The sequence below is a fragment of the Molossus molossus genome, unplaced genomic scaffold (assembly GCF_014108415.1).
Source record: "Molossus molossus isolate mMolMol1 unplaced genomic scaffold, mMolMol1.p scaffold_m16_p_16, whole genome shotgun sequence".
NCBI lineage: Eukaryota > Metazoa > Chordata > Mammalia > Chiroptera > Molossidae > Molossus > Molossus molossus.
This window is the reverse complement of record NW_023425351.1, coordinates 65,483,397-65,627,575: the sequence shown is the minus strand read 5'-3', so window position 1 is coordinate 65,627,575 and position 144,179 is coordinate 65,483,397.

The following is a 144,179-nucleotide window of genomic DNA, read 5'->3' as shown; positions in this document are numbered from 1 at the left end:
GCAATCCAATCATGTATTTCCCTGCCTTGCTTTCCCCACCTCACGTCATCTCCTTCCGTTTCCCGTGAAGATGCATGACCCCGGTAAGCACTGTTCTGGGGGATGTGGGATTTTGCAACGTTACTTCATAAAGTCCACGGCGGTACATCTGTTTTGCTCGAGAGTACGTAGCGCGTGTCACATGGCAGATGCTCAGTGCCGATGCAACGGACCAATGAGCCAGGAGGGGCGCGGCAATGAGGAAGAGCTCTGGGAGGAAATAAGATTTTGACCTGCTGCACGAAACTTGCTTATTTATTGTAGGACTTCTCAGGGCGCACAGTGCATTGGAGTAAACGGTCCATCTTCAGGAGGAGGCAGGGTTGGTATGCAGCATTTGACAAAATTATTTGACCTTGGACCCCTTTTCTTCCCGGGAATACCTCATAGGATGAGACCCCCCACCCCAGGCCCATGTTATCCCTGGAGCAGCGCTCAGAGAGGGTCTTCGTCTGTAAGCTGGCTGGAGTTGGCCCTGGCCCTGTAGCGGGCTGGCTGCATTTCTGGTCATTTCTGTCTGAGAAGAGCTTCTGTGCTGGCAGGGACAGCCCACTGCTCATTTGTTCTTGGATTTCCCAGTCTGTACAAGGGAACCATCTTCCCGGCCGGTCTCAAATTTTGGAGGGAAAAACAAACGCAAATGAGACCGAGCAGTAGACACAGCTATTTGAGAACAGGACCTGTGGCTCATCCGCTGTGTCCCCAGCACCTGGTTCATGATCTGTCACGTGATAGATGCAACACGCTTCTGCCGAGTGAGTGAATCAGTTCACAGCACAGTCCAGGGTGGGCGGGCGGGCCTGCAGGGAGTTGGAACTGCAGAGCGGAAAACCAGCTAGAGGTGACCTGGTAACGTCCTTCCGTGGGGCAGCCGGTGTTGACTCAGGTCGACATGAGCAACAGTCCCATTGCAGGCTGTGAGCCTGTGTTGTTCAGGAGAATAGCGAGTCTCTAGTAAAAAGTCTTAAGGGGTGTGGCAGAGGCTTACCGGGGTGTCAACTTAATCGGTTCTTCCCTGCTAACAGAACCCGGTGTCTCTCGGGAGAAGAAGAGATAGAATCTACCGTCAACATGGCCTCATTGTCCTTGCCAGGGACTGGCTTAGGCATGGACCAGTGCCACGTGTCTGGCCCACAAGACAGAAGGGGAAATCTGTCTGGATGGCTGAGAAAGCATTTGTTCTTTTTTAAAATCCTCACCTGAGGATACTTTTCCATTTATCTTCAGATAGAGTGGGAGGGAGGGAAGGAGAGAGAGAGAGAGAGAGAGAGAGAGAGAGAGAGAGAAACATCAAAGTGTGTGTGAGAGAGAAACATCGATGTGAGAGAGACACATCGACTGGTTGTCCTCTGCACGACCCCAACCAGGGCCGGGGACCGAACCGCAGCCCAGGTAGGTGCCCTTGACCGGAACTGAACCCGTAACTCTCTGGTCTGCAAGCTGACACGCTAACTGCTGAGCCAAAGCAGCCACGGTGGGTTTTTTTTTTTTTTTCCCTCACCCGAGGATATTTTTCCATTTTTTGTTCAGGTAGAGTGGGAGGGAGAGAGGGGAACAGAGAGAGAGAGAGAAACATCGATGTGAAGGGACACATCGAGTGGCTGCCACCCGCACAACCGACCAGGGCCGGGGACAAACTGCAACCGAGGTACGTGCCCTCAGCGGGAACTGAACCCGGGTCTCTCAGGACCGCAGGCCGACGCTCTAACCGCTGAGCCAAACCGGCCAGGGCAGGTTTTTTAAAATCTTAAAAAGAGACATCAGAGAGGGAACGGTTTCCAGTCTGTACATTTCCCTTTGCGGACATGGCTGTGGCCACCACCGTGCCATCGCTAAGCAGAGGTATCGCTGACAGGGAGGGAAGAGGGCACTATGGAAAGTGCTGGTTCCCTGAAGGGTCCATTTAAGTTCTGAGTTAAGCAGTCCTGGGGTTTCTGTACCCAAAGGCTTCTTCTTTTGTAAGATAATGAGTGTCTTTATCATGCCGGCCAGTGAGGCGCACTGGCTAGTCCCTGCAGCCGGAAGCTTCTGCACACTACAGAATGACGTGAAGGTGAGCTACACGCGGAATCTCTCTTCCCAAAGAGCCCACAGCCTGCTTGCAGAGGCAGCCAGGAAATGACACCGTCACGGTGTGATGCGCGCCTTGATGGAGGGACCAGCCAGGTGCTTCTTGATGGCACCGGGGAGGGAGCGTGGTCTGCAGGGGAGGCTTGGGGAGGCTCCCGAGAGGGGTGGCTCCGGGCGGAGTTTGGAATCAGAGGTGCCTGCAGTCCAAGTGGAGGAAAGGTGCGTTCAAAGGCAGGGAGGGCCGAGAGCGCTTTGTTTGATTGCGGTTTGTTTGGTTTGGCAGGACTGGGTTGTAAAGGGGGCAGTTGGGATGGTGAGAACGACGCAGGAGGAAGTAGCCAGATCCTGAAGGACCTTGTGAAGGACGCATGAAGAGCAGAGGCATGAGCACAGGAGGGCTTGGGAGCAGGGACCCGGGCTCGCAGGCGCCCGTGCCGTGCTCGGTGTTTATGGAACACCCGCTGTGTGCCAGGCCCCGAGCTGGGCGCTGGCGCTGCCGACTTGCGTCCTGGACTCTACGTTCCCGAGGCTCTAACGCATCGTGGTCACTCCTGACTGTCCAGGGGCTTGACTGGAGCTTGGCACCCGGAGACACGCGTGTTTGTTGACCTAACGAACAAAGAAAACAGCATCCTTACCTGCAGGACGTTACTGACGGGCGTGTGTGTGTGTGTGTGTGTGTGTGTGTGTAATTTAACAAAAAACACGGCGTGGATTGTGAAATACAATCTCGATGAGTATAATTACATGAACATATCTGAGTGCTCTGGAGCAAATTCTAGGGGGACCCGGTAGAGCCCAGACGGCCACCCCGAGAAAGGGGCCAGTAAGCATTCTTGGGCTTTGACCTCCGGGCCTCAGTTTCCTTATGTGTAAGCTGAGGATAACTTGTATTCCTAACAGCTGTGGAGAGGTCAGAGGTAAAGTATTTGAAGTGTGTAGCACACAGTACACTCAGTCTGTTTTAGCACAGGTCAGTGAAGTCCTCAGGAAGTCATGTATCTGGGCAACACTGAATCTTGGATTCTCTTGCATATCCGGTTGTCCAGTCTCAAAGCTAAGTCGTGGCTTTTGGGTGACACAGTTTGCTCCTTGCACCTCATTTCCCGACAATGCTGGAAAAGTAAGGTATTATTAACTTTCATAATGGGGAAAAAAAACACCACCTTTGTGAATTTGATTGATATTAAAATCATTCCCTCCTTCGCCCCTGGCGAAAAATGAGCCAGCAACGAAATGTTTGTGGTGCACAGAGAAGAAGTGGGTTAATGGATTACAAGAGGACGTGGGAGGGAGGGGCCGGTGGCCTCTGCTGTGTCTCTTCCCGTCCCAGTGAGCGAGTGGTTCCGCAGGCTCCCCGGGCCACACTGGGGGCTGCAAGTGCGGGGCTCGGATCGCAGCCCTCTCGGGAAATCGTGTCTTCTAGACTCAGCCCCAGGTTTTCCAGTGTCCCGATCCCAGGGCACAGCGACCTCAAGCGGAGGGAGGCCCGGTTAACAGGGGTGCGCCTGGGTGGGGGCAGTCAGAAGACCCTGAAGACGGGCAGCCGATGGCGTCGAAAGGCCGAGACAGCAGACGGGGTTCATGCCATGTGGCACCGTGCTGGATGCTTCACACCACGTCCTCTGTCCTCCGCATCTCCACCCTCGACACAGGCACGGCCCGGGCACAGATGAGAGAGGCCCAGGAGGGTAACCAGGTTATTCGAGGTGATGCGTCTAGAAAGTGACAAGGCCGGGATTTTCACTCGCGCCCCTCCCCCTCCCTTTTTCCGCCCTGGAAATCCGAGTGAGGAGAACCGTGGGCATTTTCTTCACAGTGGGATGAGCGAACCTGGCTAGACTGGCGTCACGGTGTTTCTGTGAACTCACGAGACGGCCCACACCACGTGGGCGGGTGGCATCGCCTGTGCTCATAGTGCGGCCTGCTCTGCACCCAGCACCCTGCACGGCTCCCCCCGCAGGAGGCTGTCAATCAGATGAGTTGACTCAGGAAGGAATGACCTTAGATTTTGATTTCAAGGGGCCACTTATTCCAAAAGAAGTGATCCAGAGGGAGGCCTGTAGAGAGACACAGAGGGACGGGGACCTTCAAGGGCACCTGTGGCCAACATTATGCGCTGCATGGATCTTCCCAGGGCTCACCCCGGGCCTTCGTTTCTCCGAGGACACAGGACGGGACGGGACAGATGCTCCAGACATCGGAGGCTAGTGACTATGCAGATCTTTCAGAAACGATTTGTGCTATAATAAGCTTCTCCGATTATTCGATCGGTTGATTTGTTAGTGAAGGGACTGAGTGCAGAGGGCAGGGTGGATGAAGAGGGCGTCTCCCGGGGCTGAACAGGGGGGCACTGCCAGGCCGTATGCTTGTCTGACCCGCGGGGCGGTGAGTGGCAGCCAGGGTGCGGGCTCACTGAGGTCTCTCATTGGGTCTCCGTGGCCCAAGGACTCCAGAATCGGAAACTGTGAGCAATGGAAAGGTCCATACCATCCAAACAATTCCTCTCATTGCTCATCCAACTGCCTGACCATCAATAAAAGGAAGGCCATAGGAGCTGCCAAGGGCCCTTTCTACCAATCTGAACGTCTTCATTGTTGCTATTAGTAACAGCAGCTGTCATGTACTGAGGACCTACCACGTGAGGACAATAATAGCATCCATCGCACTGAGTTATTGGAAATTGAAAGCATGTAAATTGTTCAGTACAGTCAGATCTGTTATGATGCAACCTATGTGCTCCTGAAAGTCACTGTGCTATGCAAAACCACACATTAAACACCACAGGGCTTCGGGGAAGAAACGGGGGCAGGAGAAGAACATGCAAAAACTTCAGCAGTGATATCTACCTATCTATCTATCTATCTACCTATCTATCTATCTATCATCTATCTATCTATCTATCTATCTATCTACCTACCTACCTATCTATCTATCTGGACCTAATGAAATGATAGCACCGTTTTGCACATTAAATGGTTAAGAACTGCATAAATACTACAATACATAAGGCACTTTATCTTAAGAGAGACCTTGCTTGTGTAAGTGGGTGTCGGAAGCACTGTAGTTATGAGTGTTGTGCAGAGCGAGAGGAGGGTTACTGGGACGGTGGAAAGTGGTTGCACCAGACGTGCTGGGGTGTGGCTCACACACCCCTCCTTTCCCACCGAGGCAGCCGGTAGATGTTTGCAGTGTTTTGTGTGCTTTCGAGTACGCTTTTGGGTTAGCTGGGCGCACCTAGTGTTTCTCGTAGATGGCATCTCCCATAAGCAAACACAGAATTCGTGTTATGCTCAAATTATTCCCTAATATATCAGTGGTGCTGGAACAAATTCCTGTTTTCAAAATAATCATTGAAGCAGAACTGGCTGTACAGGATCCAGGAAAAGGCACAAGAGATGATGGTTGTAATTGCCACGTGCAGTCGCTTTCATCCATGCATTAAACCCAGTAAAGTATAAATAATCCCATTTTACCGACGAGTAAAACTGAGACCCATAGAGGTTAAATAATTTGCTCAAGGGCACAGAGCTAAGAAGGCAGAGCTGTCTCCACCTCGGTGAGTCTCACCCTGGGGCAAGTCTCCTCCTACACCCAATGTGGGATGGTATGTTAGCAGCAGCGCAAACCACGAGATGAGTGCATGCCTACACCACGGTCTTTGCCAGCTCCAGGTATCATTGCACAGAATGAAAATTCACATGACTTTTATTCTTTTATATTTTTAAAATATGTTATATTCATTTTTTAGAGTGGAAGGGAGAGAGAGAGAGAAACACTGACGTGAGAGAGAAACATCAATCAACTACCTCCTGCATGCCCCCTACTGGGGTCTTCAGCCCGGGCATGTGCCTTGACCAGGAAGAGAGCCAAGACTTCTCAGTCCCTGGGACAATGCTCAATCCACTGAGTCACACCGACCAGGCAAAATCCACATGACTTTAATTAATTAATTTTTAAATTATTTTTTAAATAAAAAACAAATCATTTGAGGATATTTTTCTGTTTATCTTCAGATAGAGCAGGAGGGAGAGAGAGGGAGAGAAAGGGAGAGAGAGACATCGACATGAGAGGGACACATTGACTGGTTGCCTCTCGCATGACCCTGACCAGGGCTGGGGATGAACCACAACTGAGATATATGCCCTTGACCAGAATCGAATCCGTGAATCATTGGTCCGCAGGCTGACGCTCTACCGCTGAGCCAAACTGGCCAGGGCTCACATGACTTTTAAAGACCAGACACATTTCTGAGACATTTCCAAGCTGTGCTGCTACCACGGGAATACATTTACTCTCCTACCTCGCTTTCAGAGAGAACGAGGTAGAAAATGTAGAACGACGCTGTCATGTCCACGCTACCTGCTGATGTGGAGAAATATGCCCGTATTTAGGTGCTCCCCGGAATGTCCACCAAGGTGTCCTTAACTGAGCTTTTTCCTCTCCAGGCTGAATGCGGCAATAAACAGCTTACACTTTGACAATGTCCCCATATGTCTGGAATCCAGACTGAGCACACTCCCCTAGACATGCCTCCGCAGACCAAGACACAGGGGATCCTGCTGGGATCTCGGCCGGAGCTGGGATTAACTTTTACAGCGCAGGCCTCACTTCGCTGGCTTATATTGATCTTGGGACAAACTTAATTCCCAGACCATTTGCATAAATATTCTTGACTCGTGGTCTCTCTTCCCCATTCTAAGGTCAAGCGTAGGACTTATATTTATACCCATTAAAAATATTTTCCCGCTGGTCTCAGCCCAACAAAGTCTGTTGTCTACCAACTTTTTATTGTGAAAGAACTCCAACTTATTGAAAAGTAGACAGACTAACAATGAACCAGCATGAACCCATCACTACTTGTAACTCATGGGCACCCTGTTTTGTGACGACTGCCTGTTTATCTTCCCTCTCCCACTGTTTTTAAGCAAATCTTAGACATTGTTACCAGTTCACCTGCATTTCAGTATGTATCTCTAAAAGGTAAAGGCTCCTATAAAAAACAAGCTTCCAAGATTATTATCATGCCAAAATAAGTGATCAGTATTTCCTTAAGATCATTAAGTCTAATGTTCAAATCATCCCAATTGCTTTTATGCAATTTAGGATTCAATATGTATCTTTTTATTTATTTTTATCCTCACCCGAGGACATTTTTTGATATTTTGTTCAGATAGAGTGGGAGGGAGGGAGGGAGGGAGGGAGAGAGGGAGAGAGAGAGAGAGAGAGAGAGAGAGAGAGAGAGAGAGAGAGGGAGAGAGAGAGAGAAACATCGATGGGAAAGGAGCACATCAAGTGGTTGCCTCCCTCACGACCCAACCGGGCAGGGGACAAACTGCAACCGAGGTACGTGCCCTTTAGCGGGAACCGAACCCAGGACTCTCCAGACCGCAGGCCAACTCTCTAACCGCTGAACCAAACTGGCCAGGGCCATATGTATCTATCTTTAAAGTCTCTTTTAATCTATAGGTTTCCTCTTCATCTCTTCTTTGTGTGTGTGTGTGTGTGTGTGTGTGTGTGTGTGTGTCTTGAATTGTTATTGAAGAAACCAGGTTGCTTGCTTGTTGAGTTTCTTAAACTGTGAGTTTCTAATTGCATCCCAGTGGTGTCATTCAACATGTTACGCCATCTCCTGTTTTTCCTATACATTGGAAGTAGGATGATCAGACTTGGTTTTGATGGTTTTACATATATATTTTTTATTTCAAATGGACAGGTCAGTGGCTTGCGATATATCTGCAATGTGGTGCGGTCATCACTGTACACTTCTAGAACTTGCTCATCATCCCAGATAGATGGTGCAAATCACTGACTCACGGGCCAGTTGAGCAGTGCGGCTGGAATGTGGTTACCCTGCTCTGTATTTTAGAAAAAAAATTTAAAATAGTTACTAAAACTTCAACGTCAGAAAAAATATCTGAATTTTTCAAGTTCTTTTGAAAAAAACAAACCGGAACGTTTAGCTAAGGAGGGTGCCTCTTTTCCTTGAGCAGCCACTGCTCCTGCAGGTAAGGTGTGTTTGGAGTCCCGTTACCCTCAGACTTAGCAGCACTAAGCAACCCTTTCCCGAGGCTCCCGGATTCACGGTCAGGAATTGGAATAAGACACACAGGGGATGCTTTGTGTAGCCCACGCTGAGTGGGTCTGAGGTGGGAAGACCTTCTGGTGGGAACTCCAGCAGCTGGGGGCTGGACGGGTTGTGGCTCAGGGTCTCCTTCGATGTGGCTTCTTGACTCATGTGCTTGGCTCTTGGGCTGGGATGACTTAAAGGTGGAGTCAGCTGGGAAACCGTTGACCCCGCCCCCCCAGGCCGTCTCTCCACGGGCATGACTTCCAGTCGGTGGCATGACAGCTGGGTTCTGAGAGGGAGGGGTCTGGGCGGGAAACTCCCCCCACGGCCTACTCGCTGAAGTCATGCAGCCTGACTTCTGTTACATGGGTGGAAGGAGTCAAAGAATTTGCAGCCTGTTGGTTTCCCCGAAACCCCCAAGTGTGTGTGCTGTTTTCCTTTAACCTGATCCTCAGATGAAGATGCTTGAGTTCAATTCTTTAGTTAATTGCACACTGTTGTTCTATAGCATCGGCCCCTGCACAGCCCTTCTCAGTTACGTTGGCATCTCCTTACCCGTTTACTTCCCTTTCCTTTGCCCATCCTCCTCTCCCCACAGGAGACATCCTGATGTATTTGACATTTATCTTTCTGTCTGTGGGTGTTCCGGTATGATCTACGGGGCTTTGTATGTGCAGTTTAATTTACATAAACAGTGTTATTTCAGAAATCTCATTCTGTGTCCTGCTTTTTGGACTCAGCCTGGGGTTTTTAAGATCCATCATGTTGCTGTTGTGAGTGTGTGTGTGGTAGCTGTTAACTGCTGCTGGTACTTGGTCCTCTAGGGTGAAGGTCCACTGCATGGTCCTTGTCCCTGCTCCAGTGATGACCACACAGATGCTTCCCTTCTCTACCTGCTGTGATAATCAGGGCAGCCATGCTCCTTCCCCGTGGACCCGTGGGAGGAATTCTTTGGGGAAACACATCCGGCAGTGGGAGGGCTGAGTCACTTGGTTGCACATGTATCTGATTTTTCTCTCAGAACAGCTGCAGCATTTCACACCCACCAGTGGGGTGTGGACGTTTCAAAATCCTTAGTCCCACCAACTCTCGGTGTTTCCCAGCTTTATTGACATCTCGTTTTATTTTAACTTTTTTCTGATTACTAATGAGTTTGAACACCTCTTCCTGGGCCTTGTGACCTTTTGCACATCTTCTTGAGTAAGGAGATTTTCTTTAAAAAAAATTTTTTTTTTTCTTTATTGATTTGAGAGAGAGAGGAAGGGAGAGGGAGAGAGAGAGAAACATCGATTGGCTGCTTCTTGCATGCCACTCACTGGGGATTTGGCCCACAACCTGGGCATGTGATCTGACTGGGAATCGAACCGGTGACCTCTTGGTGCATGGGTCGATGTTCAACCACTGAACCACACCGGCTGGGCGAGGTAACTTTCATGCTCACCGCCCATCTTCCTATAGTGGTTCCTGTCCTTTCTTGGTCCGTGGCAGGGACATGTCTCCACCCAGCCACTTCACACACTGATGTTACCTGTTGTGCCCTGGTTCAGGTGAGTGTGTCCCCTAGTAGAGTAGTTCTGTGGGAAGGCAGCACAAGTTGCAGCCTGGACCACCTAGCTGAGACTTGGAGGATGGGGCAAATGTTCCAGAAAAGGCATGTTAGTTTCCTGTGGTGGCGTAAGGCAACAGAAATGTATCCTTTCAACGTTCTGGTGGCCAGAAGCTGGAAGTGAGTTGCACTGAGCTGAAATCAAGGTGTCCTCAGAGCTGTGCTCCTGTCGGATGCTCTGGGCACGGACACGCCTTACCTCTCCCAGCTTCTGGTGGCTGCCTGAATTTAAAACGCTTTGGCTTGTGGCCACATCACTTCGATCTGCCTCTGTGGTCACCTGGCCTCGTCTGTTCTCTGTGTGTCTGTTCTCCCTCTGCCTCTCTTATAAGGGCATGTGTGATGGAATTCAGGGCCCACACGGATAACCCAGGGTCAGCTCTTCATCTTTAGATCCTTAACTAAGTCATGTTTGCAAAAGCAATAATCTACAAGGTAACACACATGGCTTCCAGGGATCAGGGGCCGTTAGCTGTCTTTGGGGTCCCTTCTGCCCAGGAGGCTGTGCTCAATTCAACCAGGAAAACAAGTAAGAATAGCAGAGAGACAGTGCAGTCAAGTAACAGAGGCATAAGGAACGTGACATAATTGGGGAGGGGGCACTGCAAGGAGTTTGGGACGGCTGGTGCCTAGGGCCGAGCAGGGAAGGAGAGGGAGAAGCTGGGTGCACGGAGGGATGAGGGTTTGGGGGGGGGTCTCACAAATTACCTAAGCAGGTAGAAATAGAAGAGTGGGTTCTTATGAAGGGTAGCTAAAGTGGATGTAGGGAAGGTTTTCATTTTTTGGAGGCTTTTATATTTCCTGTATCATTAGAAAAATGTACACCCCCAGATATGCATCCTCTCAAATGGTGCTGTGAGGGCCAAAGCTCTCGTGCTTCCGTGAGACAAATTCAAGAACCTGCAGGGACACGGTGAGCGCGTCTGATGGGCTGCTGGTGTCCATCTGTGAGGCTTGTGGCTGAGCAGACTTCACTTTTTAAAGATTGACCTCTTGGGACTTTTCTGAGTTTTTAAAAAATATTTAGCATTGGTCAAATGACTTCTTTTTTTGAGCATCTATTACATGCCAGGCACTGTCCCAGGGGATAGAGACGTTAGGAGTGAATGAGACAAAGTCCCAGTGTTTATGGGTCATGGCAGGGATGGTCAGTATTATAGAGGAAATGAAGCTGTGTGACGAGATCAGTGTAGGGGAGGGGAATGGAATTGTTATTTGTATAGGGTGGTCTGGAAGGAGCAGAGTGTAGTGGTCAAGTAACCTTGACCACCCAGCCATGTGACCTTGGGCAACTTACTTAACCAACTTCCTCCCTCTGCAAAATAGAGTGTGGTGGGTATAAAACATGGCTGCCGGCTCTTTGAGAAATGTCTGTCCCCTTCCTTTGAATTTGGGGAAATTCAATTGACTTGGGTGAGTGGGGTTTGAATGAATTGGGTTTGACTCTTTTGAGCAACATAGTACAATGGAAGTGACAGTACTTGGAAGGGGGGGGTCATAAAGACCATGCAGCCCCTGCCTCCTGTGCTCTGAGGCCCACGACCATGGGCACCCTATATTGGCGAGGCCTCTGGTCAACAGCTTTCAAGTCATCCCAGCCCAGGAGCCAGACATGTGAGTGAATAATCTGCAGAAGATTCTAGCCCCCAGCTCCTGGAGTTGCTCCAGCCATTGAGTCTTCCCGACAGGCCCCAGGCATCATGGAGCAGAGACGAGCCATCCCACACTGCCCTGTGTGTCCCGACAGATTCTGTTTGCATAATAAAATAGTTGTCACCCTGGCTGGTTTGGCTTCGTGATTAGAGTGTTGGCCCAGGACAGGGGTTTGATTCCTGGTCAAGGGCACGTGTCTGAGTTGCAGGTTTGATCCCTGGCTCCGGTTGGGGTTGTATGGGAGGCAACCAATCAATGTGTCTCTCTCACATAGATGTTTCTCTCTTTCTTTCTCTCTCCCCCCCCCCCTCCCTTCCACTCTATCTAAAAATCAATAGAAAAATACCCTTGGGTGAAAACTAACAACAACAACAACAACAAATATAAAAAATAGTTGTCCAGACATTTGGGGTTGTTTGTTACACAGTAACAAAGCTGTTGAACGGTTTAAATTAGTTAATGGATTTAAATTTAAATGAAGCTTTTGCATTTAGTGATTCCAGCCTTTGTCCAGTTTAAAAGTGGAGACTGCTGACGAAATGTTTCTTTACAAATAATCATTTGATAAGATTGCCAGAATTTTAATCTCAATATTTTTCTGTCCTACGTATGTGCTCTATTAAAAACAACCGGACCCCTGCATTTCCCCTTTGGAATATGCCAGATAATTGGTGTTATGCCCACCTCAGTGTGGGGCACTTTCAACGTGGCCTCTTTGGTCTTTGTCGCTGTTGGTGGCCCAGTGTTGACTAGCCAGGGAAGTGTCTCATTAATATAGACCCCCAGATAATTAAATAGTCAGCATGGATCAATCGATAGATCATTTCTAGCCCTCAGAAATTAACCTTTCTTCTCTACAACTATTGTCTTTGGAAAATAAAATGAAAAGCAATTGGTTTGTCCTTGACACCCACCCTCAACCACCTTCTACAAATCTTTAGAGAAAAATTCTCAAAAGAATCGCGCAGACTTGCGGTCGCCATCTCCTCCCTTCCCACACCCTCAGCTTACTCCAAGCAGGCTTCGGTTTACACCACTCCAGGAAAGCCAGCTTTTGTGGAGATCACCAGTGGCCTCCATGATGCTAAATCCAGTCGTCATTCAGCAGCCTCAGCCTCCAGTGGTCTCACCTGGCCATCTGCGCATCACCGGACATCGTGGATCATCCTCTCCTGGGAATCGTTTCTCCACTTGGCGGCCGGAAGCTCCCTCTCCTTTGGTCCCCCACTTCCCCGCCTTCTCTCCTTCTTGCTTGGTAGGCTCTGCGGGCCCCCTAAATCTATACAATGTTGGAGGGCCCTGGCCGAACTCCATGCTTGTCTTGGTGTTTCCCCCTGTTTCCAAGCAGTTGTAATTTTTAAAGGTTGTCTGTATGCTAATGACTCTCAAATAGTTATCACAACCCTGGATCTTGCACCTGGACTTCAGATTCTTATATCGAGGTACCTGCTTCACAAGCATCTTGAATGGATCATGATCACCGCTGAACTGCTGGTCTCTCCCAAGACTGCTCTCAGTAAATGACTATCCCCTCCTTGCAAGTGATTCGCCTGGAAATATAGAATCATCCCTGACTTCTCTCCTCTCTACATCAGTTCTGTTAACAAACTCTGGTGGGTTTACCTTCAGAATACATGAAGAGCCCTGGCTAGCGTGGATCAGCGGTTAGAGCGTCCGCCCGTGGACCAGAAAGTCCCAGGTTCGGTTCCCACTAAGGGCATGTACCTCGGTTGCAGTTTGTCCCCAGCCCCGGCTGGGGTCACGTGGGTGGCAACCAGTCGATGTGTCTCTCTCACATCGATGTTTCTCTCTCTTCCCCCCGCTCTATCTGAAAATAAATGCTAAAGTGTCCTCGGGTGAGGATTAAAAAACAACAACATGAAGAATCTGACCATGTCTCCCCACCCCCATTGTCACCTCTCTGCCCTCATCGATGGCAGCGACCTCCTAACTCTTCCCTCTGCTTCTATCCGTGTCCCTCTGTGAGCCATTCTCGGAGTGACATTTTAAAGTATGTGGGAGATGACTGCACTCCTCAGCTCAGACTCCTCCAGTGGCTCCTCATCTCACTCGAAGCAAAATTCAAAGTTCTTATCGTGGTTCGTAAGATTGACGTTTGCCAGGTAAACCGACTCCCAGCTGTACCTCTGCCCTCATCACTCGTGGTCCTTCCCTGCACCCACTCTGCTCCAGAACGTGGTCCCCCTGCTGTCCCGCAGGCCCTGGCATCGGCTGCGCCCTCTTCTCGGAGTGCTCCCCCTTGGCTCTGTGTGGGTGGCTTATCTCTCACTCACTCAGTCTGGGTTCAAATGTCACTGTCAGGGAGGCCTCCAATGAACACCCACCGAAAACAATTTCCTCTGTCTCTGCAATGGTCTGTCTCCTTCTCCTACTGCATGCATGAATGTATACACGTGTGTATGCATGTATGCATATATGTATGTATGCACGCATGCATGTATGTGTGTATGCATGCACGTATATATTTATGGCAAAATTAAAAGAAAGATACAGAGATTTCCCATCCATACACAGCCTCCCTCATTATCCACATCCCCTACCTGAGTGTACATATGTCACAACTGATGAACTACACTGATACATCATTATCACCTAGAGTCTATAGTTTTTATTAGGCTCAGACTTAGTGTTGTTCATTCTGTGACTTTGGACAAATGTATAATGACATGTATCCACCATTATAGTCTCACAAGGAGTAATTTCACTGCCCTAAAAATCCTTTGCACTCCATCTACTCACCCCTCCCCCAGCCCCTACCACTCATCTTGTCAGTATGTCCATAGTCTGTCCCTTTTAAAACATGTGTAGTTGAAATCATACAACATGTAGCCTTTTCAGGCTGACTCCTTTCACTTAGTAATACGCATTTATGTTTCCTCCATGTCATTCTATGGCTTTATTTTTTAAATAGAGGTTAACACAGCCTGATACAAGTATTTGTTGCCTATCTCCAGCCACTATATTCTAAACCCCCTGAGGCAGGGATTGCTTGGTTTTTGAACAGTGCATCCTCTGCACTAGAACAATGACTAGAATCTAGCAGGCTTGCAAAAGAAATCTGCTGACTGGGTAAATAAGTCGAGCCACGAGAGAATCCCCCTTTGCAGTAGCGCAGCCTTGCAGTGTTCTTTCAGACACTGGGGCTGAACGAGACCCGTAAGCTGCAGAGTTTTGCAAATTCCAGTAGTTATCGCTGCTGCCTATTGGGAATCGCCCATGTTGCTATGTCAAAGGATTTGAAAGCAAACTGGGAGGTCACCTAGGGTAACTCTCTTTGATGACCCCATAGATCCATATTCCCATTCCCTTAGAAATTTCAAAAAAAAGATTTCAGTCCCAACATCACTTATTTGTCTTTCGTCAAGAGAAGAGATTCACAGGTGCTTGGAGCATGGCATGGAAGCACGTTTGCTCTTCGAGGTCTTCCGCTCCCCGCTTGTTCCCTGGAGTCTCTGAATGTGAGACATGCCATCATTTCCCATCAAAGATGCATGAGCATGTCAGGCTCTGCAGAAAGAGAGAAGTGGAGCCAAATCCCATGTCTCCCTCTCAGTAGCTCTGTGACTCTGCCCAGGAGCCTTTCTTTCAATTCCTTGTGCTAAAATCGGGCTACCTTGCTTCCCCATGGGCTTTGTATAAGCATTACATAAAATAATGCCTATAAAGCACTGGACACAGTCCCTGATGATTTTAAAATTATTATTATAAAAAAAAAAGAATAAAATTATTATTATGACCATATGTCAATCACCTACTGGGTGATAAGCCCATGCTAGGTGCTTCATGTGCATTGTTGTAATTAACTTCATGCCAACTTTACTAGGTAAGAGTGATGGTATTTATTTTATAATGAAAATGCTAAAAACCAGAGAGATCAAGTAACTTGTCTCTGGTCCACAGTAAACCTTAGTGGCAGAGCTAAGTGTGCACCTGGATCCATCTGGTCCTGATGCCCATGCTCTCCTACCCCTGGTCCTCAGTCTCTATAGATTCTCGGCTCCAAATATTGCTGAGCCTTTCTTCCCGAGTTAGCTTCTGATCTTTTCCTAAACAAACTCTCTACTCCAGCCAAGTTGATGTTTTAATGTTTGAGGAGCACACTTTGTATGTTTCTCCAACATCTCTCAGTTCATTTGTTCATTCATTCAACCAATGATGTTAAAAATATTTTTTATGAGAGTGGATTTGAGCCAAACTGACAATATGTGCCTGGGACAAGATCTGAAATGCTTCTTCAACCAATGACTCTGAGCACTGTGTCTGAGGCTGGGCTCCAAGGATGAAAAGATCAGGACTTTGCTCATGGAGAAGTTATAGAACAGTAACGAGTTATATAAAAGGACGTTAACATGGACGTTTTGGCTGAGATCCTAAGGCAACAGATTATCACACACCAAAATGTGGATTGAGATGGACCACCCAGAAAGATTTGTGAGAAGTAGGTGGTCAAGAGCCAGTCGGCTACCTTTTAAGCCAGGCTATGGAAGTGTTGGGGGGAGAGATGAATTGGTGGGAAGGGGACTTCTTGGCAAAGGAAGTGTGTGTGCTGGGCTCTATGACACTCCGCAGGGGCCAGAGTGGGGTGCTTGTCCTGCACCTTTAGTACATGGAGAGGAGCTTCAGTAGGACCGCTCAGAGCACAGAATGTATCTCTGGAAGTTGCAAGTTGCTGTGGACCCAAGTGTGTCTCCCTTCTGGGACCTCAGAGAGGTGAGAGATGGGCTGTCCAGCTGTCTTTCCTTTGGATCATCCTGTACTGGGATCAGCTGTGCTGGGCAGCCTGTGTTCTCGGAGGTTGTCAGGGATAAGTGCATGACTCTTTCCATGGACAAGACAGGGATACACAGGCAAGAGAGCTGGTGTGGCTCTGTAACTGACGGTCGCACAGGGCAGCCTAGAGCTGGATTCAGACCTTGGCTGGAGCTCTGGCCACATTCCCAGGAGATATGGAAGGAGAAAACCATTAGTTGGGACTGAAGCTTGCATCTCCCGCATCAGGGCAGCTGTCATCAGAGATCCCCACCAATTGGAGAGGGATCTCCAGAGTTTTCACCAAAGCATCCCTTAAGAAAACTAGTCAGTTTTAAATACCTCTGATGCTCAGAAAATATAAAGCCAGCTCACGGCAATCCCTAACCAATCAAGAGCAACATGACTATCTTTTTCCTAGCTACCATTTATTAATAAGCTACTATGTGCCAAGCATCTATGGGGCCTGCAGGGTCTCTCCAGAAGCCCCAGCCATCTGTTTCTCTGACGAGCACGTACCCGGAGAACACGGCCATGGTACCGCACACGTACACAGCCATTTCTCAAAAGCACACAGTGGGAAACTTCTGTCCACATGAAAACCTGTGCTCAGATGTTCATCGCAGCTTTATCCATGATTGCCCAAACCGGAAGCAACCAAGACGCCCTTCAGTAGGTGGATGGATAAATAAGCTGACATAGCCAGACAGTGGAATATGATTCAGTGCTGAGACAGATATGCACTGTCAGGCCATGAAAAGCCGCGGAGGAACCGTAAATGCACATTGCTAAGTGAAAGAAGCCAATCTGAAGAGGCTGCAGACTGCATGATTCCAACCGTATAACATTCTTGAAAAAGCAAACGATGGAGACAGTAAAAGCATTAGTAGCTGCAGGGTTGGGGGAGGGAGGGATGAATAAACAGAGCACAGGGGATTTTTAGGGCAGTCAAACCACTCTGTGATACAGCGCGGTGGACACATGTCATTACACATTTGTCCAAACAATGCGTAATGTTTGGAGTGGTCATCGTGTGTCAGTGTAACACGTGCATGGCTCTGTTTTTCGACTGTAACACGGGTACGGCTCTGGTGGCGGCTCTGCATGTGTGGGGGCAGAGGCTACGTGAAAACCTCCGCATCTCCCCCCAAATCTGCTGTGGACCCTTAAACTCCAGCAAAAAGATCAAATCCATAGAAATAAAGAAAGAGAAAATGACGTGGTCGCCGCGATGACAAGAACACAAATCCCTTTACGCTCTGCAGGATGAACGTTTTTCTAGCAGTGTGAGCCCCCTGGCAGTCTGGGAAGAGTGGAACGAGGAGGACGGGGCTCAACGGGGTTTTCATACCCGGAAAGCTGGCGGCACAGAGTGGGGGGCGGGGAGCTCCCGCCCCGCTGCCTGTCCCCAGGTGTCTCTGAGGGGCTCTAATGTGGCGGTAATTACCGAGACTGCCGGGTGACCTGCCGGGTGACCTGACGGGGCCCTGTCGATGAGTCATCTGCTCACCTCGTTTTGCTCAGGCGGGAAGCGTCATGAGCCACAGCTGTGGGCTGGACAGTACTTCTTCACTCCACACCCTTGCTCAGAGCTTCTTTCCAGTTAAAGCCCTCCTCCCCTTCTTGATTTGTCACCACACCTGTCCTGTCCTGGGTCCCACGCAGGGGCCTGTGCACACTGCAGCCCACCTGCCTGACCGGTCCCCCAGCTCTGCCCTGGACCTGGAGAGTTCGGCATCCCCTTGGAGCCCGGAGGTTCCTCCTACCTTTTCCAACTGAGGCGACCAGCCCGGACGTGGCTGGTTGTCAGGGCAGAGCCAGGAGAGAATAAGGTGTCTGGGAACCATGTGTCCTCTCCCACACGGGGGTGTCAGCTCCTGGGGACAGGAAACACATGGATTTCACTTTCCAGGACCCTCTTTAGAACCCAAGCGGGAGGCCTGTCAGACTTACAGGTACTTAAAGATTAAAAAGCTGCAGAACAGCCCTGGCCCATGTAGCTCCGTGGGTAGAGTGTCGGCCCATGCACCGAAGGCTCGTGGGTTTGATGCCCGGCCAAGAGCATGTATCTGGGTTGCAGGTTTGATCCCTGGACCTCATCAGGGCATGTGTGGGAGGCAACCAATCAATGTATCTCTCTCACATCAATCTCTCTCTCTCCCTCTCCCTCCCTTTCATTCTCTCTAAACATCAATGGAAAAAATATCCTAGGGTGAGGATTAACCAAAAAAAAAAAGAAGTCACAGAACAAGGTTGCTATGGTAGCTTGTCCTTTACTTGAGTAAGGCTCTTTCTACCCCTTCCTTTCCCCTCCATTCTCTATATGGGGGTGTCTGAACCTCAGCGGTATTGGCATTTGGGCAGATTAATCTTTGCTGTGGGGCTGCTCCCGCACAGTAGGATGTGTAGGAGAATCGGCTGCTTGTAGCACCCAACACTCCAAGTTCTAACAGTTGGAGCTGTCTCCAAACTTGGCCAAGTGACCCCTGGGGAGCAGATCACCCTGAACTCCAGCTGCGCACCTGCTATGCGCATTCTGTCCCTTAGACCCACATGGGGTCCCTACTCTGTGCTGAACAGTGTTCTCGGGGCTGGCAAAGCACCGGTCTCCCTCCCAGATCACCTCGCCCCACACACTTCCTTTCTCCCCTGTAACAAGAAACCATGGCTTCGGAGAGGGCTGCTTACGGGAAACCATAAAGTCATTCCACCCTCTCGCACCTTGGCTGTGGCGATAACACAATCAGTTTGCAGAGGCAGGGTGTTGGAACTTCAAAGCTGAGCCAGAGGGAGTGGAGGGACAGGAGCTGGGGAGCAGAGTCTTATCTGTGGCTTACATGTTCTCTCCCTTATCACTGCAGAAGGAGGGGATCCTAGGGGAGAGAAAGTGGGAATCAAAAGACCAGGTTGCTTTCTGTTCCCCACCTATCTTTAGGCTGAAACAAGGAAGGGCTGAAGGAAGGAACTCCACATAGAAAGGATGCAGATGGGGGAGTGAAATTTTGGGGGGTGGGTGAGTGTGGAGGGGACAGCCTTTTCTGACCCCACACTCATCCATGGTGACCTGGATTGGACAGCAGGGTTCTGGAACCAGAGAACCTGAGAGTTAGGGGGTCTTGACATTAGCTTCATGATCGTCTCCCCTGGGAACCTTCACTGCGTAGATGTGGAACGAGGTGCTGCTGCTCTGAGGACCTCTGTCATAGCTGTGTCCTGTTTGCTCAGTGGTTAGAGCGGACCAAAGAGTCGAGGATTCGGTTCTAGTCAAGGGCATGTACCTCGGGTGTGGTTCGATCCCCAGCCCGGGTGGGGGTCGTGTGGGAGGCAATCAATCGATGTGTCTCTCTCACATCAATGTTTCTCTCTCTCTCTTTCTCTCCCTCCTTCCCACTCTATCTGAAAATCAAGGAAAAGTATTCTCAGGTGAGGATAAATAAATGCGAGAACCTCTGCCGTAGATCAGGACAGTCTGGGCACAGACAGAGCAGCTGGAAAGGAGAAGTGAGACTCTTCACAGGACACATTTGCTGGAGTTGAGAGCAAATCACTCGTAGGAATAGGACTTAAAGATGAAAATGTTCATTGCAAACCCTCTATGTCATTCACAATAAAGATGCACCTGACATCAATACTGACTCGTTCCATCCTCCCTACAGTTCTATCAGATAGGTACTGCCGAGGTGCCCACTCCACAGGCGAGGGAACTGAGGTACAGAGAGGTTTAGTGACTGGCAGGTCACAGAGCAGATGAGGAGACCTGGGACCTGAACCCAGATTTTCCTGTTCTAACATTCGTGCTTTTAAACACTATGCTACCTACCACTTGACTAAGGGAACTTGGGAAGCTAACTGGTTAGTAAAATCATGGCATTGGGCATGACCCGAAGGAGACGCAGATTTGAGAGAAAAACAATGGGTTCAGCCTCGAAGATGGTAAGTCTGCCATATGCGGGGCACCGGGGACTTTTGCCTTGAGGTTGGCTAGCTGAAGTCATGCACCTGGCGCTGTGGACAAGGACCCGTGTGCAGTGACAAGGCAAGGCATGGAAGGACTCGGGGGACACCAACAGTTAAAGGCAGATGGAAGAAGAACCAGGAAAAGAGAATGAAAAAAAAAATCCATCAGCAGAGAGTGGTGCTCTGGAAGCGATGGAGAAGTGAGTCAGAAAGGAGACAAGGTTACCAGGGACAAAAGCTATAAAGGCTTCTGCTCAGATAAGAAATGAAGAGAGGTATTGTTCTTCAATGGGTTCATGGGTTGTAATTAATTTCTCCAGCCCGATGGGGAACTTCTTGAGGTCAAGAGCTACACCCAACACTTTGTTGTATTCTTCTCTGGGTGTCCGCGGTCTCTAGTGCGGGGCTAGGCATGCAGAAGGCATTGACCGAATGCCCGTGGGTTGATGGTTGCTCAGGTGTTTATCCTTATTCAGACAATGACATTATTTATAACTTGTCTGCACCTCGTGAGGAGGAAATACGATGTTCTGAGCCTCACACAACGTGGGGTAGCCCGTAACCTCTGGACTTGGCATTGCTGACGCCAGTGATGGGCAGGTGCCCTTAGCGGGAACCAAACCCGGGTCTCTCAGGATCGCAGGCCGACGCTCTAACCGCTGAGCCAAACCGGCCAGGGCCCATCCTTCCGTTTTAAAAACAGCGGCAGTAAAAGTAACCCAGGCTCACGCATCGGAGTGTTGGGAAAAGGAGATGCAGTGGAGGAGCCGGGACGAAGTGAAAGGGAGCTGTCTTCTCCTCCCTTCTCTCTCTTCCCATCTTCCACCGGAGGGAGCATCTCTGTTTCCGTGGAAACATGCCTTTACCGAACGCGATGTCTCGTGGAGGGGTTTTCAGATGGCAAAGCCATCAGGGAGGATCTTTTGGGCCATCGGGCCCTTCAAATCACACTCGGGGACTTTTTCTGCTTGTAGCAACGGCCCTGTGTAAGTGTCCGCCGAGCATCGTGAACACTTAATGCCGTTAGAGTCGGGGACACCCTCCCACAGACATCGCCCGAGTTGGTCTGACAACAGCCCGGTGAGGACAGGGTACTGTCCTCTGTCCCCACCCTAGAGAAGGGACACTGAGGCTCGGAGACACCAGCTGGTCTACGTTCATTCTCTCACAGGCCATCAAGCTCGGGCAGTGCCCCGGGCACCAGGGCAGCTGGTAATCGCCACCACGCTCCCTCCGTGAGACAGGCCAGGTCGCCGCGCAGCCTCACGGAGCTTACGTTCTGGTCTGGGGAACAGACAGCAAACGAGAGGCGGCAGCTCAGCAGGCCGTGGCTGGAAGGAAAGTGAATGGCGGGGGTTGGGGGCGCGGACTCTTTTGGAAAGGATGAGGGGGGGAGGCTGGAAGAGGAGACAAAGGTGGAATTAGAAGGAAGAGAAATTTTTTGCCTTTTCATTACACCCCCAGGCAGGGGCTCTTGTAGGGACCGTCTTCCCCCACATCTCTCCTGTCTTGTCCTCAGAACGTCTCGTAGAAACTGGTAGTGGCCAGAGCGTCTCTCTCAGACCTCGGAACAGGACACCCGGGACCTGAGCAATGACAGCGCGGAGAGGGACTGCCAGCCCGGCCCCGCCCTGGCCGTGAGTCGCAGCTGTTCAGGAAAATAACAACACGGGCGCTCGCAGGCGCAGGAGCCGGGGGTTTTATGGGCGCAGCCATCAAAAGCAAACACAGCAGTGTGTCTGGGCGACCTCTCCAGGAAGCCATCCACTGGGACGGGGCCGGCTTCGGGGAAACCGCGCGTCTCCGCGGGCTGGGAGGGCGTCGTGTGGCAGAAGGACGAGCCATGGGGCGGGGGGGAGCAAGGCAGGTGTCAGCTGGGTACTGAGAACCACGGGCTAACTTCTCATCCGGCCACAGATGGGATCAGGTGGCCTGGGGTGGGAGAGAGAGCCGGCTATCACAGAAGTGTGTCAGGAGGGGCTCAAGGATCCCCTTCGCCTGTCCAATGAGGAGTTGCTGAGAGATTCCTTCATTTACTTAGTATTTATGAAGCATGTTCTATGTGCTAGGCACACGAATGCAGGGGTGAAAAAGACATACAAGATCCTTGCTTTCCTGAAGTTTCCATGCTAGTGGTGGACAGTCAGTCAAGAAAGAAATGAACTGCCCGACCAGTGTGGCTCAGTGGATTGAGCATCGTCCCACGGACTGAAAAGTCCTGGTTCGATTCCCACTCAGGGCACATGCTGGGGTGGCAGGCTCGATCCCCAGTAGGGGGTGTGCAGGAGGCAGCTGATTGGTGTTTCTGTCTCTCCCTTCCTCTCGCTCTAAAAAATCAATAAAAACATATTTAAAAAAAGAAGGAAGTGAACAAATTGTTAGAAAGACAGTTGTAGCTGGGGATGGCTGTGAGTAGCACAATCACAAAAGGGGATGTCCAAGAACAACCGAGTGTTTGCATATGCATGTGTACGCTTGTGTGTGCGTGTGTGTGCGTGTGTGTGCTTAGTGGATTGCACCGTAGATTGTGTGGTTGGAGGTGTCTCTGAGGAGATCACCTTAAGGGAGTTCTGAGTGAGCGGGAGGCCCAGCAAAGGCAAGGCCCCGACTGCTGAGCGCAGGGATGCAGAGTGGCCATGTGGTTGGAGCAGCGAACAGAGCGATGGAGCAGGAGGAGATGAAGGCAGGCAGGGCCAGATCGCGGAGGACATTGTAGACCACGGCAAGGCAGCTGGGTATTTTATAAAAAGGACAGGGGACACGGGATGCGGCAGGTGCATGCTTCTTTGGGTGAGAGGTTGGACCAGCTGGAGCTCCTGAGCTGAGACCCAATGGACTAAGTGAGCTCTAAGATTCTGTTCATGGTGAAGAGTTCAGGGACTGACCGAGGTACCTTAAGGTATAGGACATATGAGCATGTCATGGCGCATAGGAATTTTGCTAACACATTATCTACAAACCAGTTCATTCGTGTCGATGGGTTCTAGATGAGTTCAGTTTAATTCAACAACTGAGTTGTCTTCCACGTGACGGGCACTGAGCAGGCACAGAGGGTAAAACAGTGTCCGGCCATAGCAGGTGTTGCACTAACTATCTGTGAATAAGCAAATGGACGAACTGTCAGCTGTTCTCCTGGGCACTGGCGAAACAGACAGGGAAGATGGCTCTGCTTTTCCTCTCCCAGCGCAGGGCGGCCGTGGGGTTGTTTGCAAACTGCAGTGAGAAACATGAAGAGATGGAACGTGCAAGGAAGAGGGCTTTCGGTTTGAGCAGCAGGGCGCCACGGCATGTTCAGGGGAAGGCGAGACGCGGAGATAGCGCCGGGACCATTTGGAGAGTCGACTCGCTTCCAGCCTGCTGGGTTCCGGCGCCTCCCATTTCATCGGGATGACAGAGAAAATCCCGGATGGTCAGGAGCGGCGAGGACTCGGAGACTCCTCGAGACGATCAGGCGACTTGGAACCAGAGCCTCCTGGTTTCCTGCTCCGGTAGGAAACCAGGGTTCGCCAAGGAGCGCGCTGCCCAGAGCCTCCCAGCTCCGGCCTTGGCAGCCGGCCACGGGCCCGCTCTGTGTGCTGCCTCCCGGGCCGACCGCTCAGATGCCGCAACCAGGTCAGCCCCACCGTTTGCCCCACCTTGTTCTTATCATCAGGAGTGGATTTCTGGAATTGCCCCTAGTCTAGGAAACACTGTTAAAGAATCGAAGCTAAACAATTAACCCCTTCCAGGGCCAAGGAGATGCTGGTGACAGGGTTAGTTTTGGTGTCTGGAAGTACGTTCTTAAACAAGAGTCCAGAGCTTCAGAGAGGTTCAGAGACATGGCCAAACACACACAGCTTAGTAAGTGACATGATTCGATCCCAGGTCTGTTCCCAAACCCAGGCTTTTCTCATCGCATCTCATCGGGGTCTGACAAGCCCAGCTCTTTCCTCATAAGTCTGCGCAGGGCACAGCCCCGCGGATCATCTGGGGACCTTCAAGTGCCTGGGGCTGGCGCAAAGCCATTCTTGAGTGCTTATGCCCAAGTAGAAGGCCTGTGTTTTGCTCCCAGGAAATTCACATTTGACTGTTTTGGGCATGCAGCCTGGGTCGGAGATGGCTGTGAGCTCCCAGTTAAGGACAGGAGGCATGCTGGTCCCTCAGCAGCCACCAGGCCCAGGGTGAGAGCCGGAGGCGGACTGGAAGCTTGGACGTGTCCCAGGGATGAAACCAGACCAGGATCCCAGGTCAATAGTGGCCGAGTGGGCGGAACCCAGGAATAGGAGGCTTCACAGGATGGACGGTGACGAGGGAGAGGAGCTGAAAAACCCAGTGGGCATGGGGTTGAGGGAATGGGGACCCCAGGAGAACGCCAGCTTCCTGGCGAAGGAGGTGGAATGGGGGGGGCCTGAGAAGCGCCCCCGTCAGTGGAAGGTTTCAAATGGATGCTGCGTTTCTGTCCTAGAGAGAGAGACCGAGCTGTGACCTAGGTGACACTGATGGTGACAACCATGACCACAGTGATGATCGTGAACTGTCCGACACTCTCTGGCGTTCAGTCCCAAAGGACCTCACCTGGATCATCTCCCAGAACGGGTAGAACAGCGGTGCCATAAGAGATGTTCAAGGTGTAATCCCCAGAACCTGGGACCTTACTGGGAAAAGCGGTCTTTGCAGATATAATTAAGGTGAGGATCTCGAGAGGAGATCATCCTGGATTACCACCTGGGTCCTAAAGCCGAAGACAAATGTGCGTATAGGAGACAGGCAGACGTGGAGCAGAGAGGAAGCTGAGAGGCCACGTGGAGAGGAGGGAGGGCGGGTTCGCGAGACGCAGCCACGGGGCAGGAGCTCCTACAGCCACCGAGGCTGGGGAGCAGGAAGGGTTTTCTGCCGTCACTCTGGGAGGAGCACAGCCCTGCCCAGACCTGCAGTTCAGACTTCTGGTCTCCAGATTGTGAGGGGGGTTCTGTTGCTCTGTGCCACTGGGCTGGTGGTGCTGGGTTGTGGCGGCCCTAGGAACGGAATTCACCCCTCCGTTAATCTTCACCACTCTGAGGCTGCTCAGCGGGGCCGAGTTCCGTGATGAGCACCTTTAGAAGCTACCCCACTGGAGACCCACAGGAACCCTTGGATGGCACCATCCACGCTCCCGTTTTGCAGATGAGCAAATTGAGGCCCAGAGAGCGGCTGGGCAACTTGACTAAGGGGTTAGAACCTAAGTTTGCCCTCCAGGGCCTGGGTTCTCACAGCCTGATGCTGACTCCCACATGCGCTGTGGGGAGCAGCACAGCTGTTGTGTTTGGGGTTTAACAAGGTCAGATATTAGCTCCCCTGCATTTAGCCACCACCATCAAACTCTAGGGGTTGAGGGCCGAGCCGACTTGTAAGATCCAACCCTTAGGTTCTCAGCAAAATTTTTATCTTTAAAGCCTTAAACCTCCCGTTTAATGGATGAACTGTGTGTGTGTGTGTGTGTGTGTTGGTTTTCTCTTTCCCTCTCTCAATTTTTAACTTGTCCTGCAGGAGGTTGGCTGAGCTGAATTGCCTAACATGGTTTGGCAGCCCCTCCCAGACCAGTGTCTCTGCGTTTGGGGAGGAGAGTTTCTCCCTGCCAGGCTCACAGGGAAATGGAAATGATTGTTCCTGGCAGTGAACCAAAGCAGCAACAGCAAGGGGCTGGGGAGCAGCAAAGAAGAAAGAAGTTCAGAGAGGAGCTGGACGTCCTCCGCTGGCTGGGAGCTGCACGTGTTCAGCGGGAGAGAGTGCGCATCTTGTGTGCAGCAGGCGCGTCCCTGTCCCTGCTGGACAGACCTGGCAGCCCAGGAGCTCCGCAGAGGCCGCAGGGGGCTGCGGGGCTGCCGAAAACAGGCCAGGCCGGCGGAGGGAGGCTGGAACGCACTTTGTATCTGACACCGAGATACTTCCTCGAACTTCCGCTCAGATGGGAGGGGGGGGGGGGGACGAGGGGATGGGGCTTGGCAGAGAGCAAGGACTGTGGGGGAACAAAGAGGGTACTGACGGGGAGCGCCTGGCCCACAGCAAGTAGCTCAGGCTCTGGTTGGGGTAAAATAGAAGCACTTTAAGAAGGTGGGGAGGTGGGGACTTTTGGTCCCAACTAAGTGGCTCCCGAGGCCAGTCCTCTTTGGGGGGGGGGGGTTCTGGGGGCAGGACGGAGGGAGGGGGACACAGCGAAGGAGGAGGGGCTAACAGTGATCCAGTACTTACCATGGCCAGGCGCTGCACTGCCCAGTCCTGGAGCCAAACTCACTCCAGGCCTGAGAGGTGGGTGTCACCATCCACCGTGGCCACTGCCAGCCCTGCGGCTCCAGAGGGTTCATGACTCGTCCTGGATCACACAGCCAAGTGGCAGAGGGGACTAATTCTGGAGGCCTGATCCAACAGGGAACACTGGTGTACACACCGCAGGGAGCTCCGAGCCCCTCACCTCCCGTCCCTGCTCACCCCACCTGCTCCTCCTGGAGGAGCATCACTTTCACCTGGAGGCATTTCATCACCAGGTGGGTTCAGCTGAGCTCTCCTGCGCATATGGCCCTTACCACGTTTCCTGATCATCCAGCCCCTCTGTCCTCTGCCTCCGCAGAGCAGAGCAGGGCGGGTATTTCTGCACCTCTGGTACCTGCATCAGTAGTACTCCCTGAAACGGGCTAAGTCCCTGAGCACATACCGTGTGCTAAGCAATTTGAGTGCAGCATCTCATTTCTTTTTTTTAAATTAGGAATTCAGATTTTTAAAAAATATTTTTTTTTATTGATTTTAGAGAGAGCATCGATGAGAGAGAACATTGATTGGCGGCCTCCTGCCTGCCCCCACTGGGGATTTGGCCCACAACCTGGGCATGTGTCCTGACTGGGAATCAAACCGGTGACCTCCTGGTGCCTGGGTCGATGCTCAACCACGGAGCCACACCGACTGGGCAGCATTTCGTTTCCTTAGGGGCAGTGCCCACATAATTTCTTTTGCTTTCTCCCGAAGTACATTCATTAGAACATGCCACCATCTTGGCTCTTTTGGGTCTATTTCCCAGGTACGTGCTGTGTCTTTCAATACGTGGTTTTAATTTTTTTTTTAATGGAAGTTTTTATCAGTGAGAATTTTTATCACTGATCATTTGCTATCCCAAAGATTTTTTTTTTTTTAACAGCCTTATGGGCAGTAAAATTGATATCCCAAAGAGTCGCACACATGTTACACGTAGAGTTTGGAGAGTGGGGACAGAGGCAGGTACCTGCTGAACCATCACCACGATCAGTTTACTGATCACACACTCCACGAGGTCGATGTCACGCTTGTCACGGTGATGCGCATGGGCCCGGCAAGCACGGGAGGTCATGGGTTGCTCACATGAGTCCATAAGAAATTCCGGATTGGAATGTGGAGAGGGGTATGGACGCTGCAGGTGCCCACGCTGGTGCCCAGCCCCTCCACGGCAGCCAGTGGCTCACAGCTGCCCCTTCTCCAGACAGCTGGCCTCTGCGCAATGGTGGGGACACGGCTAGTCCCCTGCTGCAGCCACGTCCTGGCTCCTCTTTCCCTGTCTCTGCCTGCGCGCCCATCCCTTTCCCCGGGGCCCCTTCCCCCAGGGCGCTCGCTACGCCCTGTCGCAGGCTCTGCTCCGAGGGAACCTGGCCCGAGACCCGGGTTCCCTACTGCAGGCAGTTATCCAGAGGCTCTGTGCTCAACGCAGCTTTCAAGTCACCCCGGGGCCCCACATCCTGCCAGCGACTGGGAGAGAAAGAGAGGAGGGTGGGACGGAGGGTGTGTGAGTCAGGCCTGGATGGTGCCCACGGCTTCTCCCCACGTCTTGTGGCCGGGACGCCATGTCCACCCCTACTTGCAAGGGGAGCGGCAGCGCCATCCGGCTGTGGGCCGGGAGGAGAGGAACGTGGCCCGTGGCCCACCGAGCCGTGCTCTGCAGTGACGCCTCATTTTCAAGGCGAGAAAACGGAACTTGAGAGGTTTTGGTAACTCACCCAAGGTCACAAAGTCAGGAGTGAAAACACAGTCTGCTGCCGGAAGCTGGGCCCTTGGCCACATGCCACCATCACCGCGTGGGGACAAAGTGCCCGGAATGTTGTCAGTGACTGAAGATGCCGAGGGTCCTGTTTGGGGCGGGTCCCTCGTCCCCAGACATCCACTCTGGTTTGGCGAAGACATCCTCGTATGAACGATAGAAACGGTCACACAGCGCCGTTCCTCTGCTTCTCTCCAGGGACCGCTGGAGCAGAAGGTTCCCAGATTTCAAAGATGAAGGCACAGGACACCCATGAAGATGGAATGGGAGCAAAGGGGCGAAATAAACAGAGCTGCTCACGGCACCCTGTCCTGCCTCTCCGAGGCTTGGAATCCCTCCTGGGACGTCCCCGCCGCTCAAACTTCTGGCCACGTTCGCGCATCTCCCGGTGGCTCCATCTGGTGCAGCTCCCTTCTGAGCGAGAAGCAGAAGGGTTTCCGGAACGCAGCTCTGTCCCTCGGTGGCTGTGTGCCTTGGAACAAGGAGCTCAGGAAAGGTGCTGTCCTCGTCTTTAATCTTTCAAGTGGGGAGTGCGATACCCCCCTCGGAGGGTTTGTGGTGAGGACGAAACAGATGAGTGTTTATTTCACGAGACACAGTGCCTGCATATGAGGCTTGTACAGCTGGCCCTCTATACCTGTAGGGTTTTCATCTGCAGACTCGACTGAACATGAATAGAAAACTCTGTTGGACCCGGCTGGGAATCCACGGATGCCGAGGGCTGACTGTACGCCTTGTTCTGCACCACTTTGTTCGGGCAACTTGAGCCTCCATGCATTTTGGTATCCACGGGGCTCCTGGAACAAATCTTCTGCAGATGCGAGAGGCCAATGGTACACATTTGCCATTATTATCTTAATGCCTGATAAGACCCCTGCCAGCCCAGGGCTTACCGAGGCAGGACTCTCTCCAGGACTCACAGCCTCACTCCTTCCGGGGCTCAGGCTCGCTGCACACCCTCAGGGGAGCCTTCCCCGACCCCCAGCCGGGCCTGGCTCCTCTAATGCTCTTTGGCTGGGATTAGAGCGAGGTGAACGAGGGACTCCCTTTGGGTGCAGAGTATAAGGCGGTGACCCCCAAGCCCCTCAGTAATCAAGATGAACAATATTCTAATGTACTACTTTAAAATATCAAAATTAATGCAAAAAACGTCCCCCGGTGAGGAAAATAGCAAGTGTTAAAGACGGGCTGTGCTGGGCCACGCTGGTGCCCGGGCCACCGGGAGCTGTGTGCGCTGGACCCCACTGCGGCAGACTCCCCGCGAATCCCGGCGCCCCTCTCTTGCCCGTCTCGCTTCCATTGGTGGGCATTGCCACGTCTGCCCATTTCTCGTGACCAAGTGGCAATCTTCAAAGATTTTTCAATTAACTTACGATGAAATAAAATGATCCTAAATCCTGTTTTGGAATAAATCCAGTACTTAAACATAATATAATGTGAATTCAATACGCCTACTTTAAAATGTTCAATATATATATATGTATATTTTTAACTATTTTAATGTTCTGGGGGGAAATGAACTCTTAAAATATGCACAGACATGCCTACGGGGCGCACACTCTGCTTTTGCCTTAGGCTCCAACAGGACTGGACAGGACACCAGTCCCTGCTTCAATCTTCGATGTTTCCTTCAGCAAGGATGTTTCTGCATTGATTTTGATTTTAGAAATATTGCCTTCAAGTCTCTCTTTTTGGGGGCATCTCCTTACATTTTGCATCCTGGGCAATGCCTCAGGTACCTCGCCCTCACCCTGCCCCCGTTCTGCGCGATGCCAACCGCAGCCCCAGTGAAACGAGCATGACCGTGCTGGTCCCGCGACTGCATCCAGGGCCTGCCCTGCTCTCTGCCGCGGCCCCGGGGCTCTGCCCACTCTGCCAGCCCCTCAGGTATGCAAAACCGTTGCTGAACAAATGAACGAAGAGATTTCTAAAAGGGGCTGCTCTGCATCGGGTCTGTGGTTTCAGCTCATTTCTTCACATTGCTTAATCAGCACTGACTGAGCACCTCCAGTGGCTGCGGGCTTGCGGTGCAGCTGCAGAGATGGTAAGACAGGATTTCCACTCTCCGTGAGCGTGGCTGGGCTGGGACTGACCTACAGGCAGTTTGCTTCCATAGCAGGGGAGCTGAGGGTCAGAGGTCGCAGTGGGGAGCTGTGAGAGCACAGAAAAGGGGTACAAGCTCCCCTGGGAGGTTCAGGGAAAGTCTGGCTTAGAGACGATGTTGGAGCCAAGTTATGGAGGAGTAGGGGGGTAGGCAGGGGGACAAGCAGGGACACAGAGCTCTGGACAGAGAGCACAGCATGTGCAAAGGCCCAGGGGCAGGAAGGAGCATGCTATAAATGTGTGGGAACTCCTAGCAGTGTGGAACTCTTGGAGCACAGAACAAAGACTAGAGCGCAGCTACATCAGCCCTGTAGAAATGGGCTGGACAGATGTCCACAATCCACAATGCCAGCATCTTCAGCGGGACTCTGGGATCGGTGACCTGTGTACCTCCTTCCCAAGGTCACGAACCAGGATCGCACAGGTTGTGCTGGGGAATGCATGCCCAGCTGTTTTCTGAAGTGGTTCGCTCTGGGAGTGGCAGAGAGTCCTTAGTTAGACAGGAGAGGAGCTGAAACTCAGTAGAAGCCTAGTTCTAGTGCTAAATTCAGACGCACCCCCCCAACCCAAAACTCAACTGCAGCCGATTCAGCATGTGTCCCCTCATCTCTTTGATATGCATCCAAAGTTGTCACCTGCCACTAGGCTGTCCCTCACACCAAGCAAGGGCTCCACAGCGTGGAGTTGTCTCGTAAAGCAATCTCGGCCGGGCCCTAACACCAGACAGACCTTGTCACGGCCCCAGGCACCGTGTGTGTCTGCTACAACCCTCTGGTCCAAAGTCACAGTTGAAGCAGTGGACACCACCCTTTTGCCAAACAATTGTCAGTCCCCGGCCACGGGCTTGGAGAGCTTATCACAAGGGCTTCCTGTCATAACTTTGCACAAGGTGTGGGCTTCCCTTTCAGGAGACTTTGGAGTTGTGAGCGAGTCCCGAACCCTGCCCTGCGGCCCATTTCATCCTGAGACGAGTGTCGTTGCTCACAAGATGAAAAGTGCCCCGCCCTGGCTGTCAAGGTTGACGCCAGTAGCTCCTAGAGACCGTCTCCAAAAGACATTTGTGGTAGCACTTGACCTCAAGAGAAATCTGGGCCATTTGGTGGCATTTACGACACTTTTATCTGCATCCGTTGAGCAAAGCTCCCCGGAGCAGCAGGGCCCCACAATAGTCTGGTTTCAGGGGTCAGAGCTGGACAGAACCGTCCCCAGGACATCCTGCCAGGGAGCCACGGGCCATATCTGCAAGGCTCAGAGGCATCAAGTTGGCCCACGGTTCCTCAGCCTCAGTTTCCTCCTGAGGAAAAGGGGCATCGTCTTGCCTGTCCCTCAGGATCAGCAATGATAAGTGCGCGCAGAGTCCGACATGTAATAGATGCACATGGTTCTCGGTGTTCCTGTCTCAGATTCTCTGCTCAAAACTGGAAAAAGAGTCTGGCTGGTGTGGCTCGGTGGTTGAGCGTCGACCCAGGCACCAAGAGGTCGCTGGTTCCATTCCTGGTCAGGGCACATGCCCAGGTTGTAGGCCTGGTCCTTAGAAGGGGGCATGCAGGAGGTGGCCAATCGATGTTCTTTCTCATTGATGTTTCTATCTCTCCCTCTCACTTCCTCTCTCTTTAAAATCAATAAAAAGGAAAAAAAGAAAAAGAAAAACTGGAAGAAGTAGAGCTACCACAGAGGAAGTTAGTAAGAGGAGCTCAGGTTCCGACGGCAAATGTCAGGCTCCGAAGTTGGGTCTTGCTCACGACACGTTCGTTCTTTCTGAAGCAGATCTCATGTCTAGACGTGTAACTTCTTGCACGTGTCCCATGCCATGGGTCAAATACGCACTTATGTTGTCTTCTGGGACCTTGGGAAACAAGGGCAGGTGCATTCAGTCTCAGTTTGGCTTCTGACTTGGAACCGTTGCAGCCTGGCCCGAGACCACCGGTGAAGCTGGCGTCTGCCCGCCAGAGCTCCAGCTGCGCATGATTGGTCTTCTGACCTGCCTCTTGGTGGTGACAGTGTGGTGGTTCTACACCCAGTTCTGATGGTCTGCGTGATGTCAGGCACATCCCCTCACGTCCCCAGTCCCCACTTCTGTGACCTGAGGAGCTTGCATGGAATATGCTGTGTCTCTTTCTGCTTCTGTTGATTCCCTGCTCCTGTTTGTCCACCCTGCCTCAGCCAGCCTCTGCTCTCCCATTAAAGCTGAGCTACGTCTCCGGTCTGCGCGAATACGGATCACCCCAACTTCTCCTCACCCCAACCTGTTCACCCAAGTGCTTCTTTGCTTCCTTCGAGATGGTGACATGTCAGAGTTACGCCGTTGTTGTTGACAGGCAGATTTGGCTCGACTCTTGGCTTTGCCTCTTACAACTGGTGTGACATTGGAATAATGCATTTATGTCGCCTTTCCGGACCTCAGTTTCTTCATCTGTAAAGTGGGAAAACAGCCACAGACAAAAACAAAAAACAAATGAGCTTGGCCAGGTCCCACTAACACTTTGCCGACGGGGACTGAAATTCACATTTCCTATCACTTTTACAAGGCATATGAATTATGCCAACCGCCGAGAAACATTCTGAGCTCGTGGGCTGTCTCGAAGCAGATGGCAGGCCAGATCTGGCCCGTGAACCACAGATCGCTGACCCTGTTCTAGTCTTTTCTCCCATCCCGGGCTCTGTCCTGGAGCTGGACAGACCAAGGCCACCCTTTCAAAACCCTTGTCTTCAGAGCTTCTCAAGTGGTGACCCAGGGCACCGCCTTGGGAGTTCGACCGGCTCAGTCCCATTTTGGTTCTGTCACCGACCAGGTGAGTGAGCTCGAAGTTACCTCACCTCTCTGGGCTTGGTTCCTCTCCCTTAACTACAAATAGTAGGAGTGGCCTCCGCCTCCCGGATTGCAGGGAAGGGGACAGAGACAGCCCTCGTCAAAGGGAGCGGTGTCCGAGGATGTGTGGCTCTCTTCCACCCACCCCAGAAGCGGACCTGGGGTGACAAGGACATCCAGGGCACGGGTCCTCCACACCCAGCACCTTGCTTGTGGCTAGAGCCATGGAAAGGACTTACAGTATAGACTACGCAAACAGACAATTCCGCGTAAACGGCTGCGTTCCCGAGTGAAGGCAGGAGCCGAGAGCCTTCCCAAGTCCCTCTGTGTGTAGAATGAGCGCATCTTTCAAACCGCCTGAAGACCCGAGAGGAGCAGCTGCCGGGGGCTGCGGGGGGCTGCGGGGGGCTGCGGGGGCTGACCCGGGCGGGAGCCAGGGTGGGGCTGTTTGCTCAGGGCTGTGGGCTCAGGATGTGTGCTGGGAGGTGTGTTTGTATGTCGGTGGGTGTGTGGACAGATGAAGGGCGGCTCTGCTGTAACAGGAGGCATGTTAGCTTCTATGACTTCAGACACCGACCTTCAGGGCTGGAAGGGTCTTGGAGACGGTCTGGCCTGGGCCTGGGCCTTGTCGTCTCTTTGGGCAGGTGGCTAAGTGGAGGACGGGTCCCAAGCCCATCAGTTGCTTGGTCTCCTGACTCCTCCCCCTAACTCCCTCGCACCCAAGGCCGACCGGGTCCCCGGATCCAGCAGTGGAGCTCCCCCGGGCTCCCCCAGGGCTCCCCCGGGCTCGCTGGCCCTGCCGGTCCTGGGTTGGCAGAGGAAGGCAGGGTGAGGGCTGGCAACGCAGAAGTGCTGTTTATGGCCAAGAACTAGGCCCGGTGCCAGGCGCCGTTTTCAGTAAGGGTTACCTGAACTTGAACCTATATTTTGTTTATGTTTCATTGAAAGCAAATACAAAACCCGCCATTTAAAATGTCTGTCTTCCATTAAAATCTTTCCATGTCCATGAATAAAACCCCCAATTTTTAAATTGCAGAAGCTGGAGGCGTGGTTTCCGGGGACGCGCTGCCGTGTTCCAAGGTGCCCTGGACGTGTTGAAGGGACGAGTTGGTTTATGAACATCTTGGGGGAGTTTCAGAAGCTAGAAAGGACCTCTGTCCAGAAGCAGGTCTGTATGTCAAGAGAGGCCTGCAGGCTTTTGAGCTGGGGCTTCGGGGCACAGTTCTGTGGGGTCCGAATCTGAGGCAGGACGCTTCCCGATGTCCTGGCCCCTCCGTGCCCGCACCTGGGAGGCAGCACGTAACGACATTGCTCAGCCGTCAGTGTCCCTGCCTGGTGTGGTCCTGAGTCAGTGCACAGCGTGGGAGCCTCGTCTCGGAGACGAGGTGGTGCCACAGGACGTGCCTGGCAGAGGGTGGTTTGTGTTTCCGTCCAGGACTGTGGCTCCTGGGCTCACCCGGAGACAGCCAAGGCCAAGGGGTTTGATGCTGCTCCGAGAACGCATCATTAAAAAAAACACTTTCGATAGATGATCGATGCATAGTCATGGCTGCAAAATGAAAACACACGTACAGAGAGCAAACAGAAGAGAAAAACCTTCCAAGACAATTCAAAGACGGCCACGTGTACGTTTTTTGAACGTGTTCTTCCAGACTTTCCCCAGTATGGGGGGTGATGTATTTTTAAAATGAAATTGAGATCATGCTGTAAAGCCCTGTGAAACGTAGCAAGTGGGATGGCCTTCCTTAACTCGAGTGTTTCATTTTCCAGCAAAACAGGAGGGATGATATCCGAAGGACTGTTACACGTGCTCAGAACCCACCACTGTGCTACGGAGGTCAAGGAACAAGGTCAAGAAACATAGAGACGTAACGGACAGTCCTGGCTGAGCCCAGCCTTGGAATCATTCCAGCCCAGGAGCCAGCCACGCGAATGTAAATCTCCAGGACTCCAGCCCCCAGCCATTTGAGTCACCCTTAGCTATGGGAATGGTCCCAAATAAGACCCCATGCAGGTGGAGCAAAGACAAGACCCCTCCCTGTGCCCTGCCAGACCCCTGAGCTCCAGCAGCGGGGGACATTAGGACATGGGCGGAGCTCATTTTGCAGCAGTGACTGCCGCTGAGAGTGCTCCAGAGAAGCCCACTCGTGCCGGGGTCCCCGCTCCCCACAGCTCCAGGAACTTGCTGCCCCGCCTGTTTCCTCTTTCCTGACTCCTCTTGCTCGCTCCTTCCACCCAGCTTTCTCCCGTGGACAAAGCCCTTCTCTTTGTCCACCGTTCGGGTGAGCTGCTGACCTTTCCCTCGCTTGTTCTCTATCCACCCCGTTGGTCGTGAAAACTGTAAGTGTTTGTCTGAGCTGATGACTTCCGCTGGGGATCTCCCATGCTTCCTCAGCCCCCACCTTGACCGGGGCCCCTCTGGCTCCCGCGGTTGGACCTCTGTCCTCAAGCTCATCGCCAGAATCCACTCCAAGGCCGCTTCCTTCCGCTGACCCTTCGCAGTTCACTGACGTCCTCCCTTCCCTGGGCTTCCAGGTTCCCTCTGCCTGTGCTGTTTCTCCTCCCTACTGCGCCACCTCCCTTCCGCTCCCAGTCTGCCCTTGACCCTGGATGGTGTCCTTGTCCCGTCGTTGTGGGACCATCTTCAAATCCACACCTCCACAAGGAATTTCCTCTTGCGCTCTGCATTCAAAATGCAACCTGCTCCCAGGACAGATCCTCGTCTGGACGCCACACACTTCTCTTTCCTGACCTTTGGGTTCTCGTCAGGGCCGCGCTGGGCTTCGGTCAGACCTTGACTTCTTTTTTTTTTTTCTTTTTTATATTCTTTTTTTTTTTAATCCTCACCCGAGGATATTTTTCCATTTTTTGTACAGATAGAGTGCGGGGCAGAGAGAGGAAGGGAGAGAGAGAGAGAAACATCGACGTGAAAGGGACACGTCGAGTGGCTGCCACCCGCACGACCAACCAGGGCCGGGGACAAACTGCAACCGAGGTACGCGCCCTTAGCGGGAACCGAACCCGGGTCTCTCCGGACCGCAGGCCGACGCTCTAACCCCTGAGCCAAACCGGCCAGGGCCAGACCTTGACTTCTGGAGTCAAACAGGTCTGGGCTCACATCGCTACTCGGCCACTGAATGTGTCACTGAGCCGGTGACTCACTTCTCCAAGCCTCAGCCTTTCGTCCGTCAAATGGACATAACGATGTCCCTACTTCATAAAAATGTGAGGATGCAGCCGTTGTTCAAAACGTAAATATCTAGAACAGTAATTTACAAATAATGTTACCTTTCCTGGCTATGCTTGTTTTAGAACCTGCGGGACATCCTGGGCATTTGTCATTCAAGGCAAGGACTGCTCACTCCAGCAGGCGTTCCCCTTCGTCTTGTCTCTGTGCGGTGCGTGTTTTGAGAAGACGGGTTCTCTCCATGTCCTGAGAGTTTTCCCGGCCTCTCGAGGTAGCAGGTGCCGTGTCACCCTTCACTCTGTCGCATCACCTGGTCCAATACGTCACCAAGTTCTGCTGACTGCAGCCCTGGGTTTCTCAGATGCAAAGCCCCTTCTTCTGCACGGTCACTCTCATAATTTACCTGAGTTCGGTCTTCGGGCTCATTCCCAACTTTTTAGTCCAAAGTCCACATGGCCAGGTCCCTCCAACCACAGAGCTGAATGGGCCAGCTCCTTGCTGGATTCACCTCTGTGGCTGTCCTCAGCTTCTGACGTCCAGTCCAGCTCCTTCCTTCCCTGCCCCTCTCGTCTCTCCCTGTCCCCACGCCAGCCGCATCCCCCGGGAGCGTCAGGCCCGGCCAAGTGCGTGCCCTTGTTCCTTCTGCCTCCGTATTTGCCCTGCCTTGTTGGCCTGGACACCTGCTATTCATCAGCATGTTTGAGCCCTGAAGGAAGCTTCCCTGTTCCTCTGTGCCCCTCACCCAGCCTTTGTACTTCTTTCCCGGGACCTCAGCCCTCGGCACCTGCTGCTTTCCTGACCACGGGGTTGGATGTGAAGCAGGGTGTTCGCTCCCCGTGAACTCCTTATAAAAACTGCCTCTCCAGTGCTTGGTGCACGGAGTTGCTGGGTAAGTATTTGCTGAATAAAACTGGACTGTGAGGTGGTGTGGTGTTTCGAAGAACGCGAAGGGTGCAGTGGAAGAACACCTGAATTTAGGTCACTCAGTTCCTCCAGGGTTTTACCCGCATCGCTTTGGGCAAATGCCATCCCTGAGCCTTGTGGGTTCTCCTTGTTTTAACAGACTTACTGAGATGCTCCAATGTGATAATGGCAAGAAAAGTGCTTGGGAAAATAAAAATCAAACACCATGCAGGTGTCCCTCATATGGTTGTGATTAAAAAACTAAGTAGCCAGTGAGTGTCCCTCTGGTCTTTCGTGATGCCCGGGGTCTGTACGTGGGGTCTCGGTGCGGGGTGGGAAGTCCCAGGCCTCATGCCAGGAGCTGGACGCCTGCAGGAAAACTGCTCCCAGGTGCCTCTGGGTCAGGTGAGGACATTTCTGGCCACTCCCACCTCTCCATGTTTGTTGTGAGGCCCGGATGAGATCATGCGTGTTAGACATCCGCTGGGGTGAACTGTCTGGAAGAGGAGCTGGGGTGCCACAAATGCCCCGAGTTTCTTCGGGGGGCCTGGCACCTTCCTGGGAGGCCCACGTTCTTGGCCCCTGGCTGAGATTTCCTGTCTGAGTCCTGCTTCGAGTCGCATTTGATGGAGGCCATGTCTTCTTGCTGCAAATAAAGCTGCAGGCCAGCTCCTGCCGTTGGTTCCACCCCAGGGCTGGCGTGGTTCGTTACGAGCCTTATCGCCCTGGGAAGCTTGCTGATGAATAAACATTGAGGCCGAATCCAGGAGTGGAGAACCCTGCCTGCCTGCTCACTGTCGCTCTCAGGGGTTCTCCCTCAGGGACGCCTTCCCTGCCCTCCCAGACAGGGCGAGTTCCCTGCCACCCGTGACCTTACGCCCTGGCTCACTCGCCTGGTAATTTCGTCACAGTCACGGTGCTATCAGTGTTTGTGTTTGTTATCATCTCCCTCCGGGATCGTACCTGGCTCACTGCTGCTGTTTCCCTTCTGCCTCGCACAGTGCCCGGCACACAGCTGATGTTCATAAATATTTGTTAAGCAAAGAAGTGAAAGAATGTTCTGAACCTACGCAGGCCCCTCTACCTGCTTTGCACATTCTTACTTTGGTACCTTTGTTCCTGCCGTCTGTCCAGCCAGGAATGCACCCTTCACCCTTCACCCCCCCACACCCCCGCCCCCCGTGAATGAGCTAATACATGCACAGCGGTTAGCAAGCAGCAAGCACGGTAAGAACACTCAGCAGGGTCAGCAGCGCTGCTCGCGTCCTGGCTGCGGAGACTGACCCACACCTCCTGCACCACCCGGCCCACCGGACCGCCCTCAGGGCTCGCATCCTCTCACGGTCCCTGTCTGCTTGGCATGGGGTCTATGGAGCCGTGTGCGGGGGCTTTTCATGGCCCTTTGCCAGTGGTGGTTCAGAGTAGAGAAGAAACCGGCCCCTTTGTGCCTGGTCTGTGCTTGCCTTGTGGGTGGGTGGGTGGGTGGGTGGGGAGGTGGGTGGGTGGGGAGGTGCGGAGGTTAAATGACAAGCAAGACAACGCCAGAGCCCTTGTGTCTGAGGTCTTGCCGTCTGACTGTGCAAGAAGCTTGGCACTGTGGTGAGTTCCCACGTCAGCCCCCAAGCTGGACAGACGTGGCTTGAACTTTGAACCTTGGCACTGCCGCTCATCATCGATCCTTGGGACCTTAGGGACTTACCTGGCCTATCTAAGCCTCAACGTCCATGTACATGAAAATGGGAGAAAGTAGCCCAATGCGCCTGGGTGGGTGTGCATGGAGCCCCCTGGGGGACAGGAGGCAACGATGCGGATAGAGGCGGAGGGACGGTTTCCCCAGTGATCTCCCAGCTCACTCCTGTCTCTGTCACTCGGGTGCTCTTCCCTGATGGCCCGTGCGCACCGGCGAGTGTGGCGGGGAGACATCCCTGCGCAGGGCTCCGCTGAGGCGAATGTGTTGGCAGCGACCTCGGATCCAGGTGTCCCGTGGAACAGCCGAATGGCTTCTGGGCTTTGGGGATCCTCCCTGGGGTAATCTGGGCCTCCGTCACTGGAGTCTCGGGAGCTGTCCCCTGCTGCTCAGAACTGAAGCTGAAGTCTACGCCACTGTGTCCCCAGCATGGAGACGGAAGGTGCGTTTCTGGCATTTGATGAGTAGAATCACTGCTTTGGAAAGGCTGGGACCAGGCACCGAAGGAGCCCAGAGAAGAGAACCCCGCCGTGATGAAATATTCATCGGACAGTCACGCCGTTAGTGTCAGAAAGTGACAGTGACGCCACATAGAATAAGACCGATGCAGAGGCTCCAGGAGGTACCGGGGGGACCTCGCTTCCCTCGTGCCCTGGTCCCCATCCCTTTCATCCGCTGCATATATTTGTTTCTGAGCTAAAATAGTCTTGCTGTCTGAAGCAACTTTTCCAAAGGCTAACTCCTGACGTTTCAAATGACATCCAAATGACAGCTGCCTACTCGTGGGGTTCCAGTGAGCTGAGTTCACAGGATGGAGGCACTGGATGGGGTGTCCTGTGAGCAGGGGGCCTGGGCTGGACCAGGTCACACACAGTGTGGCCCCCATTCTGCTACTGACCCCTGTGCTGACCTCCCCCTTGCTGAGGTCTCTGAGGGTCTCCCCATGGCGTGGAATCCTCTGCCTTCTCCCTAGTTCTGAGCTTTGGACTCGGTGTCGCACGAGTTTGGAAATTCTCTCTTCTTCAGTTTCTGGGAGAACTTCTACCGCGTTTTCCCCCTCGCTCTCTGCATAGAACATACACCGATGGGAACTATCCCTGCCCAGGTCGGACTCTGCTCTCCATGTGGACCCAGAGCGCGGGGGGCTTCTGCTGTCAGGCCTGAGGCTTCTGGGTGGTTTCCACGGTTGGCTTGGTGACCTCGCGGACACCCTCTGATCAGGGCTGGCCCACCTTGTACGCAGCACTTGCATTGTTAGGTAATAAATGAGCCTCTGAGCCTAATGCGGCTCTCTCCGTTGGCGTGAGCTCCTGCACACGATAAAAAAGTGTCTCTGCAGCTCACCTCCTTCAAGCCGGGAAGTGGGCATGGCCGATCAAATGAGTTCTTTGTGCGGAGAGGCTGATGACAAGTGGGCTCAGGCAGGACGGAGCTGAAAGGGGACAGTGATGAGGAAGTAGGGCACCCCCGTCTCCGGGCACTCTTACTCAAAGGCTCAGGCAGAGTCGGAGGGACTTTCCCACTTACCCTGAATGGGGTGTGGTCACGACCGAGGAGCCGGGTGCTGGCTTTCCTGCGCGCTGACTACACCGCCTGGTGACCGGTGACACTCAAAGGCAGAGGGATTTGCGTTAAACGCTTCTATTCTGGGGGCATTGCTTTGGGCCCTAGGAGGCTTTGGTTCATTTTCCCCACTGATATCCACAAACAGACACGTTGGACTTCTCACCCATCAGAAGCTTGTCCGGCTCCAGCTACGGCGGTTCCTGACTCTGTCAGTCTGATGCCCAGTCACACACAAGGAGGTAACTGGCTGCAGAATCCCTGAAGGACCTGCCAAGCCCGTTGCACTACTTCCTCCGCCACACCGTCCCTCAGAGGAGAGCTCTCCGCTCGAGGTAGCGAGGCACTTGTCATTTTCTCAGGGGCTCTGCGAGGCAGCCAGTCCCATCTCCAAATGACCCATGACATCAGAGCTTTCTAATTGTTACCGAACAAGGAAGGATTGGCTACGTCTCACAGCCTATGCATAGGGAGAAACGAGCTAAAGAGGTGTAGAGATGGATGGTTGTGGTCACACTAACCTAGGAAATGTGAGAGCCCACCGCATGTAAAGTTTATATTCTTTGTTATTTTTTTTAAAATCCTCACCCAAAGATATTTTTTCATGCATTTTCAGACAGAGTGGGGGGGGGGGGAGAAACATTGATGTGAGACAGACACATCGACTCCCACACCACCCGACCAGGCTCAGGACCGAACCATGACCAAAAAGCTTTTATTCTTTACAAATCCTTTCCCTCATGTATAATCTCTTTATGCCTTCATTTGTGTTCCTCAGAGTCTACCATTTTCAACTTCCTTCACTGCTCAGTGTAGAAGGAAACCTCACCATTTCCATGCATCGGTAGGAGTATGTTACCCTAGCATTACCCTATCTTCGTCAAAGATGTTGGAACAGGGCTACCTGCTGAGATAGCCCATTGAAACGATAATAATAATAATCAGAGCCACCATCTGCAGTGTTGGAAGCACGTTCTCTCTCTACACATGAACTTGAATGAAATCTCATAATGACTCTACTAGACAGAAATTATTATTTATGTATTCAAAGTTATGTGACTAGTGATGGCAAAACTGGGATTTGAACCCTAGCGACAGATACCCCACCTCGCCTTTTGCTAGGGTGGATTGTGGTACTTACTAAGACCCTTCTCACGTTCAGCTACCCACTCAGCGCTTCTGCTACTGGTTTTTTGTTTTTTTTGTACCACATAGTATACATTGTCAAGCGCACAGTGTAAAATGTTTCCAAATTAGACTCCTTCCCTGTTCTCTCCCTGACAGGCTGGTGTCAACAACACTCCCTAGTTCCAGGAATAGCTCTTGGAAAGTTCTCGCAGCAATCGCAAAAAAACCCTCTCCCTCCCTCCTCCACTGGCTGGTTTCCAACCGTAGGGTATGGGCTTGGGAGTCTCAACAGTGTGAACCTGGGCTGAGACACAGTTCCGAGTCACGAAGGAAGGCCACGCTTTGGGAGCCGGACCAGAAAGGAGCAAAGCCACGCTGTGTGTCCCGGATTGGCCTCCTCTGCAGAGGGTGCAGGGACTTCCACATCTTCCCCCCAAACCTCAGACACACGGCGTGTGCAAAAGTCAGAAGCATTGTTCAGATCAGAAGCAGAAGTCTGTGTGTAGGTGCTGCAGATAGAAAGTTCTCTGAGCTTTGAAGTCAGGCAGACACCATCGCATCTCCAAGCCGTGCTCTTGTTAACGGTGTTAGCACAGGGCAGCTGTGAGCCCTCTGGGGGCCTGTTTTCTCACCTGCCAAACAGGACGCTGAGCTTTCTTACAGGCTCATTTAGAGGTTGTGTCCGATGTCATCTACTCAGACACAGCTGAGACCCTGGTGCCCCTCCCTCTGATGATCTTCACGTCTCTGTTCTTTCTACTCTCAGATCAGTTGGCTTTCTCTGCTGTTTGGACACTTGTTCCTACGGAACCGGTTCATGCGGATTAGGGTGAGAGTCACGTACTTCTAGGCGTTCCTTATGTGCCCAGAATTGCAGTAATTTCTGGGAAGGGGTGGCGAGTGACTACGAAGTTGGAGACCATGTCCATCTGGCACACACAGAGTGCATTCTCTGATCTAGGCACACCTCAGGGAAACAGAAAAATGTTTAGAAAAAATCTTGGCAGGAAGTGACTGTTGTGAAAATGATGCGAATTGTGTAAATAAGCGATAGCTGTGCTTCCCCCACTTGGAGCGCCGCCTGCCCCCCGTGACGGGGAATCGGGTCTCGTTGAACATGTGTGTGGTTCGACTCATCATGCACGTCGACTCTTGTGCGTACCTTGCTGGGTAGACCTGTGCTGTCCAACAGAAATACCATGAGGGCCACATAGGTACTTCCAGATTTTCTCGTAGCCTTGTAAGAAAAAAAGTAAAAAGGCCCTAGCCAGTGTGGCTCAGTTGGTTGGAGCATTGTCCTGTACAATGAAAGGTTGAGGGTTCGATTCCTGGTCAGGGCACATGTCCAGGTTGTGAGTTTAATCTCCAGTCAGGGAGTATGCGGGAAGCAATGGACCAATGTCTCACTCCCCCATCGATGTTTCTCTCTCTTTTTCTCCATCTCCCCCTCCCCAAATCAACAAAAGCATGTCCTCGAGTGAGGATTTAAGCAAAAAGGTAAAAAGAAAAAGATGAGATTAACTTGAATAATATATTTTAACTCAGTATCTTAAAAATATTATCAGTTCCACTGGTCACCAATGCAAAAGTGATTAGTGAGATATTTCACATACTTTTCCTCACCCTGTCTGCAAACTATGGTATGTGTTTTATAGCACACCCCAGATTCAACGAGTCCCGTTTCAACTGGTCGTAACGGCATGTGGCACGAGCCTCCCTGGTCCAACAGTGGAGAGCCGGATGGTGAGTTTCTTGAGAGGAGGGATCTGTCTTTCCCTTCTTCTTCGTGTCTGCCCTCTGCTCATCTTCGTGCCCAGGACATGCTTTATGCCTGCTTGTATTCAGCACTCTTGTCACTTGGACTTGAGTTCCATTTTCATACTTGTGCACAAGCCAGCTTACCTCTGTCTGCTTTCCTTGCCACTGCGAACTGAGTGACACTCTCTTCATTTCTTGAAGGTACCCCGATGCCCACTCTTCTTGCCCTGAATCGCCAGTTCACACCTTTGTATTGCTGGAACCAGTAAGAAACGTGTTCCCGAGGCACCAAGTAATCATTCAGCTTGACGCAGGTGTGGCTTCAGGGTGTCCTGGCAGACTGCCTTTGGTCCTGGACACCCCGCTTAATGAGCAGATTCTGCTGAGGGGTTGGAACCAGCTCAAGGAGAGGGTAGGGAAGGCCAAAGCGTTGCAGGAGTTGGATTTACCTAAGGAGTTTGGGAAAGATGGGCCTGGTGAGTCTAGAGAGGAGGCTGAGCCAGGTGAGGAGTCCAGCCTGCCGCAGACACATGGACAGAAATGCTGAGGAGGACAGGGACCAGCGAGTCTCATTAGCCAAGAAGCAGTCTTTGGCCTCACCGTTGGGATCATGAAGGAGCCAAAGTTCAGCTCTCCTGTGGCTGAGGTGAAAGAGGGCTGTGGTATCCAGCACACCTCTGTCCAAAATCTACTTCGTCCAAGTTCAAACTCTGTAGCCTTGAGTAATTTACGTTAGTGGTTCTTCCCGGCCTTGATTTTCCCATCTTTAAAATGGGAAGAAAGTTTCAACCTTAAAGGCTATCTTGAGCATGATATGATATAGCCTATCGATAGTCCCTAGATCTGTACTTGATCTAGATTAAAGATGGGGAAATGATGTTTTCTTTCAGCTCCTTAGAGTCCCGTGGGGTGGGGTGTGGGGGCCATGTGATGGTCCGCAACAGTCAGAGACACTGACGCTGACAGAACCCAACCCTCCAGTCTGGCAGCTTATGGGAATTGTAGGGAAGAGGTTTCTGAACGTCCTCGATTATCTCAGGAAATAGCTAAAGCATTTCCAAAGTTAGGACGTATCTCCTTGTTAACTGCTCTAAGAACAGGTGAGGGAAGAACCTAGGGGTTCAGAAGCAGGAGAAATCGCCCTGGCCAGTTTGGCTCAGCGGTTAGAGCGTCGGCCTGCGGTCCGGAGAGACCTGGGTTCGGTTCCCGCTAAGGGCACGTACTTCGGTTGCAGTTTGTCCCCGGCCTTGGTTGGTCGTGCGGGTGGCAGCCACTCGATGTGTCCCTTCACGTCGATGTTTCTCACTCTCTCTCCCTCCCATTCTATCTGTACAAAAAATGGAAAAATATCCTCAGGTGAGGATAAAAAAAAAAAAAGAAGCAGGAGAAATCGATTCTGGCTGGGAAGCCACAGGGGCGAGGGAAGGAAATTTACCTTGTTTGGTGTACACTCCACTCCAGGCACTTTCTCGTGTGCTAGCTGTTTACTTCTGTGTGGTAGCTAAGGTCGATCCCTCCTGCCTGTGCTTTCGAATAGATGAGAACAGATTCAGAGAGGATATACAACCTGGCCAAAGTCGCACAGTCCAAATACGGCATTCAGGATCCAAATGCATCTGACTCTGATGTCCAAGCTCCAGTACACCGTGACGTCTACTTCTATTGGGGTTAACAAACATCGATCAAGAGTCTGCTGTGCACGAGAGGCCAACCAGGAAACGAGAGGCGTTTGATCCATTTTAGGAAGGGAATCTTTCTTTGTTTCCGACTCCCTCTCCCCAACTCTTTGGCTGGTTTTGTAATTCTCATGAAATCAGACTGTCTGGTTTTAGTGCTTCCCAAATGTCTGGGGAGAATATTACTAATGGCATGAGGTTATGAGAAAGTTATTCTCTTTTTTAATTCTCTTTCTATCCTTCTGGGGAGATTCTCAGCTTGGTGTTACTCCTTCAGACCTTTCCAAGATTTGCTCCAATCTTTGTCAAGGGAGGGAGAAGGGAAAGCCAGGAACAGAGCTTTGGGAGAGCAACATCTACCTGGAATTTAATAATCTTGTTCTATTTATATAGCATTTTCTATTCAGGATAACGAATACCGGTTTTCCATTTATGGTAATGGGATGGCATGGTAAAGACACAATTTCCCCTGTGCAGTAAATTAAGAGAAAAGTGACTCAATTAAATATATTAAGTCCGATAGTATGTGAAGTACACAGATTTGATACAATTGTGAAGTTGTTCTAGAAATGTCTGAAGTTAGGGAAGCACCTGCCCGGGTTCCTATTGCCCTTTATGGCAGATCTCAGAGTGTGAGTGAGAAGTTCTTGTTTGCCTATGAACATCGCACGTGGTGCAACATGAGAACTATGGAGTAAGATGACTTGGAGACTTGGGTAATAACTTCTGCCCTATCACGGCAGTGCACCCTTGGGGAGGCCACTTCTCAGAGCTGAGGTTTCTGCTGAATTACGTTAATCTCTGGTGCCTTTCATAGTTCCAACTTTTCTTTAGGGACATCTCCTTCCCTTTGGCCTTCGATTTCAAGAATTCTGATGGAGGGCTTTATGCTCTGGGTTAGGGGTAGGGGCAGGGAAAAGGTTATCACTCATTTAGTCTCATCACTTGCTTTGCTCCTGAGTGACTGGCTCATTGGTCCCGCAGAACAGGTTAAGGGGACGGTTCTTTTGAACCAATATGTCACTGATTCCTTCAGTGGATGGTATGGGACTTAACCCCTCAGATGTCAACTTTGCTCAGGGTGGCATGACACACAATGTCTGGTTTCAGGGTCCCGATGCCCACAGCCTTGTTAGTGGCTTCCAGAGTACAAGAGCAATGTTGACCCCATTGGTTCTGCAAATGGACATTTCACTGTGAATATCATTTAGGCAGATTCTAACCCTTTTCAGTATTTCAGCAAGACTAGTTAGAAATTTTAATTATGTCTTCTAGTCTGGGACCAGCAGTTGCAATGCTACCTTATGTTACCACAGCCTTCCAGGGCTGGGCTGGTAAGTGCTTGTTCTAAAGGCTGAGATGGTGAGTGTTCCAGGCTTTGCCGACCCTGTGTTCTCCGTCACCCTGCTCAGCTCGGATGGGAGCAGCCGTGAGCCGTATGTAAACACGAGTGTGGCAATGTTCCGATAAGATTTGATGAAAACAGGCAATGGACCGGGCCGGGCCCACGGGCCAGAGTTTGCCCGTCTCTGCTCTAGAATGTACTTACTTATTGATTCTAACTTTTACTTGTTGATTTTAGAGAGAGATAGAAAAGAGGAGAGAGAGAGAGAGAGACATTGATTTGCTGTTCCACTTATTTATGCATTCACTGGTTGATTCTTGTGTGTACTCTGACTAGGGATCAAACCCACAACCCTGATGTATCAGGGCAACTCTCTCACTAACAGAGCCAGGGCTACACATTTTCCTCTATGACACATACACACACACACACACGCGTGCGCGCGCGCGCACACACACACACACACAATCCCTCACACCATCAGTGACTTTGTTTAGGAAGCAAGATAGCCTAGTGGTTAAGGAGGGCTTAACTAGGACAGGACCTTTCCTTCTTTGTACTCCTCCCAACGTTCTGTGAATCATGAAATGGGTAAAAAAAAACCCATGCGTTGCTGTTAGGACTCCTATAAGAATTAAATGAGATACAAATGTAACATGCCTGGCATGAGGTCAGTACTCAGTAATATTGTATTCCCAGCTCCAATCTCCCCGGTCCAACCTGCCACACCTGAATGACAATCAGTCCTTCCCTCGCTGGATTCTCCAGGTCCTTGCAGACACCTCCCTCCACCCCGACACGAGTGTGGTCTGTACAGACGCGATTTCTTCAGGTGCCCTTTGTGGTTGTTTTTGGCTTTCTGGCCCGTTGGGCTCCTCTGAGTCTTGGGTATGGAAAAAAAGCGAGCAGCCTCTTCCAGGAATTCAATGGAAAAGAATTTCTAGGCAGACTGCCTAAAAGCTACACTGTGTTCTTAGAAAGCAGCTGTCGTATCTGCCGAGAGCTGACTGTGTGAGGCATGTCAGGGCTGTCCCTGCGGACGGATACTGAGCCTGAGGGCTTGAACGCCTGTGAATGGCACCGCCACCTCCATGTCCACGGTCAAAGGCCCGCACCAGCACCAAACGATCCTGGAAGGATGGTGTGTGCGCCAGGGATTTGACAACTTCCCCGAGAGAGCTTCGCTTGTTCCTTACAGACGGGCCCTGTCAGCTCTCCCAATCGAAGAAGCGAACAGTGGAGAGGGACAGGAGAAGACAGACTCTAGTGGGTGACTTGGGCTTCCTGCCTCGGCTCTGTCTCAAACAGACCTGGGGTTAGCCAAGCTGAGCTCCAGTCCCTCCAACCTCTGTTGGTACCTGACCTCCAGCAAGCTTGCTACCTCGGAGCCGCTGAAAATTCGAGCTGACACTGCCTTTGAAAATGCTGTAGTCTAACTGCTTGGTTTCCCACCATGGGAAGCTGAGGCCCAGGGAGGGCATGACACTTGCCTGAACCCACAGGGCTTTAATGCTAAAGTCAGGTCCCCTACATTTTCAAGTTCGGGGCCATAGTCACAGTGAGATATTTTAATTTTTGTTTGACAGTTTTCTAAAGATTTAAGTACTGAATAACCTAGAAAGAACACTCTTCTTCTCTTACTTTATAACCTGAGTTATCAGCCAGTCCCTATATTTGTCCATATATATATACACACACACACACACTCCCCCCAAAAGTATACATAGTGTCTGTATATTCTATTACATTTTGCAAATGAAATGTATTTTAATAAACACTGGCTTTATACTTACTCAAATTTGTGTACACATTCTTTGGGACACCCTATATATACACATATACACATATAGTTTATTATTTACCCATTTCACAAATGTTGGGTGTCTTCTATGTTTCCTTTAAAATTTATTTATTTTATTTTTCAATTACAGTTGACATTCAACATTATATTAGTTTCAGGTATACAGCATAGTGGTTAGACATTTATATAACTTACGAAGTGATCACCCGAAAAGCTTAGTACCCACTCGGTGTCTCCTATCTTTCAAGTGCTGTGATTAGGGTCCCTGCAGTGTGCATGTGTGTGCATGTGCGTGTGTGTTGGGAGGGTGCAATAGCAAGCAAGTCAGTGTTGGCCCTCAGGGGTGTAGAGTGTCATGGCTTCCGTGGGTCAGGAGCTGGGACAGGGCCCAGCTGGACAGGTCTCACTGTGGTCCTCCCACTGGACTGTAGTCAGATCTTGGCTGGCGCGCTCTCCTGTAGGCTTAGCTGTGGCTAAGTTCATCCCAGCTATTGGCCAGCGGCCTTCGCGTCTCTCCAGAAGAGTGACCTCACGGCATGGCTGCCTGCTGTCCCTAGCGTGAGCGACTCATGAACCCAAAGCAGAAGCTGCAATGCTTTTAGGGACCTCACCTGGGGAGAACCACACCGTCACTTCTGCCATGTGTCACCGCACCTGCCAGCAGTCAGTGTGAGAACTGGCCGCACAAGGCCGTGGATGCCCGCAGATGAGGCCCACGGGGCCACGTTGTGGATCGGCTTCCACGTAATCCAAGGGGAAAACATGGGTAATTATCCTTTTGGGTGATAAAAACCATGAAAGAAGAAAATGCAGAGCTTCGAGGAGCAAAAGGTAAGTAGAAATAGCCTTCCCTGGGGTTGGAGGAGGGTGGCAACAGTGTTTCTGTTGAAGACTTTTGGGGAAAAAAATGGCATTTAAGCTGAGGCTTGAAGTTGAGCAAGAATTGGACGAGCTGGCGAGTGAAGATGCAGGAAGAGTGTTTCAGGAAGAGGGAAATGCATTCTTTAGGTTGCAGCTTGAATGACATTTCCTCCAAAACTCCAGTCCCGGGAGACGGAACCCAGAAAGGAGTCCGCGCTTGGATACGTCGGGGAACTGCGGCCTGCCTCGGTTCTCATGGTAGATTTACAGTTCTCACTGACACAGTTAGGGCTTGAGAACGTTCGCACTGAACACACGTCTTAACAGTTTAACCCTAGCCCTAGCCGGACGAGGGAAAACGGAGTGTTCTGTGGAGCACACTTTGGGAAATGTATCAGACATCCGGTCGGTTGCTCTCCGTTGCCCCATAGCCTGCTCCGTGAATTCCAGGGCAACGGCAGGAAACAAACTTGTCTTTTTTTTTTTTTAAACTACAGAGTAGGGAGAACATTCATTCATTTATTCACTGTAATTGTGAACACTTTTTTGACGGCAAGAGATGAAATCTGATTCAGATAGGCTGAAGTCAAAAATGGGAAATTATTAGCCCACAGAACGAGAGGATCAAAGGGAGATGTTCAGGTTCAGCTGGAGCGAGGTGTTCACACCAGATCATCAGGAACTGTGCAGACTGTTCTCCCGGCCGAGGTCTCCCCAGGGGATGGCTAAGAAGTCCATCCCCAACTTCAATTTAACATGCACCAGCTTAGTGACCATGGGCGAGAACGATGGCTGACTGTCCCAGCAAAAGGCTAATGAAGAATACTGATTGGCCTGGAGTAAGTCATGGTCTCACACTGGCCACATCTGGGGCAGGTGCCACCTTTGGAACCACGAGGTTGGGGGTAGACCTACCCAATACCACATGGATTTGGACAGAGGCATGCAGGGGTGATTCATCAAGTGGCAGAGAGAAAGGACCCAGGTGAATACATTATAAAAGGTGTACCTTCTCACTCGCACATACTGACTGATCACTTCAGCGTCAGTTTCTTGGCTACCCAGAGACAAGGCAGAGACAAATGTGAAAACCTTCCTTCAAAGCCTGGTCCCGAACTGATAGCTTTATGTCTACGCTCAGTCTTCCAGTTCAGAAATCTCATCCCACGCCTCAGAGAAGCTGCAAATGACCACCTGGCTTCTATGTGAACAAAATGACAAGGGTCTTTCATGCAGGTAGCAAGGGTCTCCTATAATTACAAGGAGATGTCCTGACAAAGGCTGTGCCAAGGGTGGACATGAGGTAATCCTCTCATCCTAGACGAGCGGATCTCAGCCCTCTCTAGGCATCAGAGTCCTCTGGGGCCATTAAAACAATACAAATGCCTGGGTTCTACCATCATAGATTTTTAATGGGCTTGGGGTGGGGTCACTGGGTTCGGGTCTTTTATTTAACAGTCTCTCAGGCTATTGCGATGTGTAGTCCAGATGGAGACCACTACTCTAAGGACCATCAGCTGACGGGGCAGAAACCGTGTTTTGATGCCTCAGCACCGAGCACAATGCCTGGCATATCGTTAGGGCCCAAGAATTACTTATTTGAATGATAAATGCGAGACGTATGCAAGCAAGAATCAGTGACAAACCTTGGTTTTCCCCTCCCCTCCTGCGCCCTGTGCATCCTGAAAGCAAGGGGCAGACTTTCTTTGCAGGAAATGAGTCTCCAAGGCGCAGGGTAGGGACCTGGTGTATTCTCACAGCGCTGTGGTGAGGAAGGTTTCCCTTTTCCCCACCGAACTCACAGGGTACTCAGCCACGGAGCACGCGGACCATCGGCCTCAGGCCTCAGGGAGGGTGAGGGCAAGATTGGTGGAGGCTCTGACGCAATTCTAAGGAAGCTGACTGAAAGAGATTAGGGCGGCCGTTTGGAAACATAAAAGGTTAATGCAGGGTAGATGCTGCAGAGCTGAGTTTGATTTCTGGGACAGCTGACCAGTGCTAAGTTCATATTCCCTCCAATTCCGAAGTCTTCACTTTATTGATGTTGCCCCAGGCTCCTGTTAGCTGCCCTCCCCAGCCCGGCTCTTTCTCAGGAGCACCCAGTGAGACAGAGGTTATTCCAGTTCTTTCTATAGTGACAGAGGCCGCTGTCAACAGTCCTGGATTCATAAACTGGTAGGTTGAGAATTCATTTTTCGTTGCATAGAGAATTCCGGAGAGGGTGGCTGAGGGTCCCAGGCTTAAAAGCCACAGCAAAAGGTGCTGGTCCCCAAACTGGGCAGAGGGATGCCTCTGTTAGCTCTCTTCTGCTGTACCACTGAGGTGCTTGGGGACTACCTGTGCCCCCTTCCAAAAGCACTGGTCCTCATGGGCTCTGGAGCCAGGCTGCCTGGTTTGTGCCCCAGCTCCATTTCTAGCTAGATGACCTTTCGTGGTTCACTTTACCACTCCGAGCCTCAGTTTTCTCTTCTATGAAATGGGAACAAAATGACATCTACCTTACAAGATTTGCCGTGAAGATTAAATAGATGTTGCGACACACATCCATGCACAGACACACCCATGAATGAGTATTCTATTCTAAGACATCTGTGAATGACTTAGAATAGTGCTGAGAACATTGTAGGTGTCCAGGTCATCTTAGCTATGTCCTTGTTGTTGGTTCTTCCACATGCCCACCCACCACGCACGCTCACATGTCCTCGACGGAGCTGAGTTTTGATTTCCTCTCTATGCCTTGTCCTGGAAGAATCCCCTTGGCTAACTCAGTATGCATCTGCCGCCCTTGGCTACACGGCCACGGAGTCCTTGTGAATGGGGCCCCTGGAGCCGTGTGCTGTACACTGATGTGACCATTGGTGGCAGCTCTGCTCTGCCTCACTCTTTATAAGTTGATGTCTCGTTGTCTTCCCCAGGGAAATCTTTCTTAGATCTGATGACTCGATTGGAACTTGACCGCATCTTGCCATGGTCCCAAGGGTTGTGGTCTCCAACCAGGCACTTCCTCCTGCTACGGCATGACCTCCCTCCTGTGTCCACTTCCCGTCACTCCCACGCCTTCCCAGGGCTTTAAGGGATTGAGTGCCTGCTTGGTGTCACACCATTAGTTCCCTGAGGGCAGGGGTCATGCCTGTCTTTTCAGAGTTACATCTGCCATACTAAGCTCAGTGCCTGGCATATGAAAGCTCTAAATTCATATTTAGTAACCTTTTGATAGGGACTGTGCTCAATCCTGACCATGCGTTAGGTACTGATAACATAGTCAGAAGGAGGAAAGAACAAGGAAAATAGTTACAACGAGGGAAGTTCAAAGTCATACGTAATTATGTTACTAGAAGTTGTGCGATCTTCAAATTGGGTCACATGCATCCCTTCTGAGGTAGGGATCGGCAGAAGTAGTGATGACTCTGACAACTCGCTCGTCCTCACCCGAGGGCCCTCAGTATCCAAAGGTTTAGTAATGCAAATAGGTCCACGGCTCCACCAAGCCTGAGGGTTTGCCTCTGTGATGCAGACTCATGGGGTCTCATGTCATTTAGTGACCCCTGGTTCTTCTGCAGCTTCCATCTAAACGCCAAGACTCTTCACGGAGTCTGAAGATGCCTTCCTTGCAGCGTTAGGGAAGATGAAGTTCTGTGTTTAAGAAACATAACAGAATGCCTGACACCTAAAAAAGACCAATAAATCCTCCACTTTTCCACACTGAGGAATATGTCTCCCACTAAGCATCATACTTCCATGACTTATTTATTTGCATCTGGGCTGTTTGATCCAAGTTCCACCACAATCTGTGTAAGCTTAGGCAAGTTATTTGATTTTTCTGTGCCACAATTTCCATATCTTTGAAATAGGGGCAATAATGACAGTTCCTTTGAGGGTTGCAGTGAGGATTTGATGAGATAACACACGTGCCTGACATAGAATAAGCACTTTATAAGTGTTATTAATATTATTATCATATTATTCATTAGGTACTAAGTATAGAGCATTGACTGTTTCAGAGTATAATATGAGCTAAAACAATGGATTTGAGAAGAGAAGTAAATGAACATATTAGAATGAGAATTGGCACTTTTTGAGCACCTCCAGCATGCTCAAATTCTTGGAGTGAAGGTTAGCAGAATTCTACCTTTGGATAATTTTACAGACATTAAGAATGGGGAAAAATGAAGTTAACTTATGTTGGATAGGGCAAGATTGGTGAAGGCATATATATTAGTGAGTTGAACCTGGATCGTAAGGTTAGGGTTAATGACAGGAAAGGATCAGAACCATGGAGAGCTCCAAGGAGGGGTGAGGGGCATGTAAGCCGATACAGAAAAAAGTCAGTTTCTGGTGGGAACTGGAGGCATAGTCCCATCCTTCCCTTCAGCACTGGCTTCTATGCTTTGAGTGAAATTCCCCAAAAGAAACAATCTTTAAAGTCTGCTTTTCATTTGATCTGGAGATGCTGTAGAATCTTGCCCATCCACGGCACAGAATCTATTATTAACATTTCTCAAGAGAAACATTCCTGTAGAGGCATATTCAAGGAAAATTTCTGTCTCTCTTTGTCTCATTGATGATGGAAAGTGTGGACTCTGTGTTCTCTGTTAATTTCGGGCCCCTAGAGAGCTCAGCCCACAAATCTCAGCTTAACTTCGGCAAAGAGGTAGGACTTTATGACTATTGTTTGCATTCTCTTTCCCTCCCAAATCCATTGATTCTTCACTTCCTAGCATTCCTTACTACACCAATGTACATTTCTCTCAGTCCTGGTTTCAAAATGTATAGTTAACAACTTTATTCTGTGTATTTCCTATTAGCATTCTCAAATCTTTCATGGACGAAGTTGGGCTCTAAGAAAATAAATAAATGGGCAAAAACATGTTCTTCCTACAAGAGGAACCAGTGGGAAGAAGTAGTGAGGCGAAGGGCCCAGGGAGAGAACAGATGGGTACACAGCAGAGCCGCCACCCCATCATGTGAGGCAGAATTGTCTGAGATTACCCATTGCAATTCCCCACATTTCTTGATCCTCATCTATGACTGCAAGGTCTTCATTTGCATAGCCTGCACCTGTGATTTTTTTTTTTTTACCAGATTTGGCCATTAGTTTGATTGTTCAGCTTAGACCTTTGGATTCTGCTTTTGTCTCTCCGTTGACTCCCTGTTACTGACCCAGCTCCAGCCCATCTTCACGGTCTGTGCTAAGCACATGTCCATACTTCCACCTTGATCTGAGTCCCATAATTGGCTCCTGTGTGGTCTCACCCGCTCTGAACCCCATCCACACCTGCGAATACTTGCAGTCCAAGACTCCAAGGCTGGGTTTCATTCCTGGCCATATCACTCCTGGCTACGTGTTCAAATCCAGCCCTCCATGGCAACCTGACACTTGCTTTATTTATTTATTTATTTATTTATTTTCTTTTCCAGTTTCTTTTTTTAAATTTATTTTATTTATTAATTTTTTAAATCAATTAATTTATTTTTGTTACAGAGGTTTCTCCTTTCCCCCCCACTGATTCCCCCTCCCCATCTCTCCCTGCCCTGTCCCCAGTTTTGTTGTCCATGTCCACTGTTCATGCATACATGCATATAAGTTCTGTGGTTTATCCCCCCCCTTCTGGGGATTGTCAGTCTGTACCCCATTTCCCCGTCTCTGGGACTACCCCATTCCTCAGACTGTTATGTTCATTATATTCCACAAAGAAGTGAGATCATGTGGTAGTTGTCTTTTTCTGCTTGGCTTGTTTCACTTAGGATGATATCTGCTTTAAAAAGAAACCCAGAAGAGGGTGGCCCTTGAACTCAAGGGAATGGACTTGGTACTCAGGAGTCTTTAAGATGCTTTGCAACTCTGAGTTTCTTTATTGGAAAAGTAAAAAAACAGGTAATACCTGTCGCTTCAGTGTATTGCTCATAACAATTACCCAATAAAAGTCTATTTAACAATTGTATCATAGTTTACAGTTTTAGAATATTTACATATTTAAAAAATTTGTCCCCATGTGTAGTAGGCATTTATAGTCCCATATTATGGATGAGAAAGACTGAGTCCCAGAATTCACTCAACACAAGTAGGAAGTGATGAAACCTCAGCACCTGAGCACAGACCGTCTGTTTCCACAGATCATTCTCTCCACATTGTACACCTAGAAACATCTGAAGAGAAGGAGGGAAAGAGATATTCGGGGAGGGAAAGTGTGACCCACTGTGTGGCTTCCTTAAAATGTAAGAGACTCTTGAAAAGACTGTCTAGTTTCCAATGGATATCACAAAAATACTTCATTTAAAAGTGGGGGGAAGTCTGCATAGCCTGAGGCCAAGAAGGCTTACTAACAGCAAAAGTGCCTTGCTTTTCTTTAATTAAAATAAAGGGATAAGCGTATATTATTACGCGTTTGCCTATACTGGCATTTAAGATTGCAATCTGGATGACGACTAGAGTTTAGAATAAGATTATAGCACCTCATTAAAACCATGATCCAGTGGTATGCTATTGATCTTGGGGGAGGTGCTAAAAAGGCATTAAAAGGCATCATATAAAATTTGGAAATTAACCCCTTATCAGATGTATCATTGGCTAATATGTTCTCCAATTCAGTGGGTTGTCTTTTCACTTTGTTGATGGTCTCCTTTGCTGTGCAAAAGTTTTTTAGTTTGACGTAGTCCCATTTGTTTATTTTTTGTTTTTCTCCCTTGCCTGAGGAGACATATCAGAAAAAATATTGTTACGAGAAATGTCTGAGATTTTATTGCCTATGTTTTCTTCTAGGATTTTCATGGTTTTGCAACTTACATTTAAGATTTCAATCCATTTTGAGTTTATTCTTGTGTATGGTATAAAGAAATGACCTAATTTCATTGTTTTGCATGTATCTGTCCAACTTATACAACTTAACACCAAAAAAAACCACACAAACAATCCAATTAAAAAATGGGTAAAGGACTTGAAAAGACACTTCTCCAAAGAGGACATACAGATGGCCAATAGACATATGAAAGGGTGCTCAATGTTACTAGTCATCATAGAGATGCAAATTAAAACCACAATGAGATATGACCTCACGTGTCAGAATGGCTATATTAATAAGTCAACAAATAACAAGTATTGGCAAGGAAGTATAGAAAAGGGAACCTCATGCACTTTGATGGGAATTCAGGTTAATATAGCCACTGTGGAAAACTGTATGGAGTTTTCTCAAAAAATTAAAAATGGAACTGCCTTCTGACCCAGTGATCCACATATGGGAACATATCCTAAGAAACCCGAAACACTAATTTGAAAGAATATATGCACCCCTATGTTCATTGCAGCATTATTTATAATTGCCAAGATTTGGAAGCAGCCCAAGTGCCCAGCAGTGGAGGAGTAGATAAAAAAGCTGTGGTACATATACACAATGGAATACTATTTGGCCATAAAAAAGAAGAAACTTTTACCTTTTGCGACAGCATGGATGGACCTGGAGAGTATTATGCTAAGTGAAATAAACCAGTCAGAGAAAGGCAGATACCATATAATTTGTACTTAACTGTGGAATCTAATGGACAAAATAAACTAACAACCAAAATAGAACAAGAATCATAGAGACAGAGAACAAACTGACAGCTGTCAGAGGAGAGGAGATGGCGGGGGTGGGGGGGGGGGGCGGCGAAGGCTGGGTGACCAAGGTGAAGGGATTAAGCAAAAAAAAAAAAGAAAAAAGCCCCAAACAAACCACACATTGACAACAGTATGGCGATTGCCAGAGGGAAGTGGGGTGGGGGAGGTGGCAGAGGGCATGCGGGGATAAATGGCGGGAAGAGACTTGGCTTTGTGTGCTGAGCACAATATGGTGTGCAAATGATGTGTCACAGAGTTGTACACTTGAACCTGTATGGTATTACTAACCAATGTTACCCCAATAAATTCAATAAAAAAGATAATTGAAAACATTTTAAATAAATGTACCAATATATTGGGGGGAAAAGGAAGGAAGGAAGGAAGGAAGGGAGAGAAAGAGAGAGAGAAAGAAAGAAAGAGAAAGAAAAGAAGGAAGGAAGGAAGGAAGGAAGGAAGGAAGGAAGGAAGGAAGGAAGGAAGGAAGGAAGGAAGGGAGGGAAAGAAAGAAAGAAAAGTCATCCTAGGTGAGGAAGATGAACTCCAGAACATTACAGTGCTTGCAAGGTCCAAAGTATTTAGCATTAAAACCTTATTCTTTGGTGTTTTTTGTTTTCAATTCAGTTGTTTCAGGTTTGGAAAGTTTTATTCTCTGTTTTTTTTTTCTTTTCTTTTTTTGTTAGTATATTATTGAAAGGAAGTACTAGAATTTAAAAACATAATCAGCAGACCAGTAGAGAAACGTGCTCCCTTTGTTGAATTGGAAGGTACTTGGTAAACGCTCTAAGAGCCATGACAATAAAAGGAGTCTTTGTTACTTTTATTGTCCAGGTTTATTTTCATCTTTATAGCATGTCTAAAATTCTTTTTGATTTTTTTAAACCTACAAGTGTCCAACTGTTATAAAAATACGTTGGTCTCAAAGCTTCATCGATATTGATCTTTTGTCCAGAAGCCATTTCTCATTTTATGCTTGAATTTCCTACACAGTGTCTACAAGAATTATTTTTTGGGGGAGGAATGACAATAAACCTGTCCAAAACTGGCGGGTTAAAATAAAAAGGATTGCTTTTCTTTTTTTAGGTTTCATTAGTGGTGAAATCTTAGGGTGCAACCAATCTGAGGGATAGTTCTATACAAGGCTCTCTTAAATGTCTTTTGGTTTCTCCCTCTCTCTTCTTTCCTCTCTTCTTCTGTGTCTTCTTCTTTCTCTCTCTCACTCCCCCCACCTCTCTCTCTGAATCTGTCCCTCTCTCTTTTTCTCTGTCCCAACCTTGCCTCTTTCTCCTTTCCTCTTTCTTAATCTTCCCTCTCTTCATCTGTCCGCTTTCTCTCCCCATCTTCTGTCTCTATCTCTCCTTCCCCCTCTCTCTTTCCCTCTTTCTCTCTCAATCTCTCCCCTCTCTGTCCCTCCATCTCTAGCTCTACTTCCTGTCTCTCTTCACTTTGCTTTTGTTTTGTTTTACAACAGTGGTACTCAAGAGTGTGTGTGTGTGGGGGAGCAGGGGCAGGTGAGCAATTTTATCCCCCAGGTGACATGAGGAAATGTCTGGGGATAGTTTAGGGTTTAGGCTGTAACAATGTGTGGGGGTTGGGGGGTAGGAGTTATGGTGGGGGTGCTGCTGGCCTCTGGTGGGTAGAGGCCAGGGGTGCTCCTAACGTCCCACAGAGAACAGGGCAGGCCCCACGACAAAGGGAAACACACTGACCAGGAGAAATAAACAAATGCTTCAGGTGACACGTTTATCGGTGGAGGAAGCAGAGAGCTCAACGTCTCAACCTCTGACTCCCGTTGTCTGGCCCATGGCACTGTGTCCTGGGAGTTCCTCTTTCAGGCGCGAAAGGTCATGTATCTTCTGACTTTGCTTCTCCCTCCCGTCCTTCTCTCTGTTCAAGTTCACGTACATACAGAGTCTACACACGCCCTGCTCCTGCTCTCTCCAGCTTGTCACTATTCACTCAGGACCGCTGGCTTCTTAATGAATTTTAGTCTTCATTTCATTCACCGGAGACCTGGCATGTGCCAGGACCTGCCCATAGGCACCCAGTGAGTCATGGAAGATAACTTTATCTATTTAATTCCCAAGTTATGCACAAAATCTTATATCATCATAAGGTGGCGAACAGTGCCCTGTAATGTTCATCGAACAAATACTCTAATTCCCGGGAAGAGAATAAAGGATTCTCTTTCATCTCAGAGGCCTGGGATTTCGGTAAGTTTTGGGAACACAAAGATGTGTGAAGCTTTATTTCTTCCCGCAACGAGCTCACAGTTCAGTGATAGAGACGTGTGTGCACAGGGATTTCAATAGTTACACATTTCTATGGCAGCAGCGTGTAGTGACTCATGGTAATTCAGCGAAAGGATGCCTACCCCGGCCTGAGGTTAGGGAGAATTTGTGTAGGAAATCGCATTCAGATTGGGCCTTGGCAAGATGGAGAAGGGGCAAGAGAAGATTTGGGGGAGATAAAGTGATAATCAAGGACAAGGAGGAAGGGAGTGCACACAATAGCACCTTCTCAGCCTTCTCAACGCTTGAATCGGAGTTTGGTTCAAAGACAGGCCAGGCCCGGTCTCACCAGCATTCCTGGGAAATTTGGGTCTCTTCGTATACGCGTGTTCTATGGGAGCACACTCTATGCCTCCCCAGAGTGTTCAAGATTCTCAGGAAAACTTAATTTTCTCTTTCTGTCCATCAGGTTCAGCCACCTGCTGTTGAACACCTTTTATGGGCCAGGTCCTTGGCTAGCTGGTTCCCAGTCCTCTCATCTGGCTCTCATGACAACACCTCGAGTTCTGTCTTGAGTCAGAGACGGCGAGGTATCCCCTAACTTCTACTCCCCACTTCGTCTGCAGTGGTAAAAGGCCCCGTCCCTGACACGTGGCCGTCCGGAACGACGCGGACGTTTTCAGCCTCTCTTGCACATATTTACATGTGGCCATGTGACTAAGTCCTGGCCGATGAGAGAGAAGCTGGAATGTTGTCTGGCCGAAGCGTCTGGCCACTTCCAGAAACTGCCCTTCACAGGCATCTGGCGTAGGTGCTTCGCTCCCTTTTCCTTGTGCATTTGTTTCCGTTGGCCTGGGTGTGGGATTAAAGGCTGGTGTTGAAGCAGCCTTCTTAGACCATGAGGCGATCTTTGGAATGAAGGCCCCTTGCGTGGAGGAAAAACAAGATAGAAAGCTTGGCTCTGAAATCTCCATGGGGCGCAGCGGCGTCTCTGTGATGATATCTATCTGTAGGTCTCTTTCCAGGCTAGAGAAATAAACTCCTCTCTTCTTCAGACCCCTGCCAGTTTTGAGTCTCGGTTACACTCAGCTGAACTGATCATCTCTATTTTGCGAATGAGGAAAATGAGGCTCAGAAAAATTAATGTGTCTGTCAACAGTGCCCACAGTCATACACGTTTGAGATTAGGCTTTCTGACTTTGAGACCAGGGCTCTTGTCAGTATTCCAGACAGTTTTCCTTGCTGTGAATACCTTTCCTATTCTACTCTAATTAAATTATGATTGCCTGGGGCCAGCCCTCAACATGGTTTGACTCAGAAGTCCTTTAACGTTGATCTGATTTCATTCTAATTTTCAGGAAATGGCTCTTGGTTTTCTTTATTTTGGAAATCAAGGAGCTGAGAGATTGGTAGGGCAACAGGATAAAGAATGTTCATTAGGCACCATGACAGTAAATTGCACTCTCTTCATTTTGTAGTACAATCTATTGTCTATCTAATCATCTTTTAATTAATTAGCAATTAAGGTTGCTAAGGATGTGAAGATGCCCATTAATAAAAGTTGGCAAATTACTCTCATGGTCTGAGGAAAGATAAATTTCAGTGATCTCTCTCTGTTTTTTAGAAGTCAAAATCAGTTCGTGTTCTTATAATTATAATTTACTGTTCATTTTTGACAGTAGTATTCAATATGGAAAATAACCTGGACAAAGAACTTGAGACCCGTGTACTTATCCCAGCTATGTCAAAGACTTCCTTTGCGACCTTGAAAAATAGCCTAATCTTTTTTTTTTTGTCAAATATGCTCATCTTAACTGGTAGTTAACTGGTAGTTAAGATGACACCCACGATAACTGGGTAGTCAAATGAGGCAAGGTATTTTTATCCTGTCTTAGGACAAAATCATGTATGTGTAGAAAACAAACACCTAAGAGTTTTTTCTCCCCAATGTTCACCTTTTAGAGAAATACAATACAAAACAAACAAAAAACACAAAGAAATAAAGCCAAGTTGAGTGCCAAATATTCCAATTGGCTGGCCACCCAAATTGTCCTATATTTGCGTTAAACTGCACAGACATAAGTCTGTTTTCTACTTTATTGAAATAAGCTCTAAAATGCATTTAACACAGGCTAAGGAAAGGAATTCACCATCACAAATGAGATTAAAGTGCGTTCCATGAGATGTCACAGGTCCCTTATGCGAGGTGTGTTGACCACAGCAGAGATCTTGCCCCTCGGCTATTTCAGAGCAGCAGAGTGGACCCCGCTGCAGTTTGAGTGCACCAGTCATGATCCAGTTCTGGCCCAGACAAGCAAGAGTCTTTGCTCCCCTCCTTCCTTATCTTCCTGTCCCGAGAGCAAGCCTTTCCCAGTGTCTTGGACGATGCGGTTTTCTCCAGGGGAAAACTTCACTCTTGCCCAATCCCAATCTGACCCCTTACTCTGAGAATTTTTGGTCTTATCTCTGAAAAACTATTTGCTCCTTTTGTCAAAGCCTTTGGAGAATCTAGTAGGTACAGGATAAATAGTTGCAGATGAAATAAATGATAAGTAGGTGACTGTATAATTGTAATAGAAGCTCATTTTTTTGGCTTTGGGCATGGTCAGGTTGTGCCTACTGCTACTGGATAGGGATTCTGTGGCTATGATAGATTCAGAACACCATCAAGGCGGACTGGATGGAGGAGTGGTAGGTAACAGTTGATTATATGTTGAGTGATGAAGAGAAATATTCTGTAGAGGGTGGAGGGGTTATTAAAATTTGGGGGTACTACTGCCCTCTCTGTCTTGGCTTAATGTTAATCTGTTTGAGATTTCAGGTCAATCTTCTAATATTTGTGATTTCTAAAAGATAATGTGCACCTCTATTAGAATGGTGAAAATCCAAAACACCAAGAGCACCAAATGGTGAAGAAGGGGAACAATGGGAACTCTCATTCACTGCTGGTGGTACACCCACATTGGAAGACAGCTTGGCAGCTTCTTACAAAACTAAACATACTCTTCTTACACTACGATCCAGCAATTGTGTTTCTCAGTACTTACCCAGAGGAGCTTAAAACTTATGTTCACACAAAACCTGCACACAGATGTTTATAGCAACTTCACTCATAATTTCCAAAACTTGGAAACAACCAAGATGTCCTTTAGTGGGTGAATGGATAAGCTGTGGTCCATCCAGACAATGGAATATTATCCAGCATTAAAAAGAAATGAGCTATGTGCCAAAAAAGACCTTAAGTGCATATTGCTAAGTGAAAGAAGCCAATTTGAAAAGGCTGCATACTGTATGATTTCAACTATCGGAAAAGACAAAACTATAGGGATGGTAAAAAGATCAGTGGTTGCCAGGGAGAGATAAATGGGCAGAGTACAGAGGGATTTTGGGACAGTGAAACTATTCTGTATGATACCGCAATGACGAATACATGTCATCACACATTTAACAAAACTACGGAATTGGCAATACTAAGTATGATCCCTAATGTAAATTATGGACGTTGGGCAATAATGATGTGTGAATGTAGGTTCACCATTCGTAACACATGGACCACTCTGGTGTGGGCAGTTGGTAGTGGGGGAGGCTATGGGTTGTAGGGCAGGGGTGTGTAGGAACACTCTGTGCTCTCAACTCACTTTTGCATTGAATCTAGGAATACACAAAAGCCTATTTTTTTCAAAGAAGGTATTAACATTTTTTGCACCTGCAATCTTCCAATGTTTCGGTAGGTGCTTTGCATACACTGTCTCATCAATCGTTCTAACAACCTTGAGCAGCAGATTAAAGAACTCAGACGAAATTTAAGCAACTTGTCCAAGGTCATAGAAAAACTAGGCAACAGAAAAGCACACCTGTCGGACTCTGAAGTTTGTGTTTGTCACCATTCATTCATGGTACCCCTCAAAGCTCCCCCAAAAACATCCCTCCAGCCTCCACTCTGCTTCCTGCCAGAGCGCAGCAAGGTGGGCCTGTTGGCTCTCGTGACTCATGAGCAGCAGCCGGAAACAGGTACCTGAGGAATCTTGTAAAAATCAGTCTGGCTCTTTGCTTTGCTCATCACGGCACCCGGCATAATTATAACAGCCTTTTGTCTGTGGAAACTGACATCAAAGTTCCTGACAAAGGGTAGTTCCAGTGGGAACTATGATTATCCCCACTTTATAGCTGGAGAAACTGAGGAATGGATTTGTTAAGTGGCTTGCCCTAGGTCAGCTGGTGAGTCAGGGAATCAAGTCTACATCTGGTGGACTCTCGGGCTCTACACCAACCCTTGCTCCATAATCCTGCTCTGGGTCCAAAACCCCTGCCCTGTTCATTAGACTAATATTACTGTTCCCTGGGTAAAAACGAAAGGATTGCATGCAGCCAAATGATAGCATCTGCATCATTGTGAGGTCCATAGGAAAGAAGGCTCTTTGGGAAATAGGTCATCAGCCCTAGTGTTTTGCTTAAGCTTCTGGAGTAGGGGCCTTGGGAATGAACTCATAGCAGCTCAAGAAATCCTCAGCCCCACAACCAGTGACCACTTGCATCCTCCAGAGAGGTTCAGCATGCTGGTCACTTAGGGCCCTAGATCTTACCTTGAACCTGCACACTGTGCTTTGGAAGCACACTGACTTGCACGACACCACGTGGGAGGAAGAAGCAGATGGGAAGACACTTGTATGACTTGGAAGATAAGCTGGCTTCACGGTCTGTGTTCTCTGCCTGGAGTTGTGTTTGAGAGGGGGCACTATGACTTGCCCTGCATGGAATGTGCATATCTGAACATTAGTGAGGCATGTATATGTTGAGTGGTTTAATGTGTTCATTAATGTAGAATTCCAGAGTGTTGGTCCTAAGACTGGTTATGTGCCAGAAGCTTGTCTTTAAGGCTCAAAGCTACGTAAACTCCATTTGTTGGGAATTTGTTGGGATTCTGTTCCCAGCTGGAGAGGAAGCATGACAGAGAGTGGATGTCACTCTGAGATCAGCCTCGTGTCCTCCTGGGCCCAGGGGCGAGAACAGGGCTGTCAGAGTCAACCGTGGGCTCTGGAGGCGTAAGTGGTCCCCTTGGGCTGGGGTTGGAAAAGGCTAGTCTGAATCTACCAGATAGGAGATTCCAGGCGGCGATCAACTCCTGTTGCTACCTGCTAGTGAGATGCTCTGCCATCCTCTGCACTTGCAAAACTCAACTCAGCTCTCAAATGAAATACAGCCTTTGCTTCAAGCAGAGTCGGATGCCCCATCTCCCAGGTCGCTCTCAGCACTTTGCTTTTACCAGTGTTGTGGTGCCTGTCACAGCCCTGCACTGCCTGTGACATCTCGGCCTCTGTTGTAAGACTGTGCGCTCCTGACATGACACGCCTCACTGGGACCAGCCGGCACGCAACCAGTGATCTGTGTTGCACTGACTTGGCTGAACAAGAACCACCCGGGAGAGCTTTAGTGCTGTCAGCCTAACTATGACCCCGAACTTGCTTCGCAAGGGGTATGTCACCAAAATCTTAGTTTTTTGCTCCTTGGATGTTTGTTGGTTTTTCCAAAGGAGAAAGGAACCCATGCTAACATTTCGTTTTGAGATTTCGGAATTTAAGTGTACATGATTGCCCATTTAAAAATCGATCTAAGCTGCTTTGCTCCCTGTTCACTTGTTGAAAGAATGAAGCATTTGACACACAGAAACCCACAGGTCAGTGAGGCAGGCACTATCCACGATTATACACAGGGGGAGTCAAGGTCAATGGTTTATCCAAAGGAACACAGTTGCTGAATTACAGTGTTTAGCCTAGCACTGACTTCTCTTTCCCCTGCCCTGTGCGATGGCCAGCACGTAAAACTGTCGGAAATTATTAACTACACTTAATAAATATAGAATTAAATGAGTTTACCCAGCACAGAAAAATCTGGCATAGACTGAACTTCAGGGAGCTCATAAATCATTCTGTAAACGGGTGATCCTTCCATTTGAGGGCCTTTTGTGTATGGAAAGTATCTCTCATTAGGCTCTCCAAAGCCCTATTTATTTAACAGTTTTCCCCAATCTCCTACCTCCCGTCTAATGGTCCCGTTGCTGTGAGGATAGACATCATGGAAATGCAGGGCGATAGAAAGCAGCTGATAAGAACAGCGGTTCACGCGGGGTGAATTATACACCAGAATTGCCCTTTCTCTATTTGCTTGGACGTTCATTTCTTCACCCGATTCATCTCGTAAGCGCTGTTCCATTTTAAGGCCATTTTGTGCAGTGGGGAATGTTCGGATGGCTTGGGGCGGAACGGCATTTGAGGACAGGCTTATTTCTCTAAAACAGCATTTTCCCCTTTAGACAGTGTACTTTTGAGGAGGAGCCATTATCAACATGAAAATTGAAATTCCCAGAACCTAGGGCAAAGGTGATTAGAGCTTATGTAGAACTGAGCTAAGAAGACATTAGGGAATTTACTCTACAATAATAGTCTTCAAGGTGCTTATCTGTCTTACCCCGGCTCCCTCACCAGGGCCTCCTCTCTAGCCGTCCCCTCCCCCGCACCCCTCTGTCCTCTGCTCCGTTTTTATTAGCCCAAATTGCACGCAAACGCAAAAGGCTCTATTTTTCACTCATTGTTTACTTAATTATATAATTAACCACACACACATTTTTCAATAAGAAAGACCATTTGGGCTGAAGGAACACATCGATTCTTGGAGGGGGGCCACCACCCTCTCTGTCACAAGCCCCCGCCTACCCTTGGTTCATTGTGCACTGCTGTCCCTCAGAACGTGCCACCTGCGTCTACCTCCGCTCACGAACACGTAGTGTAACTCATCCTCGTGGGTGCTTGGGTAACGACACCTCTGGGGAATGAGATCTGTCTCAACGCGACCGCACAAAACAATTTGTTCTTTTCCTTCCTTTTTGGCTTTCAGACTCTTTTTGCTTGTAAACTCAGACCAAAACGAACCTTTCCACAACAAATAAGAATTTGTTCGTATGGCATGTGAAAAGCCCACGTTTTCACTTCGTTTTTTGTTTTTGGAGGACGGCTAATATGTGTTTTCTCCGATAAACCCCTGCAGCATGTCCCCACACATTAAAAGGTGGAAGCTCATGCATTGATTTGGACATTGGGTCTCCAAGGAGGTGATGAAGGTTAAATGAGCTCAGAAGGGTGAGATCCAACCCGGGTTGGTGGCCCTATGAAAAGAAGACCTCTCTCTTGCTCTCTCTTTCTCTCCGGGCAAATGTACCAAGAAAAAGTCCTGTGAGCACCTAGCAAAAACGGTGTCTGCAAGCCAGAAAGAAAATCTTGGATTCTTTCTGTATATTAAGATTTTCATGTGACAGGGTTTTTATTTTTCATTTTAAAAAATGTCTCATACCTGACTAAATTATGAACTTGGGAATTCATCTCAGGTGGAGGCATACTTTGAATAATAGACACCATATGTTGGACACATGCTAAATATTGTGCTTAGCATTTAGGATATATTATTTCATTTCCCTTTATAACATTGCACATAAGAATTATTATGCTCATTTTATAGATGAGGGGAACGAGGCTTAGACAGGGTGGACAGGTGGCCGAAGGTCACACAGCAGTGGGCGTATGTCTACCTACCTATAAGACCTACGCTTGCCTATGAGACGAGACCGTCTGAGTTGTAACACATCTCCTTGAACTTCTGTGCATGCCAGACTACAACCTGGTCCTGTCCCCTCTTCCATGACACTCTGAGGTTGTAGAACAAAGATAGGAAACTCTCCCCCTCGGCCAAGTGGTCCCATTAGCAGAGGGGCCAATCAGAAAGAGAGTTTTGGCACTGTCTCAGATGGGCATCCTTCCCATGGTAATTCTTTCTATATTAATCACTTCCTAATCCTTTTTTTTCTTACGGTGAGAAAGATGTCATTGATGTTTGGGGATGTGAGGGAACAACCAAATCCCTGACCCACTGTGTAAGCCCAAATCAGGAAATTATCTTTCTCTTTCCATCCTCCCCTGAATAAGGATTATCTCTTCTCCCGCTGCACAGATCACGCCTGGAGAGGGTCCAGGCCCGGGGAATGTGGAACACGGCACAGATGGAGGCATCATTTCCCTCGCGGGCAGGTGTCACAGGGCTGGGGGTCATGCTGCAGGGATTATGGCCGGGTTTGTCGAGTGCTATCATTCTTGTCTCTGGTCCAGCTGCTTTTTATCAATGGCCACAAGGATAATGCCGGTGAGTGAAAATCTTGGTTTTCCTGGGATGAAGAGGCCACTAGAAGTCCTTCCATGGGCCATTGTTATACTGCTGGCCCCTCACGTTGGAGAGGAAAAGCTGGAAACTCAACTAACAGCCTGATCAGCTGAGCCACTTACGTTCCAACCCGGACCACGTCTCTCTTGGATGCCAAATGTTCAATGGCCGGCTCCTCATTTCCTGTGGATCAAGTCCAAGTTCCTTATCGTAGCCTCTGAGACCTTCGATATCCTACCTTATACTTCTGCCTCCTTTCTGTTTGCATCCACAGTCAGCTCCTACGTGTAAACCACTGCGAGCCTTTGTGCATGCTCCTTATGCCCTTCTGCATGGGGAACATTTTCTCCTTGTTAGGGGTCCCCCTCGACCCTTTCCGGGCAGCCCCCTCTGCCCCAGCTGAGTGCTCTCTCCCTACTTTGTAATGTTTGTGGCCTCAGGAGACAGCTTTGACACTGTGGTTTGTGGGTCACCTTTCCTTCTCACTGCTGCAGGTCTTCACCCCCTCATTTCTGAACCCCTTTCGCACAGTGGACACTCAACACATTATTTTGGTGAACAAATGAATGAATAATCCTGGACATTTGCAAGGCATTTTATTTATTGAATGAATTGTTTCTTTTCCCTATTATCTAACTTAGATCTTCATGACAAGTCTATGGGTGGAATTCTTTCCCTCACTTTGGACACGAGAAGAGAAAGGTCAGAGAAGGTCATGCAATGCCATGAGATAGCAGACGGGTGACCAGCATCCAGTTTCTGTCTTAACTGAGGTGAGAACAGGCTCGGCTGCTAGAACAGGCAATGGCTGTTCTTATTGATGGAAACATTCGAGCTCTTTGCTTAGCTCTGACTTAGTTTCATGGAGATCGGAGTTTTACACTTTAGGCTATTTGGACGGGTCCTCATGGCCTGCAGAAAAAGCTCGAACCCCTCGGCAAGGCAGTCAAGATTCCGGCTTCAGTCAGCATTTCAGGTTTATCATCAGCCACTCACTTTACTGGCCATAGCACCACCCCCATCTCCTTCGAACTAGAAGTTGGCAAACCTTTTCCGCAAAAGACTACATAGTTACTACTTTAGGCTTTGTGGGCAGACAGTGTCTGCAGCGACAACTCTGCTGCTGTAGTGTGAAAGCAGCCATGCGTGTTACTTAAATGGGTGCATGCGGCGTGTTCCGATAAAACTTTATTTATAAAAACATTCAGTGGTCCCGATAAAACTTTATTTATAAAAACATTCAGTGGTCCCGATAAAACTTTATTTATAAAAACATTCAGTGGTCCAGATTTGGCTTGAGGGCTATCAGTTGCTGAGCCCTGTCATAAACCGCTCCTGAAAATACCATATATGATTCCCTTTTCCCTTCTCCTCAGTTTCCCCCCCTTTATGTTCCTTCTTCTGTAGCTTTTCCTGCCTGCCTTCTTTCCATGTTCTTTTTTTTTTTTTTTAAAACATTTATCTTTATTGTTTTATTATTATTTTTTTAATCCTCATCCGAGGACATTTTTCCATTTTTTTGTACAGACAGAGTGGGAGGGAGAGGAAGAGAGAGAGAGGGAAACATCGATGTGAAAGGGACACATCGAGTGGCTGCCACCCGCACGACCAACCAGGGCCGGGGACAAACTGCAACCGAGGTACATGCCCTTAGCGGGAACCGAACCCGGGCCTCTCCGGACCGCAGGCGGACGCTCTAACCGCTGAGCCAAACCGGCCAGGGCTTATCTTTATTGTTGAAAGTATTATAGACGTCCCTCTCCTCCCCGCCCCATTGATACCCTCCTCCCTGCTCCGGCCCCACCCTGCCTTCACCACACTGTTGTCTCTGTCCACTGGTTATGTGCGTATGTTCTTTCAATGCCAGCTTAACAGGTGTCCATCCCTGTGACTGGTCCTTAAATCACCGCCTCTGTCCAGTTGCTGGTTCTCAGCAACATGCAGAGGGGAACTCCAGCAAGGAGTCTCATTGCTCGTGGTCTTCATTTTGCACCCCTTGCCCCAACTCAGTCTTCACATTGTGTTCCACCTTGTCCTTGATTCCTCTCCTGACCACTGGCTCATTTTTCCACTTGCCTCACTCACACCCAGAATGGATAGCTCGCCCCACCTTCACAGTGATGACCCTGACTCTTTCTTTTCGTGGAGTCCGATTCAGCCCTCTCCGGCTCTGCTGCCTCAGGCCACCTTGGGTGCACACCTTGCTGGTTTGATCTGGTGCTGTAATTCTCCACATCTTTCCCGTCATCTTCTAGGTAGTCTGCTGGCCTGATAGCAATGGGTGTTGCCAGCTGGAGCTGGACACTGTGTCAGGTCTGATGCCCAGCCAAGAAGATGAAGAAACAAGAATGACATGGCTGTGCTCTTGAGGTGCCCAGGCTAGCAGGGAGGAGATACAGCCTTTTCTCATGCAATAAGAGAGGAGAACATCTTTGGGGCCCAGACTTGGGAGTGATGACTTCAAGGGAAGAGAGTAGGGTTAGAGACAGCTTCCATTTCCACCTCCAAATTCCACTTTCATACTGAAAAATCTGCCACAGAGACCTACTGTTGTCTATGTCAATTTGAACGTCCACTTCCTCCCCTTGAATGTGCGCTGGGCTGTCTCATTGGTTTACTAACCCACTGAACTGCACTTCTCAACAGTACCCCACAGACCCCTGTCTTGGGGACAGCTGCCTCAGTCTTCCTTGCATACAGCACATGTCAATTCTTACCTGCATGCTTCATGTCATTGCCCACCAACTGTGTCACCTTGAGAAGTCACTTGATCACCATGAACCTGTTTCCTTATCTGTAAAATGATTAGATATCTGCCCTATTTGTTTATTTAAAAATTTTAAGTCCTTACTATATTACCATAGCTAAAATGTTTTCCCTGGTTCTTGACACTTAATGAGTCCTCAATAAATATCTATTTCTTCCTGTTCACTTCTCCTTCCTTTCTCCCTCCCTTCCTTCCTTCTCGATCACACCTCAAGACCAGCTTACGTTTTGCTTCCCTCGTGAAGATTTCTACAATCATTTCAGCCAACATTTCTTTTGACCTTTTCCTTAGAAGCTACTAAACAAAGGCTTAGAGAATAAGACATTTAATTACTGACTATATTTTGTTGTGTACAACCTTGAAGTCATTCTCACTATGACATATCCTTTAATATTTTATTGCTTTAGATTCAGACAGACTTGGGTTTAAGGCCTTGCCCTGTCATTGGGTAGCTATGTGACCTCAAACACGTTACTTACACTTTTCTGAGCTCCTATTTCCTCTCTGGTAAAATTAGACTGATGATAACTTCCCCAGCACCTAACATAAAGCCCCTTTCACTTGCTCTCTGTCACATCAACTCCTCCAAAAACCCATCATCTAATGTGATCACGGACTGTTTGTCGTCTGTCCTCTCCCCCCATCAGGTAACAATGGCTGGGTGCCCAGACTGTCACTGGGGTGTTCACTGCTCTATCTCCAGCGGTTAGAAGATCTCAGTGAATATTTGATAAACAAAAGATAGTAGCTCACAGGACTGTTTTGAAGATCACCTAAGGTGTGGGTTAAGTGACTGCCCCATACATGACTGCCAGTGAGCATTCAGTAAAATTTTACTACTATTTAGTACATTTTTACTACTATTAAATAAGGCAGACACAGCGCTCTCTACACTAAGGCAATAATGCTGGTTAGAAAGAAAAAAATCCATCTACAGTGGAACTCACCTCCTGGGAGCTGCTGAGCTCTGACAGGGGCTTGTGGGTCTCAGAGCCATAGGAATGTTCATAAAAAATGCAAATACCAGCAAATGGTGTGATTAAACACTTCCAGCAGCTTGAGAGTCAGAGAGGTTACGACTTCATTCATTGGGTTCCCTGCCTTCTTGTTTCTCCTTTCCCCATTATTCTGGGACCAAATGGTCATTTGGATATAAATCTGAATTTATTGCTCAGCGCATTCACCAAAAGACCCTTCTTTTATCCTATGAGTTTCACCACCTTCTTTCCTTCTTGACTTAACGCTCTGCAGCAACAAGCCGGTGTGGCTAAAGTACATGTTGCAAGTTCCTTTCATATTCCTACTGATTTACTGTTGACACGATGAACCAACGATGTCCCCCTATCTCTCTATCATTGAATCTTGACTTCAGTGAGGTAGACTCTCACTTTCCAGCTGTCTGCTGACTTCCGGCATCCCGCAGGCAGACGGCAGTGGGTCCAGGATAGTTCAGGTTTCCATTCTAGGCTTCTACTGCCTCCTCACCACTTCCTCCCAGCCTGCTTTTTGTCTAAGATTTACTATCTTCACCAAACTTCTGTTGAGTGTCTACTGTGTGGCGAGCAGAATGGTAGGCATGTGGAGAAAAGAGAGAAGACTTAGACATCGTGCCTTCTTATGGACTCTCTAGATCCATCAGGGAGAGACGAGAACACATGTTATTTTGGCTGAATGTGCCCTGTGCTATGACGGTGATGTACACGAAGGGCTATGGTTGCAAAGCCAAGGGGAAGGCTTCCCAGTGGCTGAAGGGGTAGCGTGGAGAAGTTGTCACAGATGAATTGACAATAACAGGTGGGCATGGAAGACGGAGAGGAGTCTGTCAGGCGGACGGAGTGGGAGAGGCATACCACCAAGCATTCACTGGATCATGAGTAAGCCTAGGTAGGTACATGGTGAGTGACATGTTGAGAGGACCACATTGGTGGACCATGGAGAATGTTTCACCCAGGAGGGAGTGGGTGTAGAAAGATTGCCCAAGTGGACAGGGACCAGGGTACAGACAGCCCCTGTGTCATGCTAGGGGTGTGGACTACATCCTTTGGGGTCAAGGTGAATTGGACTTCATGCTGTTTCCCATGTCCATGGACAGCCCCACCCAAAGAGAAATCCTCCTGCCAAACTGGTCTTTGTGACAGCTGCCATCCACCCAATGGAAATTCTTGGCTCAAAGGGTCCATGGCAGGTCTCTAGTCCCCCATGATATGGACCTTCTGTGTGCCGCTGATCTCCTTGGAGAGCCTGCTGCTGATGTAGGCAGAACACTGTGCACATATCTGTGTCACATACCTAGAAATCCTGTTATTCCGGAGCTCACTGCCCCAGCTGCCTGTCAGTCACGATGGTGAATGGCAGGGGCCCTCGGGGCCATGGGACATCATCCCAGGTAGGAGCCAGAATTCCTCAGAGCCATCCACAAGGGGCTGCTATATTCTTGATCAACTATTCTGTGTCTATTTTTTCCCTGAATTTGATGGGACTGACAGCCCTCAAAGTACCACTTCATTTACCTGTCGAGATGGTTGCATTTTAAGTTCAAAGATGCCTTCCACCTGAGAGCTGGATGGAGCAATCTCCTGGAGAGCTCGGAGCCTGTGGCTTCATTTCCCTCGCCCCTGGCTGGTCATCCTCGGGCCAACAGAAATGTCACTCTCTCTGTGGAAAGTCTTTCCCTTGCGTCGCTTGCTTTGGAACACTACACGGGCTCTCAAGTGGGTATCTTGGTGGCCGTCTGTCAAAGGACACTGTTTTATTTTCATTGACAAGGGGGTACAGTTGAAAGCGCCCTGGATTAGAACTCGGGAAGAAGCAAAAAAGGAAAAAGAAAAATCCAACCCTTGTGTCAGTGCTGCCGTCCCCCTCAAAAGTATGTGTCCCCGGACAAGTCACAGCCCTGCCCGGTTCCCAGCGAGAGCGTTAGTCCTGCTGAAACCGACTTCACAGGATTTTGAAGAATATTAAAGGATATGTCATAGTGAGAATGACTTCAAGGTTGTACAGCATTCTTCAGATTTTATCTTACTTGAACTTTTATTGAAAATAGGTACAAATCACAATGGTTTTTATTCTTGTTTCCCCAGGAAGTGGATCTCAACTACCCCAGTCCTCATGGTATATTCTTTCTCTGAGCTGATGAAAAGATAAAGCTCCATCTTTTTTGAAGTTAGACATAATGCCTCTTTTGTTATTTCTATATTTATGCATTTCACGCATAGAATGAGGCACCCACAGGTATCCGGTATGTCTTCATTTTCCTTCCCCCGGCACAGGCCTGGACACAAAGCAGACGCTTTGTATTCCTGAGTTACAGTGAATTTCCATTTTGCCCTTACTTTAACTAATAAGGAGTATATAGCCCTGAGGAAATGCATGAATGGGGGTATGTATATTCTGCTCTTATCAACGAACATAATACATTTGTTTAAACCCAGGGCTTGGTAGTTATGTCTGTCGTTAATGCATCTCGGTATACATGGTTGTGTACAGCACTTTGCAAGAATATGTGGATTTTCCGTTCTAAGAAAACCACAGGATGATAGTCAAGCAAAAGGAATTTGTCCAGAGCCATGGATGCTGGTATGGACACGGTTCTTATCCTCAGTCAGGGACCCTCCACATCTTCCAGCCTCCCTTGCAGTGGATGTGGCCATGTGACTGACTTCCGGCCAATGGAAGGAGGATGGCCCCAGGCATGGTCTGCTCCGTGTCCAGTTCTGGCTGGAAAACCTCTTGTCTTCCTTCTTACTTGCTCTTTATGGTAATTGAAGGAGATTCAGTGGAAGACCCCAAGGAGAACCTTTTTCTCCTTTTTTAAAGGGTCAGATAATAAATATTTTAGGTATATGATCTCTGTTGCAGTTATTCAGTTCTATCATTGTAGTATGAAATCAATCACCGATAATATGTAAACAAATGAGCATCACTATGATCCAATACAACTTTATTTATAAAAACAAGCAGTGGCTATATTTGGCCCACAGGCCAGAGTCTGCTGACCTGTTATCTAAAGAGTGGTGGCCAAGTAGGACACAGGCCCTGGGGTCCCTGAGTCACCACACCGAAGTCTGGCTGCTGAACACCCAATTGGACTCCGATGTGAATGAGAAATAACCTTTAACTCCTTAAGCTGCTGAAATATTTGGGTTGTTTGTTAAAATAACTGATGCTAATTATTGTGACAAATGCTGGATTGCTCTAGAATTCTGGTTTTTATTCTTTTTTTACTTCCTTATTCAACCTATCACCATTCCTGCCAATACTGTCTTCAACGTAGTTTCTGTATCTTCTTCTAAATCCCTATCCCCATTGCTCAAGAGCAGAACCTTGTCATGCGTCATCAATGTGACTGCAGGAGCTTCTGGAGTGCTCTGGCCTCTCTCCAGCTCATCTCCAATACCACGGAGAAAGAAACGGCCAGAGAAATGCCCCAAACACAGAAGGGAAGGCCAACTCTCTCTCTGAGTCTCAGCTCTGTCCCATCCTTTGAAACAGCCCCAGCTTCAGACATGCTATCAGATGGGCTAAAACACAGCTTTGGGTAAAAAACCCACCTTGATTTAAGGAGTAACTCTGCCATATCCAACTGTAACTTGGCTTTACTTCCTGCTTCATGTGTTCATTGAGGGTAATGCTTTCTTTCTCATCCATAGATATTGGAGGCAAGGTAGTGACACAGTGATCTCATTCTTGTTGTTGCAAGCTCAAGCTGCCCCCAGTGGAGGACTGTCTACAGGGGACAAGGACAGAAGCAAGCAGTACAGGAGACAGGGGAGGAAGGCTGGCCCCTCGCACCTGAGTGGTGAGCATGGTGATGGAGAAAAGCAGACGAGATCTTAGAGGCTTGAAGACCAGTGCTCACTAAAGAGAAGCAATGTCATCAGAAGACTTAGAGCTTTTGCCCTGGCTGGTTTGGCTCAGCAGTTAGAGCGTTGGCCTCTGGGCCGGAGAGTTCCGGGTTCGGTTCCTGCTAAGGGCATGTGCCTCAGTTGCAGTTTGTCCCTGGCCCCAGTTGGGGTCGTGTGGATGGCAACCAGTCGATGTGTCTCTCTCACATCAATGTTTCTCTCTCTTCCTCCCTCTCTCCCTCCGTTCTATCTGAAAATAAATGCAACAATGTCCTCGGGTGAGGATAAAAATAAAAAAGAAGACTTAGAGCTTTTGATTTGGGCGAGTTGGCGTGACAGAGAAGTCATGCTCCTTGTCTGTACATGGTCATTCCTGTGGGTGGCCCATCCGTTTTAAGAATGGCTATTTTCTGTTACAGAAGTTCAGATGGCAGAGGGCTGGCACTACCTCATGCCAATAGGCGATGAGAGACAGACACAAACCAGAGCAGGCCACATGGAAGGGACGGGCACGACAGGGTCCAGTTCATCACTGTGTAGTGATGGGCCCTCAACATCTGTCACTCTGTAAATTCTCTGCAAGTTGCTAGGAAATACCCACCCTGAGTATATCTGCTTTTCTCTGTCTTCCTTCTCATTCATCCATGCTTGGCCTTACCCTCTTTGGCCCAACAGGACATGTGCTGGGGGTTTTAGAAACATGCTTATTTACAGGTTGCAACATCCTGATAAGACCAGCAATGAATACACAAAGGGACTGCATGAGGAGCTTCTAGATCTGTTCTTCCCTTTAGACTCACTCGATAACTAGTTGAGGCAGAGGTAGTTGTAGGTGTGCATCTGCAGGTTTTGACTGTCTTGTGACCTTCTTACAATGCCCCCCCCCCCCCCCGGCATGAATCTCTGGAATGAAGAGGCATCCGGGGCTTTCAGCCAGTGTGTTGTGCAGCCTCAGCCTTAAGGAGTTTCCAGTTTCAAAATCTTCCCCATCTGCAAAGTCAAGGAAGTGGGGAGAGGCTCCTAAAGCTTCCTTGAAGACCGGGAATATTCTCTGATTCATACATCTACCTATTTTGCTTACCCCAACCTAGATTATAGACTGAGATCCCGGACTTTGAAGTCAGACCACATGGATTTAAACTCGGGCTCTACTATGTAACCAGCCACAGGGATTTGGGCACATCACTCAGTCTCTGAGCTTGTGTCCTCGTCTTTACAATGGAGATGATAATAAAACCTGCCTCGGAGATTTATTGTAAAACTTAAGTGTAATAGCACATGTAAATGCTTGGCACACCCCCTGGCACATGGTTAAAACATTTTCTCTCACTAGGTTGTCCTTAGTATTCTTACCATTGGCAAGATAATCAGTCTGCACTTACTGGTTGACACAGTTGAGACATCATGTGTTCAAAAGCAGCAGCTCCTTCTTCTTTATGACTTTGAAAGGAGGTGGGTATTATGATTTCTCTTTAATTATATGAGAGAAGCAAGACACAGAAAGATTAAACAACTAGTTCCAATGAAAACTGGGCCTGTCTTGGTCGTAATGTCATTTTGGGGGGATTTTGCAGACTGGCAAGTAGAAACGTTAATACTCGCTTCCATAAAGCGTGTCATTCTGGGTGATGTTGGGAGCAAGAGAAAGATCCCATGGTTTACCAGATGTTCCCTTTGGGACTCACTGCCTCCAGTGGAGTCAGGAGTTATTGCTGGAAATGTTGCTACAGTCGTGTGTGTTCTCTGCAAAGCCAGGTATCAGTGAGAGGGATGGACCGATGATGCCCTGCTGTGGACGGGCTGACCCACGGCCACACTGAGAACTCTGCCATGGTCTAAGGAATATATTTGAGGATGTGTCGGCAGGTTCATAGCCGCTGGGATTGTATGCCTCTGTGGTTAATGAGGGACATCGGTGTGGAAAGCATTAGGAGGAGAAAGTATGACATAGTTGACAAAATCTGCTTTTTTCCTCCCAGGCCAAAATTGACCATCAGGACAAAGCAGCCTGGGCACAGCACTCTGAAATGGGGAAAGCCCCAAAGATGTCTGGCTGGTGACAGTTCTCACTACAGCGGTATCCCCTGCAGCAAGTGGCACTGCCTGGAGCTGGCCTCTGCCATCTGTGCCAGGAGACCAGATGGACAAAGAACCGTGAGGCACCTTCCTGGGATAAAGAGAACAGTACTGATGTGCTGTTTCTACTGTGGTCCTTATTCTGTGCTTCCTATCCCTGGAGGCCTGTCAGCTGACTTCTGGAGAAGGCACATGATTTTCTGCATCCAGGGTCAGAATATAATTTTCAATTTTATTTTATTTTATTTATTTATTTTCTACTTTTTTTTTTTTTATCCTCACCCGAGGATATTTTTCCATTTTTTGTACAGATAGAGTGGGAGGGAGAGAAAGGAAGGGAGAGAGAGAGAGAAACATCGATGTGAAAGGGACACATCGAGTGGCTGCCACCAGCACGACCCACCAGGGCCGGGGACAAACTGCAACCAAAGTACGCGCCCTTAGCGGGAACCGAACCCGGGTCTCTCCAGACTGCAGGCCGACGCTCTAACTGCTGAGCCAAACTGGCCAGGGCATAATTTTCAATTTTAACAGTAATAAATAATAACCGTCTTATGGTTCATTCTTTTCCCCATTCACAGGCTGTGCCTGGACTATTGGTCTACCCTGCTGATTCTTTTTAGCTTTAAGAAGCTCTTCAGTACCAGGGAAACATTTAGAGGATAGAGTGTATCCTTGAGGGCTGATCAAGGGCCAGTCAGCTATGAGTTACCCAAGAGTCGAAGGGTTTTCAATGCGTGTAACCCTAATTTACTGTCTGAGCCGGGGGTGAGAGATGCAATCCTCACGGCCTTTCCCTTAGACGAGCTCACTGCCAAGCAGTGGAAACACGTAGGGACAGAGAATGTGCCTGCTGGCCTGCAGACAGGCAGCTGGAGCGGCCAGGAGAGGCCCTTCACTCCGTTTCGGAGTCAGAGAAGGCTTTCTGGAGGAGGACTTGCTTTCATCTTACCATTCTTCATGCCATTCATTCATTCATTCATTCATCCATTCATTCCTGAGCCCTTCCTATACCAGGCTCAGGAACAAGTGCCAGGACAGAACAGCAAACAGATCGGACAAGTTCTCTGTCTTCACGAGTTTCTATTAGAACCTAGAGGAAACTCAAGGAAGAAAGAGGGGTGGCATTGAGCTAGAGAGAGCAATATGGATAACATAAAGCAACACTCTGCTCCGTGTGTGCAGGTGACCACGGTGACTTCCAGGCAATACCATGAATTGACAGACCAGGGATACCTAAACCTAGAAGGAATTTCTGTGACATGCAGCCAGGTAAAGGCAGGCTTTTCAACCCCACTAGATCAGATTAGAGACTTTACTTTCTTATTTCCTACAGTTTATCCCGTGTTTAGAATAGTACCCAGTAGGTGGTCAATACATTCTTGTCGAACTGTTACATGGATTAATGCTGGGCAGTGCTGAACAAAGTCTTTGCATAGATAATGCTACTTCCAACTCCCAGAGAGCACAGAAAAAAAACAAACAAAACATTCTTCAATAATGAATGAATCTCAGGGATGAACAGTGAATTAAACCTGATCTCAGCCACATGGTATGACACCCTCCATTCATATCTAAAATGTTAACGGCCAGCATGGGTGTGTGGAGTTCCAGGTTGACGTTTATGGCTAGAGCAGTTGAATGGGGCTGTAACTTTCTAAGACATCTCTATGATCCGGAATATCCAGAGAATGAAAAAACTCATGTTGATGTCATTCATTCATTCATTCATTCATTCAATAAGCATTTTTGGACACCAGTTGTGTAGATGCTGTCGTAAGTAGACCCTGACCTTTGGGGTACCTCCTCTTTGGGAAGCTTCCCTGGACCTCTCACCTGTCCCCAACAAAGCTAACCCCTTCGTCTCTGTGCTACTTCTGTGCTTTTTTGTCAGTTTTGATCTCTTTTGTACTTATATTTTTCCTTCTGGATCCTAGAGTGTGAGATCTCCAGGGCAGGCTCTCCATCTTCAACTTCGATTCTTCGGTGGCTTGGTAAAGACTCTGCAACCTTCATCTGAAGAGTCACAACTTACAGGGGAGACAGGCATTGAAAGCAACAATGTATCAGGATCTTTTCAGGGTCTTGCGGACTTCTAGGGCATGGTGGGAACAGGAGCAGAGAATGACTGGGTTTAGCTGGGTAATGAGTGTTGTGAAGGCATCACAAAGCGTTGGGAGATGAAGAGGATTTTGCTGGGAAGAAAGATCCTGTGAAACAAAGGGAGTTTTTGAAGGCATGGAGGGGGGTTATTGTACGCCTGCTGGGACCACTCCCCCTATTATCCTGTGGGTCTAGGACATAGGCTGGAAGAGCAGACCCAGTGTTGACATATTTCTTACTACCCATCATTTCTGGGAGCCCATTTTACAGGTAGGGACCCTGGGGCTGGGAAAGGGAAAGTATATAGTGGGGCAGAGCTGGCTGCCAAATGTTGATTTTGTGTTCCTGCCCTCAAATGTAGCTGCCTCTTGTGGCCTGTGTTCTCCTGCCAGATGCAGTCTTGGAGTTTCCTGCAGGGGGAGAGAGGATTTCCTTTTGGATGATGTTCAAATGGGTCAGACATGTTGCTTCCTTATCTATTGCTGATCTTGAGGATGAGCCAGCTGGGCCCTTGGGTTTCCAAGACATATCTGAGCAGCAAGAGAAGACCTAGTATCCCCCAATAGTAAAGCTATATATCCCTCTCCCTCTCTTCTTTCTCAAATTTACATTAAAATTAGACAAGTTTAGACTGAGTGAGACCAGAGCCTTCATATACAGTCAAAGAGACTGGAAATGAGGTGGTTCAGAATGGCTGTAACTGGGAGAACTATGTCTTCTAGTGAGCTGTTTATCAGGGTGGTGTTGCTCTCTACCCAAATTCATACCTTACCACACACACACACACACACGCACACACACACGCACACACACTATATTGCATTGGGGTTTGGTCCAAGGTTTTTCTTAAAAAGTAAATTAATATGCAAATTGAATTATGCAAACAGATATGAAAATAAAACAGTAAGAAATAATTTAGTCAAGCGTTCCCGCCCTCCACCCTTCGCAGAGGTACATGAGCAGAGTTCTTTGACTTTTATCAAATGCCAAACAAGAATCTTATTTTCAAGTCTTTTTTTTTTTTATCCTCACCCGAGGATATTTTTCCATTTTTTTTTTTTGTACAGATAGTGTGGGAGGGAGAGAAAGGAAGGGAGAGAGAGAGAGAAACATCGATGTGAAGGGACACATCGAGTGGCTGCCACCCGCATGACCGACCAGGGCCGGGGACAAACTGCAACCGAAGTATGTGCCCTTAGCGGGAACCGAACCCGGGTCTCACCAGACCGCAGGCCGACGCTCTAACCGCTGAGCCAAACTGGCCAGGGCTCAAGTCTTTTCTTCTGTGATCACTACCCAGTCCTCCCTCCCCTCCAGAAACAGGGCCATGAGACAAAGCTTCTGTTAGCTGGGCCTCACTGTTTGTCCGATCCTGTTCTAGGTACGTGTTCATTGTTATCCAATGCAACGCTCACCACAACCCTCTGAGGAGATACACTTATCACTGCTGTCCAGGTGAGAGGACAAAATAGGACATTCGTGAATGGCCATTTCCAACGTCCCTTGGACAGGAAGAGGTAGATCTGGAATTTGCATGTGACTTGATGTTAGACTAAATTGACATGGTCGATAAATACCCCATTTGTCTTCCTAGTTTCTGCTTCCACAGTGTGAAGGTTTTCTCCCCTCCCTTGCTTGATGCTTCTAAGACCTCTGTTAGCTTGAAAGGCTATCCCTGTCTTTATCCACAGCCAGCAGGAAAGAGATAAATTTGCACAGGGATGGTGATGGGCACTTCTGTTTGCCAGAGACTCGACCAAACGCCTGTGATTGAAAACGGAGATGGCTGATGGTCCCAGTTGGAAATTCGGATCCGCTAGGAGGAAGGGAGGCATGCCTGCTGTGTATCTCTGTCCGATCCCATGGTGGGACTGTGTTCTGGGGATACCTTATCAATCCTCAAGGACATATTTATACTCCTGCGAATAGATTAACCCCTTTTTACTAATGTATAAGGTTTTTCACATGATGAAAGATTTTCATCATGCTTAGTTCGAGCTTCACAGTATCACTACGATGTAGCTTTATTATCACTATTTTACCTGATAAGAAGAAAAGGCTTTAAGAGGCAAAGTCAGGAAGCAGGATGGTAGAAACTCGAATTGTGGTCTTTAGATGACTTCTTAGCGTTCTTCTGCCTAACACACTGACTCCCATGTTTAAATATTGGACTTGTTTTCCCATCAGTCCAGAGCCATTATAACTAGCTGATCAGAAAATTATCTAGTTTAGGAGCAGTCTGTCCCTCCTCTTCCCCAGAATGCATAGGGCGTGTGGGGGTCAGAGCCTCGTGCTGGGAAGAGCAGACTCCGGCTTCAGCACGCACCCTGGGTCCTGATCCGACACGTGGGCGGTGTGACTCCAGGGACGTTATTCAGTCACGGGGTTTCCTCATCTGGTGAAGTGGAAGGAATCATACCTACCTCTTGTTGTTTGCAACGAATAAGTAACCTACTGAGGATGAAGAATCCAGCCCGGTGTCTGGCACACTATAGAAATTCGGTGATGTGTGGAAATCTAGGCTGACTCCTTGGGGCCAAGGAGTTTCTTGGGATGGGGGCTCTCAGTATTCAAAGATGGAAAATCTCAGACCCCTGGGTGATATCCGTAACTACTTTTGAGAATGAGGTGGCCGGGTAAGGAAGGCTCCTATTCTCTGGTTACATGATGTGGTTTAAAAGAAGCAATGATAAGCCTGGACACTCGGAGGTTTCTCAGCTACATGTTGACAGCTGGGCCCAGAGCTGGGTGGCTCCCAGGCTCGAACCTGACACGTTAGCTGAACAGAGTCCCACTGCAGGGAGATGGAGTAACGGGATGTCCTTGGCAGGTGTGAAAGTGTCCTGAGCCGGAGCAGAACTCCACATGGCCTTCAGGCTGCTGACCTTGACGGGTCCTCCCTTTCCTGCACCTGTTCCCTCTTCGGAGCAAAGGAGCGAAGCCGGGCAGCAAGAATAAGATACATTCCTCTAGTTCTTTCAACCCACACACACCTTTCAGGCCACTCTCTCAGGGGACTGTCATTACAGTTAGGAGGAAGGTGTCCTTATTACCTTTCGCATTTGCTGTCTCCAATGTACAGATGGGGAAAATGAGGCTCAAAGGAGACAGATCATCTTGCCCAAGGCCACCCAGCCAGGAAGTAACCCTGATAGAATTCAAGCCTAGAACCTCTGACTCCAGAACCCGTCTTTTTTTCACAACACCTCTCTGCCTAGCTGAGCACAAGTGTCCCTTGCTGTTCATAAACTGATGACAGGCAAGTGCAGATGTCCTGCTTTTATTCTAAGTGACGAAGAATCACACGATCAATGTCTTGAACAAATGTTCCTGGACTACATGTCCCCTCCATCTCCTGTCTCCTCTTTTCAGGCACAGGAGAAAATTGGCAAGGGTTCTTTCCCCCATCAGAAGAAAAAAAAAACCTCTCTAGCCTCCGTGCAATAAGAAAGCAAAACGGTTTTATGGCCAGCAACTGCTTTGAGCAGAAGTTAGCAGAATGGAAACAGATAGTCCAAGTGTGCACTGTGGCTTTGGTAAAATTTTAATTTAGCAGAAGCCTGGTTACTTACGTATGCATGGTACACATCTCCTCGCTTACCCAGCACCCACATGTGCGCATGCACACACACACACACACACACACACACACGCACGCACGCACGCAGCTAATTATGATCCAAAGACACCTCTGGAAAGGATGGTTAATTGATTCTAAAAATACTTCCATCAACAAAAGCAGCGACACACTTGTCCAGGGTTCTGAGAAGGCAGCAGGAAGGCTTGCCCATGAATTCTCAGTTGTAAAATAACCCTTTATTTCAGTACAACAAATTTTATGGAGCCATAAAAAGGAGGAAAGTCAATAGCTCCATCTAGTATCAATGGAACCAAGAAAATACTAATTCTGTACTCTTTGAAGGGCATGAGAACATGGATCCTTACCCTTAACAAAGCACTTGGAAATCTTAAAAGTATGACATCTGCTTATGCCCAAGAAAACCCTGCACATTGAACTGTATATAGATAAGACCTCTGTGAATGCATAAACCCTGGGGACCCAGAAACATTGTGAGATGATATTGAGGTACCTTATTTCTCTAATTCTCCTCAACCACTAAACCTGTGAGATTCATTAACTGGACAAATATTCACTTATGCAAGGTGGTGTTCTAGACCCTAGCAGTTTGGTCTGCACAGGGGAAGGAGACCACACCCAGGTGAGGCTCTGGCTAACAGGACTCCAAGCTTGCATGTGGAAACCATCTAGGTTCATCCACTTCTTCCTATCGCCACTACCATGGCCACAACTCGAGACATCACCATGGCTTCCTGGGTCAGCTTCCGACCTCCATTCTCCCGGTACCGGCAGAGTCATCTTTCCAAAGAATGTGTGAGCACGACCCTCCTCCTGGCTTGAAACCTTTCCCGGCTCCTCACGGACTTATTATCAGGCAGAGTACTTTGTGAATTATCTAAATGTCTGGCCACTATGCTGCAGACCTGGAACTAATAGAACATAATATTTCATGTCAACTGTAATTAAAAAAAATTCGGGTAGAGAAAATACAAGCTCTTACACCAGCCTGTGCTGGGACCTGCTCACCTGTCCTTCCTCACGTCTTCCCTCTCACCTCCCTCGTCTCCACAGCAGTTCCCGAAGTGCACTGTCCCAGGTTCTTGCACACACCGTGCTAAGGGAGTGTCCTCGCTGTGTCTGCAGGTTCTGCATGGATGGCTTCGTGACTGCCATCACAGATGCACAGTGAGGAACAGGGCGAGGAACACTCTGCTAATCAAATGACTTTGAGCCAAACTTCCCCCTCTTTCCAAAAAGTATTTCTTTTTTTTTTTATTTTTTATTTTTTTTTATCCTTACCCGAGGATATTTTTTCCATTTTTTGTACAGATAGAGTGGGAGGGAGAGAGAGGAAGGAAGAGAGAGTGAGAAACATCGACGTGAAGGGACACATCGAGTGGCTGCCACCCGCACGACCAACCAGGGCCGGGGACAAACTGCAACCGAAGTACGTGCCCTTAGCGGGAACCGAACCCGGGTCTCTCCGGACCGCAGGCCGATGCTCTAACCGCTGAGCCAAACTGGCCAGGGCCAAAAAGTATTTCTTGAGGAAACTGATTTCATGCACAGATAAGTCCAGGTTGACTGCATCATTTACTGTCTTTGAGACTGGAAGAAAATGTCATCAGCGATCACATTTGAATAACAGGTAAAAACTGAGATAGTCTCAGTGATTGGGAAACTGTGTCAACAGAATTCTCTCTTCTCCTCCTCTCTCTCCTTCTCCTCTCTCTCTCTCTCTCTCTCTCTCTCTCTCTCCCTCACCCGAGGACATGCTTAGAAAGAGGAAGGGAGAGAGAGAGAGAAACATCGGTGTTGATTGGCATGTGCCCCACAGCCCTGGTATGGGCCCTGATGGGGAATCTACCAGCATCCTTTTGGTGCTCAGGACGACGCTCAACCAACAGAGCCACTGCGGCGGGGCCCCGGTCCCTCTGTACTTGCAGTCAGACTGTTCCCAGAGGTGGCGACCATCTCTAAGGGCTCCCGGACTGCTGTGGCCACAGGGAGGGGCGCTCTGATTCGCTAGGCCTGGGTCCCATATGCACCCCTGGAATCACCCCACCAGAATGATAAGAACTGTGAGCAGAGGTGGGGTGTCCTCATCCTGGAAATTTAGGTGCTTGTACCCCATGGCAGGAAAGGATGCTGAGCACTCAAAACTATGACCGTGTGCAGTTTTTGCTACAGGCATGGATTGGTGGTAAGGAATGCACCGAGGCGCAATAACCTCGCCACATCAGTGTTGCCCATGTTGATGCCTTCTCCAAAATGGGAGAGTCTTCTGTTTAAATAAATAAAATGTTCTCATGTTACATTGAAAAGCCAGCCACTGTCCACAATAGCAGCAATCTCGTGGGGGGGGGGGGGGGTGTGGTATATGGAAACTCTGCACTATGTGTGTGATCTTCCTGTAAACCTGAAACTGCTATAATATAAATATTTATTTAAAAAAATAAAGCAAGTAACCAATAGACATGTATGTCTTATTACAGGAACTCAAAGGCACATCCACACCTGTCCAAGAAACACAATAAAGTTATGCACCTTGTAGGGAAGAGGAAGAGGAGACTCAGTCCCTGGTGTTGGCAATAAACATAGAGCAACCTTTTTGCAGAGAGAAGTGGGAGCTGGAAGGACTTTTAAAGCTCAGTCGAGGTTACTGGAGTTTAAGAACCCCCCTCCCCTTCTTACTCCGCACATCTGTGCTCGGCAGAGAAGGCAAAGGGGTCCTCAGGACATATCCTGCACTTGGGCTGTGTTTGTGCACGACTTTGTTTTTGTCAGGTGTACTACTTCTTGTAAGTTATATTACTTAATTATTGCATAACCTGGTAAAATAGGAGTATCAGAAGAGAATAGATATATTTATGAAATGTAAGCCAAATGCTCCGATAAGACTTTATAAAGACACTGGCTAATAACACAGATGTGGCTGAGATAGCTATAAATGCGTGGGACAAATTTATAGGAATCTCCATGGAATCTGTACTCAGATCTCTTTCCAAGCGTTTAAAGTTTTCACTCCACTCTGGGGAAAACTTAGGAATTGCATACAATGCATAATGGATATACTACACAAGAAATGTAACTCAATCTCTAGTCCCTGAAGCCATGAATGGAAAACCCTGTCCTTAAGATTGGTGACTATGGTACATCAAACTAAAAAGCTTCTGCACAGCAAAAGAAACAAGCATCAAAATGGGAAGGGAACCCACTGTATGGGAGAGCATAATTGCCAATGATACATCAGATAAGGAGTTAATTTCCAAAACGTATAGAGTACTCATACAACTCAACAAAAGGAAGACCAAGAACCCAATTAAAAAATGGGCAGAGGACCTAAATAGACACCTTTCCAAACAGGACATACATATGGCCAAGAGACATGAAAAAATGCTCAATGTCACTAACATCAGAGAGATGTAAATTAAAACGACTATGAGGTATCACCTCACACCTGTCAGAATGGCCGCCATCAACAAATCATCAAACCACAAGTGCTGGCGAGGGTATGGAGAAAAGGGGACTCTAGTGCACTGCTGGTGGGAATGCAGACTGGTGCAGCCACTGTGGAAAACACTATGGTGTTCCTTCAAAAAATTAAAAATGGAACTGCCATTTGACCCAGTGATCCCACTTCTAAGACTATACCCTAAGAAGCCTGAAACACCAATCAGAAAGAATATATGCACCCCTATGTTTATAGCAGCACTATCTACAATTGCTAAGATCTGGAAACAGCCCAAGTGTCCATCAGTAGATGAGTATATACAAAAGTTGAGGAGCGGGGCAGAGGAAGGGAAGGGATGAGATGAACCAAAGAACGTATATGCATGTATGCGCAACCAGTGGACATAGACAACAAAGCTTGCTGGGGTGGGGGGATCAGGAGGAGGCTGTCTGGGGGGAAGGAGAAACATCTGTAACAAAAATAAATAAATTAATTAAAAAAAAGAGATAAAGAAAAAAAGATTCGTAACTGCCCTGGCCAGTATGCTCAGTGGTTAGAGTGTCAGCCTGTGCACTGAAGGGTCTTGAGTTTGATTCCCGGTCAAGGGCACGTACTTAGGTTGCAGGTTCGATCCTTGGCCCTGGTCAGGGGGTGTGCAGGAGGCAACTGATCAATGCGTCTCTCTCACATTGATGTTTCTCTCTCTTTCTCCCCCCTCCCTTCTGCCCTTCCACTCTGTCTAAAAATCAATGGAAAAAATATCCTTGAGTGAGGATTAACAACAACAACAATATTGGTGACTAAATGAAGAATTATATATATTCCACTAAAACCAAACTCATAAAAAATGTTCCCCCCTTTCAACACATTTTTCAATGAACCAGCCAACTTTCAGATTAATTCATATTGATTAAAATGGTTCTATTTTGTGGGTGAATTGAACAAATAAAAACATAGTCAGTGAATTCCTTCCAGCTGCAACATCTCTTCTACATCTGGTGTGGTTCCTCTGACTGCAATCAGCCTAAGGATCAGTGTGTTAGTTTTGACAGCCTGAAGCAGACATTTAGAGAGATATAGAAATTGTTGGCTTGTGAGCAATACATTTCCACTTTTTTATTCTTCTCTTACCATTAGCTTTTGGAAAGTGTATTGTTTCATCCAAATGAGTCCATTGAAATGAGAAAACTGGATCATTTGAGCTGATGTGTATGTTACAGACATATGGAAATTGCAGAAAAAATCTCCGTTTTTATCTTCTCAGGAACTTCCTACCATAGGCTTGGTGCTGGATGTTGAGCCTGCAAAATCCAAAATTTGTGTTATGGACCATTTATCTGCAGATCACTTTATAGATTGGTCCTGTGCTACCTCCTCACCCTCCTGACAAATAATTGTGCCGACTCTCAGCCTCCTCGGTCTCTCGCTCTCATCGACAGGTCTGGGAGAACACGTCCTTCCTTGACAGTAGGTCTGGATTTGCTGCTGTTGAAATAACAGCACCTTCGCATTGTGGCTAATAGGACTGTTTCCTGTGTGTATACTGTTTGTTTGGTTACAACTATTTGCACACACGTTATCACCTGTGAGCCACATACCAAAACCCTTTACTTTCCTCTTACCATTGAGAAAATGGAAATTCAAAGACAGGAAGTAATTTGTATGAAATTCCTTCATTGAGAACCAGTAGACCTGGCATTTGGATTAGAAACTTCTGATTTCAAGTGCAGAGCACCTTCCTGAAACCCCAACACAAACATAAAGTATTCCAGGTTTATTTGTTCCTTTGGGGGTTACTCCCACCACACAAATCTTTGATTGTCTTTTATTAATTCATTTAACAAAGACTTTATTGAGCATTAAATATATGCTAGGCAATTGGTTAAAAATACATGCATGTTATTCAAAAGCAGCAGCCTCATTCCGGGGATGTTTCTGGGGACTGAGGTTCACCCCTGAAACTCCCCCTGTGTGTTTTTCCCATGCATCCCATCTAGCATGTGAAGCTCCGAGAAGCATAAATATCCACGTTAGCATGCTGCCATTGGTTAATTGCACAATTATCGTAAGCGATAGGATGGCATGAACATGTGCTCTTGATAATTGCCACCATTTCCCGCGGAGTGAGGTGTATTTATTTACTCCATTATTATTGCAAAAAATGCATGTGATTTTGCTGGAAACCATGTAATTAACTTGTACCTCACTGTGTTATTTTAGCTCAAACTGCATCTGGCGACTTCTAAGGAGCTATTAGCCACAATGCACAGCGTGCCTTGAGGTTCCATCCGCGAGAAGGCTCACAGGCTGGGCATGTTGGTAGCTGATGATTTTTGTGCCAACTGTTGGTATCAATTTCAATTAATTGTGGGCTTGTGCCAGAGACTACGTGCTTCATTGCCAATCTTCACTGCTTTCTCCACTGACTCTGCACAAGTACTTCACACTCGCCCTTTCAGTCTCCCCCTTCAAATACCTGCTGGGTCTGTCCCACACAGAGCAGCAGCCAGACCTACCCTTCCTACACTTCAGGAGCCGTGAGGTCTACAATGTAGCTTTATAAGTGTAACACAGCCAGCTGGAGTACTCTGCATGTCCCGTTTTTATTTGTTTGTTTTGAATCCTCACCTGAGGGCCCTTTTCCATTTATCTGCAGATAGAGTAGAAGGGAGAGAGGGAGGGAGAGAGAGAGAGAGAAACATTGATGTGAGAGGGACACAATGACTGGTTGCCTCCTGCATGACCCTGACCAGGGCTGGGGACAAACCACAACCGAGGTACAGAATGGAACCAGCAGTTCTTTGGTCTGTGGGCTGATGCTCTAACCACTTAGCAAACTGGCCAGGGCTGCAGGTCCCTTTTTTTTTAAAAAAAAATTCTTTTTTAATTGATTTTAGAGAAAGAGGAAGAGAGAGAGAGAGAGAGAGAGAAACATCGATGAGAGAGAAGAACTGGCCGTCTCCTGCACGCCCCCCACTGGGGAGCAGGCCCACAACCTGGGCATGTGCCCTGACCGGGAATCAAACTGGTGACCTCTTGGTGAACCACTGAGCCACACCAGCCGGGCTGCATGTCCCATTTTTAAAGAGCTTCAGCTCTCCATGCCTGAGTGACTGAATCATTTTTATTCTTCTCTGAATTTATATATATATTTTAAATATTTTTATTGATTTTTAGAGAAAGGAAGGGAGAGAGAGAGAAATGTGTGAGTGGGACATCGATCGGCTGGGAATCAAACAGCAACCTTCTGGTGCATGGGACACTGCCCACCGCCTGAGCCACACTGGCTAGGGCTGAATTCATATTTTTATATTTTATTTTATTTATTTATTTTTTGGTACGTGCCCCTAGCAGGAACCAAACCCAGGACTCTCTGGTCTGCAGGTCAACGCTCCAACCCCTGAGCCAAACCGGCCAGGGCTGAATTTATATTTTTAATGTCATATTGCTATCATATAAAACTTGGAAAATAGCCTGGCCAGTGTGGCTCAGGGGATTGAATGTCATTCTATGGACGGAGAGGTCCCGGTTCATTTCCGGGTCAGGGCACATGGGTTGCAGGCTCAGCCCCCAGTAGGGGGCATGCAGGAGGAGCTGATCGATGTATCTCCTTCACATCGATGTTTCTCTCTCTCTTTTCCTCTCTCTCTCTAAAAAAAAAAAAATCAATAAAAACCTATTTTAAAAAAATAACTTGGAAAATAGAGGGAAAAACTTGATCCCTTGTTTTGTTTAACTAACTCAGGATCCATTAACATTGATCATATTTCCTTTTAGCATTTCTTTCTTTCTTTTTTACACATCATTGAAAAATAAGATATCAGTACCCATAGCAGGCAGGGCATTCGATATCTTTTTTCTTCACTTCATGGCACATCTGTATTTGCCTACGCTCCACCAGGGTCTCACAACCTTTGGGAATGAAGCAGACTGGCACTTTTCCCTATTCTTCTGGATGACGATAGCTAAAACCTCTGGACCTTCTGTGTGAATCAAATGTACGAGGACTCTGAAAGGTGCAGAAGAGAAGACAGACCAGCTAGAGACCTCAGGACTCCACGGAGGACGCTCACTGCCCTCTGGAGGTCCCATGGCCCCGTATATCCCCAAGTGGGGCTGGACCCCAAAGCCCCAAGGGTAGACTGCTCTCTCCAGCCAGAGGAGCCAGAGGATCACCAGACACCACAGGGAAAGAGCAGTCCCATACCACGCTGTCTAGCCAAAGCTACTTGGAAAGCCTGGACTCCCACGCTCACCCAGGTGTAGGGAAATGCCCCAAACCCCTAGTTGGACTGGTGTCAGAGAAGGCAAAGTAGGGACCTGAGACTTTCATCCTTGCTGGATAGTAATGAGGCCCTCACCCACACACCCTTTATCACCCAGGACCAGCCAGAGTGGTAGCAGCAGATGCCTGGAGGGAGCCTGAAGCCCCACCCCCACCCATGAGTCACAGGAGCCCCGCCCCCTTCCCAAGTATCCATGGAGACCAGCAGGGCACCTGGAAGTAAGGAGGTGGTGTCCTTCCCTCTCTGGCTTGCCATCAGAGGAAGTGTACTGAAACAGAAGATTTCAATAAGACCCAGAATCTCAGAACCTCGCATGTCCAGAATTCAATGTGAAAAATTATTCATCTTCCAACAATGAGGAAAATCTTGAGTGAGAAAGACAATCATGAGACACCAGCACCTAGATGACATGTTAGAATTATCTGGCCAGAGTTTCAAAGCAGCCATTATAAAAATGCATCAATGAACAATTACGAACACGGTTGAAAAAAACCCAAAAAATAGAAAGTCTCAGCAAAAAATCAGATATAAAGAATAACCAAATGGAAATGTTAGAACAGAAACAAAAAAGATATCTAAAATAAAAATCTCAGCAGTAGAATGGAGGAATAAAAGAAAACTCAGTAAAACTTAAAAATTAAGCAATGTAAATTACTATTGAACAACAGAAAATAGAATGAAAAAAATGGACAGAACCTCAGGGACCTGTGGAACTAATAGAAAAGATCTAACATTCATGTCAGAAGGAGAGGAGAAAGAGGGTATAGCTGAGAAAGTATTTGAAGAAATAATGGCTAAATTTCCCAAATTTGACAAAAGACAAACCTGCAGATTCAAGATGCTGAATGAACCTTGAACAGGATAAACTCAAAGAAACCCACGCCAAGACACATCATCATGAAACTTTGGAAAACTAATCAAAACTCTTGAAACCAATAAGAGAGCGACAGCATTTACTTTTAGGGGAAAACACAAAGTGAATGACAACATCTCTCTCAGAAACGATCTCCATGGCCAAGAGTAGTGGTACATGCGTCTAAGTGCTAAAGACAAGAACCGTTCTAGAATTCTATGCTCGGAGAAAATATCCTTGTAGAAAGAAGGGGAAAGGAAGATATTCTGAGGTGAAGGACAACTCAGAGAACTTGTCACCAAGGAAATTGTCTAAATGAATTCCCCTCCGCAGAACGTAAAAGACAAAAAAAGAGAGAGAATCTTAAAATGTCAAGAAGGAAGAAAGAATAATGCAAAGAGCAAAAATATGTGTAAATGCACTTCCTTCTCCTCCTGAGATTGCTAAATTATGTTTGATGGTTGACGCAAAAATTATAACACGGTCTGATGTGGTTATCAAAGTATGTCAAAGAAGGAAGCATTTAAAACAATGACCTCACTGCCCTGGCTGGTGTGGCTCTGTTGGTTGGCGCATCATCCCCTACCCCAAAAGGTGGCGAGTTCAATTCCCAGTCAGGGCCCATACCTAGTTGGGGCATGCGTGGGGCATGCGTGGGGAGGCAACTGACTAATGTTTCTCTCTCACATCAATGTCTCTCTTTCTCTCTCTCTCAAAAAAAAAAAAAAAGAGGGAAAAAGGAAGTACTGATGGGGGTGAGTGACTCTGAAGGGGAGATCTTTGTGGTGATGGAACAGATCAGTATCTTGATTGCAATGGTGCATACAGGCAACTGTGCATGTGATAAAACGATGTGGAACCACACACACACACACACACACACACAGTGCATTTATTTCAACTTCCCGGGTTTGATAGGGTTTGATGTGGTTTGATAAAGTCACATGAGGTTTGACCATTGGGCAAACCTGCAGGAAGAGTTCAGGAGCTCCATGAACTATCTTTCAAATCTGTCATTTGGATCATTGATAACTATAGATTGTAAATCTGTAACTATTTCAAAATAATTAAAAAAAAAAAAATGCAAGAATGAACCAGATAGCAAACGAACACATTTTTGTGTCTCCACACAATAAAATACTAGTCAGCGACAACTGGGAGACTCTTCCACGCCCTACATCGAGTGAAGGCGAGCACACGCAGTATACAGACACCGCCGTTCCTCTTATCAATGATCCGGAGAAGGCGAACTGCAGGGAAGGAATCCCAGGGGTGTGGTGGCTACTTGATGGGCACGTTGGGGTGATGGAAGTACTCTGTGTCTGTGTCCGTGGTGATGACACAACCGTAAACATTTGCAAAACTCGTGACACTGTGCAAATTCTGCTGCATGCCCTCGGTTCAGCAAAGACGAAGGGACGCATGATACTCCAGCCGTCGCCACTGAAGACGCCCGCTGCTTTCCACCTGTCACTCTCCAAAACTGCGCTCGCAAATACCAGGGCACAACGTGGTTTCTGCAGGGACTCGGCGTCGCTTCTGCAGACTGTGTTCTCAGAAGTGGAATCACAAGGGTGGATACCGAGGAGCCGAGGGAGGCATGTTCCGAAGATGGCTACAGCCTTTGAGAAAGAATCGCAAAAGGACTTCCCAAAAGTGCAGTCTTTTCTAACCGGTGTATGGTGCCACTCCGAGGGCACGGAAGCACGTTTTCTCCCCACCCTTGTGGGACAGTCATTGTCCCCTGGTTCCCTTTGTTTCAGATGGCTCCTGAGAATGAAAGGGTTTTATTTATGTGAGGCTTTATAATCACATTACGGCACAAGGATTCATTGGGCAGAGCCAAACCCATGCTGTTTCCAGTTTACTAAACATCCCCTTAAACATTCACACTCACATACGACAGGCTATGAATCCCATTCCTGTATGCCCAGAGTGTGTGGTTCTAGTAATTACCTCCAATTGTCTTCCCCAGGAGATGGTGGCATCCGCAGATAGGAAGGAGAGTTAGGGAGGTGTCTCTATCCTGGTTCCGGAGTAGGGTCCTCCTTTTATCCTTAGGCTTCGTCCTGTGCGTGTTATTCCCACATCACCATTCAACTGCATGCACCTTTCTAGTCTACATTTTCATGATCTCTTGGCTTCTGGTTTGGGTGGATATTCTAAATTAATTTTCACTATGTTATAAATATGCTTCAATCTGCCACAGACTGCTCAAAAGACATACTTTAGGATCTAATACCTTCATCCAGTCTTTGTGTAGAGTTGTGGGGAGATCATTTCCTGCTCGCTATTGTCGGCTATGGGCAACACCCTACCCCATGGAGATGTGGCTTTTCCTAAGACTTTTTTTCAATTGACTGTACTGGGGTGAAATTGGTTAATATAAGTATATAGGTTTTCAGGTGTACAATTCTATAACTCACCACCCCAAGTCAAGTCTCCTTCCATCACTGTTTATCACCCCCCCGCCCCTCCCCCCGTTACCCTTTACCAGTAATCCCCAGTCTGTTGTCTGTGTCTGGGAGGGTTTTTCTTGTTGCCTAATCCCTTCACTTCTTAGCTGCCCAGCCCCCTCCCCTCTGACAGCTGTCAGCCTGTCCTCTACCTACGAGTCGTTTCTCCTTTGTTTCCCTAACACATTTTTTGCGACATGTACCTGCAGCATCGCCTTGGGAAGTGCTTTTCACTGCAGCGAAGGGCCGCGTTTCACAGCCTCTCCTGGCCCTTGGCTGAATGTGAACTGTTTCAGGAGAGCGTTACCGTAGAAAACAATCCCCCTGCAGGATGTCTTCTACTTCCCTCTCCCTTCCTCCCCGACCCTGATCCATGAATGTGTCCCCTTACTCTATCTCCTTTAGTGTTCAGATCACTCTCCGAAGGAGATGCTAGCGCCCCATTTTGCAGGCACTCACTATGATGACTCGTGCTCCCACGCTGCTGGAAGGCATCCCCTCAACACGGTGTGACCCAGCTCTGCGGAGAGCCAGCCAGGCGGGCTGCGCCGGCACCGGACAGCTGTGCTGCGGTCGGCTCTGGCCTGGCCTTCATCACTCGCTGGATCTGAACCCGGGCCTCGAGACCTCTGTGCCTCCCTCCCTCCACAGCAGCACCTACGCTGTGCCGGCGGCATTCTAGGCTTTCGGGGACACTTCAGTGACCAAAATCGGTTTCTGCTCCCAGGACGTCTACACGCCTGTGAGGGCAGGCAGAACACACTGTCGGTCATGAACACTATACATGGGATGGGACTGTATGTGAGAGGTGAGCGTCATAGAAAAACAAAAAGCAGAGGAGAAGGGGCCATCAAGAGTCTTAGGGCTTGTGGTGACTGCAGTTTTAAATGGGCTGGCAGCCCTGGCCGGTTTGGCTCAGCAGGTAGAGCGTCGGCCCGCAGACCAAAGAGTCCCGGGTTTGATTCTAGTCAAGGGCACGCACCTCGGTTGTGGTTCATCCCTGGCCCTGGTCGGGGTTGTGCGGGAGGCAGCCAGTCAATGTGTGTCTCTCTTGCATTGATGTTTCTCTCTCTCTCTCCCCCTCCCACTCTGTCTGCAGATAAATGTAAAAATATCCTCGGGTGAGGATTAAAAAAAGTAAATAAATAAAATAAAATAAATGGGCTGGCAATGGTAAACCTCATCGAGAAAGTGACATGAGGGCCAACTCTTGATGTCCGTGTGCAGAGTATTCTGGGCCCAGGGGACAGCTGGTGCAGGGACCAAACGTGGGATGTGAGTTGTTTGTGGCTGAGTGATGAGGGCAACGTGAAAGAGAGGGTCCCAGGGAGGCAGATCACGAGGGCTCCAGGGACCACCTTAGGGCGTAAATCCCGGGCCATTGATCATGCACAGCTTTGCGACACACTTGACAAGGAGCCTTCATCGAATCAGTCAGCGTGGATCTGCTGGCCAAACCCCACTGCAGAAATACCCTAGAAACCTTCACTCTCGTTTCTAGCAAGACTTGGCAACATTTTGAAACTGTTCAGTCAACCCAGTAAACATGAATTAAACATTTATAGTTATATTAAATATTCGAAAGACAGGAGCCAAAACAGTCTATCAAGTAATTGTACATATTTGTGCATTGACGCAATGCATATTCATGAGAGCTCTGGAAATATATATTTAGTCATTTCTTCTTCCATGTGACGAGCCGTGGCTGAGCTACAGACGGTAACTTTGTTGGACGTGATGACGAGAGTGACACAGTGAGCCATTCTGAAATTGTTCTTAGAACAATTTCATTGTCTGCTTGGTCACTGCATGAGTTCAGTGCTCTTAGAACTTGGGAGAAGAAAGTTCTAGAATATGCCTCTCCTTGTGGCAGGCATTTGAGAAAGAAATGATTGTTGTCCTGCAGATAAGTACCCTCCTGCACCAGTCTTGTTCCCAGAAAACTGGTTCCCATATTCTTTTCCAAGTCTCGCAAGGGAAGATGCTCATGTGTGGGACAGACACATCTAGGGTTACGTGTCGCTCTGACGGTTCGACCAGAGAGAACTGTCCTCTCCACTGAGAAAAGCACATTGGATGGGGGGAGGAGGGAGGACATCTGTAACACTTTCAACAATAAAGAAAAAACCCCACAGGCTAGGAAGCGAGGATATAGTATTTTAGGGTTAATATTTAATACATTTTAATTTATTCAAAAGTGTGGCCAACTTCAGTACGGTATCTATGAATAGTCACATGACTGACACCCCATCACAACTGCTCATGACAACTCTTGTGGGTCCTTCTGCCACATCTGAGGTCTTTCTGGATGCAAGAGATTGTTGAGAGCATATACATACGAGTTTTGTCTTTGTGTGAACATCCGATGTGGAAATCTCTCGGGGAATCAGTATTTTCTAAAGGGTTCTCTATTTTCTTTCTTTTTTTTTATCCTCACCCGAGGACACTTTTTGTATTTATCTTCAGATAGAGCAGGAGGGAGAAAGGGAGGAAGAGAGAGAGAGAAACATTGATGTGGGAGAGACACATCGAGTGGCTGCCACCCACACGACCCCAACCAGGGCCGGGGACAAACCACAACCGAGGTACGTGCCCTTAGCGGGAACCGAACCCGGGACTCTCTGATCCACAGACCGATGCTCTAACCACTGAGCCAAACTGGCCAGGGCGAGCTCTCTATTTTCTAAAGCCCTGGCCGCACACTCGCATTCTGCCAAGATGCTGTAAGACCTCATTTTGGGGGCATGAACACTTCCCCTCAGAAACTCAGTCCCCCTGCACCTTCTGCTGCTCCTCATTATTTTGAGGAGGTCGAGGAAAGGAGAGGTAGAGGTAGACAGGTAGAGGGAGACAGGTAGAGGGAGACAGGTAGAGGTAGACAGGTAGAAGTAGACAGCTAGATTGAGAGGCGGAGCTGGTCTCCATCCCTGCACAGCCCTGAACTCTGACGGGCCGACTCCCCGCTCTGCGTTCTTGACCGAAATAGGTGGAAAGGACACCTCAGTGTGTGAACACTGACTGCCACTGGCTGTCACTGGGTGGGGCCTTAGCCTAGTTAGGTGGGCTGACATGTGGTTAAGCCTTGAGAACGCAGGATGGCTGCAGAAGCAGTCTGAGCATGGCCCGTTGTCTCTTGGACTCTCTTTTGGAGACCAAGCGACTTCGATCCTGTAGCAAGTCAGCAGTTAGAAATCAGCACTGGACGGGGTGAGCCCTGTGGTTCCTCAGCGTGAGGCAGCCTTTCTGGGTCTTCCAGTCTCACTCAGAGTATACGCCGGAGTCCTCACTGTGACTCACAGCCCTTCGTAACCCGTCCCCCAGACCTCTGCCTTTATCCCTCACTTGTCCTGCCCACTCATTCGTCCCCACCCCCACTGCCTCCTTGGGCTCCTTGAACTACCTCAGGTGATCTGCCTTTGCGGCCCCTCTGCCCAGCCTTCCCGCCTGCTGTGTGTGGGGCCCTTCCCCTTACTTCCTCTATGTCGTACGAGAACACGACCTTCTCCGTGGGGTCTTCCACGATCATCCTTGTCAGGATTTCATCGGCCTTTCTAACACTTCATTTCCATCGGATCTTTGCTTCTGGGCACTTCCTGCTCTTGAACACACCGCACCTACGTATCTCGTGCAGTGCCTGGCTTCCCACTGCAACGTGCATCTCACAAGGGCAACGGCCTTTGTCTCTTTTGCTCATCGCTGTCGCCGCAGCATCCTGAACAGTGCCGGACACATGGTGGGGCTCAGTGTTTACTGAGGAAGTCAGGGAGTGCATACCTATAAGCAAGGAGACTTCGCCGGGACAGAGCAGAAGGAAGCATTGCTAATGAATGGACATTTTATTTCCTGCCCATGGTCCATCCCTGTAAATGTCCTCCACGCTGAAGCAAGTGGGTTTGTCTTTACTGCACCCCCCAAAAAAAATCTCTAAGCAAAACAGAAATAGAGTCAAACCAGGAGACTCTAATCGCTCAGCATGCAGGGAGCCTTGGAGGATGGGGCTCCCATGCACTGAAGAGTTTTGTGGGTTCTCTTTCCTTCTTCCTTTCCCAGAAAACTAGGTCACAAGCGGTGTTTCCCCACGTGGCCGAGGAGCGGGCACAGAAACCCCACCTCCTCTCTCTGCCCGTCCAGCCCTGCTGCACAGCGCCTGGTGATTTCGTCTGCGCGGAGGCTGCCGGCTGCTGCACTCCCGAAGGTGGTGGTGCCGGGGGCTGATGCACGCTCGGACTACTGACATGAAACACGCTTTGATGTATTAGTGCAACCCGGCCAGCCATTTACTTTAAATGTTACCCTTGATTCTTCCTCTAGCAAACAATTAAGGAGCAGCAGCGGCCTCCTGCAGGGGGACCCATGTCTTCTGTCCTCCGCAAAGCAGCTTGGCGTTCTTCCAAACAACAAGCGGCATGGGCCTGGAGGGGCACCGGGTTTCCTCGTCCTCCAAGCATCCAAACAAGTAAACATGGAAAGGCGCAAAATAAAATAAATTGAAATCATACATGAGGAAACCCATTTAGGTTACCCCAAGTTCTGCGATTGACACGAAGGCTGGGAAATACATTCTTCATTTTAGCAATGAGTCACCCCATGAATAACGGGGCCCAGCGACAAGGTATCACATCCTCCTCCTCTGGGTGGGTAGCCCAGTCCAACCTCGAAAACTCCTGAGTAAGAGGAAAATGTCTCTTTAACAGTATTAAGGGACAATTTATTATGTGTATCCTTCCAGGGAAGCACAATGTCAGTGCAGGCCCATTGCATTTGCATTATTTCCAGACGACAGTGGCAGCAGAAGGGGACACTAATTTATTTCAGAGCAAGCACAGGTGAATTTAATGCCTATTGGGACTGAGCCAGGGGAGACTTGACCTACTCCGGGCTCTCAAGAGCTGGAGACGGACCGTGGGTGTTTGGAGAGGTCTTACTGGCTTTTTTGGTTCAATTCAGCTTCTCTCAACCTGTGCTCCTCCATCACTCGATCACAAAAGCTCTTGCAGGGTGGAAGGGATGAAAACATTTTTTGTTTAGAAAATCTGGTTGTATGTCCTGGCCCAGCAAATCCCTTCCTCAGTGACCTGGGCAAACGCTGTAGTCCTTTTAAGACTCATTGCTTGTGTGAAGGGGTCTAAGAACACTACCCGCTGCAGGGCTGTTGTGAGGATCCAAGAAGCAAAGGTATTGGAGGGTGCTTTGCGAATTGTGTAAGTGCTGTTGTTTTGCGGGGATCCCTAGCAGAGAACCGACCTTAGAAGAATCCTCCAGAAAGAGGTCACCCCAGTGAGTCCTTGAACCTGGCACTCGAGAATGATAGAAATGCGCAAGCTCACGGCAGAAAGCATCTTGGAGACAGCTCTTCTAAGGTTCTCATTTCGCAGGTGGAGGGACCAGGCATAGGGAGGGAAGTAGACGAAGCACCCTGGGGAACGAGGTGAGTCTGAATGACCTCCACTCTCTGTTCCTTGCTGGTGTGCGTCTGGATGCTCTGTACGCAGCAAGTGCTCCATAAATGCTGGTGGACGTGAGAATTCACACATGACCAGTGTCGCTGTTGACGACGGTGGTTGGAATTTCTCCTCTTGGACTCACTCCAAGCATCTCTTATTTATTTATTTACTTATTTTTTTATCCTCACCCGAGGACATTTTTGCATTTATCTTCAGATGGAGTGGGAGGGAAAGAGGGAGGAAGAGAGAGAAAGAAACATTGATGTGAGAGAGACACATCAACTGGTTGCCGCTCGCACGACCCAACTGGGGCTGGGGACAAACTGCAACTGAAGTACATGCCCTTAGCGGGAACCGAACCCGAGTCTCTCTGGGCCACAGGCCGACGCTCTAACCGCCGAGCCAAACCGGCCAGGGCCAAACATCTCTTAATTAAAATCCAACCTTGCAGGGTCACCCAAGTCATTTTGAAAAGGAACATGGCCCGCAAAGCCAGTGACATTCTGGGGAAAGGCCTCTAGTTTTCAACCTCTGATGACAATTCTTCAAAGTCTTGAAGGGCATTTCATTCTTATCACACCGTCTTTCAATAAACATTTTCACGTGTGCAGCAGGGCCCATCCACAAAAGGTTGCCCCCCGCATAACTTTCCTTAACTCTCTGAGGGGTCTGATGGAGGAGGTACTGTTTTTTTTGTTTTTTTGTTTTTCCATTTCCCAGAATGAGAAACTGAGGTTCTGAAAGTGAGCGGCCTGCTTAGTACAGTACAGGCACTGCCAGGGCTGGGATTTGAACCCAGAACTCTGGATTTAAGTGCATCCCATTAATATGACCCCATAAAACACCAAACAGACACTCTTTGCTTCTATCTCTCCTTCCCCCCTTTTCCTATCTCCCTCCCTCCCTCGGTTCCTAAGAACTCTCATCAGTGTGGTGCTGGATGCCAACCATGCTGGCCGCTGAAACAGGCGAGACACGAAGAGAGAACGCTGTTTTTGAAGCGTTGGCAAGAATAGCGTTTACAGGTAGATAGGTAATGCCAAGTGCAGGCGATCTTTGTGGAGCACTAACCCTGACAGTCTGCAGCCTGAAGGGCTCACGGACAAGCCCCTGATGGCCAGGAAGATGGAAGAGAGACCTCCCTGTCCTGGGCACCGGTGTCTCGGCTTTCAAAGCCCTGCCTTCGCTGCCCCTGCCCTCTCTGGTGTGATGGACGAAAGATGGGCGTGACACACCCGAGTGGAATCTGCAAATTGCCGAGCCTTTAAAACCTACTTTTGTAAACACCAATGAAACAAGTCTTGACTCCTGTGCCTCAGTCAGGGAACTCATTCCACCAGAAGCCCGGGGGAGGGAAGCTACTCCCTAAGAACTTCTGTCCTTCCGCAGGGCTCACCCCAAACTGAAACCTGGCTCCCCAGGCTCCCCCTTTCCCGCCTAGCTATGATTCAAAGTCGGTCAGTCTGTAATCTCTTCTGATTGTCCTTCTTTTGTATGCCTTCACTTTGTCTCAACAGCAGAACGAGTTATGTTTGCCAGAGGAATTATTCACTGCGAAGGGTCACAGTCTGGAAAGAATACCTCACAGGCACTCGGGAAGGATGTGTTCAATGAATAAACGAATGGATGAATGAATGAATGAATGAATGGACAATAGCCAGGCCAGTTGCTGGCTCTGCCATTCACCCGATGGCCCACTTTAAGAAAGGCATTTGACCTCTTTGCCCCGAGTTCCTTGTCTTTCCGAGTTGTGTGTGGCGACTAAAAGTGACTCTGGACGGAAAAGGGCGAGGACAAACAGCAAATCATTCAAATTCCATGTGTAAAAATAAACACATCGCGTCTGTTCACTGACTTTGTGGAATCTCTTTCATCCGGCTAATGTTTTCCTGTGCTGGAGGAAGCAGCATGAAGAAAAGCCGACACAAAGAATTCTGCAAAGTCTCTGCCCTCGACTTGAATTTCTTTCCCCCTCAGATTCTCCCCTTGGGTCCCATGCTTGGAACTGAAGTCTTGGGTTGGGACGGTGGAGGCTCTATCTCTGATGAGTAATTGGAATAGTAACATTTTCTTTAAGCCTCAGGGAACCGATTTGTAAAATGACCATAATAATCTACCTTCCAGGGCTTCCCAGGGCTACAATGAAATGACATCTGTAAACAAGAGAGACACATAGTAGGTTCTCAGTAAATGTCAGTTGAATTGGAACACGCTTGGGAGTTGAAAGTGCAGGGAGACCGAGATTTCTGGGCTAGTTCATAAGCAGGAAGGAAGAATAAATGATCTGGATAAGGTAGAATGTGATGATTCATTCACTGTGTTTTAAATTGTTCAGGGTATGGCAACGTAGGAAAAGTTCCTAGTTGGTGAATCTGCTTCCCAGGGGCGTGAGGAAATCCTTCTTTGACAGCTGTCAATCCAAGCCAGAAGGTAACAGGATTAGCCCCCAGAAAAGTCAAGAGCAGAGAGATCCATAAATCACAGTGTGAGAAACTCTCGTTGCTTGGACAGAGATCACTCCGGTGGGTGCTGCCAAAGGGCACGTCCAGGTGGTGGGGTGGAGGAGGAGGAGGCTGGCAGGTTGCGCAGGCTGCAGAGAAACAAGTAGTCAGATGCCTGGGGTCCGGAGAACAGACTCCCCCCGTCTGTGTCCTCACATGCAGCTGTGAGGCTAGGTGGAATCATATGATTTTCAAGCCTGTGGCAAAATGGATGTGACTCTATTGGCCAGAAACATTATCATGCGCAAATGTGAAAGAACTCAAACCTATTAGCCTGAGCTGGGTGTTCCCTGTTTTTCTTCCCTTGGTTCCCTGTGGTGATTTGGGGCATGGCTCTCACCTCATTGGATAGAAATCATTTGAGTTTGCCTTTTTTCACTATACCATTTTTGTGTTTGTTTTTGCCTCTCCAGTACTTAGCACATAATTGATACTGAAGACATTCAGTCAAAGTAGCCTCGATGGAACTGAACTGTGAGCCAGGCACTTTTAGATTAGGTGTATGCATCCCTGTGGTCTAGCTTTGTGTGCTAGGAGTTATGTTCAAAGTCAACACAACTACTTCCGAAAAATTGGCGAACAGAAGGCAAGGAACTTAGCCCTGAGTCACAAGGGAATAGAGCAGATTCTCACAATGAACCGTGATATGTTAGAGAGCAGAAGGTCAGATCTGCATGGATTTTGAGGTAAAGCACATGAAGTCCAAGTCCACTGTGTCTCCCGTGACTGCCCTGAATGGCCGGCTACTCACTGTTTCCTGGAAGACGCCGCGGTCACGTGTGGCCAGCAGCACAGAGGCAAGGGCTGTGCTTTGCTCCCTGCTGAAACCCACGCACGAAGCACAGTGCCTGGAACATAGGAGGCCTTCAAGCAAAAGATGCTGAGTTATTCTTCATGGTCTTCTCTTCTCTCTCTAAGTAGAGTGTAAACTCCTAGAGGTTGGCCTAGTTCTCTTAGGTCTCTGGTGCCGGGCACATAGGAAGTTCTTGCTATGTGTTCACGCTTCACTGGGTATCCACTGTCCCTGGCACGGAGCTCTGAAAATATCAGACACCTGATGCATTTCCTAGATGCCAGCTTTGAGGTCACGGAGAGCTGCGATCAAATCCTACCTCTGGTGCTTACCTCTTCCAGCACCTTTACACTTACTCTTCCTTAGCCTCGGTTTCCCTGCCTGCAGGATGGGAACAATTCTTTCTTCACAGGATGGATGCCAAGTAGCAATGATATGTATATTTTTAAAATATGTTTTTATTGATTTTGGAGAGGGAGGAAGGGAAAAGGAAAGAGAGATGGAAACATCGATGAGAGACAAACATGGATCAGCTGCCTCCTGCACGCCCCTACTAGGGATCAAGCTTGCAACCTGGGCATGTGCCCTGACCAGGAAATGGCTCAACCACCTGAGTCATGCCTGCCAGACAGCAATGATATTTTTAATGTAATGCACTTGGCCCATAACAAGTCTTCAACAGGCACTAGTCCTCTCTTTCCTGTTGCTTCTAATTTCTAGACAATTGGTTACGTGCCTTAGGATGGGATTGGAAAGGGCTACATTTTGGTGCTAGTTCTAAGTTTTGGCTCTGATTCTGCAGAATGAGGTTCTTATTGTGCCTGGTGCTGAGAAAATCTCTCACTGCCTTCGAGGTTCAAATTTTCTATCAACAAAATGGGTATGATACTTGCAACTATTCCCTGCCGGTGTTCTGGGAGAAAGGATGAGATAATGTCTTGGGAGGAGCCTTGAGCCTCGAGCCTCAGAGATGAAAGATGCTGTATAGATTCAAAGCCCAGAAGCTCCATGCTACTAGTCTTCAGTGGTTTGCTGGGTTCTTGTAGAGAGGGAGGCTTCCTGACCTGCAGACATAGTCGTCAGCCCTGTCTGCTTCCCCGAAGCCCTTTGAAATGATGTGAAGGCACCTCTGAGTGGGATTGCTTTGTTTTCTTGCTCTACCTGCCCCTCCTCTACTTCATTTGCTTGCTCTGGGGTTAAAGGTAATTGCTTTTGAAGTGGGAGGAAAAAGGAAGCAACCGCAGGGCTAATTAATTGACCATGGGGTCAGAAGATCTGGGTTCAGGTCTTGACTTTGACTCTTACTGGCACTGGGCACATCAATGCCTGTCTCCGGGTTTGATCTAAAAACAAGGAGGTTGGACTAGATCATCGCCAACTTCTTAAGCAGCCATAAGAATGTGGCCCAGATGCCTGTCAGAAGAGCCTGTGAGGTGTGAAAGCGAAACTGCAAATGTTGGCAGCACACAGATAGAAGAGGTGGTTGGCGAGGCTGGGGGAACGACGAGGGACAGGGGCTGTGAGCTCTCAGATGTAGCAGATCCTCGGAATCCAGGCAGGGGTTCAACCTGCTGCCACACACAGGTTGTCCTTCTGGAGCCACATGGCAACTCGAAAAGAGCAATATCATGCCTCTGGAGCCACACTGACCTGGGTGCAAGTTATGACTTTACTATGGAGCAGTTATGTCTTTGGACAAAATAATTCACCTTCAAAATCTCAGTTTTTTATTTTCTGTAAAATGACAATAAAAACACCTGCTTTTTGGGGTTGCTATGAGAATTAGGTGATTTACACATCTGCATACAGTGGGTATGAATTGTGGATTTCATTTTTGTGAACTTGCTTACTTGCTGAAATGTACTTGTAACCCCCAATCAACACTGGCCGTGCTCCACGGTCATCTGTGATATGCACAGAGTGATGGGGACATTTGAGTGATCCAGCTGAGGTCAAACAAGAAGACCCACTACCTCTTATCTTCAGATAGAGTGGGAGGGGGAGAGAGAGAGAAACATCAGTGTGAGAGAGAGATATTGATTGGTTGCCTCCTGCATGACCCCGACCAGAGCCGAGATTGAACCACAACTGAGGTACACGCCCTTGACCAGAATCGAACCTGCGACTCTTTGGTCTGCGGGCTGATGCTCCAACTGCTGAGCCAAACTGGCCAGGGCTGCCTCCTTATTTTAATTCACCTTGTAAACCGGTGTCCCATTTTCAGTTTATTTAGTGCTACTGTTTTTGCATGTTTATGCTTATTGGTGATTCTGCTGTTTAAAATGGCCCCCAACAGAAATCATCAAAGACCCGAATAGCTAAAGCAATCCTGAGAAAAAAGAGCAAAGTGGAGGGTGTCACTCTCCCTGGCTTCAGATTATTCTACAAAGTGACAATAATTAAAACAGCATGGTATTGGGGGGGGGGGTGCAGATCAATGGAGCAGACTTGAGAGCCCAGAAATATGCCCATATGTATATGGGCAATTAATCCTCAATGAAGAGCCAAAAACTGACAATAGGAGAAAAGAAAACCTCTTCAATACATGGTGCTGGCAAAATTGGAAAGCCACATGAAACTAGAATGCTATTTATCACCATTTACAAAAATTAACTCAAAATGAATTAAAGACCCAAATATAAGGCCTGAAACAACAAATTACATAGAAGAAAACATAGGTACTAAACTTACAGATTTTTGTCTTAGAGAAGATTTTATGTATTTGACCCCAAAGGCAAGGGAATTAACAGCAAAAGTAAATGAATGGGATTACATCAAACTAAAAAGTTACTACACAGCAAGAGGAACCATCAACAAGACAAAAGACAATCAACTGTATGGGAGAAGATATTTGCAAATAATACCTCTGACAAACAGTTAATATCCAAAATATATAAAGAACTTACACAACTCAACAACAGCAAAAACAAACAAACAAAAAACACAACAAGAAACAATTCATTTAAAATTGGGCAGAGGACCTGAATAGACATTTCTCCCAAGAAGACATGCACATGGCCAACAAATATATGAAAAGGCGCTCTACTTGACTAACTATTAGAGAAATGCAATTAAAACTATAATAACATACCACTGCACACTTGTTAGAATCAGCAAGATAAGTAACAGTAAGTGTTGGAAAGGCTGTAGAGAAAAAAACACACACCCTCATTCACTGCTGGTGGGAATGTATACTGGTACAGCCACTGTGGAAAATGGTATGGAGATTCCTCAAAAAATAAGAATAGAGTAACCATATGACCCATCAACTCCTCTTTTGGGCATCTACCAAAAAAACAAACAAACAAAAAAATGAGAACATTTATTTGTAAAAATATGTGTACCCCTATGTTCATTGTAGCTTTATTCATGATGGTCAAGGTATGGAAACAATAGAAGTGTCCCCTGATAGATAACTATATAAAGAAGGTGTGGTACATATATGCAATAGAATACAACTCTGCCATAAGAAAAGATGAAATACTGCCATTTGGGATAACACGGGTGGATCTTGAGAATATCATGATAAGCAAAGCAAGTCAGATGGAACAAGTCAAGAACTGTATTATTTTACTCATGCGGGATATAAAAACTGAAAACAACAAATGAACAAATAAGAAACGAAAGCTCATAGACACAGACAACAGTATGGTGGTTACCAGAGGGGAAAGGGGATGGGTAGGCAGTAAAGGATAAAGGTGATCCAATATATGTTGACAGAAGGAGATTTGATGTTGGGTAGTAACACAATGCAGTATACAGATGATGTACTATAGAAATGTATGCTTGAAACCTATATAATTTTATTAACCAATGTCACCCCAATGCATTTAAAATAAAATAAAAATAAAATGACCCCCCTCCCATAGGCATAGCACTGAGGTGCTGTCTGGTGTTCCTAAGTGCAAGAGGCTGTGATATGCCTTCTGGAGAAAATACATGTGTTAGATTAGCTTTGTTCACGCATGAGCTCTACTGCTGTTGTCTGTGAATTCAATGTTAAGGAATCAACAACATATGTTAAATCAGGTGTCTTTAAACAGAAATGCTCATAACGAAGCCTACGCATTGCTTGGTTGATGCCAACGTCTTGGCCAGAGCTCCACCTGTATTCTCTAGTCCCGCATTTCCCTTAGGAGCAATGCTTCAGTATTTGCTAATTCAGTGTTCATGGTGACATTATAGACTATAACCACTGTGACGAATGAGGATTGGTTGTATCTGGAATAAAATTTCTTCATCTGTCAGCCTTTGATAGGTTATGTTCAAGTAAGAAGCAACTCCCAAATTACAGTGGCTTACACTCTCAAAGTTTTATTTCTTATTCATGTTATATGCCAACGGCAGGTCAACTCTAGCTTAGCCTCAGGTGCTTTCTCACTATGGGGTCAAGGCCGATTTCAATCTCTATCCACAACATGCCAGTTTCCTGTCAGAGATAGATCTGAACCAGGCAATTATTTTATAGGTTCTGCTCACACATGCATACAAAGTTATGCCCACTCACATTCTATCGGCCAAAGCAAGACATGAGACCGATCCATTAATAATGGACCTGGGAGGCCACGCAGGCACATGTCTATGGGTAGGGATGAATAATCCTCTTCTACAGAGAAAGAAAAGGAAGAATAAATATGTAAAAAAATATAAATGCAGTTTACCATGCTTCCCTTTTCCTGGCTCTTAACTTTCTACTGTTGCCTTCTAATTAGGCAAACGAGATGATGAGCAGTTGTGTGCAGACAACTGGTACTGATTCGTTAGAGGAAAAACATTTTCTACATTGAGCTAGTGCCTGAAACCATTAGGCAAAACTTGTGTGTGTGCATATGTGTGTGTTTCTTTGGGTGTGTGTTCGGGATGTACCCCAACATCATAGGTCAAAAGCATTTCATCAGACAAATACACTTTAAGTTAGTGCTTTGAAAGGGCCTTTGAGACTTTTGGTCCAATGCCCTTGTTTTATAGACAAAGAAATTAAGGCCCAGGAAAGCGAAGTGAGTGAACAAAGTACGTATTTATTTGGGCGTCTGGGGCCAGGGCCAGGCAAGAAGCTGGGTCACAGGGGACGAGCCCTCCCTGGTCTTCTGCTGTACTCAGAGCATTGTGATTGCTTCTGGGTGGCAGAGATGGTGATGGTCTAGACTCTGTGACTGAAAGGGCAGCGTTTCCATTCACCTTGACAGCGGGTGAGGAGATGCTTGAGAAGGTGATGTCAGAGGAGAGGAGAGCTGACTCCTGGTGCAGCAAAATGATAATTGACTTTGAGCTCAGACAGACTCTACTAAGATACTGCTGTGGAATCTGGGGCAAATCATGTGTCCTCCTAGAGCCCCAACTTACTTACCTATAAAATTGTGTGAATATACCTTATAGGGTCACCCCTGGAGATGAGAGATAACACGAGGGAAGTATCTGGCACATCTAAGGTATACGATAAGAGGTCGCTATTGCTTTGAGTGTGATTGTGATTTTAGACTCTACTCTTCGGGCGATAGGATTGTTGCCACATGACACCCTTCATGCTTTCCTAGTTCTGCATGGACAGTGAGTGGAATTCCGCTCCTGTTCTCTCTCCTAACAAGCGAGGAGCTGGTGAACCGAGGAGACTGCTATGCCAAGAAGAAAACGGTACAGCGTCCAAGGGTTAGCACCTCTCCCTTCCTGCAGCAGGTAAGGCGGATCCTCAGCAAGGATGTTACAAGCCTCTTTGAACTAAGCTTCAAGCAGCTCAAAGGCAGTTTGGCTTTAAAATCTTTATGGACGTTTTCTTTTTCTGCTCCCTCTTTCATTATCTTTCCTTTCCTTCTTTTTAATTTGATAGGGAAGTGTGCTTAAATGGCTCAATGATCCCCATTTCTTGTGCTTGCAAAGCCAACACACACACACACACACACACACACACACACACACACACACACGTAGGTTGTATTTACAGCCAGAGAAATTCCTGGCTGGATGGAGACATTGGTTACTTTATGTGGCTGAGAACAAGGTTTCTTCTTTTGCTGTGGATGAAGTTAGTAAATCTCTGCAGTTTTTTGTTTCTCATGCCATGCACAATAGAGTGAGTTAGCAGTCTAGGTGCTTCTAACCCCAAAATAAAATGACTGGTGTGAGCTAATGAATGAGATCTAAGTGAATGTTAACGTCCTTTCAGATCCCAGATTCACTGTGAACATCTTTCTGTTTACTATTATCAAACAGTGAAAACAGATGACAGACCCTTTTAGTACATTTAAAGGAAAATAACTTATTAAAGTATAGCGATCATTTCTGGGTCTCTGAGAGGCTAAAGAGTCACACTGGAAGGCTCCATGGACAAGGACCAGTTCCAGACTGTCCCCTGAAAATGCACCAGCAGAGACCCCATCGAGCACGGGAACCACAGCTCACATCTGGGCCTCGGACGCCAGAAATCTCACTTCTGCCTGAAAGCCAGCCATTTCTAGCCCAAAACATGGCTTCCACCCAGCATCTGCTCACTTGTCAACGACGCTCTCACAGGGGTAAGTGGCTGGTGGGGCTGAGGCCGAGCATTCCAGAGGACGATGGGAAGGATGTGGAATGTTTCTCAAACATGGGAAACTCCAGATGCCTACCGTAGTTTTTTTTTTTTTTTTTTTAATGCTGGGTAACTTAAAAAAAAAATACAACTCTGGCAAAGTATAACTTCTGCTTGGGTCTGGCTATTAGACCTGGACTGTAGACCAGGGCGTCTCAGCCTCAGCACTCTTGAAATTTGGGACCAGATCATTTTCGGTTGTGAGGAGCTGTCCTGCGCAGTGTAGGATGGTAAGTAGCATCTCTGGATGCCAGCAACATCATCCCCATGTTGTCATATCAAAAATACCTCCAGACACTACCAATGTCCCTGGGGTACAAAATTGCCCCTCATTGAGAACCACTGCTGTGAGCCATGAGATGTTTGGTGCACTGTGTGTACATTACTGTGGTATGTGTGTGCACACCCTTATGCTAAAAGTGCTTTGGGGAAAGTTGATTGATTCAGATATGAGAGGCTGTGTGGAATGGGACTGAGGGAGGGGGAAATCTCCTATTTCTCCCCCCTGAATATAAACATCACAAGTATAAAGATGGGTGCACAGCTCAGCTCGCTGCGCCTAGTACATAGAAATGCTCAAAAAATCTTTGTTGAACCAATGAAAAACCAAAAGACATCCAAGATTTCTTTCTTAGGACAGTCTCAATTTAGGTATTCTGTCCTTTCAATAAACTAGGATTTTGCTTCCAAAAGTACAGTTACTCTGCCCATAGGATTTGTACTGGTTGAGGGTAGCAACAGTCAGTTGGAAGGGGCCCAGGTGTCAAAACATCCTGGATGTTACACACTCAGTACTCACACATTTAACAATGGACACATGCTCATTCTTCCTGTTTCCCTGCAAAATATGCATACTATGCATCCTTCAGCTGAATGTGGGCAACTGTATTCAAGGAGGAAGTGTGGCAGTGGAGTACAGTCAAGAGCCCCAAGTTGCAGTTGCCTTTTAAGGTTGAGGTTCAAGCTGAATTGAAATTTCCTGAGGACCTCTAGATGTCTTTATCAGTTGACTACCTATCTATTGAGTCAAATGCTGAAAATTCAGCTCTGAGCAAGGCAGACCAAGTACCAGTCCCGATGGAACCTATATTCAGGTAGCAGGTAGAGATAATGCAGAAGTGCATACCTAACTAGGGCAATTTGGAACAGCTATGAGAAAGAGCACTAGGGTGGATTTTCAGGGGGATAGGGAGTGATGAGTGGATGCTGAGGAAGAAGGGCTGGCTAGGGAAGTTCTCTCTGAGAAGGTGTCCTGGGTGCAGTGACCTCAAATGGGCGCCGGAACCTCTGCCTCTTTCTTCTTCCCTGGATCCTGAGATCCTTGTGTGTGGAGGGTGAAGACAACAAAGGAAATCAGCTGACATGTTCTTGTGGTTCTCCAGGAGGGGGGCATTCCAAGGGGTGCACATGTTTTTCTATAGAGTCTTCAGGAACTTGACACAGTTGGTATAGTTTTGAGCTGTGGTTCTTAACATTTTTGAGTCCCAGGTCCCTTGAGAAGCCAAAGTAAGTTAGGAAAACTCTCTCCAGACAAATGCATTTTAAATATAAATTTTGCAGGCAGTTTTGGGTGTTCATGAGCCTACTGAAGTCTATCAAAGGCCGGGGTGGGGGTGGGGGCATTTCTTTGTTCCAATGTTAAGAAACTCTGGGGTAATAATGATAGTAATATACCCATTCATTGGAGCATAGCATATGCCAGGTGAGGTCTAACTACTTCACATGTACTCTCCCAGCTGAACCCCACAGCAACCCAACAAGGTTGATACTATCACCAGCCTTAGTGCACAATGAAGAAATGGAGGCACAGAGCAGGTGAAATATTTTCCCAAAGTCATAGGGGAATCGAGTGCCTGCCTGACTTATCCTCTTCAGTTGACTTTATGATCTATCAGAAAATGTCTTTGTTGAAGGTCAGTTCCATTTAAAGGCTTAATTAACTCTTGCGCTATTTCAGGAAACTTAGATGGTTGATCCTCAGAGTGAAATGGTGTCTTCTACCATTGTATTGGCTTCAGTCCCTATCACAGCAGTTGGTGCCCTCAGAGTACCAGGGCATTCATGGCTCTGACTGGCAGGCCATGCCTATGTGCAATGCCACATGCCTTGCCCCACACGTGTCACCCAGAACCAGGTGCAGCAGTGGGCGAGAATGAGGACAGTGCTGTCTTGCTTGAGTAAATGATTTCCTTGGTGTAGGTTGCAGTTATGTGGACAACTACATGTGATGGTTTCAAAGTGAGAGAGAGACCATCTCACAGCATCTAAGATACTGTGGAGCAGGGAGTAGTAATACATATTTCAGGTTTTCAGGGCCAAGAGATAATGCTGAGAACTTTATGTCAAGATTTATATAGCTATTTAACATGCATTTATTTAAAAAATGTAAGCAATAATTTTGATTCATGAGCCATACAAATTCTGGAGGGCAGGATTTGGCTCATAGGCCTAGTTGGCTGACTCAGCTCTACAGCTAGGAAATTTGAGCTCAAAGCTACCCTGGTGTTGGCTGGATGGGTAACCTTTAATGGGCTATTGAGCCTCTCTGCCTCAGTTTCCTCACATGCAAGATGAGAGTAATCACAGCACTCACTCGATAGAATTGCTGGGAAAATTCAAACAGTTAATATACGCAAAAGCTTAGATGAGTTCCTGGTACCTCATAAAGATGGTATCAGTTGGCTTATTATTGTTCCTTGATTGTTTGATCAAGAATATGTACATCCTAAGACAAACCAGGGCTTTGGACCCCTTGCTGAAACACGGAGTGTGAGAGCCAATATAAAATGATATTGAATGACTTTTAAACAAAAATCTCTAAATTCAGAATATGATACACAGTTTGGTCACAAGAGTCTTCCCTTCCCTTTTATCAATTTATGTACAAAATAAATAAATAAATAAATAAATAAATAAATAAATAAATAAATAAATAATAAATCCAAGGAAAAAGATTGAGGAGCTCAGTGGATAAGTTCTTTCGTGAGAATATGAACATTTCAATTATTTCCTCTCCCAGGATCCCTCCCACCCAATGCTTTGAAAGTTTTGGGGAAGGGAAAGGAGAGAAGTGGGGGATAGACACTATCTGTTGGGGTGCAGAGGGGACACACTGTATCTAGCACCTATTCCTCCTCGGAGTTCTAGTAGGTGCTTTAAATATGCCATCTCATTTCTCCATTACTATGCAAGCAGCTGGGTGAAGTGGGCTTGATTAACTCTATATTACTAACGAGAAAGCAGAGAAACAAATACACAAAAAAGATTAAGTAACTTGACTAAGGTCGTGTAGCCAGTCAGTGACAGAACTGAGATTCAAATCCAGGCTTGCCTAATTCCAAAGCACCCAAGTCTATGCCTTTTCTGGGGCATTGTGCTGCCTTCCTGAGTAGCAGCCCCAAGGGTATGATCTGGAAAGGCATTTGAATCTGGTGTCTTACCTCCCAAATCCAACTATAGCCCTTTAATCAGGCTAGAGCAGACTCAAATCCTGCTGCTGCCTTGCACTGCACAGAGGCACAGGATTGGATGTGTAGTAGTAGAGGAACAAGCATGAGAAAGATCACAGCAGCCTGAAAATACCTGGAGTCTTTGGGGGAGGTGTTTGACTAGGGCAAGGGGAACTGAGAAATGGCCATAAATTAGTGAAGTCATACTGAGGGGCTGGGGTGGTCAGTGGGTTTCTCTGACTTCCCCAGTCCAGGGTCTCCTTGTAGCTGGGTTTGGACACTATGAAAATACAGGCCATATAGTAAATGCTGCTCTTAAGTTACAGATTCTTTGTATATACAGCATTTATACAAAATTCTGCACAGGCATCTTGGTTATATGTAAACTAGATCGCCATTGCTATTTCTATTGAAAATTGCTGATCTCTTGATGCAACTTATTTTTTTAGTGCTGGCTACAAAACTGCCTATGGTAAGATGTACCCATAAGAACAAGACCAAAGTCATGGTGGGAGAGGTTCAATGGCTGTCACGCTCCTCTTCTCCACCCACATACTCAGAGGGCCCTCTCTCTCTGTGCCTTCTTAGCCGGCCTCACAACCAAACATCCTTCCGGCCACAGTTGCAGGGATGGACACCTCTATGCTTTGATAATCTATCTCTATCTATCTATCTATCTATCTATCTATCTATCTATCTATCTATCTATCTATCTATCTATCCATCCATCCATCCATCTATCTATCTATCTATCCACACACACATATTTCTAATCCAAATATATATTTAAAAATATAAAAGTATATATATATTTCTGATTATACAAATAATGATACACATTACAGGATATTTGGGGGAAAATGTAATGAACAAAATATAAATGACCTCTAATCCCACTGCAGAGAAATAACCACTGTTAGATTCTCATGGCTAGCCTTTGCGATGATCTGCATTTCTTCCTTCATGTGCCTGATATAACCCAGGCCTTCACGCAGCTGAGTCTCAAGTCACACACCAAGAATCACCAGTTCATTCGTTACTGGTGGATCATTACTAAGGGAAAAACAGCGTTTGCCTCTGGTTTTCAAATAATGCTCAATTGGATTCAATTCATAACCCAAAGGGAAACCTCCTGAAACTTCATTTATAGTATTCTTCTACTTTCCATTTGCAAAATCTGTGTACGAACCTCCAGATCTGATCAACCTCCCCACCATACCCCAAATCATCCACAGCCTCCTTATAGCTCCCCACATCCCTAACTTGCTCTCACTGCAGATTATTTTGTATCCAGTCTGTTGCAGTTTCTCTTGTCTCCTCTATTTTTTATTTTTTCTCTTTTCTCATTACCTAGAATCTCCATTTTAGAGGAGAACGTACAAGCATACCCAGCAAGAGAGAAATGTATCTAAAGCTGCCTACCTTCCATCCCAGTTTTCGTCTACCCATCCTCCTGATCCTGTATCACAGACATGCTGGGAATCATGGCTGGCAAGAGTGAGGGCAATAGAGGGGAAGACAGGATAGAAAATACAAAGAAAGGGGAGGGAGAGAAGATATAGACAAAATTCACTTCAGAAGGTGTACGCACATAGAAACTAGGCTGTTTTTACACTCTACTTTGAATGAACCAATTTGCCAAGGTATCGGGACCATTTTCCTTAAATCTTTGAGAATATGATTTTTCAGGGCTATGTAGTATTCTATTACATAAAGACACTATAATGTATTTAAACCATCCTCATTTGTTGGCCGTTTTGATGAGATCCAATTTTGTTAGTATGAACACTGCATGACAACTATTCTTGACTGTATTTTGTATATTTTTTATAGGCATGGACCTGAAAAATGGCATAGGGAAGACTGTGTGTTGCTGACCCATTTGGATGGTCTATGCCTTCTCCTAGCTGTGTTACAGATATTTCGCTATATAACTAATGTATGTTCTCACTTATAATTTGCATTCAATTGATTTTTATTGGAGGTGCCCTTAAAATTGAATCATGTTTTATTCTCTATTTCCTGGGAGAATTTGGGGATTTAGTTCACTCCATTTCTTCATGCTATAGACTAAGGGGGGCAGGAAAGAAGAAAACAGAGTTTTACAAAGGTGCATAATAAGCTTTTACAACTTGACAATCTACTCTGAACCTAGAACTTTCTCCCTAATTTGCAAAACCACATGAATTTCAGGAGAGACTAATCTGTTTTTGAGTCATTGGCACTAAAGGAACCTAAATGGGGTGTTGTAAGAGTTCAGTAAGCTTTAAAATCTTTTAAATACTCATTGCTTAAAAGGACAGATGTGTTGAAACTGGTTGGTGGGTTATGGAGGAGGAGAAGGGAGTGGGGAAGGCAGAGGAAGAGGATGTGGGTTTTTGCCACCTTGAAATTCAGCTGAAATATGCAGGAAACTCAAGTCGGGACATTAAAGTTATGGGTTGATCTTTGAAAGAAACAAACAACTCTGGGATCCTTCAAAATGTAAATGTCTCAGGAGGATAGATGGAATGAATATTGAGACTAAATGCTGGCTTCTTGGCCAAGAGCTTTAAAAAGATCATGTTTTAGAGCTTCTTCTCTGCTTCCATCTCTCTTTCACAACTTCTTCTCATTCATCATCCATCCATCCATCCATCCATCCATCCATCCATCCATCCATTCATTCATGGAACACACTCTGTTTCAGGAGCTGAGACTCAGCTGTGGACTTATCTTCTCATCATGATGGGGGAGAAGGAGTTCAGTATGTAAATAAAGTCGATGCAGCTAGTTAGAAGTGGATAAATAGAATGGCCAGAGCAATGGGTTAAGTATGGGTTGGTCAGGAAAGGAACTCTGAGAAGGACCTTGTCCTCTGAGCCGAGAGGCTGACCGATGGAGCCGGGAGTGGAGGACGTGGCTGGTGAGAGACTGCCCAGCTGAGGGAGCAGAGGGGCCAATGCATAGAGGTCGTGTCTTGGCTCTATCACCGTGTCACACAAGACCCCATCACTTCATGGCTTAAAGCTAGAAGCATTTAGTATCTCACAGTGTCTGTGGGCCAGGAATCTGGGCCCGTCTTATCTGGAAGTGGCCAGAGGTCAGCGTGTGCACAGACACACTGGTGGTGAGCTCAGCGCACACTCTGGGTAGCCAGTGGCCTTTGAAAGCCACCATGGTACATTCCTTTCACTGGCTGAAACATCCTGGCCGTGCGGTTTCCGAGAGAGCTGAGGTGCGGGGTGAAGATGAGCAGAACGTGGAACCAGATGGGGCAGATTCAAACTGTTAACAATACCTAACTGCTGTGGGGCTGCATTCTGTGCCAGGCACCGAGCTGGAGAGATGTCCATTCATCTCTCAGTCCACCTCCTCACCTGCTCCTCCCTTCCAGGGGAAGGCAACCTCTTCCTTCCAGTGACTCAGGCCAGAAAACGTCTGCGCCATTCTCGACATCCTTCACACCCCTCCAACAATCCACCGGCGATTGTGGTGGCGCGATTTCAGAAGAAGCCCCAGTTCCCACCATTTCCCCATCTCTGTCACCATCACTCTGGTCCACGCTGCCATCGCCTGTTCTGGGACAACCATTCTAGCTTCCCATCTCTACTCCCCTTCCTTCAGTCCCGTCCCACCCAGCAACCGAAGTCAGACTACGGCATTTCTCTGTCAATAGCTCCCGATAGCTCCCAATTACTCTTAGAGAAAAACACCTAAGCCTTGGCTATGACCCCATAAAGCATTACACCATTTCGGTTCCACCCTCTGTGCCTGCAGTTACATCTCTGACCTCTCGCCTACTTATTTCTCCCTTGTCTGCTCCGGTGCTGCCACACGGGCCCCCTGATCCTGGGTGGTGGAAGCTCCCTCCCATCCTCTTGCCCAGGGCCTTTGCACTTGCTGTTCCTTCTGCCTCAAAGCTCTTCTTCCAGATATCAACAAGGCTTGCTCCCTCAACCCTTTGAGCGCTCCACTAAATGTCGCTTTCTTAGTGACATCTTTCCTGACCATCTCATCTTAAACTGAACTCCTTACTCCGACACGCCCTACTCTCTCTCCCTGGTTGATTCTTTAGCATTTATTACCTTCAAACATAATGTATTTCATGTTGTCTCCCCTGCCCCACTAGAACATAACCCCACCAGGTCAGGGATTTTTGTTTTGTTCATTACTATATCCCCAGAGCTTAGCACATAATAGATGCTAAAGAAATATTAATTGAATGAATAAGCTTCCGTATGAGGTACGTACAGTCAGCCGCCACTTAACATAGTTGATTGGTTCTGCAACTTTAGGTGAAATGATGTATAGAGAAATCAATCTTACCACAGGCTAACTGACATAAAGGGCTATGTTCCTGTCGCATCTCACTGACGTCACAGTGAACCAACGTTACGATGTTATTTGAGAGCCCGCTTCACTCTCTTCCTCCAACGATCACATGTGAGGACAGATGTAGTGGAAGGACGCATCTTGCCCGCGATCACGAGATTGGAAAGGGACAGAATTAGGACTTAAATCCGAGTTTGTGTGACCTTGGGCCACCCGACAGGGTGCCTGGAATGTCAGCCTCAACATTTTTATGCACAAAGAGGGGATCCCATCATTACCCCAGGCTTGGCTGTGAGCAGCAAAGGAAAGGTGAGAATAAAAGTGTCAGGTGTCAGAGGGCACCCTCACGTGGACAGTGTGTTTATCCCATTACGCATACTTTGTTGTCTGTGAGGGGACCTCGAAGTTTGGAGGCTCCCGCTCATGGGAGAAAGAATCAGATAGGTCTGGGTGACAAAAAATAAGACAATGTGGGTCTCTCCAGTTTCCGCTGGGTGGTTTGGGCTGTTTATTCAGCCTGTTGTCTTAGCTCTGACAGGAGGCTGCTACCCCACTCTGGAGGGCTCCTGGGAGGGGATCTCACTGGGGACCCCACGCTGCCTCCTAAGAAACCAGGCCGGTGGGCGGGGCCGTCTGCTTTGCACCCAGGTCTTCATTCCGATGGCCCGACACGATAGACCAGGGCGATGGCATTTCTTGTCTGTCTTCGCAGTGAGTTTTCTCATTTGTAATCATTTCTCCATCCAGTCTTTCTGGGAGCACACTATTTTTCTAGGATTGTAAGCCCATCTTGAAATAGACTCCCCTGTCCCCAAATACTATTTGAAATTTTAAGTCTTCCGTGATTTTTTTATCTACCCTCTCAGTGAGAAAATCCCCCTGATTCCAGCTGCATCTATAAAGGTTTTTTTTTTTTTTTTACAAACAAACCTGAATAAAATACAACGCGATGGAGAATTTGCAGCAATGATAAAAATCAAGGCCTGCAAATTCTCCAGCACAAGGCAGAGTTATTTCTCCTGAAAATCTCAGGAAATGATATTTTCCTGAACAGCAGAAGAGATGGGAAACTCATGGTAATGAGGGAAGCAAAAAACCAGTAATGTGATTTGGGTCATTGACATTCGGGCCAGGCCCTGGGAATAAAGGCTGTCCTGGGCCACCTGCCCAGCTGCTCCTTAAAATGCATGAGATCTTGCTGATGGCCGAGGGGACACTTGAGATTACTCCTGAGTGTTTCTCGAGACGAGGCGGGCAGAGCAGACCGGGAGACAAGTCCCCTCCGTGGGGCCCAGAGCGCTGGGTCGTGCTCGGACTGGGCAGGAGCAGAGGCCGGCTCCGGACTGTCAGGCAACCTGTGCGCAGCACTGCCAGCAATGCCCGTGTGAACGGGGATCAGAGCGAGGGAGGCAGAGACGCTGCTCTGAGCTGGGAACTGACCTGGGTTGACATGCTACTATTTCTTCCTTTTGTCTGTTTCTAAAGCCTCATACAGGAGTGTTTCTTGTGGCCTCATAAATAGACTGCTGCTGCTGCCTTCTCTTCCTCCTTCTCCCTCACCTTCCTCTCCTCCTCTTCCTTCTCCTTCTCCTCCTCTTCCTATGATTCTCTCACCTTTGTCCTTCCATAGGTGACACCTTCAGGGTAATAAAAGGCTGCCACAGCTCCAGGCTTTTCATTTGTATCCCGCAGCCTCCAGAAAGAGGGATCTTGCTCTCTGTCCATGGATCAAAGGCACGAGTGTCACGTGTGTACCCTGGAGCGGACGTTAACCCCTGTAGCCAGGGACACAGCATCTCCTGGCTGGCGTAGGCCTGAGTTAATTAAGTATTAATCCAGGACAGAGGCGGATCCTGGAGCTGGAGTGAAGTTCTAACTCCGGCCCCCAGGCTGCATCCCGGTGGGGCAGGTGCGCAGAAGATGGTGGGGTGGAAGCCACAAGGTCACAGCAGTCACTCATTGAAGTGATTCTTGGCCTGTCCACGTTTACTTGTCTGGGCCTCAGCTTCCCCAGGTAAAGAGGCCAGACTAGCTCTGGTCTGTTAATACCTTGATGCGAGGTTTCTGTGCAGGGCCCGGCTAGAGAGGCGCTGGAGGCTTCGCATCTAAGGAGGCAGTCAGTCCCCAGGTCACCTAGAAGTGAGACCTCCTTAAGGTTTGGGTCCCAGCACTGCATCCCCCCACCCCCGTTCCTGCCCTGTTCCTTAGGAAATTCATTTGTCAGAAAAGGTGGGTTCTATCCTTCTCTTTGAATTCAAAGATGAGTTTTCTCTTATCTAAAATAGCAATGGTTTTCAGGTTTAAAATGCACAAAGCTTGTTTAAAAAAAGAAAAAAGGAAGCACTGCTGCTTGTACAGGCCAATCCATCTCCCCAGTGGTCGTTCTGATGACTTGGATGATATTGCGACACAATAGAAAAACATATTACCCATTACAAATGACATTGCATTATAAACTATAAATAATTGATAGGCAATGATATAGAATAATAACTTTCCCTCAGAGCCATTCGTCTGAGGTCTTAACAATTTCAGTCTGCAGTCCCAGACTAACCCTGCAGCGGCAGGTGGATAGGACCGTTGTGACCGAGCACAAGGGGAGACAGGAGGTCGGTGGGGACGCTGGGTGGGAGGGAGGAAGTGGAGCAGGACTAGCAGATTTAGCAGATGGAAACACAGGACAGACAGATACTGCGTGGAATGTGCTTTTATGCTGAAGACGTCACTTGTTGTTTTTCTGAAATTCACACTTAACGGGGTGTCCTGTAGGATATATGGCAACCCTAGCATATTAGTTTCTTATTGCTGCCGTAACAAATTCCCATAAATGTAGTAGCTTAAAACTCATATTTACTATCTCTGGAGTTCTAGGGCTATGATGTGTGAAGTCAGTTTCGCTGGGCTAGAATCAAGGTCACAGAACACATTCCTTCTGGATCTAGAAGAGAAGAGTTTCCCTGTTTTGCCACCTTCTCGAGGCTACCTGCCTTCCTTGGCTCCTGGCTGAGATCCCTGCGGCCTCTGCTTCCTCTCTGACCAGGGTCCTCCTGTCTCTATAAGGAGCCTTGGGATTCTACTGAGTCCACCTGGATAATCCAGGTCACAGCTCCCCGAGATGCTCAACTTGGTCATGCCTGCAAGGTCTCTTGTGACATCGAAGGTAACATATTCCCAGGTTTGGGGATCAGGACAGTGACATCTCTGGAGGGGGCATTACTCTCCCCACCACCTCCAGCCCGGCCTCGGTAGAGCTTTCTAGCCCCTGAAATGGGGCCACAGGATGAAGACTCTTCACCAAGAACCCTGAATGGCACTTGTACCCTTGTTGTGCTCCTGATCATTTCTTACAAATTTCCTTCTTTTGAAGTGTGAAGTCATGGGGAGAGCTTGGTTTCCGGGGTTAGGGCTGATCTGGGTGGGAATTCTGACTCTTCCTCTCTGCAGAGCCTTGGTAGATTACCTCCCTCTTTGTTGCCTGGAGACCCTTGAAAGGACAGTCATCAGGCCCTGGAGAGCGATCAAGGTGCAAATGTGCTGGGATTTCCTTGGCGTTTAGTTTCTCCCCTTGGAGTTTAGTCCTCTTGGCAAAGCACCTGGGTGCTCCTCAGTCTGGAGACCCCTGCTTTGCAAAGGAGTGGATCTCTTTCCTATAAGACAATTACATAGCCTGGAGGGCTGGTTGACTTCCTAACTGTGCCAAAGAAGTCAGTGATCATGGAACTGCTCTTATTTCTCCATTTGTCCTTGACTTTTCTTTTTATGTTCATCAATGCAGATGGATTAAAAAGAAATGATCCTTTTCTTCAGTAGTAAGGGGACAGGGGGAGGTGTGTGCTTCCTGACATCCTTGATTTCCAAGGACATCTGGAGACTGTCGTGCTAACAGGGTGGCTACTATCTGCCTGTTAATTCATGCACTGACCCACTAATATTCCTTCAGTGCTCACTCTGTGCTAGGCAGTAGGTAGATAGCAGAAAACAAAATCAATACAATCTCTCCTTTAAAGAATTCATATTCTTATCAGATTCATGAAATCATTGTAATTCAATTCGATTCAAATTAAATCACATTATTTTTATCGAGTCTAACCCCGTTCAACCTGACAGATGTTTACAGACCGTGCACTATGTACAAGATGATATGCTGGTCATTCCATCTCTTCACTAGGGTTTCTACTTTCATCGCTTGTGCCATAACTGGGGTTACTAGGCATTGCACATTCAACCCTTTTATAAATAGGTGAATGACTATGGTAGGGAATAATACCTCGTGACTCATGCCTTTATAGTATAAACTTTATTTTTCAGGCCATTGTAGTCTTGGAAGTGTCAAGGGTATCTAGGACAGACACGTTTCTGTTTCTTACCCCAAATCTCATGTCATCCATTTATTTATTCATGTAACATAGCTTATGCAAGTACTGCCTGGAAACCGAGAGGACAAAGGTAAATAGGATGTGGTCCAGGGCCTTGTGTCGCCACCATCTAGCAGCAAGAGAGTGGAATCTGTCAACACATCATGATCATGTTAACGTTGTTAACAATCCCCGTCTTTCATGGACTGTCTCCCATGTTCCAGATGATGCAAATGTCACAGATTATCTTATTATTTTTTTAAAATAACTAGAAGAGGTATGCCTAGTTTCCTTTTTTCTTTTCTTTTTTAGCTAAGAAAACAAAAGCCCAAAGAGATCAAGATCACGCCTCTGAGCAGTGGCGGAGCAGGGATTGAACACAGGCTCGTTTGATTCCAACGCCCCCGAGCGTCTTCTCCAGCCGCTGACTTTGTACATGGAATCACAGCCAGGAGCAGGGAATGCTTTTCTGAAGGTCAACCCCCATTCTTTCCTTTAATTCTAAAGGAACAGGGTACCCATTACTATTATATACACATGTATATCTTACATGTATGTTAATGTGTATGTGTTAGAACTGATAAGCATTTAGTAAGCAGTGTTAGCATAGTGACTTCACAGAAGTAGTTAGAAAATAAATTTAACAAGTTGTCATACATATAGTTGTATATATGGACATATGGATATAGTTGCCTTATATCAGATATCGCACTACCTACTGGAAATGGTATGAGGCATAACCTTGTGTGTCAGAGGCTCATAGCCTACCAGGGGCTGTAGATAAATAAACTAACAATCTTGATAATGTGATAAGGGTTAGATTGGGGGGGTCATTGGAGACCATGGAAACTAACTTGGCATCAGATGAAACTGGGGCGTAGGGTAGCCAGGAGAGTGTTCTCTTGGGAAGTAACCTTGAAGTGAAATCTAAAGGATGATTAGAGTTAGCCAAGTAAATGGCGAGGGGTAGTGGGCATGTATCAGTCAGCCTAGACTAGGTTATACTGTGTAACAAATAGCTCCCAGATCTTATAAGATTTAAGGTTTATTAAAGGTAGATTAAGGTTTATTTTTCACTCATGCCATTTCCATCAATGATCAGTTGAGGATTTCACTTTATGTCTCTTTTCTCCATGCCCAGGCTGATGGAGCCATTACCATTTGGAAAGTGACAAGAACGAGAGAGAGTGAGACAGAAATAAGCACTGCCTCTCACAGCTTCTGCCTGAAGGGACAAGCAATGCTTTGACTTCTATTTCATTGACCAAATCAAACCCCATGGCCCCAAGTCCATGGCCACGTGGATGAAGAGGTGCAATGTTACCACAGACCTGGAAGGAAGGGAGTCTGCAACCTGGTGAAGAGCCAGCCCTCTGGCCATTCCCAGAATCGCAAGAGAGGGCGGGCAGTCCAGACCAGAGCGCTCATCCTTGGCACTGCAAGGCCTCCGAAAGGCCGAAGCCTAATAAACTTCACGTCTCAATTATCCTCAGCATCCCTAGACAGCCCATCATTTCCGTCTCACCGGTACCGAGCACCGTGTCTGACACAAAGTCCCTGAAACAGAATCGAGCACCGAAGTCAGGGTTGATTATGTCTGAGCCCGGGAACGGAGGGCCTGCCTTTCGCTTCGAGGCCCACATCATCACGCAGGCCTCTTTCCTGTCCCCACACTTACCTAAGTCAGGGCAAAAGACATTTACCTTTTTGGCCAGACAGGATGGTAAAATATAATTATTATTTATTTAAAACTCATTACTTTCAAGCCTTTTGCATGGATCCAATTAAGAAAGCTCTTAAAGAAAAATAAAATATTATCCTTGGTGTAACACAGTTTTTCTGGGCCCTTCTAATGTGTGAGAAATCCCCATAGGTCTTGACAACTTTTTCATCTCTCACTTTTGAAAGCGTGGCCGCTGCCAGGGAGTTTGGCTGCTGGTGATGAATGCTGGCTGTGGTCCCCCCCACGCCCTCCTCGAGGAAAATTATGGACACATTGAAGGTGGGGGTGGGGCAGGCGGTGGGAACGGGGAGGGAGTGTGGGCACTTATGTCAGTTCAGGTGTCAAATTTTACATGTCTGGGTTTTGCTTCCACCAGGCCCCGCTTTATGCAATCACTGCTCTGTTATATACGCTTACTGGAAGGGCTGGCCCTGTTTCCAAGAAATCTCTGAATCAGGGACATCAGATTCTGAGCGCAGACGGTGGAGGGCCAGTTTTAGGTGGAGCCAGCGAGGTGCTTTGATTTGAAAGAGCAGGGAAAGGGGTGCACTCTCTCTCAGACTCGGTAGCCTAGAGGTGCAGGCCCAGAGACAAGGGTGAGCGGCCGGATGGATCTCTCTAAACTTGGATTTTTCGATCACTGGTTAGACTCCATGACCTTCAGGAATGGAGGTTGCCTTCCGCGTATGATGTGTTTTGGGTGTAAGAACATCCTTGCAGACATACAAGAGTCCTGCCCTGCCCTGCAGAGTCATCTGTGCAGATGGAGAGTAGCATTTCGTACTGGACTTTGGCAGCAGAGGGTGAACAACAAAACACTATTCCTTAGCAGAGCTCTGTGGAAACACATTCGAGGTATTTCATGCCTGTTACCTCCCGGTGCTTCATACGAAGGCAGGGACATGGGACACCCACAGCCACCTGATCCTGGGACCGATCCGTGCTGGATGCAAAAATCCAGACCCCAGGGGCCCACGCCACACCCATTCAGTCAGAACCTCCGAGGCGAGGCTTAGAAATCTGTCTGACAAGTTTCTCGGGTGATTTTCATGTGTAGCCAGTTCGAGAGCCACAGCACAAGCATAGACCAGCTGAACCTAGACCATGGAGTGGCCTTTCCCACTGCAAGACGCAGATGGGGGTGTGGGAGAAGCTGGGCCTTAGGGCCTCCATCCCTGATGTCAATTTCTCAGTCGTGAAGGTTAAGGCAGAAAAGAGAGCCAAGGGCTATGAATAGTTCTAGAGTCTAAACACACAATACATACTTTTGGGGTTGACTCTTTGCTATCTTGTTCCGTATCTGAAATCATCATGGTTTCTCAATGCCTCTCATGTTTCTTGATGATGCTGATATTAAGGTATTTCCACCTGTCTGAAACCAGCTATCAGAGATGTAGTTATCTGTAAATCAACATCTTTTTTTAGAACAGCCAGGTCCTCATTTTCTCCTTCTTGAGTCAGAAATCAACGTAGTGGTAGGCTTCCTCCTAAATATCCTAAAAGAAGGGAAACCTGTATGCCCACTGCAGGGGGAGTCCAAGGGCAGGTTTGCCATTATTTAATGGGCATATTTTTCAGGCTAAAGAGGCTAATCTTATAACTCTAGTGGGTGGTGTTACAATTCCAGCTAGGCAGAGATCTGGACTTTATAAAATCTGTGGAAAATGTTATAAGGTTACCCAGGTTGGAGAAATAGCTCCATTAGTTGTAAATGGCAATTTATGCTGTATGACGCCTCTTACAGAAACGACACTATGTTGTAAGGAGCTCAGTTATTTTCTGGTTCCTGCAAAAATGACTTCTCATAGCAATAATAAAAAATAAAATGTTTTCCAATCATGACTTACTTCCCCTGTGACTTGGCTCCAGGAAACGGATCACACCAGCTCCGACCACGCCAGCCGGAACATTTCGGTCTATTTCTACTTCCTGCTGGAAATTCAAAAACTGAGTTTCTGGTATGTCTCTCGGCCTCATGGACACCTTGTTAGCCTGAGTCAAGCTGACCTCTGCGTACTGACAATGTGACTTTCTTTCCAAACATCCTCCCCTAGATGTCAAGGTCTTCAGGTCATAGTCTCTCAGATGATCTCAGCTCTGAGCCATTTGCAGTGTAATATGTCTCGCTGGTGACATGGAAGCAGAACAAAGCATTGTCCCTGCCTTTGAAGAGTTTGTAATGTTGTTGGGAAGTAAACATTAGCACAGAAGATAGATTTCAGCATCGTACAAGACATGATCAGACGCTGAATGAAACACATCCAAATGAGGTTGGAGAGGTAAACTGGAGCCCGAGAATGGGGTTCTTGTAGAAGTATGGTGGTCAAGGGGGAAGTTGTTACTGACTGGAGGTGTTTCCCCGAGATTGACCTGCTGAGATACGGAGGCAGTCAGGAGAGAAGACAGCTTGTCATGCTGAGAACGGGCTCTAGCAGAGATGCAAGAGCGGGTCTGAATATGCAATGCCTGAGCTCGGGCAGGAGGTCCTCTCCTTTCCCAGAGACAAGTGGGCAAGTGATGTGTCTGCCACATAATGGGTGGCCTCAGATCTGAGTATGACACAGAGTATTTCTATGATGACCAGACCCTCAAAGCTCTCTCCTCTACTCCAATCCCGTATAACCTCCCTAAGAAGCCAGAGAGCAGTTCTCCCAGATTGTGTCCAGAGATATGCCCTGTACTTTCCCACTCATAATTAAATAAATATTTGAGTAATTATTTGTTTAATGGCTGTCTCCCCCACCAGACAGTAAGGTTTAATTAAATGAAAACTAATTAGCCTGGTGCCCGACTCCTGGTAAGGACTCCATAAATGTTGCCTGTTTTTGCAACTAGAGGTCCATTTCATGACCGCAAAGCCTGTTTTGTCTAGTCATCACTGACCTTCCAGGGCTTAGCATGATGTGGGCACAAGAGAGAGCCTCGATAACATATTTATTAAATTAATTAATTATTGATTTCTCTCCCTCAAGTGGTTCCTCCTGTAGTCTTCCCAACCTCAGTAAATAATAAACCCATTTTAGGAGTTCCTTAGGTCAAAAACCTTCCTGTCATCCTTGACTTCTTTCTTTCACACCCTCACCTGTTCCAACAGCAATATCCATCAGTTCTGACTTCTGCATGGATCATTAATCAGTGACCTCTCATGACTTCCTTGATGACCACAGAAATGACCACGATTTCCTGGCTGACTTATCCCTGTAGCCTCCTGACTCATCCCCTTGTTTCTGTGCTTGACTCTCTCGTCTCTTCACAGAGTAGCCAGAGTCATTTCTTAAAAACACAGTTCAGAGCATGATATGCCTCTGTCCACATATCTCCAGTGGCTTCCTGTCTTCCTAAGAAGAAAACTCAGATTCCTTAATCTGGCCTTCGAAGTCCATGCAAGCTACCCTCAGCTACTGCTCTGACCTACCATTGTCCCTCTTGCTTTCTCTGCTCTGGCCACTTGGCCTCCTCACTGTCCTCAACAGGCCAAGTACCGCCCATCCCTTGGCCTCTAGGCATGTTATTCCCTCTGTTTGGAAGGTTCCTCCCAGACATCCATGTGGTCCCTTTCTTTCAGGTCTCCATGAAAATGCTACCTTCTCAAAGAGACATCCCTGGACCACTCTAGCTAAAGGAGCACGCTGGCCCCTCCAACACTTCTCATTGCATTACCAGGTTTGCTTTTTCTTCCCAGCTCCTATTGGCACCTCCCATTGTTTATGTTTGTTTATCTATTATCTGTCTTCACTCTAGAACATAGATGGGACTGTATCAGTTTTGCTCAGTGTTTACATATCTACTACCTAGATTAACTCCAGGCATTTTGTAGACAAGATTCTTGTTGAGCATATATATGAATAAATGAATAAGTGAATATACACATGTAAACACACACACACATGTACACATGACCCACTCATCTGTATGTGTTTTTAAAAAACAACTAACTATGTTCCAGGGACCATTATAGGAGTAGGTCCTATGCTTACATGATGTTTTTTGAATCCTCACAACAATCCAATGACTTAGACATTGTTAACCCCATTTTACATAGCAGAACCAGAAGTTCATTGGAGAGTCTAACTTGATTTGAGTGACCTCAGAGCCAGCTGTTGACACTCACTGCTCCAGAAGGTTTTGTCCCAGTAGGAACCCTGACAACATGTACTGCTGCCTCCAGGTCTCCAGGGAGAGGTTGCAGAGAGTGATGTCGAAAGAACAAACGCTTGCATGTCAGTCATGGGGAGCTAGGCTGGAGCAGTATTTACTGTCGACAAGTCAAAACGGCTCACCCTCTGTGACTAAACGGAACACCTATCTTCAGATTTTCCCTTTAGGAGGAAAAGGGAAGCAGAGAAGGAGAACAAGAGGAAAAAAGTGAAAGGTTCCTCTGGCAGGTCGCCAGACTTTCCTGTCCGGACATTTCTGACCCGCCCCTTGTAGGAGTTATTACTCACATGGGGAAAGATGAGTCGCAGGGCACAGACTCTTGGAATAATCCCAAGTGAGGAGCCTGGGGAGGAGGGGACAGAGTCAGCAATGGGTGGACCCAAGGTTGGCTGTGAGAACTTAGGTTTTTAATTACAGCTATCTTGGGAGGCTGTTTGGCCACTGACAATTTACTAGGAGTCAACTACATTGGTGTAAGAGTTGGTCATTCTTAATGTGGGATTTGAAATGCTCTCCCTGTCCTCAAGTTCTCAGAAATAGAAGGGGTTTGGACTGTGGTCCCGGAGATGACAAGATTCTGAGGCCTGCGTGATAGATGAATCAGAGACCTGCTTGTAGGAGAAACCCAGTGTCAGTGGTTGGTAGATTTCTGAGCCCTGGTAGCTGGCAGAATTCCGTCTTGGGGAGTCAAAGAGTTCTATTATGACAGGCCACTGAGGGTCCAGGCGTGATTTGTGGAAACATGGCGCGTGTCCCTGACCGGCGTGTTGCTTTCCCCTTCTCCCTTGAGGCAGGAAGTGTTTTTGAGCCAGATTTGCAATCTCTTGGATGTTGACTCTGTGGGTGGAGCTGCTTAGGATTCTCAGGGAGGGTACCATGTCCCGTGAACAAACACACGGTTTGAGCACTGCAGATGTTTTCGGCTAACTACCGAGAACCATCCCAAAGTTGATTTCCCCTTACGTACTCTAGTCACAGAAGTTGAAATAGACAGAGCGGGTCTCAGCCTCCTTTGCAGCAGGGCAGCCATGTGACCCAGTTCTGTCCCACAAAACATAAAGGATGCCTTCTGGGGAACCAGGGCACATTTTTGCTTCTTTGTGAAAGGAGAGATACATGGGGGTTGTGTGCACTGTCTCTCTTCCCCCACCCAGACCCCCAGTTCTTGGTCACCTCCTGCTTCTTGCTTTAAATGTGGCTATGTGAAATTATGACACCCACAGATGGAGCAGCCCATTTGAAACCACGAGGAAAGACCAAGAGAAGGTGAGTGACATCAATCTAATGGTTTGAAGTCACAAAGCTACTGAGCCAGCCTGGAACTCCCACCTCCAGACATCTTGCTACATACATAATATCTTTGTTTAGGTTTAAGTCATTGGTCTGATTTCTCTTACTTTTAACATTTTCCTCCTTGGAAGCATCCTCGTATTGCATGTGGGGATTATTCAAAACAGCTTTGACTGCGCACGTTTCTCCTGGGAACTGGCACAGGTTAAGGGTTAGAAGCTCTCCAGATTGTAAAAAAAATTGCTGGGAATCAATTTTCCAGAAGCCCAAGTTGGGACAGCACTGTGCATTTACCTTTCCTCTTAGACCCAGGATCACACAAGGTTAGAGGGCATTGCAGTGGGTGGGTCCAATAAAATCTGCTAGACTGTGAAAAATATTTATGGGAAGGGACTCTGATTTAATGATCTCTGTGTCCACGGGCCCTGGGGCATTAATATGCACTCAGTCAATATTTGCTAAGAGTCACTGCTCTGGGTACTGAAAGTTTTGAGTTCTAGATCTAGTTTTATCATTAACTTACTCTGTGACCTTGGGCAAGGCATGAAACTCTTCTGGGTTTTACTTGGCTTCTCCAGGGTAAAAGAGAGCTTTGAGTTAGATCATCTCAGTACTTCAATGACTACAACTAATGACAAATGCAGGTGCAATTAAAACCCTCAGTAGTAGAGACTGATGGTCATCTATTCTAGAGAGGTCAACATACTCTATTTTCCAAACCATGTGGAATAGGCAAATTAGAAGTCAAATTAAGCACAAGATGCATTCAAAGGTGTAAAATGAAAACTTCATAAGGGTTATAAATCATGGAAAAGAGCTATGGACTGTCTCCCTAGAAAAAAGCGCGCGCATCCGTGCGTACACACACACACACAGTTTCATGAAGTCCACAGACTTCTTTTGGGAAGGGATCCCCATGCAAATGCATAGGTAGAAATATATACTTTGTGGCCAACAATGAAGGAGGACTTTCTTGATCTGAAGCTAAAAATTAACTTTGGCTGGTATCCTCAGAATGTGAACAAGGTACTCAACATAGAGAAGGCTCTTGATACATTTTTGGTGATAAAGTGGGTGGTGACTACTTAGGTCTGATGGAATCAGTTTCCCGACTGGAGGACCAGGTATAGTGGTTGCTTATATAGACACTAGGTTGAACAGCCTGCCCTTCTACTTGCTGGTTGTGTGACCCTCGTCAAGTTCATGAATCATGCCTCAGTTTCAATTGTCAAATGGAATATCTCTTAAGATTGTTTGAGTACTTATTAATATATGAGTTGTGCTTAGTTGAGTGCCTGGCCAAAATTAACTATTAGTATTTTGGAGAGTCTTAAAGATTGTGCTTGATGTCCAGCCTTTCATAATCGGACAGCCACTGGAATTTCTCACTTAGTAATTGCCGTTGACTCTCAGATAGTCGGTTGACAGTCAATGACTGCAGAGGTACAGAAGAGATGCTGGGTTTGGGGGCTGGATCTTTATCCCTGAGATTCCAAGATACTTGATGATACCTTGCTTAAATCCTAACAAAGGAATATATCAAGAGACACTATAGATTTCTCACTTCATGCTAGTTCTTGTCTGACAGAACACAGGGGTTCAATAAGAATAAGACTTCACACTTTTCAGTCCATGAGATGACAGGCATACAATAGGGGAGATAACGTAAGAAAACAAAAGTCAAGGGCAAACGAATGGTCGAAGCAATGAATGACGAAGACGTTTTCTTATTTGCAACCGTCTGGACCACCTAAAAATGGAGTTTGTGACTGCAAGTCTGACCCTGGCACTTCTTTCTTAAACTCCTCAATGCCTCTCGCTCTGCAGGCTCACAGGAGAGATGCCAAGCTCTGTGGTACAGTGTGACAGCCGTCCACGACTGGGACCTGCTGACATCTCTAGCCCCACCGCTGGCCACCCTCCACTCCTGCCGTCACAGTTTGTCCTGGTGAAATGCATGCGTTTTGTTGTCATGCCGGTCCAGCCCTCTGCTTTTGCTCATTGCGTTTGCTCTGCTGGATTGTTCCTCCCAACGTCCTCTTATTTACCTTTTGTGTCCTAGCTGGGTGTCATCTCCTTGAAAAGCCCTTCTGAGTCCACAGTCCGGGTTCATCGTCTCCCCCTTTATCCCCAGAATGCCTTGTGGACTCTCTCTGCAGGATGATTGGTGTGTACATCCATTTCTCCATCTAGCCTGGGGCTCTTTGAGGGTAGGGTCCATGTTTTTATTTATTTTGAACAGGCACTCATCAATGCCCCTTTGGAAGTAATGGGTTGGGGTGGTGGATTTTCCACTGGTGGGCAGAACAGCACTCCCAGATGTCTCCATTGGCTTTGGCCGACCCTGGTTAGCTGCCAAAGCCCCAAACCCGGGAGACTTCCCAGACTCCGCCCTCTCCTTCCAGCCCGTGCCGCATCCACCAGCGGATCCTGAGAGCTCCAGTGAAAGGTCCTCACTCTGACCACTTCCACCTCCCCAAGTACCCCAGTTGTCATTCTTATCCCCTGACTGGTCTCTGCTTTTACTCTTGTCCATCCCTCTTCCCCTCTCCACCCCCAAAGCTTATTCTGCACACAATCGACAGAGGGATCCGTATGACAAGGTAAAACAAGCAAAAAGAAAGAATCCAAACAGACCATAAATCCCCTCTGCTCACTCCCTTCCCCCTTCCCCGGACAGTTTTCTGTTACTCTTAGAACACCAGTCACATTTTCTATGTCTTGACCTACAGCCATGGAAACAGCCCAGGTGTGGAAACACCCAGGCCACCTCTCCCCCTTAGGTCCAGCGTTTCCATCACAGTCCCGCGGCCTCGTACTGTTTCCAGAGATGCCCCAAAGCACCCTATCTCCAGGCCACGGCGCTGGTCGATCTTATTGCCGGGATACTCCCCTCCCCGTACTCACCTGGCCCACCCTTTCATCATTCAGGGTCCACCGACCTACAGGAACGGGCCGCTCCCCATCCCAGGACGATTTCCAGCATACCCCCTGGATAATATTCCATCGGCACCACTGACGGCCATCAGCAATCATCTCGTTTCTTTGTTGCTAATGCGTGCCTTTGCTCTCTGCCACGGTGCCATCCTGGCGCCGGGTCCTTCGCGCTGCTATGGCCACATCGCACACGCAGGCAATGACGAGACCGATAGAATCATAACTATGATAGTCCTATAGTGCTTGAAATGTCTTTTTCCAGCACATGTTTGCATCTGAACAAAACATTACTAGCGGGAGTGCCACGGACATGACCCGCAAGCTGAGAGCTAGCGAGTTTTTTTTTTTTTTTTTACTGAGGCAGGATTTAAAAACACTGTTTTAAAATCTCAAAATAACACCCGTGTCAGCTTATTTTTACACGAGGTCCCCAGGTTACTCGTTTAGGGGAAAATTACCTTCATGAGGCTTGTTCTTTCTCTAAATTCCTGGATCCCTGGAAATGCCTACAGAATGGAAAAAAAGGCAAAGTCAACAGGTCAATACTTATTGAGTGGTGAATGTGCAGATTTACATAGTGATGCAAAAATGTCCACGGTCTGTTCTCGCGGGGTGTGTGCTAACACTCTGAAACTCACACCCAGTAGAGGAATTCACAGAAGTGCGAGTCCAGGGACAGGGGCTTGCGGTCGGGGCAGACTGCTGATTCAGGAGACGTGGGGGCAGCTTCTCAACTCACTGGGCAAGGCACACAGGGTGCATGATTAAAATACCCTTGACGTTCTGAAAGGGACTGGAAATCATAGAATGCATATTTTGTTCATAGAATCAATCCTGTTATAGTAATATCTATGATTAAATACTATAAATATATATATATATAATAAAAAGGGACTGAGTGATAGAAAAAAGTATGTCTTTAAGTGGTAGAATCACAGACTCATGAGACCCTTTGGCGACAGAGAAAGGCTGAGGCAGCAGTGGGTGGCATTTTCCATCTCAGGTTCTTTCTAGAGCAAATACTCTCTTGGAATCATGCGCTGAATCGGCCACATTATTTAAATTGTTATCTCTCTCTGTGTTCTGCCCCCTGAACTCACATCGCTGAGTCATTATTTGACACACACATGAACTACGTGGCATATATCCTGAACTAGAGGGTTCGGGTTCGGGATGGGAGAGTGCTGGATCCCAGCCCATGCTTTCACACCCGCTCCATGAAGTAGACACTGACCAGCTCTGTCCCAAACCCTTTCCATGATCCTCCGGGACACGCCTTCGCTGGGCCTCTCACGATTGGACAGCCGTGTGACTGAGCTTTGACCAATGGAGTATGAGTGGTGGAGGTGTCTGCCACTTCCCAGTCTGGCACCTAACCTTTCGTGTTTGCTCTCCCATACCCTTTCTCCCCTGGTCTGATGCTGAGATTGGGGTGACCTTGGAAGTCACATGTTGATTATGGCAAAGTCAGGAGGCAGAAGGAGCCAGGTTCCCTGAATCACCACTTGGAGGAGAGCCACCTGCCACTCAGGTGTTGGACTGTGTGAGTGATTGAAGTTACTGAGATTTAGAGGTTCATATGGTATAGCAATTAGCATTACTTTAGCTAACACCCTATTATGTGACTTAGTGCTAGCGACTTAACCCTTCTGTGTCTTGGATTCAGCATTAGTCAGCAACCAGCCGATTTACTTAAAAGAGGCAACTGAGGCACGTCAGTGACGAGACTATTTACAAAAGTGCAGACAGAGCTAAGGAACACTTACAAGGGATGGTGAAGCATCTCAGAGCTAGTGACAGCAGAGAGCCATTATCACTCTGAGCCTGGAACTGAGGGCAAAGAGAGGAAGCATTTCCCAGAGTCTGGAGAGATGTTATGGCTGCAGGTAAGAGCTGACCGGAGGGAGCTGCGACTTTCAGTGGAAGATTGCAACTGATCTAAGCTCTGGCAGGAAAGGATTTGGAGCAATAAAAAGCCAGATGTCCTTCTCCTACCTTCCAACCGTCCTGCCGATGGCTCCCATTGACTAGACCCAACTGGAGGCCAGAAGGCAAGGAGCTCATTGGTGTAGTCCATAAATGTCAGTTTCCTAGGGTGTCAGCCAGGTGCAGAAGACTGAAGGGGCAAATGAAGAATTCCCAGCCGCGTTTCCACAGCTACAAATTGGGAATCGCAACAGCCGACCTTAGAGAGGTTGGCCAGGAGGTAAGGGGTCTATAGAATTAGCTCTGAATAAAATACTGCGCTTATTTCTTCTGGCCATCTGCTGCTGAACCATGGTCAACAGTTCCTTTAAAAATATATTATTTTTTTCCTCACTGATTTTTTTTTTTTTTGGTCAGTGTCATTGTTTGGTTTGTTTTAATTTTCCAGAAATGTTGACGTGCTGCCTAATACCAGGTGATTTCCAGCACGAAGTGACTCTGGTGTTTCCTGGATGTTGACTTCTTCACAATTTATGTTGGTGCTAGGTGGGTCTTGAGAAAATATCCAGTTTCAGGGTTCTTGGAAGACTCTTCCTTCTTAGCTTCAGTCACTCCTTGTTATTTTCAGGGTCACGTTGCCAAGAATGTTTCTGCTCTGCACCCCAGACAACAGCCATGTGTGAAGTACTCTGCCTGGGTCTCATCCCGTAATGTTTCGTGTCTGTTTCTAAGTCTACTGGATAGATTTGCCTTTTCCTGAGTGAGAGAGTAGTGAACCTTTCCAAATAAGTGATGGGAGATTGGTGTCTTTGTGAGGCAGGCTTGGAGTAAGGAAGGAAATCTAGCAGTCTTGGGTTGTGCTCCTTCCTCTGCCTCTTACTTGCAGTATGACCTTGAGGAATTCCATCCCTTTCTCTGACCTCTATTTTCCTCATTTGCAGGATGGGATTCATTGCACCTGTCTCACTGGTTAGATGCAGAGGGATAATGAAACATGTATACATAGAGGTCAAGACACTTTGCTTCACACATAGCAGGCACTCTGCAATTCTTGTAGAAAAACATCAAAATAAGTTCCCGTGTGGGGATTTTCAAGTTCTGATTGTACTAGAGCTAAAAAATAATAATAATAAAAATGAAAAATAAATAAAATGGGGCTGAAAACGTGCCCTGGGACCACACATCCTCAGAGAGTCCTCCCAGGCTAACAGCTCACTCTTTATTTTAGTTGACATCCTTTTTTAAAACACTTAAAATTTTTTTCCTATGGCAAATAAAGTCCACAGATATTAAGCTTTCTTCTGAGATTCCATAGCGGTATGATGGGAGGTGAAAAAAATCATATTAAAATCACATTAAAAAATCTCACCAAATCATATGGAAATCATATTAAAATATACTTTTGGCTGAACATTGTTTTTTATTTTATATTTTTTTCATGTGTGACCTATGGCATCAGCTCTTTCTTGAATATTTCTGGAATGACATCATTTGGTGAGTCCAGGGTCCATAATGGCTCAGGCTATGGTAATACCCAATGGGCAGTGGTGGAAAGGAGGTCAGACTCGAACCCTGTCTCTTCCTTCGGGATGGCTACTCAACAAATCTTTTGTGCCTATGAAATAAACATCAGGATGCTGCTACCTTAGAGTTTATTTGAAGATTAGGAAAATAATATAAATAGAGTCCAAAGCACTGCATAAGAGAGAGTGCTCAAAAGTGGTGGCAACTATTATTGAAAATAAAGGACAATTAGATTTTAGATCTAAGAAGAAGGCTACAGAATCCATTGCCTTTACTTGATGTCTAAGGAAACTGAGGCTCAGGAAGGGAAAACATGGCCCAACAAGATCACCCCACTGGTTTGTAGAACCCACGTTTCCTGATGTCCATCGTGATTTTCTGGCCATGGCACCATCATGTCATATGAAAATGCTACCAGTAGACAGACAGCAGAAAGCCAAGCCATTAGCAAACGCAGGGCAGTCTTCTGACGGGGACACCACCTTCAGAGCCTTGCAAAGCTGAGCAGTCTCCCGACTGACATCGGTACGTCTCTCATGACTCCCCACTGGCTTTCAGAGTACCTGCGGATTTTGTTGCCATGCGAGTCTTTAACTGTCTACATTTTTGGTGATGTCGTTTCAGAGCAAATTTGGAAAGAATTGTTCTTCACCCTCCCTTCCATGTTCTTCCAGGAGCCAGGTCCGCAGTGAGTGTGTGCACATCCTTAAACAAAGACTGGTGGCTAGGCCCACTATTACTGGGTAGACTTAAGTTTCCAATCGTCATTATAAATAATGACTCTAATGTCAAGTCATAGGAGTAAATTGAAATATCAGTATTATGTGCTTTTAAAAATAAAGTATCTGGATTATGGAGAAGGGTTATTGCTCAAGTGTTTGTGGAATATGTCAAGAAATGGAGGGATACAGTGGTCAAAGAGGTTCTGTCCCAAGACAAATGGCATGTCTTGAAGAAAAACTACCACCACCACCAACAACAACAAGCACTAGGAGAAGGTAAAAGGGAGAAAAACACCAATATTTACTGAGTACCTACGACATTGCACACAGTTTGCCATACTTTAGACAAAGCTTTACTTGACTGTGTTTATTTTCTTCTGCAAGCTCTGTGAGGGTGTGGCTCAGCATGTCTTATTCTTACCAGTAATTAACACAGTGCCTAAAACCTTGTAAAGTGTTTGTTGAATGAATCAATGTGTGAGAGCTTTCTATAAATAATCTTTTTACATAATTATAATCACCCTGTAAATGGGACATTATTACCCCCACTTTGTAAATGAGATCACCAAAGAGAACTTAAATAATGCATCCCTTGTATCAGCGACAGGCCTGGAGTTCCAATCAAGGTGCCATGATTCCTGAGCCCATTCTGTTTCCTCCACAACATGCTCCTGGATTCTTTAGGAAACACAACCCTACTTGGGTTTTACTCTGTAGACTGGTGGGTGTTTCCAATGACGACGTCCTGCAGTTTGGGAGGAAACGGCTCTACCATTGACAACTACAGACAGAGGGGTTGAGACAAAAGGACCTGCCCGGCCTGACTCTTTCCTGCCGGTGGCTAGTGTGGTGGAGGGAGGGGAAAGAACCCAGCATGGGGATTTAGGGGTGTGGGTTCCACCTCTTTTCCAACTACTTTCTTGACTGCTAGATGGGTGTATTAGTTATCTGTCACGTGTGAGAGATCATCCCCAAACTTAGTGGCTTAAAGAAACAAGCATCTCCCCGTGTTCATGGATTGAGAATTGAGTAGCTTAACTGTCTGGTTTGGGCTCAAGGTTTCTCCCGAGGTTGCTGTGAAGATGTCCACTGGGGATGTGGTCATCCGAGAGCTCGATCGGGGCCGGAGGATGCTTGTTCAAAAATAGCTCACTCACGTGGCTGTTGGTAATGGCCTTGGCTCCTTTTTGGCTCTTGATAGGAGGCCCGTTTCTCACCATGTGGACTCTCCAGAAGGCTCCTTGAGTGTCTTCACAGTGAGTCAGCTGGTTTCCCCAGAGCAATCTAAGAAACAGAGAGCAGGGAAGAAGCCACCGTGTTTTTATTATTGGATCTCAGAAGTCACACACTTTCACTTTGGCCATATTCTCTATATTAGAAGGGAGTCACTCTTTGAGTCTGTACTCAAGTGGAGGGGAATTAGGCTTCACTCTCTGAGGGGAAGAGGATCCTAGAATTGGTGGATGAATTTTCAAGCCACCACAGTGGGTTAGGCAGGCCATGCTTTGTATCTGCCACTCAAACATTATATTTCGATTCCTCATAGATACTGCCAAAAGGTAAGGGGCTTGGGAGTCAGACAGACCAGTGTTTGAAAGCTGGGTTAATGTTCAATATCTTTAAGCCTTGTTTCTCAACCATAAAATGAAGATTATATCAAACCAAAATCACAGGTTTGCTGGGTGAATTACAGGTAACAGAGATAAAGCTGTTAGTACAATGTTTAGCACAAAGGAAGTGTTTAAGCAATGGGCTCATTTCTGTTCCATTACAAGGCAACATTCCCTCCCCATGCTCCTCATAAATGCCTGAGTTGGAATACTGAAGACACACACACACACACACACACACACACACACACGCAGATTCCTGAGTCCAGTCTCTTCCCGCCATGCCATCCAGCCAGCTTCTGCACGGGGTCATCTTTACCCCTACACTTAAATAGAGTGGTTTGTCCCAAAAAATTAGATTCCATCCTTGAGACACAAATTGGAAAGGGAACTTAAGTGTTTTCCAAATCTAGCCCACATTCGCAGGCTGATTTGCTGTTCTTGAGTATTCCCAATAAAACTGACATGGGATTAAATCTAGACTCCTCCACGTGTCGTCTTAATGACCTTTACTTCCCTGTTCCCGCAGTAGTGAGCTCCCTCTCAAATGTGCTGTGAGGTCGAAGTCAGATAAAGTGTATTACTTTCCCAACAAACAGCAGCTATTTCTCTCACTGTGCTTATGGTTAGTTTCAGTCCCTTTAAAGTCTAAAATGTTCAGAATACCATCGGGAAACAGTGTGTGTGTATTGGGGGGTGGGAGCACAGGGGATACCTTTCCTTAAGAACCACAAAATGTGCCTGGCCGCTTACATAGATTATTTTATTTGTCCCTCACAAAACTAGAGTGAGGTCTGTATCATTATTCCCATGCAGAAGAGAAGAAGATGGAATCTGAAGAGGTCGGCCTGAGCGTCACAGCCGGTAAGTACAGGCCCACAGACTTCAGCCTTGGGATGCGTGAGGGTTGCGCTCCTGTTCCGCTGCTGGCCAGTGGCAGGGCAGGCTCACAGGACAGCAGACAGGGGCTGACACTTGCATGACTGCTCGTTTGACGACATAGTACAGCTAAGAATTAATAACCCACTGGATCAAGCTTTATGTTTAGTTTCGTGCAATACTAATTTCTGGGGATCCTACAGGCCAGGCGCTGCGGTACAGAGAGGTAAGGGGGTTCTACGGGGAGAATGAGGCAGAGGGGAGGCATCAAGCTGATGATTATGTTTCATTTTGTCTGCGGATAATGACAGACAGCCCCCGTGAACCAGCTGACGGATGGAAAGGCAGCTGATGTCATTTAGGCACCCACTGGTAGTAAATATTCAAGACTGGCAGCCTGGCTCTCCGACATTGACGGATTCCTGATGAAGCTGTTGGGTGATTATAGAGTCGATCTGCCTGAAATCAAGAAATCACTGTGGAACAATTTCCCTGGTTCTGCCGTGCCATTTATCACCATTGTTTGTCTTCATTGTTGGTATTAGCATCAATTATTTATCATAATGCACATTTGCTTCCTAGCCCACTCTCCTGTCTGACATGTGGAATCTCTTGCTATTACATTGAGGGGCAGGTGGAAACATCAGTCCTTCCTACATTATTGTTTTTCTTTTTCTTCTTTTTTTTCTATTGTTTCTTTGGAACTAAGAGCTTTTTCAGTGGGGACAGGCAAACTGGAAAAGCCATTCCAAGTTGAATAAAGACCGTGTTCCTTGCTTGGCGCACATGATCGCTGTTGTCATTTACGTTGCTGTTCCGCTGGGGCAGCGCGATGTGGAAGCTGGCAGGTGTGCGAGCCGTAACTCAGCGAGAAGCCACCACCCTTGGAGTGGCAGAAAGAGCCACCAAACCCAAGATCCGTTTCTCCCTTCCTGTCCTAGTAACATCACCTCCCGTCGTATGGGGTAGCAGGCCGCCCAGCTGAAAGACTGTGCTGATTAGTCTGCCATGCACTGATTATGGCCAATGAGAATTAGCAGGATGTGATGAGAAATTTTGGGGAAGCCTGATTAAAGGAACCTGAATGAGCTGGAAGTACCCTTCCGTGCTCCCCATGGGCCTTGCCTTCTTCTAGCCTACAGCATGGATGTGACATGGGGACACTAGAGCATCCCCTCCTTGGGATGGAAGCTGCTAGTCATATGGTAAGCAGAATAAAAACGCTCGGGTCCTCGACGACCATGATGCCACCACACTGGGCACAGACTTCTCAGCTCGGGAAGCTGGTTCGATAGCTGGGTTTGTTTGCTTATACAGCTGGCGTCGATCCTACCAGAAGAGAGTGGGAGGGATGAGATGGAAGGGGGGATCGGAGCTGTTGAGGGAGAGCAAAGGATCAAAGATGACTTCCAGGTTCTCGGCTTCGGTGAGCATGTGGGTGACGTTGCCTTTCGCTGAGAAAGGACACACGGAGGAGAAAGAGGATTGTTGACAGAGGAGATGTGTTTGGTCTGGACATGTTAATCCAGAAGGCGTAGGGGTTGCACAGGCAGATGAATGGGATGCGTTCGTGCTATGAAGTGATATCGAGGAGAAAGACACAGACTTGGCCATGGCTGGCATGTGTGTGATCACTGGAGGCACTGGAGTGCATTCGCTTGCCCACGGAGCCCCAGATGGTGTTGCGGATGAACCCCGAGAAGTTGAGTGAGGTGGATCAGATGCGCAAACACACCCACCATTCCGGCAGGATGTGGAGAGAGCACCACCAGGGTCCGTTTTATTACTCTTCCCCTAAGGGAGTCATACTTTGATAAGGTGCCAAATAAACAGAAATTGTAAAGCAATTACTTTCTCTTTCTACTGAATCTAAGTCTGATACCGCTGCCAAGCCAAAGCTCTGATGGGTGTGAGGTAACGCATGTTGCCAAAGTGGGTCGATATGATTTCAGCCACATCAAAGCCTCGTGATGGTTGAACGTACGCGACCTAGTCACACGCAAGTAAGAGTTTTTCCAGTAGGGTTGTCAAATATTGAGACAGACTAATGGCTTCCCTGCAACACCTTCAAGGAACCGTCCAGTGCTGGACAGAGCCTGGATGTGGAACCGTCCAGGCTGGGTAGGTTCGCTCTGGCGGATCGTACGGATTCTATCCCTCCCACCTGCCGTCTCAGCTCCGTCTCCTCGTGGGGACGGTCGAGAAGCAGGAGATGACTGAAGCATCAACACAGTGCTGGCATATGGAGACCCACCACTTTCTGCCTCATTTGGTTATCAGGAAACCGAAGCCCCCCCCAAATCTGGGGCTCATTTCATAGGTGCCCCCAATTTGAAGGCCCCACTCCCATGGGGCTTACTTTACCAGTAGCAAGAGAACTTAATTTAAAAAAAATTTTTTTTTTTTAAATAATAAAATGTGGCAGAGCTGGTACCTCTCATCCCTCCACCGGATGCCACTTAAAGTGTATTTATGCCCAGAGCTGCTCTGGAGTTGCGCCGTGTGCCAACTCTGTGCGGTGGCACGGTGTGGGAGCGCCTCTGCAAACACCTTCACAATGACAGTGCCGTCATCTTTGGAAGCAAGAGTCATGGTTACCACTGTGTTGCCTTGTGTTGGGGTTGGACTCCCCAAGGCTTCTTTGAGTCTCACTGCTGACGCCCAGCTGCACACACAGAGCTCTCCCCTCGCTTCTTTGCCTTCTTTTGTAGGTGCTGTTCCCTTTGCCCGCGGTCCTCCTCGCCCCACTTGGCTTCCTGGTGAACTTCTGTTCATCCTTACAGACTCCGCTCCAAGGCTACCCCTCGGCTTGTCTTCTCCATGAGGTGCTGTTGGGGGTCCCCTCTTCTGTGCTGCCATGAGAGCTCGGCCTCACCTTTGCCATTGCCCTCGGGGTAGAGCCCGACTCCCCAGCCTGTCCCAGGAGGCCCAGCACAATGGTCCCCTCTTCGGCGACATCTCTAGCCACTTCCCTCCCAGGACAGACCCAGAACCAACACTTTCTATTCGTGCTGATTTAGACTTTGGGCTTAATTTGAGCCGGGAGGGGAATGTCTTGCTAAAAATTGGGCTTATTTTCAATAAGCCCGGGGGGGGGGGGGTATGTGAGATCCTGCCTGTGGGTTATGTTAGGAAACCCCTTTCTTAGCCCTATTATGCTTCATGTTTATGTTTAAAATCTCTAGACTCAAGGTATTAACTTGTCACATGTGGCTAATTAAATGAAGTAACTTAAATTTCAATCATTTTTAAAGGGAATAAAAAAATCCCCACAAATTTCCAATGATAAATTTTTCTTAAAAAAATTAAAAATTGAGTTCCTCAGTGGCACCAGCCACATTTCAAGTGCCCAGTGGTGACATGTGGCTAATTGCTACTGTTCCATATTGGACAGCGCAGATAGAGGACTTGTCCTCCACTGGGGAAAGTCCTATTGGACAGAACTGCTGTCGGACTTCTTACATGTTTGGGAGAAAAGGCACCTTAGGCTCTTGTTACTCACAATATTGTCCTAAGACTAGCAACAGCTGCGTCACCTGGTTGCTTGTTAAAAATGCAGCATCTCAGATGCACGCAATCAGAGCTCGAGTCCACATCTGCATTGCAACAAGAGTCCAGGTGACCTGCATGCACACTGATACACACAATATTGTCCTAAGACTAGCAACAGCTGCAGCACCTGGTTGCTTCTTAAAAAATGCAGCATTTCATGTGGTACCTATACACACTGGAGTACTATGCAGCTGTAAGAAAGAAAGATCTCTTATCCTTTGAGACGACGTGGAGGGACCTGGCAAGTATTATCCTAAGTGAAACAAGCCAAGCAGAGAAAGACAAGTTTCTATGATCTCACTTATTTGTGGAATACAATGAACATAACAGTCTGAGGAATGGGGTAGTCCCAGAGACATGGAAGTGGGGTACAGACTGACAATCCCCAGAAGAGGGGGTAGGAGGAGAGATAAACCCCAGAACTTATATGCATGTATGCATGAACAATGGATATGGACAACAAAGCTGGGGACAGTGGGGGAAAAAGGAGAAACATTATGTAACAAAAATAAATTAATTAATTTTTAAAAATGCAGCATCTCAGATGCACGCAAGGAGAGCTGGAGTCCACATCTGCACTGTAACAAGAGTCCAGGTGACCTGCAAGCACACAGAAGGTGGAGAATCACTGGGTTCAGCTACTCACTTTGGATGGTCTCAAGGTTTTCCGCTGCACATCTGAGGCTTGGGGGGCCTTGCAAAGCGTGGATATCTGGGTCTCACCCCTGGAGTTCCCAAGTAATTGTTCTGGAGTGTGGTCTTGGTGCTGGGCGTTTCCAAAGCTCCCCAGGTGATCTCCTGCGCAGCCAGGACTGGGAATCGCTGCTGTGGACAGAAGGCAGGAAGGCCCAGGGAAGGCACGTGAGGAGCACAGATGCTCAGTTAGAGGCTCACGGATTTTCCCGACCCCAAGTTACAGTGCTTACTCCGCTGTAGAGTCTCACTTCTTCCTCCTCAGGCCGCATTCTAGAGGAGCATTCTGGACTGATCAAGTTTCTTCTTTGTTGTTGTTTTCTTGTTTGTTTTTTTCTCTTTCTCCTCTTGAAACAATCACTGCGATGCCCCCGTGTGTAGGTAACACAGGGATTGCATTACACTTGCTAATATCAGATTGATGGCCGATGGGTTTGCCATCTGCCCAGGGCTTGCTTAACGGTCCACGCCTGGCAGGGGGGCTTGCAACTCTCCCGGCGGAGATCAATATTCTATTATGGAAGCAGCCGGCTGGCAGACTCCACGGGACCTCACCTCTTGCCTCAAGGCGCACTGGCTCCGCGAGGAACTCAGGTCAGATTCGTGAGGGCTGAGGCTGGGGGAGCCACTAATGAGCCCACCAGAGCCCACGCGGCCGCGGCAGGTGAGCGTGCGTCTCAGCGGCTCGGCCACGGTCCCGCGCGCTGAGGGGCCCTGCAGGCCAGCTGCCTGTCTTCCCGTCGCGTCCATTCAGCCGCGTCCTACACTGAATCGGCCTCCAACTTGCCTACAGAGACCGCCGAGAGGCGAAAGGAAAAACAGAGAGTTTGCAGACTACCCATTTCCCCTGCCTACCGTCCTCTCTCTCCCTCTCTCTCTGACTGTGTTCACTCCAGGTGAAGTGGAATGGAAGGCAGGTGAGCAGCAACAGTGATGATGATCAACCTGTTTTGACTGAGCACCGTCAAGGTGCCAGAAAGTCAGCTAAGTGCTTGTGTTCATGTCCTCAGGGAACTCTCCCAACCACGCTGCACGCTGGGGCGTGAGGAAATGATTCGGGATCAGAGAGGTTACGAGCCTCGTTCAAAGCCACACCGATCAAGCGGCCGAGCTGGGAATCGAACCGAGATCTATCACTTGGCTACGCTCTTCACCAGCCTGTGGCTTGGTCTCCTAACACGTGTGCGCGAGGGCGCTCAGCCTGCCCACGAGGAGAGGCCGACGGCTGGGAACCGCACTGTGAAGCCACACGCACGTCACCCTAACATTCCCTACTAGATTTTTAGAAATCGGGGTACAGGTTATAAGCGTACCTCGCATTCATCTTAAAGATGCCATTTGATGATCTCTTCTTATAGCTGTTTACACCTGTGTAACCACATCTCAGCAAGATGTACAGCATTTCCATCATTCCAGAACTTTCTTCAGTGTTCCTTCCTGGTCCCCTCACGAAGCGATGACTAGTACGACTTCCACCCGCATACATTAGTTGGCCTGGCTTCTTTGCTGGACTGACTTCTGAGGTCCCCATGCTGCAGCACACTTTACCGATGCAGTCCCTTATCGCTGGCGTATTCCACGGTGCAGGTAAGCCTCGGTTTGTTTTCCGTTACCCAGTGGGGCGTTTGGGCTGGTTCCCCGTTAGCTGCAAATCCCCACGGGGCAAGGCAAGACTTTCTCTGCCGGTGTGGCCGCTGCACCCCAGCTCCGGTGCTCCTCCCCATCGCAGTCGGCCGTGGCCGGCACAGCTCCGCGCACGGGGCTAAGAAATGCCTGTTCGCGGGTGGGCTTGCGCAGTGAGAGCCTTCACGGTGCGTCTCAGGCGAACGCCCGGGGCTTCCTGCAAGCAGCTCCTTACGGCGTCAGCCCACCGGGGCTGCTCTAGTTGAGCACCACAGACCACGGGGCTGGGAGCCAGCAGACGCCTATGCGTCCGAGCCCTGGAGGTGGGAAGTCCAAGGTCAGGTGTGGGCAGGTTCCGTGTCGCAAGCCCACCTTCTGTTCACAGCTGGTGTCGCTCTGTTTCTTCATGTGGAGGGAGCAGCGAGGGCGCTCTCTGGGGTCTCTGTAAGGGCGCCAACCCCATTCGTAGGGGCTCTGCCTTCATGGCCTCACCACCTCCCAAAGGCCCACCTCCTAATAGCATCACATTGAAAATTAGGTGTCAACATGTGAATTTTGGGGGGACCCAAACATTCAGTCTATAGCCGAGATCATCCTTTTTTATATCATTTTTATTTTTTACCCCCACCCGAGGACATTTTTGCATTTATCATCAGATAGAGTGGGAGGGAGAAAGGG